This window comes from Melozone crissalis, unplaced genomic scaffold (genome assembly GCF_028551555.1).
Source record: "Melozone crissalis strain CALT ecotype California unplaced genomic scaffold, PUWL_Pcris_2 ptg000016l_1, whole genome shotgun sequence".
Lineage (NCBI taxonomy): Eukaryota > Metazoa > Chordata > Aves > Passeriformes > Passerellidae > Melozone > Melozone crissalis.
Genome location: NW_026535794.1, coordinates 18,622,640 through 18,766,818, shown reverse-complemented (window position 1 = coordinate 18,766,818; position 144,179 = coordinate 18,622,640). Strand labels below are relative to the sequence as shown.

Sequence of the window (144,179 nt, the reverse complement as noted above, 5' to 3'; positions counted from 1 at the left end):
CTGCTCCCTCCAGTGTCGTATTGCCAACAAACTTGCTGAGAGTGCACTCCATCCCACCACCCAGGTCATGAATAAAGATATTGAACAGTGTTATGCCCACTATGAATCCCTGAGGGAGGCCACTTGTACAACAATTCACCAGTTCTGCTTCATGTTTTTGATTGCAACTCTTCCAGCATGGTGGTCCAGCTGATTTTCTACCCCTGCTATCATCTACTTACAGAATCCATACACCACTAATTTGGCTCTAAGGAGATAATGGGAAACCATATCAAAGGCCTTGCTAGAATCAAAGTACACAACATTGACTGCTCCTCCCTTCATCCCAAAGCGAGTCAACTCATCACAGAAGGCAATCAGGTTGTTCAGGTATAATTTACCCCTGATAATTCTGTGCTGCCTGTTCTCAATCACCTTCTTATCTTTCCTGTGCTTGGATGTGCTTGTAGGAGATTCAGTATGTAACATTTCCAGGGAGTGCAGCTCAGCTGAGTGGCCTGTACAGCCTCAAATTCTCCTTGTCCTTCTTGAAGATGAATGTGTGTTTGCCTTCTTTCTTTCTGGCTTCTTTGTAATATTTTATTATTTTAGTCAATTAAAAAAAAACTACAATGGACCCATATATGCTATTAGAGGGTTAAAATCTATCAAGTCTCTCTTTTATGGAAATTTTTTATTCTAATGTAAGAAACTTGTAATATTTAGGTTTCAGGAAATTGTGATGTGGTTTTGCTAGAGAAACTTTTACCCTAATAACAATATTGTCTCAAATTCTTTTGATTTACATGAAAAATACACATTTTCCAATAAGTATTCTGTAAGAAAATGAAAACTACACATAGTAATCTCCTTAAATCACTTTCCATTACTTAAAAATGTTCCATGGTGCCAAAATATATTCAAAATATTACTTTTTTATAAAATAAATGCAAACAATCAGCTTTGTAAGTACCAGAATACAAAAGGAAAGAAAACAAATTATGTACTGCTCCATCGAACTATTTTGTAATTACTACATAAAACCAAAGGATTTCAGAGAAGAACAAACTGATTTCTCATGAGACCAGAAGGAATATTGGTGTAAGAGCTGCTTAGGCACAAGACCAAAAGAGATTCTAGTGACATCTCCAAGAAACTGCACAAAATGCTGTAGACCAGAGGAGAAAGGTGTTTGTGCATGGCAATGTGCTGCAAACCTGTGCTTGGTCTCATCTTTGGAAGGCCTTTGGAGCTGCAACCACTGCTCTACGTGAGGCCATGGTAATGGTTTTGTTCAGTTTACTAAAACTCTTTGTACACGTTCGAAAGCACACATGTATGAGGCTGATCTACACATTTCTTTTTTGCTGATGTTTTGTTATTAGATGGGTAGTGTAACATTTAATGTAAATAGTTATCCAGGTACAGAGGTAACTGCAACTGTTTACACTAAACAATCTTACTTATTTCCTGCTCTTGGGAAAAGTTGCTACACTGTAAGAGCACCTGTATGTGCTACATTGTAAGGGTACATGTATGACATCCTCTACCCTCAGATACTGTAGTGCTTTGCCTGTTCTGGTTTAAAAGAGTACCCTGAACAGAATCATTACAGCTGTTCTAGAGCTGAGGAGGTGCCTCTTTGCCCGGGGTTTCTCCTTGGTAAGCTTTAGCAGTGGAGGTGGCACTTCCTGGCAATCGTGGGGATGATAAGACACTGCTCAGTCAGCATGTGTGGCTTGGTGTCAGTAACCAGTGTCCTGGTGTGAGATTAATTAGCAGGGATTATCAGTGTAGTTCAAGCACTGTGACCCGTGTGCAGACAAAGCTTTGATCATTATATGTCATAGAAAACCTCATGGCAGTCTTCAGCAGCACATCCCCCAGGTTTGTTATCAGAGCTAACAGGTTTTAGGTTCTCTCTGTTTCACTAGGGAAGCATGACAATTTCCAGAAATTCAGCTTTGGAGAAAGCCAGTGGTCCCATGAGGAAAAAAGAGCCATGTAGGTAGGAGCTGGATCAGTTTGTTTGCTGCAAATTGATTATGTTACATTACTACCAATCTGTAGTAGAGGACACTGGAAGCTAGATATGGCCAGGGCTAGGACCAGCACCATTTACATTGCAGGTATTGTTTTGACAAGTAAATGAAAGTAGACTTGCCCCATTTTTCATTGGGGGCAAGATTTAAAAATGGTAAAAATATGGCCAAATAGTATGAGTGGTGTTTTATTTTAAAGTGACACAATATAAGCATGAGATTAATAATAATTTAAAATTGGTTATTAGTGTATTCTTTGTTGTTTTTAACTACCTTCCTTACTTTTTGTTTTCATTTTGGTGTTCAAGAATCCAGTTTGTATTTATTTTCCATGAAAGCAAAATCCAGCAGAGTGGAATGACAATTGACATAGCACAGAGGAAGTGAGGGTATAGAATTATCTAGGTGATAATTCTATATGTGAGTTACTATAAGCAAAAAAAAATGTCTTTTCTAAGCACAGAACATACTTTAACCCCAGCTAGTTCCTTTTCTCACAAAAAAAAAAAAAAAAAAGAGCATAGCTCCTTTAAAATCAAAGAGGCTACAATGATTAGTACCAGGAGAGCATCTTGTCTGTGATTAAAGTAGACTTGGTGATTGATTCATTGTGGGGGTGGAGGATGTTGAGGGGGGAAGGACTGAAATCACAGGTGAACAAATATATAAGCCCAAAGCTCGCTCTCTAAAGCAAATGGGTTTACATGTGTGAGGTGGGTAGGATTAGAGGGCAGAAAATGGAAGCAGAAGAAGAAATACCACAAACCACAGCTCATTTGGCCCTCTGCTTTGTTAAGCTGTCACTGTTTCTGCACTTGGAGATGAAGCTGCAGCCACATTTCCTCTGCACGGCAAGCAGAAAGGGCAGCTGACACTTGCAAACTGCAGAGTTAAGTGCAGCCCTGCAGGAGCCTTCATACTGATGAAAATGGCAGCTCTTTGATGTCAGGTACTGCACAGTCCTGCAGAAAGTAAGGCAGAGTTCCCATCCTGTGTTGAAGAAGACAACAAGGAAGCCAAGAAGCTTTGTTTTTGCTTTGAAGCAAAGATAAACAGAGACTGTCTACAAATGAAATATTCACGTGTTCCAGTGTGTTTTTCAGTTCCTTGAATAACTGTGGTTTGGTTTGAGCTCAAGTGTAAGAAATGTTTTAAACTCCCACTCCATGGAAGGAAAAGGCTATAAGACCTAAAGGCTGTGCTGAGTACAGAATCAGGATATTGGTGACACTGGACCAGCACTACACTTACTGTTGCAGACACTTATAGAACCAATATTTACTCACAGAAAATTATCAGAAAAAAAAAAATCAGACAGGCTTAAATACTTGTAATAGGGCAAGAAATCTTTTCCATGCTACTCACTGTTTGCAGACCACATGGTTTCTGTTCAGGTCCTGCTGGGAAAGAAAGGGGAAGAAAGAAAACCTGGGGCAGATTGTAAAGTCTCCTCTATTTCCAAAGCAGAGAAAACACCTACTACCAGAGTAAATATAACTATGAAATCTAATATTTTTGTGTCCTTTTCTGTATTATTTTGGCTGCTGAATATTGCAAAGAAGAGGTTTTTTTACCATCCTTATAAATGGCAAACAGGCCAGCTCTTCACTAATTGTTGGGCAGAATCTATTTTTCAAGATCATTATCTGAGTACCAAAGGATAGTGTTAAGACACCATTAAAAATTACAAGAAAACATTATTTCTTATCATTTATTGCTTGCACAACTAGGCAGAAACACACACACACAAATACATAAGTTAGAAACACTGCTACAGTGAAGAGCTCAAAAAAAGGGAAATGGAGGAGAGACAAGTACACAATATAATGAAGAGGGAGGGAGACAGCAGTGGGTGTTTTCTTTCCTCTTCTGCACATTCTTTGTGACAAGAAGATTACTTTGGAGGTTTAGGCATCAGATATTTTTTTAAAAGAAGTAGCAGAGAAACCATGAATGAGACTGTTCTTTTGAAACAAGAATTAGCTTATAAATGAAATGAAATATCTTCTACTGGGACAGCAGGTGTCATAAAGTCTGTCATCAAAGTGACCCACTGTCAGATAGCAAGTTGTGTTTCCCCTTTTGCTCAGAGAAAAGAAACAATTTGTATGGCTTATCATGTCAGTATTTTATTAATTTGCTTTATTATCCATTTTGGGATGTTTTCTCTCAGTTACTAGCTTCCTCTTGGCTCTCTCCTTCATTACACCTGCAGAAAGTAGCATTAGCTTGAAACAAATCTCTCAAGGAGAAAGTTGTATTTCTCTAAGCATTCAAATAAGCCTGAAATACTGTTGCTTCCAACAGTTTCTAAGGAAAAGTAGGAAAAAAGCCAAGTCAGAGTATCTTTTGGATGAGAAACTATTTAAAAATATATGTAATCTTTTGTATGTTAATTTTGTTTCTATGAAGAGAGCAGAGTTTGCATGTCAGGGAGCAGAGTGTATGGTACAGGAGTGGTTTGAGCTGTGGTTAACCCTAACAGGCTGGAATGGAGAACATGAGCCCCTCTCTGCCATGCAGGGGGAGCTGCACGGGTCAGCTCTTCACTGCCTTGCAGGAGTGTCACAGGCACCTTTCCCTGACAGTTCTCCCTGTCCAGCATCAGTGCATCCCAGCTGGTACTCACAGAAATTATACACTAAACTCCTACCATTCTTCCAAATATCACACCACTTGTTAGGTATAATAGCAGTAATACCTAAGTAGTAATTATAAATATCGGAATAGTAAACATTGAAAAGATAAAAATATTCTCCTATGAAACTTATAGAGAAAGTAATTTCTCTACACTGCAGCCAAGATTATTCCCAAGTGTTTCAATAACAATGCTTTAACGATTGTAGGCTGCAGTCTAACAAAGTGGATAGATACATTAAATATAAAATGAATGTAGGATATATGTGGAAATTTACAGCCATGTGAATAACATGAGCATAAGGCATTAAAGCTGATGGCTGAACCAGATAAAAGCTTCAGTTTCTAAAGGTTCTACCACTGTCCTTCAGAGTTTCATAACTGAATAGAAAATTTCACATGAGTTTCACATGAATACAAAATTTTAAGATTTAAAATCTCATTCCTGAATACTGTCTATTAACATGCAGGCATATTTTCCATGATGTCCAGGTGAAATTTTTCAAGCTTAAAAGTAATGATCAATCTCAAAAATCAGCCTCCCATTTGGAGATTCCTTTTCTCTTTTTCTCCACTTATTTCTGACTCTCAGAGTTCAGCAGCATAACTGGTGCCCCCATTGACTTCACCTGGTGAACTGACTGGGCTGGACCTCAGGAAAGAGTTTTAGTCACACCCGAAGTCCTTTCAGAAAGATGAGCTCTGGGCTGTAGGAGGTAGTGAAGCACTGCAACAATATTTCAACCACTTCGGTAAAGAGTCATCTCACCAAATCTATACAAAGGAGGGATCTGAGGAGTAGGAAAGTATCAGTGATTACACATTTCTCACCTGAGCAGAAGTGCACTTGAAAAAACATTCAGATAAAAAGAACTACCTGAAAAAGAGCTATCCTATGCTAAAACTACTTCAAGCTGGTACCTAAAGTGAAGAAAATGTGACTAACGGCATCGAGGACTGGTTCTTTTGATTTTTACTCAGGAAAATCACTCAGATTGAGGAAAATTTACCCAAAGCATGAGATCCTTTGGGTGCCTTGGGGTTTACTTACACTGGTCTTGGCAAAACCGTTTTTGCCTTGAAAATAAAAATTGATGGCTTAAAGGAAAGGCCTTTTTCAAAAGGAGGTAAGGCCTTGGGCCACTATGAAGTCTGATACAGCAGGGTCTCGGTGCATAGCAAGTGACCACAGCATGGGAAGCTGCTGCAATGAAAAAAGAGGCAGCAGGCAGCCTTAATGTCTGAAATTAAATGAAACCATGCACCTCCCATCTCTAAGGCTAGAAACAACCACTTTGGTCATTGTTAGCTTCCTGATGGGGAGAAATTTTCAACATTGTGGAAATTTCCAGAATGGACATCTTGCCTGCTGAGAGAAACCTAAAGTTTTAGCTGACAGGACATATAAGGCCCGTTGCTATCTTAGAAAAAGTTTATAACCTTTCCCAAAGGAAGTTACTAGTATTATTTAGTATTTATGTATTATATTAGCATTTTAAAGCATGGAACCAACTACAGTTGATTTCTTAATTAACTGTTTCTCAGCAGATGGGGAAAACAGACATTGAGAGGTTAGAATAGATTAGCCATACAAGTAAATGGCAGTCAGGAACATGAATCAGTATCTTCTGGCAAGCAGGGCACAAGTCTTTGCCAGTTCTGTGACAATATGGGCAAATCTGGTATCCTGTGCTTGCTTGCTCCTGCTTGCCTCCTGCCAAGAGGCAGTGCTTTATGCTTGCCCAGAGGCTCCTCATCCTGGCATGTGGGATGGTCTCACCACAGCCACTGCTCTACCCCAGTCCTCTTTACCCAGTGAAGGACTTTTTGTACATGAACAATAAAAGCCTTAAGTTCAAGCTTCTTTCTTCACATCATTGTCAAAACCCTCAGAGACCTGATCCAAAGTAATTAGATTTACTAATGCCTTTTAATCCTCAACTCTTTTAGTAATATTCTAAAAAGTTATATTTTTTATCATATTATTTATGTGGTTCAAATTCTTTATTTCTTGAGATCTCTCAATTTCAGCCAATGAGTTTCAGGTACAGTGAACAGCTGTTCAATACAATCATCTTAAACAGTCTACAATTTATGGCTTAGTTTGCTCTGTTAAAAATCTGTTGTTTTCCCCTTCCAGGCTGGAATCTGTCTTGTATGTCTCTCAGGATGACACACAACCTTTAAAGACCATTTAAAAACACCCCTCTGATGGCCTCCCTTTTTTCTGTAGAGAACTTCATTGCCATCTGGGGACACCAACACCAACATCCTACTACAAGGAGAGATGTCACATTGCAGGCTCAGCCCCTTAGGCTTGATTTCTGCCAAACCAGCAGCAGGTCTAATTGTACCTAGTGGGACAACTGCTGATGTTAGAGAAGGACTTGATTTGGGGTTCCAAAGCATTGTTGTCTGGATTAAAATCTAGATCTTTGGGAACAGTTTTCCCAAGATAAAATTGGACTACTCAATTCTTAAAACATTTCCATGCGAGGAGAAGATCAATTTCTGTGAGTCCCAAATCTGAAAATTTCTGCAGATATTCAAAGCATTTCTCATAAAACCACTTGGCCATGTACTAATTCCTTTCAGGGGAGCAACATATCTTCTATCTGTCAGCTTCACATGAATTCATTTTACTCCTAGAAAACTTATTATGAAATAAAAAACATTACTCTTGGCATAATTGGAGAAGTACTTCCCTCTTGTAAATATTCAGAAGCATTCTGGATGTGTTCCTGGGCAACTGGCTTTTGGTGTCCCTTCTTGAGCAGAGGGGTTAGACCAGATGATCTCCTGAGGTCCCTTCTAACCTTAACAAGTATAAACATGTCATTAACTAATCTTTTGTCTCAACTTCCACTTATGCTGCAGTTCCATCACAATTTAGCAACTTTGAGTAAGTCCCTGAACTGGTGCACTGTGGATCAGATGAGTACCAACACCAGCACAAGAGAGAGGCGAGGAGGTAGGCAGGGTAATTTATCAGGGAATCACAGCCTTAGGCATACTCTGAGGTGTGTTTTGGCCACAATAGCCAGGAGCCATCATCAGCACTATACTTCTAAAACACCAGCTTTAGGAGTATGTTCTCTTTTAGTAACCATACTGTTTCTCAAACAGTAAACTTGGAGGTTTTCTGTTTGCCACTGGATATGCAGAGAGAGTCAACAATTTTTTTAAGACCCTTCTGTTTCTCTACATACACTGTCTTTGTCTATCTCTGTATTTCTTTTATTATACTGTGATTAAAGGTGTGGATTAATTGCTCAGCATCTGTGAGAATGAAATGGAATAACCTGAAATTTGCTTGAGACCTCCTGTGATGTGCAAAGTTCTGTTTCTTCCACTCTTTTGTCTTAGGAATAGAAATTTAGACATATTTCACTGTAATTTCACTAATTTTGAGAATCACATGTAATTAAAACGTTGTTACTGTACGGAAGTTTCAGCCTTTTGAGATTAGTGGCGTTTTACAAATATCATGCACACCATGATGATACTGCAGTTTTGGTTTCAGAGGTCAGTGTGGCCCACTGCCTCTGTGTCCCATTTGTACTCTCTGAAACATTGCTGCTTTTTTGCACTTTCAGAGACTTGGATGCATCCTTTCCTTGCAAATGGCCTAATTTGGATGCCTTGTTCTCCAAATATTGCTATTAAAATCAAAGAATGCTAATGGCTAAATAAGGTGCAACTCAATATTGCTAAATTAATGAGAATATACTCTTCATATTTTGCAGTATAGGAACCTGCTAAAGTGCTGGCTACAAATTTGTCAAAAGAAACGATACTCAAAAAATATGAGAACTGCATTGGTATATAACTAATTTGAATCTGCCTTAGCCATAACAAAGCAAAGTAGCTTTTTCATGTCTAATTTTAAAGAAATAGTAAAAATAACCACAAAGACCACCTGCCTCCACCACACATACAGTAATATTATTTCTTGCCCTTTCTAAAGATTTGGGGGAAAAAATGGGGAATGGTTCAGTATTGCCTGTCATACTCATAATGTATAAATTGCTGTTGTAGGGGCAGCTTAGGGAGAAGATACTCAGGACATGCAAAGGCACTGAGCAGTTACTCATATGCTAACTGTGTTTTTCCCTTCATATTATCCTGCACACCAGTCTCTACCATTCAAATGTACTTCATCCTTTTGCTCTGTTCAGATCTGATCACAGATTTTAAATGGAAAAAATGTATTAATAGAGCCATAATCACATTGCTTCCCCAGGTTCCAATAGCTTTGGAAGAACTGCATTTCATACATTATATGTAACCAAATTAAAAGGCTCAAATATTTTGTGTGTGATTTCTGGCTCAGAGAGGCTGGGTATAATTATTTCTTCTAGAGTATTGCATTATACTGTAATTTGCACAATGGCCCAAAAGCCTTCCAGTGTGCCAGCAGAATCAAAAACTCCACCACTTTATAGTCAAGTGCAGTGCTGCTGCTCTGCTTGTTTCAGCCTGGGTAGACAATTAGATAAATAGGGTAGAATTAACCCCCTCATCCCCAAATTAGGGGTTGTATTAATATATAAAAAGAAACACTGAGGTTGGAACATAAACCTATTGATTTCATTTCATCAAAAGTCACCAACATAATATTAAATAACATACGAATTAATTATTTTGAAGTGTGCAACTTGAAATGTTAAAAAGGTTCTACAATAAATTTTCATACTGAGATTCATGAAATTGTTTCCCCCACACAGCCTTTGAAAGCAGAAACTGTCCTTTCTGTTCTTCTATACGAGTAAAATTAGGTACCACTGAGTCACATCTGTCTCAGTGGACAAAAAACATTTTCATTGTGACAAAAAGTACCCTCATATGAAGCATTTCAGTAATGCCACCATTTCAGCTGTCAGCTGACATTCAGCTTGACATTTACAAGGTGAATTCAATGACATTTCTGTAATTCGACTAACTAATGAACCTGAATAATCAAGAGATGATAGCCAAGATAAAACCCAAGCATCTGAAGCACGTCTTCAACTTACATTTATGTCACAAATTGCTATGAAATTTTGACGATTTTAAATATTTTAGTGGTCTCTTTAAATCTTGGTTGGATAATGAATATCACAAAAGCAAAAAATGTAAAGGTAAATTAATCTCAAATCATGGTTAAATTTGTACACCTGGGCTCACCATTCACTTCATACAGAACAGAATAGATTATTCTTCATATCACAGACATTTTTTAATAGCTTATAATAACACTCAATAGTTTTTCTGGTCCCAGGTTAAATTGTGCTTTCTTGAGATTAGACTATTGCAGTGAATTGACACTTTCAAGACATTGGTTGAAATGCAAACAGTAGCTGTACCAAAGAGAAATGCCAAAAAAGTAAGTTCAACTTTTTTCTTTACTTGTCAAAGCAATTATTTAAGATCTCATTTAATGAATTTTTGAAGCAATTTCAGAGTTTCCATTATATTCAGAAAATGATGCCAGTTTTCCTGCATTATTATGGGCTTTTTGGATATAGAAAATAAATTCTCAGGGAAGCATATAATACTTTATTTTTCATATACTGAAATGCACAATTTCATATATATTTTCTGTTAGTGTTCTGAGTTCACCTAGTACTTACACTGCAAGTATTCTTTTAAGAATATCTGTATCTAGAAAATTAAGGCATGTCACTGTAATGAGTTGCTGTAACTCATTCTTTCTCTAACGGCTAACATCAACATTGCAAGACATTACATCTGTTCTTTAAATATGTTTATTCAGATGTATCCATTTTCTTTTTTACTTTGGAAGTGTTGGAAGCAAAATGTATTCTTTATTATGATAATTTTCTAAAGAAATGCAGTTGCTTTTAAAAAGTCAAAGAAACCTGTTATCTTTTCATCACTTCCCTCAAGTCCTCTCCTCTCCTCTCCTCTCCTCTCCTCTCCTCTCCTTTAAGAGGTTGCAGTTCTCTAAAACCTTTGCTTTTATGCTTAGAAGCAACTTATTGAATAGCAAAGGACAGGGAGATTTTCATTTCAATAGAGGGTGTTTTTTTCAACTCAGAAGACTTCTTCATCTGAATTAGTCATCTGGACTCCTTTCTAAGCACTGAAGTTCTAATTATCATTATAGCAGGACAGTTGGACCATGCTTGGAAAGTTTCTTTTTCTTCTCAGTGGAATATGCAAGGAGGTTAGGATCACTTGGTCTGACAGACACTCTTGCTGTTGCCACCCAAAGTTAGAGATGAAGCTTTCCCAAAGCCCTACCTGTACATCAGCCATAAAAGAGCCACTGGAAACTGTCAGTTCTGGCTACGAAGAAAGATGAGCCTGCTTAAAAAACCAAACCACAATAAACAACACGTGGGGAAAGATTTGTTTGAGGCAACCTAGAAAGAGTAACACTATTAGGCATTTGGCTCCTATTACAGGGAACAGTAAGGACAGGTCAATGATATGAACAAGAGAAATTAATTTCCTCACAGGACGTGTACTGGCTGTCTTTTTAATTACTTCTGTTCCAAATGCTTCTATTTTATGACTTTGAAAGTGCACACTTAATTTTTATACTTCAGTGGGTGATCATGCACCTTTTTAGGTGGGTAACCAGAGTGTTATCTAGAGTGTTTTTTCAAGGGTAAAAAATCCCCCACATCTCACAGCATTTTGGAGAACTTAGAGTTTAATCAGTATTTTGGGTCATAGAGGCATTGTATGGAATAGTCTCTATTGGTCCAGAACTTCTAGGGCATCACCCCAACCCAATTTGCATGATTACACTGGAATGCAGCTGCTTTCATGTAGCCACCCTCACTCTTCTTGTATCTAAGTCTTTCTCAAAGGTGCAGTAGCTGCCTCAACTAACCAGATACAATCTGAGAGAAAGAAGCCCCTGAGTAGAGAGAAGAAGCTCAGAAGTCACGCTGACTTGGAATGTTATTTATAGGACTGAGTGGAGATTTTTCTGAACATACTGTTTTGTCATGAAATATTTATTTAATTAAAGAAAAAACATTTGCAGGCATATTTGCACCTCTTTTGTAATGGTTTAGACTGCCAGCCTCCCACTTTACTCTTGGTTGTTCTGTTGGCTTTTTTTGGTTCATACTTTCCTATTCCACTGTGCTTTTCTGGCTCATTACCTTTGTCCACTGATGGGATACATGCCTGGGAAATTGTACAAGCACAGGGCAAGTTTGCAGTCACTCTACAAGTTCCCTAGTAAAATACTCTCAGGTCTCAGTACTCCTTAAGTTTTGTTACGTATGGTGTGTATCAATGGATTTCACATAGGACAGGATCAGTTTCCAGTTCAGCTTTATCTCTTCCAAAGTATAGCTCAACATAAAGAAAGTTCAGCTTTGTCTCTGAGTCCTCAGGTTGCAAAGATGCTCTTGTGAAATCTTGGCAATCCTGGGAGCTGTCAGATACATGACTACCATAAGGAAGGGGGAATTTGCACATTTTTTACTTTCAAAATGCAAATGTCTCTACTGAACATGAGCAATCTGTGAGTTTATAAGAATTTACAAATCTTTTAAGAAAGGAAAATTGACTGAATTTTTTTCTGCGCAAGATGGACCTTTTCAGCCACAAATGCTGGGGATGTGCAAATCTACAAATAAGAGGAGAGAAAAAAAATCTGTAACAGGAAAAAAAAATCTGTAACAGAAAGTATCAGCTGACTATGACAAGTGCACTGATCTCTGCCCTGCCTCACAGTCATCTGCTGACCTATAGGGCACCACACTCATAGCACAGTGAATTAAGTACTTGAAATGCTGTTCACCCATTGCTATAGACAAAACCAACATTGTACCACCGTACTAGGAACACATATTACCCTGCTTCCCACTCTTAGCACTCTAAGTGTTGGATATATGCAACAGCTTGACTTTTCCTGCCATCCCCTGTGATCTCTGCTCCTTTTGCCCTAGTCACTCAAAGCTCAGGAATGATGCAAGTCTCTTTCACTGGGGACTTCAAGCTCTTGCCCCAAGATCATCCTTCAGCTTGAAATGTAGGAGCCACACTCAAGTCCTAGATCTGGTCATAGCAGTTTTTGTATCTTGGCCACTTCAGTTGATGTTTCATGATGAGATGCAGCGTCTCACTCTGCATTCCAACAAAGTATCGTTTGCTGAGCCTGGGGCTAATATCAGCTGAAATCAGCCTTTAAAGCAAGGAGGAGCAGATCCAGCAATCCTCATCTCCATCAGGAGACACTTCATGTACTGCCAATGTAGACCAGAGAGGTAGACAGGGACTGCTGGTGTTGATGCTGATGTCATGAAGCAGCACAATATTCAGGAAAAGTATCACAGATAATACTGATAAAACGGATACATTTTGGAGGGGAGGGAGGCGGGGGGGAGAGTTTCAATAATGGTTTTTATCACAGTTTTTGCCATCTGTTCTCCCAGCATTTTGAAGAGCTATTTTTGGGCACCACAATATAAAGCTGTTAGAGAGTGTCCAAAGGAGAGCCATGGTGAAGAGTCTGTAGGGGAAGCCTTATAAGGAGTGGCTGAGGTTACTTGGTCTGTCCGGCCTGGAGAAGAGGAGACTGAGGGGAGACCTCATTGTGGTCTTCAACATCCTCACAAGGAGAAGAGGAGGGGCAGACACTGATCTCTTCACTCATGTGAAGAGTGACAGGACCAGTGACAGGACCTGAGGCAGTGGTCTGAAGCTGTGTCAGGGGAGGTTTAGGTTGGATATCCGGAAAGTTCTTCACCCAGAGGTTGGTTGGAACAGCTCCCCAGGGAAGTGGTCCCAGTACCAGCTTGACAGAGTTCAAGAAGACTTTGGACAATGCTTCTTGGAGTGCCCTGTGCAGGGCCAGCAGTTGGACTCAAAAATCCTAATGGGTCTCTTCCAACTCAGCATATTCATATAACCACTATGATTCAGTGATTCTATGTTCTCATCCCTCACATCCCTGCAATATCTTAATCTTTTTGTAGAGCCTTATAATTTCAACAAGGTCTACTTCCACTAGTATACCCCTTAGTGCTCTTTATTGCAACATGCATAAAAAGCCAGGCAGCTAACAGAACACTGTACTTGCTTTGAGCCTTCCTCCTATGCACACAATTGCATGTAGGGAAACAATCATCTAAGGACACAATGGATTTTTGTTTACTTCTATGGAAGCCTCAGCTAGCTAGTAAACAGAAAGCTTTAAGCTACATTAATGTCTCTGACAGTCTTCAGGATGTATGGTTATTACAATGGAAAATCAAAATATACTAAATTAGTACCAGTGTGAAATACTGTTTGTAGTCCATGGTCTGATTATATTTTATTTGGCTAAAACAAATAAATTATACTACACAAAAGACTAAGCCAAATTCCCCCAATACCTCAGTGGATCTTAATTTCAAACTTATAATCACTGGTGATCTACAGAGGTAGCATATGGTCCATACCTTTAATCTTGATTGATATTAGCAGTTAGCTAATATAATACTCCATATGAAAAGATTTTGCTTACATTAATACAAATATGTTAAGTAAAGAGAAAGACAAATGATGATGCAAGTAAGTTAGCAGAATTTGGTAAAAATATGAAGTAGAACATTTGTTCCTCAGATTTGGACAGTGATAGCTTACCACATTTATGAATAATTCCTTACATTTTTTATCATTTTCTGCCCCAGCAGCTAAATTAGTTTTACAACTATTAATTGAATTGTCTAACTTCACTATGCACTGGGTGATAGAAAGGATTATTAGCTCCACTTTACAGATAAGGAAACTGAGACAGGGAGAGGAAATGATTAACTGGAGATCACACAGGGAATCAGAGACAGATAAATCCCAGATCTCTCCATCCAATGCATTAAGTGCTGAACATTGCTACTTCTCCTCACAAACAGCCATCAGAAATGAAACACATTTCAAAGAGAAACAATTAAAGCAACATTTCATCAAAGATAAAAGCTTCTGAAATTCATCCTACGCTGGTGACCCCAAACATTGTTCTCTTTTGTCTCTGTCACATTGTTTTAAGTGCAGATTATCCCTCCTTCCTTGCTTCCTGCACCATTAAATAGGCAGCACATGCGTTTCCATCTCTCCCTGAGATGGAAAGGGTAGGCCCCCTGAAAATATGTATGTACCTACATGCAGACACTGCTGTGTATGCATAAAACACCATTTCTATTGTACAAAAGCTGCTCATTCCTTAGGACTCCAGTACCTGAAGCACGTCTGCCTCTCCAAAAAGACAGTTCAATGCAGATGTCGGACATTTTTTCTATTAAGAAGTTAATGAGCAAGTTTAAGAGCAAGTTGTGCCCCATTCAATTCTCTGAGAGGATGCGGAGTGAGGGGTAACAAACAAACAAACAAATAGCAGTATACCTTATACATCAGAGATTTGCTTGGTCTGACCTCACTCATACTCTGGGTGACCAGGAGAGCTCTGCCATATTCAGCTTGTACAGCACTTGACAATTTCAGCTATCACTTCTCTAAATAAGGTTCTTGATTAAACTAATTAAAGTGGTGTTTGTTAGCTGACAGCCATTAATAAGCAAGCTGGTTAAACACTTGCCACAATGTATCAATCAACAGATTAGAATTTTCTTTGTTTTACTGTAAGCCTACATGTGTTTGTTATAATTACCTTAGTACTTAGATCTAATCCTGAAATTCCATAAATCAACAGATGTGTTGCCATTAATTTACACAAGAAAAACAATAGGATATCTATTAAAAACTATTTATAAAACACTGTATGTAAGCAAATCAGGTGTCTATATGATTATGGTTTTGAAGAACTTTAGTTTCTGGCTTTAGCACTTCTATGCATACTCTATCCCAAATTAATACTTGTACAAAAATTCTTTGCTCTATTTCTAGCAGAGTGAATGCTGTCTAATGACTTTCATTTAATGGGTCAGGTCTATGCCACTAAAGAAGAAAACAAAATTATTACATAGCAAACATTAGGGCAGGTGTGTAGATTCACATCAAACAAAAAAAAACAACTTAAAGAGATAGAATTAACTATTAAAAAAATATTGCTTGAGCTACAGCATTTTTGAAAACCATTCTTAAGTTTTGCTGTGCAAGTTTGTAAAATAAAGACTTTCCAAATAGCATAATGGATCAAAAATTCTTGTATTTTTAAAATAGTTCTTAATGATTGCTAATTTAGTGTGGAAATAGCCTTCCAAAATGTTCAAAGTTAAATAAAAGTATGTTTGTTTGGATTGGTTTCAGTGGAATCACTGAGAATATGATCCGATGAACAACGTGCTTAGCACTTGAAGATTAAGCTTCAAAAAACTACTTGAAAATCAAGAAAATGCAGTTAGATAAAATTAGAGTGACTTACTAATCATTACTGTCACTACAACAGTTATCTTTGCCTATTGCTTTCCATAATTATAAATAGTCTTCTACTGGATTGTCCTGATGTCTCATACAAGGCCCAGAACATGAACACATTCCAATTTACCCATGACATTACTTAGCTAAAAACTACAATGCATTAAATTTTAACATTTGCTCTAGATACATGAAAAGTCTTTCTTTTGCTTGTGAGGTGAATATTATGGTTATTGATTGATAATTATTCTTGGGACCAGTTATATTTTGTTGGAACAAACTATAGTATGTAAAGAATGATAGAGGAACACTTTAAAAAAAGCCAAAGTGAGTGTGGTTTTTAATAAGACTTTTTCAGGTTATCTAAGAAAAAGAATTTGTAATTAAAGACTTTTGTCTTCTTCATAACAGCTATAATAGTCCTTAAACACAAAGCTTAGACTTCAGCTGCCATTACACACCTGTGACCTTCTCCCACCAGCAGCTGAAGAACTTTCATATTGAATCTTTAACTAATGGCAACTGTGTTTTTTTTTTTAAAAAACACCCCCCCAAACCAAACAAAAAAAAACCACAACAAAAAAACCCCAACAAAAGCAACGAAGCAACCAAACAAAATAAAAACACCCCTGTGCCCAGAATTCTGGAATGAAGCACTGCCCCACTTCCAGGAGTCCCTGCCTCTATTCTTTCAGGCTAGAAGGGGCTCAGAAATCAGGGAAGTTCTTCCACCAGTGTTATTCTACAGAGGGAAAAATTCATGGTGTATGATCTCATTAAATGCCTAGGGCTGTGTCAAGGCACTGGATCATCACGTCTGCACACAGATTAATTTTCAAACCCATCTCCAGAAATCCTTCTCATCCTTGCCTCCCAAGTCCCAGTGCAGAGGCTTGGTCTGCTTCAGTTCTATTTTAGATGCCAAGAAGGATTGAATGTTCTGCCACAAAATCCAGGCTACAACTCTGTCTCTATTACTGGTGTGTTTTGAGGCAATGGAATTCCTGCGCACTGGTGCAGTCCACAGAGCATTGTTTATGATAACTGGGTTTCCTTTCAGGGATGTCTAACCTGGTGGTGGTGCTCCACATGGCCAGCAGTTTCACTCCAGCCCTGCTGGGGACATGAGTCTGTAACAGTTCTTGCTGCTCCAGAGCACCACACATTGCAGTGAGTCAGTTCCATCAAAAGTGTGTTTGAAGCAGATCTCCTGGCTGCCCACTCTTGGTTTGCACCGCAGAGGAGGCTCAGAGAGCCTAAACTGGATTCCTTGTAGGTGAAACTAAACTAGAAAATGTACCTAGGGCACTGCAGCTATTAATGGACATTCAGTGTATAAGATCAGGTGAGATCCAATTTGAAATACATCCTCTGAAACACACTGAATGTGGTCCTCAGCACCAGCTACTCCCCTCTGCAGGCCTGCTTTTCTTGCAGCACACAATCTGCCAACTTAGACACAGCCTCAGAGGTTACAGATCATATCTGTGGTCATGATGATTGTGGGGGTTTGGCAGTCCAACTTCAAACTGCTGCACAGTAAAACCCCTGGACTGCACATAATGCAGATGTACAGGCCTCAGAACTGTTCCGCTCAATAACTCTTCCTTTTATTGCACCAAATTACTCACTAATGTGGACACAGTAGAGAGCTCTTTGTCATTAGACAGTAGCCCTCTGTCAAGCAAACAGGTGTTTTAGACCTGTGAAAAAATATATGCCATGTTACCACAATTTTTATACCTGAACACTTACGCTCTCTCTCTGTTGCTTTAACTGTGTGGCACTATAGACAGTAGGGTTGCAAGCAGGGAGAGACCTGCCATCATAGAGACCCTGACCTGGGTTGAGAACATTGGTTTTCATATCTCTGCTTAGTTAAGACTAAAATTCCATCATGCAGCTTTTACTGATGGTTTATTTAAATCCGGCAAATGCAGTTTTATTTTATTAATGTACTATATATCAGATTAGATTTTGTGTGTTTTTTTTTTTTTAGCTTGGTATATCACCTAGAATTAAAAGTGGAGTCACTGAAATATAAATAAATACATAAGTGAACTCAAATCCACCATAATTCTGCCGGTCTAATTCTGATTTTATGCTAGCATTAATCAGAATTAAAACAACTGAAAAAAAATTCAGAGTGAGGTACTTCCGGAGCTAGTACTAGTGCACCTCACAGAATCAGAGGGTTGCCACCTAGCAGCACAGCAACTTCTGCTGTTGTAGATTGCAAATACTAAATGAAGAAAGAAATCATGATGGAGCCTAAAATTGATCTGATGCAAGCCCAAGAGAGATCCTTGATGATACTTGTCAAAAGAGAACATGAAAAATTCAACCAAGTATTACTGGTCAGGAATTAAAAAGGGAAATGAAGGATTCCACATACCTCTGACTTCTGCCTTGTGATTTCAGTCTGCAATAGAATAGACGTACAAAAGAAAATAAATTATGACAGAACTACAGACAAAGACCAAGGCTGCTTTAGATTAAGTTACATCAGGGATCTGCACCATCTGTTTTGTATTCAAAAAGAGCAATATTTTAAAACACGTTTATTTCAATATACTAAGCATCTTAAGAGCTCACACAGTCCTTTAAAATATACATTGAAGTTAAAGTCAAAGTCCAACAGTGGAAACTGAGTGTCCTCAGCATCTTTCAAGAGACATTCAACAATTTCACAATAGCACTGTAAAAAAAAGAAAACAAGCCTAATATATATGATTCTTGCCTGAATCCTGTAAAAATAAACACCATTAGTTATACTGTGCTACTCACATATTTTATATTCATATCCTCATATCTGGAGAATAATCTCTAATCATAATATTTACAGATAAAGTTGTTATACCATTTTATGGAGAATTTTATAAAACAAAGTATTTGTTTCTTTTTAGTCATGGATGGGCCAACTGAATTTTCATACACTAGACTTTACATAAACTGGATTTAAAATACATATGGCTTTTTATTTTTTCACTGGATAGAAAATTCACTGCTTTTGTTGGTTTGTATAACTTTTATTATTCAAACTTCACAATATCCTTGCATTGTATGCCTTGGTGAATTCCCTAACTTCAGGTTTTGTTAGCAAAAAAACAATTGATGAACCACCATATATTATCCTTGAGCACTGCAGTTACAGTTTCCTTTAGACAATTTAGGCAACTCATCCATGCTAGGAGAACTCTCAGAACTCTCAGTTGTTTTTTTTAAATGAGTTATCAAACATCATGATAGATATGAAAGGGCCCTCTAATGGGATCTGGGTTTTTTAAATGGTTCTCAGAAACTAGGGCTACAAAGATGGCTTCTCTGCAGCTTCCCAGTTTCCAGGCTCTGGCTGTCAGTGCAGCAGTGCTGATGCCATAGAGCTGCATGAGCAGCAGCACGGCCTCCTGGCTCACAGAACCAAGCAGGCCCCTCTATTTGACACTCAAGTCCAATTTTGGCAACCACAGTACAAGAACAACACAGGCACACTGGACCAAGTCCTGCAGACAGACACCAAGATATTTGAGGGACCAGAAACACAACATACAAGGAGAAGCTGAGGTATCTGGGTTTGCTCAGTCTGGAGGAGAGATGACTAAGTGGGAATCCAGTTTCTGCTTTCAACTGCCTAACTGGGTTTACAGGAAAGATGAAAACAAACTCTTCTGAGAGCTGCACAAGGAAAAGACAACAGTAAGGTTGAAATAAAGGGAATTCTGAGTGGATACAGAAAAAATTCTTCTGTGAGAGTACTAAAGGACAGGAACAGGTTGCCCAGAAAGAACAGGAATCCATCCTTGAAGATACTCAGACTTCAGCAGGACTACTCACAGCAACCAGAAGGCCAATTCTGCTTTGAGCAGGGGGCTGTATGTGGTGACCTCCAGTAGTCCTTTCCAGCTAAATTCTAAGCCTGTGTGCATGGCCTGCTACTCCTACCACAGTAATACTTCTCATATCTAGCTTCTATATCTGCATCTATACACTAAATCTGTCATCTAGATCCTCATAATCCTCCATCCTGATTAATTCAAAACTGCTGCTTTCAGGCCATCTGTTGTACATATTCCTTCCTGCCCACCCCCCCTCCACTGAGTATAGACAAGATACAGTGGTTATGGTATTCCCTGACCACAATTCTGACATTACTGAGTTTTTGTGTCTCATCACAGCATTACTTATCTCTCCCCCACAGCACAGCAGATTTGCTTGCCCATTTGTCAGATTCTGCCACGAGGTTCTGCCTGTGCTGGCAGATCTGCATGGCAAATCGTAGGCCATGACCAGTCCACTGAACTGGTGCATGAATGCCTTCCTGCCTTCCACATTCTTCTGCACAGAGTTCAATTATTGAGATTTTTTGAAGAGGCTGCCAGATGAGGCATAACTGGAAGGGCCAGGGTGTTTGTCAGCAGCTTTCTTTAAAATGATGTGATACAGATTAGAAGATTAGGGAATATGCAAATATGCAATGTCAGAAATTACATTCAATTAAATAATTACATGTGTCTAGATAGCAATATAAAGAATCCCAGCAGTTTTTCAAAGTATATAAGTTCCCCCAGATACGGGACCTTTGTGGCAAGAGTCTAGGTAACAACAATAAAAATACTGCAAAGGCTCTTCATTAATCTAAGTTCATTTTCAGTCCAGTATTCTTTAGGCATTTTGATGGCTGTGTTTTTGGAGAAGACTATAGGATATTGTGCTCTATATAAATTCATAATTCTGCAAAATAAAGTCCATCACAAATGTCTGATTCACATACACATACACAGGCACCTGGTGATCTCTGAGATGTCCTAATTTCTTGCAAACCCACCGTGGCCTCTGTCTGGGCACTACAGAGAGAGAACCAATCACACACTACATTGGGCAGCTACCTGAGGATTCTTGAGATCCTCTGGGATGTCTGAAAAGATACAGAGTACCTTCAAATATAGGCAACTAAATTGGAGGCCCTAGTCCCCAGTTTGCATGTAACTTGAAAAATAATAGAATAACAAAGGAAACAATTCAACAAAATACAGTGAAATTATGAAAAGAAAATTGTAAGGATTTCAATGGGAAAAAAAATCACTATCAGGTATTCAGTTTCAAATGTTGGGTGTATCAGTACTTGGCATGCTGGAACAGAAAGTGCTTTCAGTGCTGGTGAGTCTGGTGCCTGCCATTATTGGCATAACCTACAATCCTCTCCAGACCCACAAATTTAGTCCTTGAGCACATATCACCTGCTCTGCCAACTAACAGCCAAACCTGGTAATCAGTTATAACCCCTAGATATATGTGATACAAACATGGGTTATATTTTCCTGGAAATATCTACATTTTGTTTGTTTCTCACACTCTTTCCATTCTTGTGGAGTGTGTTTAGACCATGATTTTAAAGAATTGTCAAGCTGGTTGTCAAGCTACAAATTATGGAATACTTGTCTCCAACTATCTGACTATAACGTTCTTAGAAAAAGTGAATGTACTTTCTAGACAACAACCCTGTATTTTTCATGTATTTCAGATAAAAACTACAAATAATGATATCTCCTTTTGTACTGCCTCTGTCCATTTTGGACAGACAATCCGTTGATGTTTGGTTTATATTATTCCATATAAAAAGAGAAGAAATAAATTCAGGACAGATCAACACAGAACAAAAACAAAATCCTCAATTTCAAAGTGGTCTGACAAACAACAGCTTCAGTAAGGGAAGATAAGTAATGCAACTAATAAATTAGGATTTTACTGAACTCTCTACCTAATGGGAAGTTAGAAACATTTGGGGCTGGACCTCCAACTACACAGTCAACAGAGGTCAAACCCACTAAGTGGAACTGAGATGTGGATTTGATTCTCTTCACAAAGGAAGGGAGTGCTGCTAACTTCCCATATTTTTGGCCATCTTTTTGCTTGAAACTCTTCACTGGAAAGTTCAAAAGTTCAAAATAATGTAGAGGAGGAGGACTAAAAACTTAGTGTTTCAAAAAAATGAAGGTAGTCTTCATCAAAACTGCAGAGAGCCTTGTCCACCAGACCGCTATGAGGTCCTAGACTGTAAATAACTGCATAGCTCTGTGAATATAACTACAGGGAAAATAATTAATAATCCTGTCTACATTGGTCAAAATATTTGCATATTAACCCACCAAAATACTCCCAAATGCACCCACACAATCATTATTCAGCACAATATATTAATTACAGATTGAACTTGACAACTATGACCAGCTTCATAAAAGCATTCTGACATTAAATGTAACCTTTCATTTCACTTATAGTAAAGGATTCTTTTCTGGATTTAGGTGACTTGTTATAACAGTCTCTATCTTTCTTGGGATATTATTGCCTTAGCAGAGAAATTAAAAATACCCGATGGTGTTAATTTTCTTGCTGTATGCTGCTTCTGGCATAATAAGCACAATGTGGTTACAGCCTTCTATCTCTTTTATCCAAAAGATGTGAGTGAATGTACAAGATGCCAGTCTGTGATAATCACATCCATTACATAACTGAATTTAGACTTCCAAGTATTTCACACGGCTTGCAGGGCTCCCACAGTTGGCTCCTGCCTGGCCTTCTCCTGCAGCTGGGGATCCAACACACACATGTATTCAGCACTTACACAGATCCTTTGATTTGGGACATGAGATCATGGAGCAGGAATGAAGCTGCAAGCCCATCCCATTTTAATGGAGCCTTCTGCTTGCAGAGGTCCTACTGGGGGACGTGCTCTCTGGGTGCTGCCCAGTTCCCCAGCTGCATGCTAGCCCATCACTCAGTGCTCCCTCTGTGCCCTGGCCTCACACAGCATTCTCACAGGTACTGAAATAAATAGGACAGAAAGCACCGATATCTGATACTATGCAATGCACAGAACTTGCAGTTTATTACTAAGCAGACAGTGCAATAAATCCCTCTGTATTATATTTAGTAATGGTATCATTTGTGCCATTCAGGAAAGTGATCTGGATAGTTTTGTAAAACCCCCCGGCTTTGAATAAATCACTTCCAGAGGGAAGTATTTGACTGATGAGACGCTAACTGTCCTACAGCGAGAAAATTATTCAGGCTGGGAAGATGGCAAGTTCAGAGCCCGAAAAACAATACACCATAGAGAGGCTGGAAAGAACAACATGTACAGAGACCAAAGGGCAATTGTCACTATCCCTGAGTAATGACCATAACAACAGGTGCTAAAACATACAATACAACTATATAGTACTAGCCAATTTCTAAACTGGCAGAAAGCTGAATAGCCAAGTGAAACCCTTTTATAAGCAAGAGAGTCTCATTAGCACAATGAAAGGGACAAATAAAAATGACTAGGTTTTGTTTGCAATACCCATTACAGTTGCCTGCAATATGAAAGAACTTCCTGTTTTCTACTTACATTTGATTGCCCTATGCCATAGCTAATATAATGGCTGCCAAATAGAAAACAAGTAGAATCTGTTGTTAAAATTGTCTATGGCCTTGCAATGGTTATATTTTTTCCCCATCTTTCTTTCCAATGAGATCTCTGTCTTACCAAATACAATATATAACTATTCCAGTTTTCCTTCTCAAAGATGTTTATCCTTTCTTATCTAGCCTGCCTGTCATATCTTATTATAATTTACAGAAATCTGAAATACACTGTTCTGATAAACCTGTCAGAATAATAACAGAAACACATATAGTTAATCATTGTGATAGGGTTTTCATATTATTCTGGGAAAGACAGAACTGAATATTATGAATAATGCTTAATATAATTTATATGAATATATAAATCCTTACCAGTGGTTTCAATTTTCTAATAAACTCAAAGTTTTATCAGATACTAATTGCTAATAAGCATGATTCATCACAACTTACTATACACAGATTTACTATTTGTGACAGTGAAGTAGACAGCAGACATGGGAACAGAGTATTCCTGAAAATTTTAAAAAAAGGTGTAGCTATCTATAAGTCTGCCTAATATGAAATACTTGTTCTAAAGAATGTCAGTATGTCTGTGTTGGTCTTCAGTAACTTTGTTACTCTCAGCCTTTTTTTAATATAACATGCAACCAGGCTGCAGTAGCTAGAGATAAGGATTGGCATCAAGCTGTCATTTGGGGAAATATTGCATCTAGATTCTTCAGTCCAGTCAGGGAGACCTGAAGGGCTATTTATCTTCTCCCATAAATTGCTAATGACTTCAACATTGAATTCACGAGTTTGGAGAAAAGAAAATATAAACCCTAGAGAATGGCTTTTTTTGTTTGAAAGGCACATTAGCTGTAATCCTAAGCATATGACCCTGCCCCCTGCACAAATATAGGAAAATCCAACAGAACAAGCAAAACATTTCTTTGATTTATTTCTCTGACTGTTCATGCTCCAGCTTTGTCATCAAGCAATCCATTTCAGCCTCCTCTGTGCACCTTGCATGTCTTCTCATTTTGCTGTTTTTCACTGCAGCTCTTCTTGCTGCTACTGCCTCCTAAGTCACACACAAATAGATTTAGTAATGAACATTTAATGGCAAAGGCCTTTGAAAATGATAGAACTAATTTTTTTTTGTCTAGTTGATAGCTTGCAGCACCAAACAAAACAGAATCATTAAACGGTTCAATGGACTAAGATCAAAGGGAGACACCTGTAAGCAAAATCCTCTATTATCCTTTCACTGTCAAAAGTAATTGTTGCTAATTGAACAAGTTTGTTTAATTGTAATATAGCTCAGGAGACCATATCCTGAGCTGCTGGAAATAGATCTGCTTCTGCTGAAGTCAGCTCTGCTAATCTATAGCAACTGAGGAACTGTCACAAGGAAACAGTTAACCCATTGCTTAACTGCATGGGCTGCATAAACAGCTTTTGCAACCAAAAATGTCTCAAAAGTTGGGCTGAACAAGAAAAAGTGGTCACATTAATCTTTGCCCAATTTGATGTGGGAAGCTGTTAAATACACACTTTGGTATCAGTAGACTAAAAAACTTCCAATATGAAGGCCAAATTTAAAATATGCCAGCAAGTCTGCAAGCAGACACCAGCCATTCTTTTGTAAATGCTTTTAAAATCTGATTTCCCTTTGCAGGCAAGCAAGCAAGCTTCTCTCCTACCTGCTCAGTTTAACACATCACCACAACAAACCAGCAAGTGATGAGAAGCAGTGCTAGTGTACAGATTTAAATGTTTAGAAAGCAAGTAATCATAAATCCAGCACATCTTCAAATCAGTCATCTTTATGAAAAGAGCTTAAAAAATAAAAAAGGGAATGCTTCTGAGTACCCTGGTTTGAGTGTGGTTAGCTTCATGTGTCTTGTGTCAGGAACCAAACCCCATGAAGTCTCTGCCTTGCATCCTTCCCCTTGTCACTCCTGCTTTAATTCTGCAAGACAGTTCCTGAATGTGAATGGTGAAAAGAACAAGATCCTGGGGTACCACAAAGACAGACCTGATTCCATCTGGGTACAGTCATTTGTGTATCTCACTGACCATAAGGTAGGCAACAAAATACACATATATCTAAAAGCTTTCCCCAATACCATTACTCTCTGCATTGGAAACCATATCCTCAAGCCTGAACTTCCCAAGTTCTTTGAAAAGTTTCTGCTCTGCTCTATAAACGAGCCATGTAAAGCAACTAACTTTGAATTATTGCTATTCTGGACAACAGTGATTTTGCAAAACCACACAGCATTTAGTCCTCGTCCAATTTAAGCATAGCAAAAGGTGCATTAGTTAGTACGTATCCACTCAGAAATTAGGAATGGGCAAGTACAAAAACTGCAATTCTTCTCGAGTCAAAGGGAGTGCCAGATCCAATGACACCTAACTGAACAGAGGAAAAGCAGAAAAAAAGGAGGGATGTGTTGCAAGAAATGTTAATGTTAGTAAGCATCTTATTTAATATTCTAAACTAAATGCAGCTCTGAACCAATTCTGTGCAGAAATCCTACCAAAACTCCTAAATGCACCCCAACAAACATCTCAAAGGGCTGATGACCAATTTCTTAAAATCCAGAAATATGGAGCATTTTGGTAGGCTGAAAATATGCCAAGGTAATTTTCAACACAAATAATGCCAAACCAAGAACTGGATGGTAATTGACACACGAAATGTGTGAAATTCAAAATAATTTCAAGTAAAAACGAGAGTCTCATTTATTTCCATGCAGTTCAAGGTTACTGACTAAAGCACGGCTTATCTTGCTTTCTGTGCTCCTCTTCCACTTTGTCTAGCACTTTTAGGAGCAAAATTATAAGAAGAGCTTGGCTGATAGATCTAAATCTATATCTAGATCTAATTGAAAATGTGAATGACACTATTCTAACAGTAAGGCCTGGCACTGCAAGCAGGTAGACAGCAGTGCTGGCTCCTTCCAAGTTACCCATTCACTGAGCAGTTGGCCAGCAAGATGCTGGGCTCTCATTCTGGTGGGTCTGGCAAAAGCACTCCAAAACAAGCATTTGTAGGGTGTGGGAACAAATAGGTGCACTGAATCTTACAAAAGTTCCACTAACTGACTGTGATGGGAAAAGGGAAGAAAGCAGCTTGAATATATTTAGATATCTCTAAATACAGGCATCTGACTTTTTGCAATAGTAACAGGCTATTGACATACTCTCACAACTTAACATCAGAAAGGACAACAGAGAGACATATCCAGGTAAAAGTAAAGAATGTAATAAATAATAACTAAAACTAATATATAGATTGACAACTCAAAATATTTTAAATAATATTGGGTTCATTTCTGAACCCATTTTCTAGACATAAAGTGAATTTCCAGTTTAAAAAAAAAACCAACACAATGGGACTTTCATCCAAACTAGTATCTTTCTAAGGAAAATTTATTTTTATGACTCATGTGCATAACCTCAGGCTTTAAAATGTTTATTTCCTTTCTGTTTGCAGAATTAAACAAAACAAACCCTATACAGGGGAATTTTTTTCCTCTTAAATGCAGCGATATTTTGCCTTAAGATTTTAAAAGTTGCACAGTAAGAAAAAGAAAAATGCGACTGTATTTGTGTACTCTGTACTGGTTTTTTTGACTTGAGAGAGTTATTTAAATTACAGAGTAGATTTATGAAAAGGAACTGAAGAAAAGTGAAAAAATTGCTCAATTTCCCCTTCGAATCTGAAAGAAACATAGGGAGAAAAAGAAAGGGACCAAACCCTCAAATTCTGAGAAATCTATAATTAAAAGCGCAAAGACTTTGATAAAGAATAATTTTCATTTTGAATACTGCAGTATTGAATCAACTTAAAAATATTCATTGAACTATCTTCTATATTTTGTGACTCTAGCCTTCAAATGCAAGATAAGAACAGAAAACAACACTGCCTTGCTGAAACACAGCCTTTGGCAAGGCTTCAGAGGATCGGTGCTGCTACAAGAATGGAAACAATGCAGCACAATTTGTCCTGAGGACACTACAGAATATTTCATCTTTGAAGAATGAAGCTGTACATTGAAATTTGGGCAAGAAAAGTCTTGGGGTTTTTAAAGACAATCTTCATTATTTTTAAGCACAATCTTCGTTATGTATATTCCTTCATTGGCACAGGAGAGTGCGGTTTCTGAGAACGCCTGATATCAAACAATCTGTCCAGGATGACACTTAACAGTATCCTGAGAACTGACTCAGTTTAGCCTTTAAAAGGATCTATGTCTTGGGAAAACAAAGTTTAAAATATATTTGCTAAGAGATGTGAAAATATTTAGGCAGAATTATCTGATCTGTGTTAGATATAAAGTCAAAAATTTCTTCAGTTTCTTCCCTTCCTTCAGTCATTCCTTGCAGTCATCCTTCAACATCTCTGATAAATATCTACAGTTTTCAAACACCACTTTAGATAAAAACTATACTTGTACATGTTCATTTATATTAGCTTACAGTGGTCACTCCTAACCTACTTTTACAAAAAATGTGATAGTCATGGTGACTCTCATTTTCTTGGGATGCATATGCCCTAAGGAATACGTGTGCCACATATTGATTTCCCAGGTACGACTCAAGCATGTCCTTCCCGGTTTTGTAATGTTTATGAGCTGCAGCAACAATTTTTGAGGACTGTAATGAATTTCATCTCAAAACACTGTGTATGATGAAAATTTCAGAAGTCCCCAGTTTCATAGGCAGAAATTCACGTATAGAAATACTGAAGTATTTGGTAATTTCTGTTAAATAACTAAATTGGTTTCATTTTATGCATTTTATTCAAGATTACACAGAAAGCTCTGTGGTCACAACTCCTGGCTTAAAGCTTTCACTGCTGAACCACCTGTCCCTTCCTGAGAGTCTCAAGCTATGAAATACACACATACACATGCACTGACGTGACATTTCATGACCAGCACTAGGTACAAGGTGTGGCTGCAGGTCATCAGTTTCTAAATGATAGTGCTATGCTATTTGCTAAAAGTTACAATTCATGAATTTAATGTTATTGGTTTATAGAAGAGAATACAACTACACTGGGGGAACATTTTTCAATACTCCCATACCATACACTTGTTCAGGCAGGGTGCCTATGAAAAATGAAGACTTACAAATCTCACTTGCAAATTGAAAGAAGGAAAGGCTTGTTCTCTGTTTTGATTTCTTTTTTTTTTTCCCTAGAGAAAGAGGTCCATTTACATTGATATTGAGTAATTTAATGTGTGAAGTAATACAGAAAACTGAAATGCCAAGATGATGTGTTGTAAATTCATCACTCCTTAAGCCAGCTGCTTCTTGTCAGAAAAGGAAAGTTCCTTTTAAGTGTCTTTTGAGACTGATATAAAACATGTTATATGACAAGACTGTTTGTACTGTATGTCATCAGGTATTTCTTAAAGCATAAATTATGATTTTTTTTTAATGGAAGAAAAGAATTATTTCATACAAGCACTGCAGCAAATAGTAATTCTACTTCTGATGTTTCAGGAAATGAGAAATTACTCCCCCAGTGGCACTTCCAGTAAAAGCAGAAAGATAATTTTGAACACTTCAACATGCAAATTTCCAACACTTAAATTCAACAAGTACTTTGATTTGGCTGTTGCTTATTCATTTAAATACCTTTTGAAATTAAATATTTGAAATGTTTTAAAATGTCGTTCCCCAATATTCTTTCAAATATGTTTTTAATTCATACTTGAGGGTTTTTTTTCAGAACCTTTAAATTAATCAAACTGATTAGCCCTGTCCCTTCACAGGACTGCACACAAATTCTATAGTGGCTTTATCAAAAGTTTAGTCACAAAATTTCATTAAAATGTGTAGTTAATAAAGCTCTTGTAATTATAGAGTTTTTCGCTCTGTTAGGTATTGAGTCTCTAGGAAGTTATTTCATAATCTCCTATCTTTAATGCAATACATATTATTTTTGTTTGTATATTTTTTAGCATTAGAATAAATTATATTTCAATTAAATATTGAGCTCAAGTGTTTGGACAATGCTCTTAGGCTCGTGCTGTTATTCTTGGGGCTGTCTTGAGCAGGGCCAAGAGTAGGACTCAATGATCCTCATGAATCCCCTCCAACTCAGAATATTCTGTTTTTCTGTGGATTCTGTCATTTCTGACTCTCTGCCTGTTGTGAGTTTTCATGGCATTTTGTAGCTGTTCTCATTTGCTCTCTCCCTTTGCTTCCTTATTAGTAAGTTGTTACTTAAAGACACATTCAGAAAATTTCCACAAAATTAAATTTTAAAATATTTTTATTGATATATTTGTATAATTTTGCGAAAACACAGGTAAAAATACTGCAATTATATGTCTGTCACACAGTGTTTGATAGCCACTTCTCATGGCAGACACAGATGAAAATAAAAACACCAAGTCTCCTTTCTGTCACTGCAGGCTTGACTTTCTCCTGGTCATCTGCTGTTGTCACCTTCCTTTCTGCTTCACAAAACAGACTCACACTCTTCACAAAATTTGTTAAATGTCCTGGCTACGAGTCTGAGAGTACCTGTGCTTTTCCTACCTGTAGAAGACCCTTTAGTCCTCAAGGACAACCAAGCCCATGGTTCTATGTGAGTGTATTGAAATGCAGGGTGAATGTGCACCTGGTTACCATGTCCCTCCTCTTCCACTGGACTCTGCATCTGTATATCTTCTATGTGATCATTTTATGAAACAAGGAAAATATCTAACCAGCTAGCAGTTGGCCAGAATTATGTTTGAAATAGCAACAAGAACTACCATTACTGATGACAAAAAAAAAAAAAAAAAAAGACAAGCTTTCCCAGTAATGGATATTGTGTTTGGCATAAGGAGATCCCAAGCAGCAACTATGTACCACTGGGCTGCTTGATCACTGTACCTCCACACCCACAGCAGGATGCAGGACAGAATTAGAAAAAGAGAAGTGAGAAAACAACAAATGGCTCAAGATAAAGACTGTGTAATAAATGAAGAAAAGGTTTTAAAAAACCCCAATGATCTGCAAAGACTTAGCACCTCCCAGCAGCAGGCAAGGGCCCAGCCAGTCCCCAAGGAAGACCACCCTCCAACTTTATTGCTGAACCTAATGTGATTTGGCATAAAATCACCCCTTGGTCAGTCAGGGTTAGCTCTCCCAGCTGGAGTTTGGAAGCTCCCCTTCCCAAACTCCTGCTCACCCCCAGTCTACCCCCTGGCAGGGCAGTGAGAGAAACAGATGTGTGGCCCTGACATTGTGCAAGCACAGCTTAGCAAGAGTGTAATTAGCACAGTTTGGTCACAAACCTACAACATGGCAACATACAAGCTGCTATGAAGACAAGTATCTGCAGCCCAGCCATGTCCAGCATAGAGTTAAACCCAAATTTTTGCCTTTACTATTTACATCCATCTCTTACATTTATAGCATCTACCTGTCACTGTGGTGCCTACCGTTTAGAGAAAAGTCCATGAAGAAGTTAGGGAAGCTGGTGACTTGCCTCTACCGAAAGTTTTTGCTTCCTTTCCTGCCAGGGTGAGACTCTACTAACCACTGTAAACCTGAGACTTCCATTGCTCAGGTTTTATGGAAAGTCAGCCAGTCAGTCACAAAGTTTCTGAAAACAAAGTGTGATTTTCTCTATCTCCAGAGGTACCAGTCAGTATAAATTGTTCTTGACTTGTCATGGCAGTTACTTTCCAAGGAAGACAACTACAAATCTCCATACATTTTCTATAGGAGTTATGATGTTGAAAGTGGAAGGAGATGCTTTACATATGTCTCGCCTATGGCTGAAAATGATCCACTGGCTCTTCTGTTATGATGGTACATATTTGTCATAGTGTGAGGCCAGGATACTTTCTGCCATGATCTCAACAGAATGATATGGCTTATAAAAATAGAACTAAATTTATATTTATAACATTGTAAGAAATCTGGGAGAAAGCAATGATATTTATGATTAAAAGGAATCACAGGAGAGAGACAGTACCAGCTGTAATTTCTTTACCTATTACTTACCTGACTTTGAGGCCCCAAATGATTATATTTGCCTGATTTCTGTTACTCCTGCAGCTACTGATAGCAATTATGCTGCGTTTTAAGTAGAAAACGTTATTTGATTCCAGAATTCAGCTTAGGATTCCTTCCAAAACAGCCCTGGCTGGCAAAAGAGAACACTGGAATGAATTGAGACTAGCACAATTCTCCACAGGGCACAGCTTCCTGCACCACCAGCCCGGAGCTGAGGAAAGGAGGTCGCCCCTCGGGCCCGCTGTGCCTCTGGGCCGATGTCTGCCCACGGGGCTCTGACTGACACAGAGCCGTGCTCTACCTGGGGAGAGGCTTTGCCCATTTCTCCTGAAAGCTGCTGGCTTCCACTTCTTTTTCTCTTTTTTTTTTTTTTTTTTTCCATGAATGCTCTGAAAATAGACAGTGAAACGGGGTTGAAAAAAAATCACAAAAGTCGTGAACACAGCAACTTGCAAATTTTAGACAGACTGCACACGGTTAATTTTCAAAAACTGTGTCTTTGGGTGAGTAAGCAGCCTTTTCCTTTAGTCTGCAGAAATAACTGCTTCCTTTTTCCATCATTACCCAGCACCCATCAGCATTAGCGACTTGAAGTTTCCCTCAAAGCAGCGTCACCGGCACTTCGGAGTCGGGATACACCGTGAAGAACTGGATTAAACGCGTGTGCCACGGCGAAACGCTTCCCCGAAGGCTTCTGGGAGCTCTCACGAAACGCTCGAAGCCGTTGCCCAGGGACAACCGGCCGAGCGGAGGGAAGGAAGGAGGCGCGGGGGCGACGGGCCGGCTCCCTCAGGCCCGGCCTCCCTCAGGCGCGGCCGCCGCCGTCTCCCGGCAACGCCGAAGCAGCGGCGCGGGCGGCGCTGCGCGATCGCCCCCGGGCGGCGCGGGGGGCGCGGGCGCTGCGCTCCGCTGGCTGCGGGCGAGGCCGGGCAGCGTTGGCAGCGCCGAGGGCAGCGGGGCTCTGGGCAGTGAGCACAAATCACCGGTACAGCCCCCGGGCCGCGGCGGTGCCGGGCGGCATCGGCGGTGTCGGGAGGGCGGTGCGTTAGCGGCCGAAGCCCTCGGGCCGTGCCCCGGCTCCCGGGGGGTCTGGCTCCTCGGCGCTTGCCCGTGAACTGAGGGCCAAGTGTCTGTAGACCTTCAAAGTGAGTTAAAGTTTTAAAAGTTGGGGGGGTTTTTGTTTGTTTTGACTTTGGGGTTTTTTGGTGGGTTTTTTTTGTTGTTTTGTTTTGGTTTGGTTTTCGTGTTGGTGGTTTGGCGTTGATTTTGTTTGTTTGTTTGTTTTTGTTTTGTTTTGTTTTGTTTTGTTTTGTTTTTTGTGATATCATCCTTCCAGGTACCAGAAGAGAACTTACAGAAAGGACGGAGCAAGACTGTTTACGAGGGCACGTAGTGACAGGATAAGGGGGAATGGGTTTGACTTGAAAGACAGTAGGTTTAGATGAGATCTTGGGAAAAAATTCTTGACTGAGAGGGTGGTGAGGCACTGGAACAGGTTGCCCAGGGAAGTTGTGGATGCCCTGTCCCTGGAGGTGCTCAAGGCCAAGTTGGATGGGGCTCTGAGAAACCTGGTCTACTGGAAAGTGTGCCCTGCCCACAGCAGAACTAGATAATTGTCAAGATCACGTTCCAACAATCATCCTAAGATTCTACAATTCTTAAAGGCATACATTGAAGTTTCCTCCAACCATAGCCAAAAAGCCCACTAAAAACTTACTGTCCGCATGATAAGGATGTCTACTACCCCTTTAAGAACAGTAGTGGCAATTGCAAGATTTATATTAAAATTGTGGTGTTTAATAACAACTGAAGTGCATCAATATGAATATAAATAAAATTTAGACCCAGACAGAATATCCTGCACTGAAGGGCTCCTCACACTATTTCATACTAGAAACTGGGAATTTAGGAACTGATGTCAGCAATGAGTGGACACATTCAACTGTACCAGTCTTTTTAGATGTGAATTGGGAAGCAAGAAACTGCAGTAAGGAAAGACCTGCCATAAGGAAGCTTAGATGGTAGAGGAAAAAGAATTTTATTTTAAAATCTAGATAGATAATATGGAAAAAGAAAAATAACAGTTCTCTTCAGTGAGACGTGGAATTTCTGTGTGACAGTAACATGAAAGATATGAAATCTAAGGTTCTGTGGATTGGAGATGAGAATTTAAAAAAACCCAACTGGATACAGAAGCTTGCTCTAAAAGAAGAGTAACAGGTGATTAGGCTATTAGGGGGAAAACCTCACCTCATTTATTAATATTTCAAATGTCTTGGGACTATTGTAGATGGGAATTTCAAAGCAAAATATGGATCAGCTGGTAGAGAAGCATTGTCTATAGCACAGAACTCTTTTAAAACCTTTTTGGCTATCTGATGTTATCATCTATACAAGATAGTCTGAGATTATGCAAGGTAAAGACATCTGCTTTCTATTGTTCATTGACAGTGAGCAAGATCACTTTCACATTTATTGATGAAAGCAAGATTTCCTTTTATAACTTCCTTTCATTTTTTTATTTTTATCGGGTTGCCATTTTCTGATTATCTAATATTCCTCTAACACAATGAACACCAACATGGGCCTATATGTCCACTGCTGTCCTTAGGTTTGCAAATCTGCAAACATAATAGAGCCTGGTAAATGAGCAGTTCAAATGAAACAATAGGGCTACCCTTGCAGACATAACATCAAATCATGAACGTGATAGTAACACATCTGAGACGTTTCCCGTGTTGACAAAGAAGTATGAGTACAATTTTGTACAAGGCAGGAGAGGTTTCATCTGGGATGCTCAGCAGAGGTCATCCATGTTTTCAAAAGGACTTGAAAATGCTTATGAGGATGATCTTTCTAAAGCAAAAATTCAGAAAAGGAAACAGCCAATACATTTCTTTGAAGATAAAATTATTAATGGAAGCGGTTTCCATATTCCTATATTCTTACCGGGTCTTGGAAAAGTAAGGGCTAAACTTAGAGTTTATCTCATTTCCTGGAGTTCAACTTATGTTATGGTGTTCCTTACTCATAATTCATGTGTGTGTGTATGTGTGTGTGTTTTGTGGTTGCTGGCTTTTTTTTTTGAGTCCCCTTTACAGCCTGCAGAAACTCTTTTGTTGCCTTTACTATGTTGCATCATACCATTTTTCAGAGCCTATTTGTATTGTTTAAAATAACTTCAACTTCTGAAAAATACTTCATGCTCTTCAACTGTACTTTAGTTAGCCAGATGGTGACATATGGCCATGTCTCTTCTTGCTCTTTTGCTTGTACTTGCATAAACTCCATATTTGCAGTGGTAAACTTTTTTACCAAGAAAGGAAAGAACATAGCATTTCAGTATGTGCAGTGTGAGAAGTCCTTTGATTAAGGTTGCAGTTTTGTATCCTTAAAATAGAGCCTACTATATATGTAATGTACATATATACATGAAAAATTATTATAGATAGTATATATTATGTATTCTATGTGTATTATGAATTGAAATAGAGAGGGGGATAAATATTCTGTTTGTGTTTCATTTAGGATTGCTATTTGTTAAAAGCCTGAATAATTATAAAATTTCACTCTAAGTTATAATTATTACAATGTTTTACAATTTTTATTAAAACATTATTCAATGAATAACACCTTGCTGGGACATGATTTTTCTTTCTAAAGCAATCTGAACACTTCACTCAACAGCAAGTGTCTTCAGAGAGCTTGGGAAGCCCCTTATTTGAGCATCTTTTTCTGTAGATAAGTCTTAAAACAATCTGGTTGAATTTAGATACATGTTTCTTCAGTTATTTACATTAAAAGAGGCTCTGGGGAAAGATCTGGACTAATTAGAGGGTTGGGCAATTACCAGACATGTGAAATTTAATGAGGTCAAGTGTCAGGGATGGGACAGCCCTGAATGTATGAACAGGAAGGGGACCTGGGGGTCCTGGTCCATGGCAAGCTGAACATGAGCCAGCAGTGCCCTGGCAGCCAGGAGGGCCAACCCTGTCCTGGGGGACATCAGGGACAGCATGGCCAGCAGGGCAAGGGAGGGATTGTCCTGCTCTGCTCTGCTCTGCTCTGCTCTGCTCTGCTCTGGGGCGGCCTCACCTCAAGTGCTGGGGGCAGTTTTGGGTGCCACAATATAAAAACGAGATTTAACTGTTAGAGTGTCCAAAGGAGGGCCATGAGAATGGTGAAAGTCTGGAGAGGAAGCTGTGTGAGAAGCAGCTGAGATCACTCCTCTTGTTCAGACTGAAGGAGACCAAGAGGAGCCCCCTCTCCCCCCGCCTTCACAGGGAGAAGTGGAGGGTCAGGCACTGATCTCTTCTCTGTGGTGACCAGTGACATGACCTGAGGGAATGGCTTCAAGATGTGTGAAGGGAGATTTCTTTTTTAGGAAAAATTTCTTCACCCAGAGGTTGGTTGGAAGAGGTCCCCAGGGACCTGTTCACTGAAGTAGGTCCCCAGGGAAGTGGTCACAGCAGCAAGCCTGACAGAGTTCAAGAAGCTCTTGGACCCTCAGGCACATGGTGTGACTTTTGGGGATGGTGCTGTGCAGGGCCAGGAGCTGGACTCGATGATCCTGATGGGTCCCTTCCAACTCAGCAGATTCTATGAGTCTATGTGGGAAATAAGGAATCTGTTTTTGAGGAAAGTAGAATTCTTTAGGCTAACAAAATGAAATGTTTCCTTCAGGTAGAGGAAGGGCATGATCAGAGGGCTGGAGTACCTGTCCTGTGCAGATAGGCTGAGAGAGTTGGTGGTTTTCAGCCTGGAGAGGAGAAGGCTCTGAGGACACCTTAGAGCACCTTCCAGTACCTAAAATGAGCCCACAGGAGAGCTGGAAAGGGACTTTTTACAAGGGCATGCAGGGATTGGGCATAGGGGACTGGCTTTAAAAATCTAAGAGAGTAGGTTTAGGTTACATAGTCACTCAGAGGGTGGTGAGACATTGGAAGAAGTTGCCCAGAGAAGTTGTGGATCCATCCCTGGAAGTGTTCAAGGCCTGGTTGGGTGGGGGTTTGAGCAACCTCGTCTAGTGGAGGTGTCCTTGCCCATGGCAGCGGGGCTGGAATGAGATGATCTTTAAGGACCCTTCCAACCAAACCATTCTAGGATTCTAAATGTATTCTGATTCTATGTTTGTAAATATATGTGGAATTTATATAATATACTATATGGCAGGCAGAGAATACAGTAAATATATATTGTATAGTACAAATATTTACTATAAATAATATTTTCATACATGCCAGCAAAGAAAGTAGTTGAAATAATTGAACAACTTTTTTTAAATACCTTCTTAATGAGAGAGGTGAGAAAAATATTTAAGGTTTTTAAGATACAGTGTGATAGGTGGGATTAACATGATGTAGTGGCTGTGATGGGGAGAGGGACAAGTCCACTCATTCAGAATGTCCCTTTCCCCTGATGTTCCCATGAAACTGACAGGAGGAAGCATTCATTTTAATTCATGTAGATTGTCACAGCTGGCTAAAATCTTAGGAGTATCTTTAATTTTTTACTAGTACTTCTTCCTGAGTCAGACCATCTTTGCCTTCTGAATGGGAAGTGTCCGGCTATTATAGTTCAGATAATGGTTGTGCAACTAGTGTCTCTCATTTGGTTTAGATTAAATCAATTTTTATTTAGTCTGTTTTTCATGGGATGAGGGATTTCACTATGCACCTCAGACATTTAGAATCACACTCGAAAATCTCCTCAATTCATCTTGTCACAGCTTGGATTCTCCAAGGATAGATCCTAGGTCTGATGTTATTCAATCTGTTCATTTTAATTTGGAAATTAGCAATAACATAGAGAAGTAAAAATATTCTGGTGAGATTAAAATAATTTGTTACAACTAAAGAAGACTTTTGGAAATTTCTGAGAGCACTTCTGCATTTGGGTGAACTAGTAACACCATGACAAATAAAACTCATTGTTGATGAAAGCAGTGTAATTTATGTCAGGAATACTTAGAACAATATTCTCTTCAGAAGTAAATCTAAATTAATTGTGATCGACTGAGCAAATGAGCTGTTTACCATATGTGGATAACTTAGTGAAAATCTTCACTGAGGAAACTGGGTTAAAATAAATACCCTGAAAGTTACAATGTCACTCGAATAAGTCAGTAGTGTTCTAGAATTGATTACAGTATTTCTCATTAGGTACGTCATATCTGAGAAAGGTTTAACAGTCACAGAGGGACTCTGAGACAGGAAACATACATGTCTGGAAAACCTATATGGAAAAAAATAATTAAGACAGCTTAGAAAGGAGGTAAATCAGAATGTACAGTGACTTATAAAGGAAGGTGGAAAAGATCAAGTCAAGGCATCTGGTAACTAAACTTGTAATATAAGAAGGAGGGATTATTGTGTTGGATTGAATAACACATTTAAACTATTTACATATTTTTAAATCTAAGGAGTAGTTCCTTATACAGGACACTTGACAATTGGATATATGCTGTAGCATGTCTAAGAATGAGGAGTAAAAGGATTAGGCGTTTATGTGGACAGTAAAAATAGCTACTATTGTTAGGAAGAACATAAAAACTTTAGGAGATCTAAACCTTGGTACTTTAGGGAAATAGAAACCCTGTAACAGATGGAAGAAATCTGACTTTTGGGATTAGTTTCAGGCATTTATCAGAAACATTTGTCTGTTGTCATTCTGGAGGCTGGATACTGATCAGCCATGTGGAAAACTGTTCTTATTCACAGAATCACAGAATCACAGGGTGGGTTAGGTTGGAAGGGGCCAAAGTGGGTCATCTGGTCCAACCTCCCTGCTCAAGTAAGGCCATCCCAGAGCACATTGCACAGGATTGCATCCAGATGGTTCTTAAATCTCTGCAGTGAGGAAGACTCCACACCCTCTCTGGACAATCTGTTCCGGTGCTTGATCACCTGCAGAGTAAAGAAGCTTTTCCTCATTCAGGTGGAACTTCCTCATAATTTTTTCAACAAATACACACATGCACACAGATAAAACAGTGGGTAAATTCAAAGGCCTTGACTTAATTGGTCTCCCATATAATGTATTATTTTCATATGGCACAAATATCTATATCTGCAGGAACTGAATATTAAATTGGACCTGCTATCTCTTTTTAACTCTCTTATTATATGAAGCCAAGTTTTTTAATAGTGTGGTAATGCTTGCACTGTCATGACAACACAGGGAAAGGGAAGTCTATTGATCCATATTTAAGGTTTTGGGCAGAAAAAAAGATGAAAGGAGAATTTTGGAGAAGGAAAGGAGTTTCAAGACTATTCCACATTATTCTCTTAGTTAAGGTGAAGCTATCTGAGAATGATGAGGATATTAAGGCTCGTATACAGAGGACATATTGTTTTATGGACTCAAGAAAGGAGTGAGATTGTCTGCTGATGATATGATTATCTTTTGATTCCATTGGAGGGCAGCAGTACTAGAATGTCCATACAAAAATCAGTTTAAATAGTCAATGATAATGACTGATTTATAGGCAATTTTCACTGTTATCACAAGAAAAAAAAAATACTTTCTCTGAGACAAAAATAAACAGCTATACTTCAATTAAATTTGCTCAACTAAATTGACATTATGAAATTATCACCTGTAAGGCAAAAAGAATCTCACTTGTGCATCATTTTCAGTAAGAACTTGAAAATCGTGGCTAGGTTGTACTAACACAGATTGAGACTATCTTTAAGAATTGGACTGTTAATTTGAAAGTGGATCATGTAAGAAACAACTGGTTAGAAGCTATTTCTAAAGCCTTCTCCTTGCATTGCTTTTCTACAGGGCTAATTGCTCTGAGCCCAGACCTTTGATTCCTTGACTAAGAGGTAAGTTCCACTGCTGGCAGTGCCCCTGACTTATTCCTGTTCTTTGACTCAGCTCTCACACTATGTGCAGGGTCCTAGGTTGCTGCAGCTGTTATTTAAGGTTTTAGAAAACAGAAGATGCAAATGGAACAGGAAGTGTTTTTTAAGTGCATTGTCTGATTTAAACCCAGGAAATACTATGTTCTTTAGGTGAATGCAACAGGACTCTAACAGGGTAAAGGAAGTATTTATAAGACTTCAATATTTCAAACAGAAAAACAATCAGAAATATTTCCTCATATTTCAAAGTACAATTTATAGATTCTTTCTTTGTTAAAGCTCACTTGCTTGCCATCATCTTGTGTTTTTAAAAAATAAAAAGTGTAGTGACTAGAAATAAGTGGATATCTCAAATTTGCAATCTAAGAGACTATTTACACTGGGAAAAGCAACTATTCACATTAAAGCATCACAGTAAAAATAAATAAGTACAGGGATCAGGGCCACCATTATCTTATGATCTAGTACTTGGAGTCTGCTCCTCTGAGCAGGCATCTGCAGCAACTCTTCCAAAAACTAAATAAATTTTCTGTATTTTATTTGACATGGCAGAGATGCCAGTTCCTGATAAAATAGTTTAGAAGTTAGAGGCTTCCACTTTGAACCAAAAAATCTGCATTTGTACCTTCTGCAAAATCATTTTCCCCTCACAGGCAGATTTTTCTGGTCATAGAGATATAACTGGAGGTGTGCCTGTTCCTGCAGCCATTGCAAAAAAGACAAGGTGGCTGTGTTTTTTTGTATGCCTGGTTCTGCTGGTGTTCAGTCTGCTATGATAGTGTCTGCCAGACCTAGCCTGGCATGTGGATTCATGTGGAGAAATGGGGTAATAAACTTAGCTCACAAACTTCAATGTCAATGTAAATACATGAGCTAACAACTCCAGACTCTGGTCTTGGTCCGAGGAAAAAGTAGTTATTTTTAAGGTGCTATTCCATTTTAGGTACCTTCTTTAAGATGAATCTGCCTTAAGAGCTATTGAATATGTTGACTAGATCTCCATCAATTATCAAGCAGAGTGATTAACTTTAGTGCTGATACTTAGTTTTGTTAAAGGGACACTACTCATGGATTCTGGATATGGGTTTAACTTAGGATGCTCATACTGGAGTGGTTCTGGTCCTGTGGGAAAGCTAATGAAGTTCAGAGTGAAGCAGGGAAGTGCCTACTGAGCTAAGGCACTAAGAATAGCCAGAGCTGAGGGAGAGCTTTGGGGATTGTGGTTTTGGAATGAGGATTTAGTTAGACATAATGACTGTCCTGCTGCTTGAGAGACACCACCTGATTGCACCACTGCACTAAAACTGGGTTGGAGAAGGAAAAGCAGGCTAGGTTGTCTACCACTGAGACAATAAATTCCAGGTGAAGGACAGGAAGTAGCATGGAATGATAACTTCATGGATTGCTTGGCTATGTATTGGCTACATCTGTTAGGTCAAAGTACTTTATTACCTCTAGCTCTACATGATTTAAAACAATCAACCCTTTAATCTCAAAAAACATATGTAGAAAGGGCATGCTCCTATGATTCTAGAAATGTGCAGGACATGAAGTAGAGGATATTACTCAAATGAGAATATTATTTTGTCTTTAAAATTTAGAAACATAGAATCGTTTAGTTTGGAAAAGACCTTTTAGAACAAGTCCAACTCTTAACCTAGCACTGCCCAGCCCACTACTAAGCCATGTCCCTGAGCACCAAATGTCTTAATACCTCCAGGACTGGCAGCTCAAGCATTTCCCTGGGCAGCCTGTTCCAATGCTTACAATCCTTTTGGTGAATAAATATTTCCTAACATCCAATCTAAACCAGCCCTGGCACAACTTGAGGCCATTTTCTCTTGCTGTAGTGCTTGTTATGTGGAAGAAAAGACCAGCCCCCACCTTAGTGCACCCTCCTTCAGGCAGTAAGGTCCCCCTGAGTCTCCTCCAGGCAAAGTGTTAACCCATCCAAGCCATGAACAGCAAGTTTTTCCAGGAATTAATTAATTTAATTACATGTACAGGTAATTACTGGTGAATAATTTTCATTTTTAAAATAAGTTTTACAGGAAACATTAAGCCAGATTTTTTTAGGTATAAAAATTTAAGCCCTACTACAATTGTCCAAATTCTAAATATTTAGATTGGTTAACTGAGAACCTACTGAGAAAAAGACAGCATGCAGTTATCTTGGAGAGAAAGGGATTTGAATAAAGAAGCTCTTTTATGGGTCAGTAGCCTTTCAATACCTGTACACATTGATTGTCTGTGATAATTACAGTTCAATGCTGAAGACACATTTTTAATTATCAGTAAGCCAAAGAATTCCATGTCCATCATTCCCTCAAGTCAGAGAATGACCACTGAATACAGAGAGGTTTATGGAAACAAAGCTCACACCAACGTTTGATGGCAGAATGTATTGAAACTTAGATTAGTAACTGCACCAAAGAAATAGACTGAGTGGCATAACTGAGAGTAAAGTAATAGACCTGTTCTCTCTGCTTGTTGCTACAAATCACATTGCTTGTTTTTAAATGAAAATTTTTAAGGAACCAAATATTTCTGAACACTGAGAAATATGTAAAAGTTTCTTTAAAATATGCTCAGAAATTGGATGTATTTATACAGAGTGAAGAAATATTTGCCATTAAAAGCCTCAGTTATTCTTGGTCTTGAAATACATATAATTTGAATCTGAGAACATTAATTATATAACATTATAAATAATTTTGCATTAATTAACTTTTAAAATTAGTTGGTTTAAACTTAATTAAACTCACTCAGAATTAAAATTGCCTTTTATGACTGCAGCTTAATTTATATCTGAAATGAATTGAGCTGAACTGAATGATTCTGAGTATGTGTCTGTATCTCCATACCGGGATCTAGCACAGTCTAAATAACGCAGATTTCCTGAATGTCCATCTAAATCTGGTTCTTGCAGGTGTGCATGAGTCTTACTTTCTACAGTGACTGCATCAATCAGAAGGTAGTATGTCCATCACACCTGTTGAATATACTGTCAGTAAATTGTCCTTATGCTTTTTCTTATGCATTTCTTTCTATAAAATAATTTGTCTCTGGCCAAAGCTGTGCTTTTTGACACACTGAATTTGTGTGTGTGTGTTTCATGTGTGTGTGTGTACAGATGCAAAAGGATAAAGCAGATTAAAGCTGAAAAGTCTTTGGCTGTGTGGATCTTCCTCTCAAAACTGTAATTAGTGACCTGCCTATGAAGTTTGAAATTTCAGATCTGTTTTTAGGATGTGCTTTATCAACTGCTTTCATTAGTGCTGTGTTAATTTATTTGCAGAGATTGGTAGAGGAGCAGTACTGGAAAATTCAAGAACAGCTTGAAATTTTTGTTGAAAACAACAAATAAGCATCCAGGTTACAGCTCATGCTGCACTAGAAAATAATCTCTTATAGCAGAGGTAGGCTCTCAATAAACTCTGGCTGAGGGTGAATGTGTGGTCTCCCTTTGAGAACTAACCAAGCAATTAACAAGGGGTACTAGCGGTGCACATTTCACTTTTACACAGTGTTAAAACAGACTTAAGTTTGCCATAACTTGAGTTATGTTCTATGCTAGTGGCTCATGTTGCCCTTTACTTTTGCCTGTACCTCAGCTGAAAGGCTCTGCTGAAGTTTTGCAAGCTACATGAAATTAGGTCCACATGAGGTATTACATCCGTATGCTTCAGAAGCTGCTATTAGATGCAGCTGAGGAGGTCTTCTTGGTTATGTGCACGTGTGCTGATACAAAAAGAAAAAGAAAAATTAATAAGACAAGCTGGACTTTGTGTAAATAAATGCAGCTTTTTAAAAATCAATGACATTTATACTGTGCAGAACTGTTTCTTAATACCTGCAGACCTGATTTTTGTCTCCTGTGAAATATGAACATAGAATTCAAATTGTATTTGAGCCATGTTTTCAAGGTAGAACTGATTTGTACATTCTGCAGTTGTATGGAATGTTTGCCAACATAGAATGTATAGACAAACATGGGGAAATGCCCTAAAGGGACTTTCAAGTTCGTATATGATTTATAGATGCAGATAAAACTAGTTTACAGAAAGGGATATTCTGTGTATTTGTACCACATTACAGCCTCAGCCTGTGCTGAGTTTTTAGCTATATATATTGTTGACAGATGTATTTTACCAAATGTGTACAAATGTTAGAAAGAGGGACTACTTTCTCTATAGAAATTACTATGTCAAAGAAATTTTCAGACTGATTTGGAGGGTCAAATGAATAAGAAAGTCTGTCTTAAAAGGTTCCCTGAATTACTGGTAAACTGGTTCCTAAAACACAAAAGGGAGTTTGTTTGCCTGCTTTTATTTTTTGTTTGTTTGTTTGTTTTTAGAATGGGTAAAAAAGTAAAGAAGGAAACAGAGTCTCCACCCAAGGATGTGGTAAGTTTATAAACTGCTATGTGCTATAAAATAAACATTACACAATTACAGGCCCAGCTCTACCGTCCTTACATAGTTCCTTATTCTCCTAGTTTACCCACATTATTCTAAAAATGGCTTTTAAAGATGTCTCTGTTTCTGCTTTTCTTGGACAGCATACAAACCAGAGTGACTGGGCATGTGTAGTTCTTTGTAGAGATTGTTGTCTTTGGCAGGCATTGCAAACAGTTATGTATGAAACAATCCAGGCTTCTTTTTATTTGAAGAACAGTGTTAGCTTTCTCTTTGTAAAAATCAAAGGAGAATGGAGAAGAGCGACCTGAAATCTGCCTGTCTTTTCAACTGTGAATACATTCTCTTTCTTTAAGGATGAAAGAGTTAAAAGCCTAGATAGGTCTGTGTTTTTTTACAGAACACAAAATTTGACAAATATTTTGAATAATACTACATACTCTGTCTCTTTTGCAAATATGTACAGTCTTAAGAAGCAGTTTAGGTTTTTCTGTTGTCATTGGAAGTAGAGTGAAAAGTAGAGAAGCTGTAGCCAAATATAGAATAATGGTGATAGAGAGACTTTTTTTTTTCAAAAGGTGGAGGTTAAGGGTCTGATACTAGCACACTTTTCAAGAATTTCTGTAAATTCACAAGGTACAAAGAGGCCCCCAAAAAGACAATTGTTTGAAACACAGCTAGTTTTTAAAGTTTAGTTGTTTTCTTCAGAAAGAAGTAGAGGAAATACAGAAACATTGAAAAGAGTACAGTATCAACTCTGTGTCAAATAACAAGAAAATTAATGAGAATAGGGACCTCAATGAGTCCCACAGAGGGAGTCCCACTCCTTCAGTGAGTCCCACTAAATGCCAAGTTCTTTACACTGTTTAAAAAACCCAATGGATTTATGTGTAAAGAGTTGTAGTACTGCGAGAGCTTTTTCAAAGGTCACAGAAAAGTCAGCAGAAACTACATTGCAATTTCAATATTAAATAAGCATATATAGTTTTGACTAAGACAGTAATATCCAATAGTCATGATTTCACTGAGACATAGCAGTTGACATCAGGTTTACCTAGCTGTTCTGTGGAAAGGTGAATATTACAAATGTAATTCATAACCTTCAATCAATAATAAATCCTTATGAAAGGAAATTGCATAAAAGCTCAACATAACTTCTATCTGTATAAAGAATTCACTCACAAAGAAGGTGTATGTGGATGAGTCTAATTCAAACAGGCCTGAGAAATTAAGACTAAGTATCTTTGCAGCCTAAGAAAACGTTTGAAAGGCATGGCAACACATTAAAGTCGTACAGAGGAGCTGAAGTACATAGCTAGAAAATCAGTAGATGCAGCACCACAATTTCTATATCCCAAATATACAATTAGATTTTCTAGAGAAAATGGTGGTACAGCATGCTAGGTACTACAATAACCTGTGAATACACAGACAAAGTCAGTAAAACTATCAAAAGGAATGAATTGGAAAGAGTGAATTCCAGATAGCATCTACAGCTTTTGGCTTAGTTTTTACCCTTATTGTACTTCAGCCTAGCATGTCTATTCTGGCAGTTGTAGTAGGAGAAATGTGTCATATCAGGACAGTATTAAACATGAAAATAGATAATTTTAACTATTAATGAAGAAAATCTTACCATAATAAGAATTTTGTTCATAATGATTGAGTAAAATCAAATCTGAAAACTTTAAATTTCACCTGGGTGTTTCAGATGGCAGGAAATGAGATGCAGACAAAATAAAAGATGTATTAGCTATTATCTTGTGATTGATAATCTGTTTATGAAAATGTCAAGTCCAAGAAAAGAAGCCTTGAGATAATGTAGACGGGTTTATAAAAGAAGGCCTTTGTGCATGTGGAATGCTCTGAGAATATATGGTACTGCAGATGACCACTAATTTTTTATAGATTTCTAGGAACAGGTGGGAAATACATCTCTTAGCCTAGCCACTGCTTATATGTTTCAGAAAGTATTCCTGAGGACTCTGTTTTCACTAACTTTCCTAATTTGTCTTTTAGTATTCTCTGTTCTGAGAATTGGTCTCCAAGAGGAAAAACGTTGCTTTGAGCCACTATCTCTATATGAATGACCTAAGACAGCAATTCAGGCAGATAAAATATGCTAGCTTTGACATAGATTGATAGGGACTTTTCACATGATATCTACATTAAGTTTGGTCTAGACAATACTATTATTTGATCATCAGCTAGGTCATGGATATTGAAAGGGGAGCCTGAGATTATCCCTAGAGAAAATATTGAAGTGTTATCACTTAAAGAAAGCTATAGATACCTGAGTATTTTTGAAAAAGGCTTAATTCACAAGACTGATGTTAAAAAAAGTGGATTGTATGAATTGGCACAGTCAGCTCCTGAAATTGTCCCCACATAAACACCTTCTTTTGATTAACGCCTAAATATTAATTTGACTTTACTTTAGTGAGGCTTTCAAAACTGCCTCTTGTAACATCCTCATAGGTAAACTGGTGAAGAACAGAAGAGATAAACAGACTGTGTGAATGAACCAAAAGGTAGCTGAACTGACAGGCTCAGAAGGTTGTGATCAGCCTCATGAGATCCTGTTAGAGGCCAGGCACTTGCTCCAGGGGGTGATCCTGGAGCAGATACTGTTCAACCTCTTCCTTAGTGACCTGAATGATGGGACAGAGTGCACACCCAGAAAGTTTGCAGAAGATACAAAATTAAGAGGAGTGATTGACAGACCAGATGGTTGTGCAGCCATTCAGGGGGAACTCAACAATTTCCTAGAGAAATGGGAAATTGGAAATTTAATTAAGTTCAATAAAGGGAAATGGCTAAGTCCTGCACCTGGGGGAAGAATATCCGGTAGAGACTGGGTGAAGACCAGCTGGAAAGCAGCTTTACAGGAAAGAACCTGGTGATTCTGGTGGACATGAACCAGAAATGGGAACCTGGGACAAAGAAAGCTGACAAAATCCTGGACATCAGGCAGAGTGCTGCCAGCAACCTGGGAGAAGGGACTCTTGTGTTTCACTCAGTTTTGGTGAGTGAGGCCACACCTGGAGCGCTGTGTTCTGTTCTGCGTTCTCTGGTGCGAGAGAGATGAGGCCTTAGTGGAACAAAGTCTTGGAGCATTTGTCTCAGGAGGAGAGACTGACTGTTGGGACTGCTTGGTCTTGACAGAAGGTTTGGAGGAGTCTTGTAAGTGTGAAACTTGCTGATGGGAAGAAGTAAAGAAATCAAGCCAGGCTCTTCTCAGTGGTGCCCTGTGAAAAGATGAGAGGCAGTAGGCACAAAGGGAAATCCAGGAGGTTTCCATTTAAGCATAAGAAAAAAAAATTCCTCTTTTGCCTTAACAATGATAGAGCATGGCATAGGTTGTCCAGGGAGCTTGTGGAGTCTCCATCCTTGGGGTTACTCAAAATCAGACTGTGCACTAGCCCTGAGCTCTAGCTCACCCTGCTCTGGACAGAGCAGCTGGACCAGATCATCTTTCGAGGTGCCTTCTAATATCAACTATTTGTGATTCAGTGAATATCTTGGGGTTTATTGTTAGTACAGGAGATCAGACACTCACAGAACTGAAATATTTAGCATATCCAGGTATCTACTAAAATCTGGTTTTTTAGGTAAAGGTACTAAGAGTAGTAAAGATATCTGTAGTGCTTCTGAAGGTTCTATGAGAGATGAAAGGTTAAAACTGACCTTAAATCAAATTTAAGGGATTAAAAAAAAAGAAAAACCAGCATGATTAAACAATAGAATAATTGGCAGATAAATACATCCTTAAAAATGTGGAATTTTCATCCAAATGAGAAAACAAAAAAATGTTTCCACTCCCAAATGAGAAATAAAAGCACTGTCATCCTGTATCAAAATATTTTGGGAGAGATACAAAAACTGCAGTAAAGCTTTTTCAAATTGACTAGATGCAAGAGGCTTCTTAGGGGAAACACTATTAGGTGATTGCAATCATGAAAGAAAAGCAAAATTACTTATTTTTCTGTCAAAAGACAAAGCAATGTGGTAATCACTAAAATAAATGTGATAAAATTGCCCAAGTTGGAATAAATAGTGCTTGCCCAGGTCTTGTGCTAAATGAAAAATAGCTAACATCAGAAAATGTGGTACTAGAAGAATGGATGGTAGAAAATTGTGCTTTTGAAAGGAAATATAGCAATAATTACATGAAGTTTATCTTCTGTCCTGTGTTAATTGGTAGAAATAGTTCTTGAAAAAAAAAATCAAACCCATTTATAAGTGTGATAGTAATGGGGAAGAATCATTGGTGCTTGTGTCGAGGAGAGTTTGAGGTATGAAATCTACTTGAATTCTTTGGAGGGGTATTCTTTGGATAATGGTATTCTAATTGGTACAGTTGCTTAGCTTTTCCAAAAGTTTTCAGACCAGGCTTTTCACTCTCATAAAGATGAACAGGTAAAAAGCAATTACTCTGTAGTAATAATGTCTGGTTATAAAATAGGAAGCAAAGGTGAGAAAACAAGTTATTGTTCAGATGTCGTAATGGGGAGAAGTTGGCAGTCATGGAATTTTTGTTCTGCAGCTGTGTCTTCCAGTGTACCAGAAATAATGTGGATATTTTCATGAAAATGGCATCTAGTTCCTAAGTAGGAGAAAGTGAATAAGTACAAAATTTCAACTTCCAGAAATAAAAGACAAAACATCATGTTACTAGGAAATTCCCTGTACATGCACATGAATGCCATTAACAGTTCTGGTGTTCCCATCCCAAAAAGGTAGAGCTGAACTATAGAAAGACAACAGAATGAACAAAGAATGAACTAAGAAAGACAATAAGAACAGACAGAGCGATCTCTGTTTTAGGAGAGATCAAAGGGAGTTTGTTTCTTCATTCTCAGAAGGAATCACTGTGAAGAGGAATATCATAGAAACTTATGAAATGATGAATATACAGCAAAAGCAAATGAGTGTAATTTATTTCACTTTTTCTTATAGTGAATGAACTGTGGAGGATAAATAAAATTATCAGGTGGTATTTTTAAAACAAAGAAGAGGCACAGTTATTTTATGAATATTTAACTGTGGTACTTGTGTCTCAGAATATTAAGAGTGTTAAAATACAGATGGTTTCAAAAATTACGTAGAAAATTTTTCCTGGACTTTTTGAACACAGATAAAATCACTAGATTCTCCAGTTCTCTAGGTTGCAGAGCTGGTATCTGAGAGGGAATATAAGTAAAATTTGATCATCTGCTTGCCCACACCTATTACTTGGTCCTTGTCAGAGGCAGGATGTGGGACTAGGTGGGTCTTTGGTCTGACTGGAAACATATTTTGTATTACAATTAATTTCAACTAAATTAAGTTGATGGAAGTAAAAAACACCCCAAAACGTGAAAAAAACCCACCCCCCTCCCCCCTAAAAAAATCCATAACAGAAACAAAAAAAAACACCTAACAGAAACAAACAAAAAACCAAAACAAACAAGAAAACAAAAAAAAAAATTCCAAACCAAAACCAAATCCCAAATGCTCTTCAGTTGCTAATGGCTTTGAGGTCAAACATACACAGAAGTCAAGATCAAAGACACATTATAGCTTTCTTTTTCATTTAACTTGCTATTTTCTGAATAGGAATGGAAAGATGGAAATGTTGTTGCTTATAAACTAGTTAAATTTCTGTGTTTAATTCAAGGTTGTTTGTAACTTCAAATATTTTATTCTAGCATATATAATGTCCTGTATGTGCCATTACAGGAAGAATCTGCAATAATGTATGAAGATATAGATGCAAGCCTTGGATAAAAAAAAAGGTGGAACACTAGCTATGCTGACTTGATGATAAGGAGAAGTCATAAGCAGTTCTATGATAGTTTTGATGAACAACATTACCTCCCAGCAAATCACAGAGTGGGTCAGGTTGGAAGGGACCACAGTGGGCATCTGGTCCAGCCTCCCTGTTCAAGCAGGATCATCCCAGAGCACATTGCACAGGATTGCATCCAGATGGTTCTTGGATAGCTCTGGTGAGGGAGACTCCACAGCCTCTCTGGGCAACCTGTTCCAGTGCACAGTCACCACACATTAAAGAAATTCTTCCTTAATCTCTGACTTGCTCAGGCCTCTGATTCTTAAAGATACATTTATTTCAGTGACTATTTTTGCTGCATTTTAAGCACCAAGGTGCTTTTAATAGGAACGTGCTTATTGAATATTGCATACAGTAGTAGCAAATCTAATGTCTAATCAAATGGGTAGAGATTAGACTAATTTCACTCTGCTCATGTGCCAACCTGTCATTAAATCCCAGGAATTTTCATTGAGTTGGGGTTTATACAATTACTTGTAAACATGAGAAATGGTGAAAATGGAGGAGTGCAATTCTGACATTGGTATTAGATGAATGTATAAATATTATACATGTACCTCTGATGTAGCTATTACAAGCTTTTTCTATGAAGTAAATCAAATTATTGATATTTGTAAATATATATGTAAATATATTGTAATAATATTTAAAATTAATTTGTATTGCTATTTTATAATCTGCTATATTTTAAACACATTGTTTTTGAGAAACTGCATGACTGCAGTATCTAGTAGTTTCTGTATGTAACACAGATACTGTATAAGCCTGAAGTGTGAGGATACAAACCACGTTAACATTTACTTTAAATTCAAGGAGGCTTAAAACTTTTTAATGAGCAGAATTTTCAGAATTCCTTGAGTCTTCTTAGGAAACAAAAGGCTTTTTTAGAGGATTCCCTTGCTCAAGTGATGTTAGTCCTAAGGAGTCTATTAAGAGGGTGAAAACTGTCCGATTTGTTGGAAGATTTCTTTCTGCATGAGAGAGCTCAGAAATGGAAATGAAACCTTTGTATCATTTCTAGCTGGGTGAGCAGGAATTATATCTTGGAAGTACTTCATCTAGTACAGGATCATGGTGAGCTGGTGAACTGAGCTGACAAAGGCACAGAAAGTGTTCTTTTATTTTTTAAGCAGCAGCAAAGTGATATTGCCACAGAGTAACGAAATCCTCTGCCTTGTACACCTGCTGAGTCCACGGGCTCTGTGTACAGCTGCTCAAAAAAACTTCTCATGTCTGGTTCTGCAGTCTCAGAATGCTCTTACATGTATAACAACTACATGGCTTGTTACCTTCAAAAATTTCTAGGTTTGCAGGGAAGCATGAAGGTTTTCCCAAAATCCTCATATGTGATGAAATAATGGTTGTATTTATTTGGAAGTCAATTATTCTTTCTAATTTTTCAAAAATGACTCTGAAAAAATTGGACTTTTCCAAGGAAACAATGACTCATTAATGTTTCTTATTCAGTGTAGATATCAAACAAGATTTTATTTTATTTTAAATGAAATGTGGGAGTCTACTGCAGCACACAGGAAGACTCAGTATAAAACAAACTTTTCTTTTCCTTTTTTTTGTTTTGTTTTTAGTTTGATCCTTTAACGATTGAAAGCAAAACACCAGCAACAGTTGTGCTAATGCTTAGTTCTCCTGAAAATGAAGTTTTGGCCAAAGCATGTGATGCTCTATATAAATTTGCATCAAAAGGTTAGTATTTTTGCCATAAGCTTTGTTTTGCAGTGCTTATATTTTGATAGTTGTTTCATTTCCTAGCATTGAAATCTTACTTTCTCCTCAAAGACATCTGTTGAAGTTTGGGGGGTATTTTTTGAAATGTCTATACAACTTGTAGTTGCAGTAATAAAGTCTTGTAGTTTGCATGAAGGAAACTTTCATAATTTTGTTGGAGATTTTTATGTTTACTATTTAATAGAGCTCGTTTTAATATAAGATAGATACAGGTTTTTATAAGCAACAGATCTGCAGCTGAGAAATAATTCTATTTTTATGTTGGAGTTTGAAACATCTGTACCAGTGTAGTAATTTTAAACTTCAGTTTTCAATGACAAGAGCCTCTTAGCCTTTTCAGTTATTTTGACACAAAGTTGCTGTGTTGGTGTTTCTGTACAGGTGATTCTTTGGAGGCTGCTCAGCCTCCCTTATCAAGCGTATTTCTGCATGAGTTGGGAATCTAACAAGTCTCCAAGATTCCAAATCTTCCAAAGGTTCCTGTATAATCTATAGCTAAACATCATGTTCAAGGTGCTCAGGAGACAAACAGCTGTATAACAAAGGCTAAAATTATGTAGCACATAATTTCCCAAGTTGTCTGCTACTTATTCCATGTTATTCGATGTTAGCCACTCACATTGGTATGCACTGGTGGTATTCTTGCTCTGATTAATCTGGTTTAATTTTAATTTCCATTTCATTTGTGTTTTCTTTAAAAATTATGCATTTATATGCTGATTATTAAACTGATGTAAATTACCAACACTGATGAAGTTGTGAGAATGGCTGAAGTCTTTGACAGCTGGCTAGGGGTCACTGGGTTCTGAAAGATATTTAGGTTCTGCTTAATATGGCAAGCTTGGTTGAGGGCATGAGATCAAATTCTGAGTATGTGAAGAGAGAATGTGCACTGTTGGGAGGCAGCTATGAACCATAAACTCTTGCTGGCTCCTTCTCTCCTGTGCACAGCAAAATATGTCACACTGCAGGACAGATGTGTTATGTCTTTTATGTTTAAAAGAATAATCCTTTAAATTATTAATGTAGATATTCCCGTCATCTTCCAGAAGAGTAGACTCTAACTTTGTGGTGTGGCACAAGAGAAGGAGTTGTTTTCAGTTAATTAATTGCAGTTAATCTATTTTTTGGAGTGTTGCTGGTAAATATAGTCCCATAATAAAGAATACCTTCTCCGTTTTAAGCATGTCTTGGCCTGAGAATGAGCACAGATCTCCAGTTTCCTCTCACATTTCTCACTTGTAGCCCGAAAGGGCAGGCACGGTTCATTAGAAAATGTTGTGGGAACTGAGAGTAGGAGTAGGATTGGGATTTTGTTTCTTGGGGCTTGTGTGTGTTTTGTGTGAGCAGGAACAGAAAGCTGTCATCACACTAAACTCCTCTGTTCTTTGCATGTCCAGCACCTATTCAGCTACAAAACACTTCATTCTTAGGTGCTAGAAATCTCAGGTAGGAATTAATGATGCAAATCCTGGTAGTTGCTTCCCTTGAGGGATAGTAAAGATTCACAGAATCAGTGAACTGTTATGTTGGGAAAAATGCAATTGGGAGGCAAGAGAGGAGGAAAATAAAATGCATATTCACCTGAATTTTATCAGGTGTACAGTATTCACCTGATACTGTTCACTTATACTTTGCTAAGTAGGAAGCTTTCCTTTGTACTTCCACTTCCATTTTTCTCCAACAACTGAGTGGAGTGTCCAATAGACAGAAGCATCCTTTGCTTGAAAAATGTGAATTAATCTGAGATACTATTAATCCTTAAACTATCTGACACATATTTATTAGGGGTGTAAATCAGATGATCTTCAAAGGAGCTGTCAGACCTCTGTTCTTTGGTTCTGCTGTTCAATAAAAGATTGGTAGTGGTTTTACCTAGATTCATTAGAGCTGTGAGGTTGCTGGTCTTTTTCTTGGGCTTTTAACCCAGTTCCTTTTCAGGTGATGAAAACAAGGTGACACTTCTTGGTCTTGGAGCATTGGAACATCTGTATAAGCTCCTCTCACACGAAGATCCACTTGTACGCAGAAATGCCGTCATGGTAGTTGGCATCATGGCTTCTAATAGTAAGAGTCTCGAGGTTTTACTCTTTTTCAGTGTGTGGTCATCAAAACAAGAGATTGATCATGTGAAAAAATCCTATATTGATGGCCCAGACTATAGTGATGTAAGGTTGAGTTTCAGTGCCTGTTATTTTATAGTGCTTTATAGACCTGTATCTGATTAATGTAATTAAACAGGTCTTAATTTGGTGAATGTCTTACCCAGTTGTCTTCCATGAGGATATCCCAGCCACACTCTCAGTCTTTTCATCAGCTGCTTGTCATGCTGCACTGGACCTTGCCCTCTTAGATTACTTTTAATTCAACATTAGCATATTGTCAGTGGTGCTGCACAAACATGGATTTGAATGAACAAATATCTCCCATTTATATTCACATCTTAATTGGTTTTTTATTTAGAAGTAAATTAAGCTCATACCTTTTTTTCCTCACATTTCAACATGTTGAATATGTTGATAATAACAACACAGCCCTGTAGGATCACATGAAGTCTGTCCCAAAAAATATTACTTGATTTTTCTATCCAAGGGTTGAGGTTTTGCTACTTTGCCATTGACAACATTAGAAATGCAATCTGAAAGACTTTACTGTGATTTTAGTAAGACCTGTGTAATTCATGTTTTCCATTTGCTGTGTGGGCTGGCGTCAGCACAAAATTGCAAAGTGATGGCTTGAAAACTAAACAACAGAAGGATTGCTTTTAATTTGATAATTTTAACCACAAATAATTTTAACTATCAGGGTATGACTTCTTTGGCAGCTAAAATCATGCAGTATTTAATCAGTGCTTGCTAGATGGAAGTATTTTGAATAAAGTTTCAATGAAATATAGAGCAGCTTCATGTGTATCAAATGTCATAGAATGTCATCTGCAACTTGAAAGTCTCTGCTTTTTTTTCTGGGCCCATTATGATCTTGGTCTAACTTGTGTGTCTTTCCCAGTCAGGTCTTTTTGTCACTCGGGGAATAACCATAAGTACATTTTGCTTGGAGAAGATTCTGTTTCTTACTCAGCCAAGACTGCCAAACAAATGACTTGATATTTGTATTTTCTTCATCGTAGATGATGTGAGGAAGTTACTGAGGGAACTGGACGTCACAAATTCACTTATATCACAGCTGGCTCCAGAAGGTACCTTATAGTATTCATTCTTTGTGCAAAAGTACAAGTCAGAAATAATTTATGATTGCCATTTTATCAGACAATTTAATAAAATCTACCTTGTAAAATGATATTTCTTAGTACATGTTTAATAGGTAAGTGTTTTTATAGGAGTAGCTCTGTAGCTCACTGAGTAGTGTTTTGTGTTGTACAGATGGAACAAGACGTTTATGGACATATTGGGTATGGTTAACAACTATTGTTTATTGACTTCAAATAATGCTTTAAATGAAAATTAATTCTCTACTGAAGTAGTGAAAATATTCTGTGCTGAATAAAACTTAATCAAAATGTTTATTTTTTTTCCCCACAGAAGATGTAGTTATCCATGAGTTTGCTACTCTTTGTCTAGCATATATGGCTGTTGAATATACTACTAAAGTAAAAATATTTGAGCAAGGTGGGTTAGAACCACTGATCAGACTGCTAGGTAGCCCTGATCCTGATGTTACGAAGAATTCACTTGAGTGTATCTACCTTTTGGTACAGGTAAAGTTTGCTCTTGTTTGTTGTGTTAAACTTCAGAGGCAGTTAAGCATTTGCACCTCTACCCCTGAAATTCTCTGTGGGGTTTAGTAATTTTAAAATATTTGCTCCCTTTACTCCACAGTGTTTGTGAATGTTTTTGAAACATTGAGTCCTTGCGCCTGTGTCCCTAAATGTGAAATTGGTTATGAATAGAGCTGTTTTAAATTCTGTTAAACTTAATGCATTTGTCTGTGCTGTACTACAGTAAAAGTAAAATCAGTATGAGGTTCAGATTTTTAAAACTAAATAATTATTTGCCTTCTGTCTTAGTTGAAAAATGTTAATCTTAGTAATGAGAGTTGTAATCTGTCTATCCAAAAGGCTGGAATTACCCTGTAAATTAAAGAACTACCAAATGCATTGTTTCTTGTTTTGACCAGCAAGTCCATAGCACAATTTGGAACATCTTTTAATGATAGGTGAATGCTGTCAACAGCTACTTTCCATACTGGGAGGAATAGATTCGTTATTGGCTACTTCCACTAATGTCATCCATATGCTGCTTAGCAAAAGAATGGTGCATTTGTGTGGCAGTTCTTTCCCATGGCTTAAGCGAATCAATTCAGTAATGAATTCAGTTTATAACTCTATCTCTTTTGGGGCATCAGAGCATGTCTATTCAGAATCACATTTTACTCTTTCTCCTTTTTTACTATCTCGCTGTCTTTGTTGCAGGGTATATCTGGATAACTGCACCTGGTGCTTGCTTATATTGATAAGGATAATTGCATGCTGCACATGTGCAATAAGCTATTTAAAAGCAAATTGTAATTTATTTATTTATTTTCTTTTTTAATATAATCAACTACTGTCTTTTTATTAAGCTGCACATTCAATGTTTAAAGTTGAAATTTTAAATTGTCATTTTATAATTACTAAAACAAAAGAAAATATAACCAGGCAACCACAGCAGAGTGCAAAACACTGTTTTCCTCCCACTGAAGGTAAATGAAAATGGTGAAACTAAATTAAAAAACTTTCTCAAAGAAACATTTATGTTGAGGCAAACATGGTAAAATAAAAAGTGAATAGGCTTTTTTATACAGGACTAGATTTTGTGGTGAGTATGTCAGTCATGCAGAAAACCCCTAGAATTTCAGGTTTCTGGGGCTTGATTACATTCAGTTTGATTCTTAGCTTAAAAGAAAGAAGTCTGCAAAACTGGAAGCTCTGCAGTATTGACTCATTGTTTAATGTCTAAATTCAGATTTTTTTGTGTTCTTTCTGCAAAGTGAGAAATTGATGTATTGTTATATTCTCTATCACTAACATTCTTTGTTGGACTATTTTACTGCAGGATTTTCAAAACCGTGCTGCAGTTCGGGAACTGAATGTAATTCCACCCTTGCTGGGACTACTGGAATCTGAATATCCAGTCATTCAGTCCTTGGCCCTTCAAACCTTAGAAGTAATTAGCAAAGACAGAGAAACCAGGATATTACTGGAAGAATATAAGGGATTAGATTGCCTTCTGAATATACTGGAAAACAATGTACGGTTTACTTGCCTTAAGATTATTTTTGTTCTTGGTGCCGATGTTTGTATGTTTGTATGACTAATGAGAAATAGTACTTATTTTATGGAAGAGAGACATAAGAACAAAGAGTTACTTACTTGGAGGGAACTTTGATAGAAATGAGATAAGCTAGGATATCTAGCTTACTAAGAAAAGAAGCAAAGACATTTCCCAAAATGTTTATTATTCAATTTTTGAATTGAGTTTACTTTGTATAATGGCTTTAGACACAATTTCCTATAATTGTTCATGCTATTATGAGACTCAGTTTAGTGCTTCTGGAGTTCAGGTGCCACAATGGGAAATACAATGCATAGAGATATTAGTGAATTTTTTAAAGTTTTAAGATCAGGCAAATTCAGGCACATTCTGAGTACCTGTCTAGCCCGCTTTGATGTAAATTAAAAACTTCTGGGAGTTTTACTATTTTTAATAAATTGTATTGGATCCTAGAGTCATCATCAAATAAATTATATGAAAATATGTATTTGTAAATGTGTACTTTGCTGTATGAATAAACTGTCCAAAAGAAAGTTGCAACAATTGTCTTACAAACTTAAAAGCCTAAGATATTTTAGTCCTGATTTCAAGGTTGTTTGTTTTTTTTTTGCTTTAAAATTTTTTTTTATTAGGAACTCAACGATCTACATGTCGAAACTCTTGCTGTGTTGGGAAATTGCCTCGAGGATGTGCATACTCTGCAACAGATTCAGCTGACAGGAGGCATTCAAAAACTACTTTCATTTTTAAAAGTCTCTACTGTTCCTGATATTCAGAAGAATGCAGCAAAGGCAATTACCAATGCAGCTTATGACCGTATGTGACTTTTCAACAATCCATGGACATGAAATTGTTTATGAAGTAAATTTTTATCCAGAATGAGGCCATCTTCTCTGGTTCAGGGTAGTACTTGTGTTGAGGAAAGCCCTGGCAAGAATTAATCACAGTGATGAATCTTGCCAATCAGAGCAGCAATTGAATGCTAGGAGGTTTTATATATATATATTTGAAAATGTTATGGTTTTGCCTCAATTTATTTTCAATTTATTTTTATTATTTTATTTTATAATGGTCTTGTGAAATTATGTCCTCAAAGGAAAATGGATCTCTGAAAATATGATCCCTGTCTTTTGTTTAGTGATGCCAGCTGACTGCCATCTCAAGCCACCTTTGCTGGCACTGTTTCTGCCTCTATCTGTTAAGACTTCATTGCAAGCTGACTTCCTTTTGCATTCAACTGCTCTTCTAAATGTCAGGCAATTTCAAATACAAATTCCTTTAACAGAGGCATGAAAGGAAACCTTTCAAATGGCTTGCAGATTAATATTCCCAGGGGAGTTAAATAGTTTCATTGTAATCTTTTTATAATTATTCATCCTATAGTTCTTTTTTGTATACTTTTCTTTAATTCACTGAGGAATTCTGAATTAGGCAGAACATGCTCATCATTTATGCCCACAAGGATGCTCTTTTAATCAAACTACATTTGAAATTCCTTCCATACATTGGCTACAGAGTTGCAACATGTGCCAAGTAGTGTTGTATAACAAAATGCAATGTAACTAATAACATACTTATGACTTCAGATTTTACTTCTGTCACTTTTTATGACAGTAGAATTTAAATATTTCATTCATAATTCTGGCACCTTGTGATTGAATCATGGCCTTATGTGTATTTTAAAAATAGGTCATTTAATTTAATACATGGATAAAATAATCTCTCCTTTCTGCCATATTTCAGACCTCCTTTCATCTCTCCCCATGCTATCTTTCTGATTCTTTTCTCACCTTGCTTAGTTTGATGTCCGGAATATTTGTAATTATTTGGATTGAAAATGATACACAGAAAGAATGTCCGAGTATTCTGTGGATTTTTCTTTGCTTTTGTCATTATCTGTTAGAAGCTTGGCAAGTCACTGAAAATTGTTTTCATTAATGTTCAGGTATCAAAGGCAGAAAGGGACCTTCTTATGTCAGTATTTTCTTTGTGTATTTTCTGTGTTGTTATTTTATTACGCTACTTAGGACTGTCAGTATCATTTTTATAGTCCTGTGACAGGCTTGTAAGTTGTATGCTAAGCAGATTTATATTTGCTCCCACTGCTTTCTACTGCATCTTCCTCCTTTATCATATTTATTTTCAAATAAGCATAGCCTTCTTTTCCTCTTTCACACTTTTTTTCCAGTTTTTGTGGCCTAATATTTTAGCAGCTGTTAGTAGAAGCATGTCTGAGCACATTTTTAAAGCACGGTTGCAAGAGCCACAGATAATATATTATAGTACTGCCTGTGATCTTATATCATGGGATGTTACCGTCAGTGAAGATGCATCTCCTTGTCATGCTTCTTTACAAATGGAGTCAATGAGGTTTCATTATAAAGGTTTGCTCTCTTCTTCAGCCTATGACAGTTAGTATGGATGCAGCAAGCTGGGAAAATACATCAAAAGGAGATTTAAAATACTTGCTTTCAAGCTGTGGAATTTTGGTGACACCCAGTAAGACAACAGGAAACTTCTTGTCCTGGTGCAGTGGAAAACACAGTCCAGTAAAATTGCTGCTCAATGTAGTCCCCAAAAGCACTGAAAATTTTTCAGCTACCCAGAGATACTGGTCTAAAGTCAGCCTTGCAGTGAAAAGAAAAGGCCATGATAAGAAACAGCCCAAGTGCAAAAAGAAGACAGAAATATTTTCAGTTCTTGTTTTTTGATTGGATTGTGATTGTAAGCATACTAAACAGCCTATCCAAAATGCAACACTAGCATATACTATACTAGTACTTGCCTTGATTTGAATCCAGTATAAGACAACACAGCTCTTATTAGTCTAGTGACTTTTTCATTAAATTTGCAATAGCTATACCCACATTCTTCAGGCTTGATAATCATGGTTGCAATTTACCAACATTTCCTGTATACTTGGGTAAAAAAATACTGCTTTTGATTGGAATGAAAAGCCTACTTCTGCCATGACAGAACATGTATATAGCAGGTTTTTTTTAATCCTGGCAGCTGAGTATACAGCAGTATCTGGTTTTGAAATTATTATTGTTGACAGATGGACTTTGGTTTTGGATTGGGGTTTTTTTTCCTGATAGATGTGATCATGGCAAGCAGTTTTGTTTTATGTCCCTTTCAACCCTTTGGAAAGGGACTCTTGTAACTTGGTGTTGTTGTTATAAGATATATATATCCCTTAAGAGTTATTCTCAGTATCAGAATAAATTACGTGGTATAAACATGATATTCAGCTTTAAATAGCATCTTTAGGATGCTTCTCTATTTAAGTACATTAAAATGGATCATATTTCTATACATACTCATTATGCCTTTGTCTCTGAAATTTTTTTTTGTTCTCTAACATAATTTTGAATTTATTATATTAATTTATTGATTCTTTTGTTTTGTTTGCTCAGAATTACACTGGTACTGTAATTCTTGCCTTGCCCACCAAATAATGCAGTCAATTCAGAATGCTAAATGATAATCTAATGCTATAAATTATTGAATGTCTGTGAGTGGATTATCTGGACTGTTGATTAAGGAGAGCCTGATTTTCCCCTGACAATGCCAGACACACCAGCCACAACAAAATGCTGTGGAGTGTATATGGGGAAAGTGGTGATCACACTGTGCTCTGCCAAACTTCTGGTTTGAAGCTCTCCACATTCTTTCTGTGTATCTCAGTGCATCTCATGCTCAAAGGGAAGCACACTAAACATGCTCTGTGGCCTGAATAACAAAGGCAATTCATAATACAGATCTTTGTTTATCTCAGTTACCTCAAGATCAGTGGGAGGTCATGATACTATTTAGCATTAACTTTTTTCATTTGAAATTGGTATAAATAATTACATAAGGTGATGACAATGACCTGTCAAAAGTAATCAGTAGAACTCAGATCATGATTTTGGGGTAAGAGGGAGAAATAGGAAAATATATGGAAAAATAAACGTCTCATCACGAGGTAAGTGCATTAAAATCTGGACTGAACGGTAGATACTCCAAACTCTTTTAGTTGTGTATCCTTTATTTTCCTTCATGTTAAATCAATGTATTCAAATAATTTAGGGGTCAAGAAATTAATCACTGTAAAATTGATGTTGGCACTGACATCCGAAGTACTTCAGTATAAACTATTTCAGTTGTGCAATCTTTCTAGTCTGTAGTAAAGGACACAAAGGAAACAACTCATGCACACAGAGATAGGATCAGCAGAAAATGTTCATCCCTTAGGTAGAATTGGCACTTGGATATTGAAATATTAATAATTTTCATTGATCTAACTACCTAAATATACATCCATACTCTATATTGTAAGTTCAATTTCAAGATGACTTTATTATTATAAAATTCTTTTTCTGTTTAAAGTATTTTAATTACTGTTTTCAGTCATTCAAATTATTTATTCATATTATTATTTCGTATAGGCATAAATTATCTTTAAAATAAATGCTTACCTATCATCATAGCTGCTTTTAAAAGCAAGAATAATTTTAAAGAAAATCTGTAAACAAATAAGTAACTTGCTGTACAATAAACAAATTACTGAGGCGTGAAGAACCTCTGGAGATCATTATTAGGGATTATGGACTACCTTGGCAAGCAGCAGGCCAGCAACACACTTGACAACTTGTCAAAACAGTCTCTCATCCCAATGAGGCCTTCTCTTGAGAGCTGGCTGATATGCTTCAAGCTTGTGGCCAAAGTTCTGCTGATACTTAAAATCCTCCCTGTTTTATTTGTTGCATCTTTGTTTTGAGGTTTCATTTGTGTATCTGAGGGTTCTAAAAGAGTTTAAAACTGAGCTGAAGAGGAGAAATCGGCTGCACCTGTCTCATCTCCATGCTTTGAGTCATTTTTGCTCTATTACATTTTTTATCAAACTTGCTTTTCATTGACTCTGTGGACTTGTATTTGTTTACTTTTATTCACTACAGATTCAGATTTATCTAAAATAATACTTAAAATATTTTTTTCCCCTTTAATTTTTTTTGGGAGGGGACAGCAATCCAAACAAGGGAGTGATCCCTCAGAATGGTAGAATGCAGTGGTAAAATTTCTAAATATTTTGAAGTCCCACTGACTTCTCAGTCCCTGAAATTCTTTAATACTTTCCAAATTCTACTATGTCAATATAACTTCCAGCATGTAATTAGTCCAGTTTAAATTATGCATATGGTGAAATGTCTGTTCTCTCTCCTTGTAGAGTTTCCGTGCTCTCCAGTGCCTTTCTCATGAGAAAGTTTCTGTCAGGGATCTTTCTAGCAAACACCTGCATTTCTGATCTCATCAGTTTTGAGATGAGGGAGTTTATCAGTTTATTGGTATCTACATACAGATGTCTGTAGGTACTTCATGGGTACTGTGTGTTGTTACTTGTGCAGAGGAAGGAGCGTCTCTGTCCTTCTACAGCTGCTGCTGGTCAGTGCAGTGTAGGTCAGCAGTGAGCACTGTGCTAAACTATAAAATTCAAATTCTCTACAAAGTGGGCAGAAAATTTTCTTTGTAATACTCCTTCCCTATTTTTGGCTATTTTAATACATTGAATGATATTTCACCAAGTTCAATTGTACATTTACTAGTATGTTCTTCAGTTTTATGCATTTGGGCTTTGTTAGCATAAGCTGAAGTTCTGCACCATCCTGAATAAGTATCATCTGCTGCGTTGGAAAAGCTGTTTCCATCAAGCCTGTATGCACTCTGTGGTTTTGAAGTCTTGCAGGGAACAAACTTTGCATTCTGTTGGCCTATGTATGTTTATACTGTGGTTAATAGTCATTATTTGGGCTTGGTTCAGAGTTCAGTGAAGCCTAATCCAGGAGCTGGATTTTGGATGATCCTTGCGCATCCCTTCCAACTCAGGATGTTCTATGATGGGATTTGGCTCAGGTCCTTTGTGCATATTTCTTAGTGGCTGGTGCCTCTGTTACCAAAATATTTCCAACAACTAAATTAAATCAAATTAATGTCCTTTACTGATTTAGAAAACAAATGCAGATTAATGCTGTTGTTATTTCTCATTTAAAGCTGAAATACGAAAAATCTTACATTGGGAAGAGGTTGAGACATTTCTCATAAGGCTTTTGGAAACTAACAATGATGATGTTAAAGTTGCTGCTTCCCAAGCCATTTCTGCCATGTGTGAGAATATAGACAGTAAATGTGTCCTTGGACTCCAAGGTAAGTATGGTGGGAAAGGACGAAATATGAATTTGTGTTTTTTCTGTTTATAAGGAGAATATTATAATTTTGCAGATTGCTATAGCTTATTTAAATGTTCATATATATAATTATTTCTTTCAAAGGGATTCCTCAGCTAGTAAAGTTGCTAAGCAGTGATAATGAAGAGCTAAAAGAAGCTGTAGTGACAGCATTAACTAATTTGACAACATCCAATCTTAGAAATGCAAGGTAAGTCTGCAATAATTAAATTATTATTTTAAACACTTATCTGAAGTGTTAATATTTTGATTTTTAAAGAATGCCTCATCTTGTTCTTATGCTACAAGGCAGATGTGTTTGAATTTGACTGTAAGGCACTTTTTGGTGCTTATGAGTCACCTGGAATAGCTAGGTTCTCATCAGTGTTACAAGAGTTCTGCTGTCTCTACTAAAGTTAGCATAATCAGGGAAAGGTATGAAGCAGATGTAATGAAGGCAGAGCTGTAAATCATGTTTTGAAGAGAACATATGAGCAAAATATGCCTTATAGTCTAAAGCATTTGATGTGGAGGGCTTTTTTTAAATCCAAAATCATTGATATATTTTAAAGCTTGATGGTTCATACAACATTTTGACTGATCTAAATCCATTCTTTGAGGGAGATAGATCTCCTGAATATTGGCATTGTTTTGTTCTTCCTTCTTGTAATTATTTCCCAAGTCATAGAGAATCTTGTAGTGTATTGTCTGAAAGAAAAGAAGTGTACCTTCAGATTCCAAACTTACTAACAAAGGTAACAATGGTTAGCTCACTATACATTCCAAAACAATTATATAAACTAAATTCTACTGCCAGCTATGCAGCATTCTTTTATCCCAACTCTACTAGAAGTCCTGTTCAGAGAAGAGTAACACAGCAGTGTGATGTATATGAGCAATCATATGTAATTTACAAACAAACAAAAAAAAGTCCTTCAAAGTTTCTTGGAATATACTTAAAGAAGTTATCATGGAGTCACAGGCATTCTTTGAAGTGAAAAAGTAAAGTAACTCACAAAACAAATTGTTTCATTTTATTGATTCAGCTCTAATAGTCACTTGTATTCACTTAATGTTACCAGATGGAGCAATAATTTGACACAAGAGAATAATACTCTGCTCTCAGATTCACATAGTACATTTTTTTTGTCTGATATTCTGCTCTCCTCATGTGCTGGACTCTTCAGTTGGTGTCAGTGGGAGTCACACACACATTAAACGAGCACAGTGCTGGAGTCCAGAGGTCAAACTTTCAGCTCTGCTACAGCTGGTTTTCGTAGTGCAGCCCTTTGAGGTTTCACATTGTGAAAAGGGGATCTCTGGAGAGTTTTGAGTTGGTATAGCAGCTTATGCCAACTCATTCCATTTCTTTTGCTAAGGAGATAGTCAGGACATTGTTTAGCTCAACTGCTGGAACAATTCTCTGAGACCTCAGGCAGGGAAATAGCTGTCTCTGTTCCTCTGCATTATAATGAAGTCCGTATTTTTTTCTTGCTGGGCAGAGTCAGGAAATTGTAAAGGTGGCTTACATATACTTCTCTCTTCTCGCAATCCAGCTTCAAGTACAATATGGAAGCACCAGATAATCTAATCAGAGGTCTTCTGTGAAAATCAGGAAGCAATAATTTACATTAAATATGTATATTGGATGAATTCCATGTGACTATATAATTACTTCAAAGCTTCATTTCTAAATCAAAACCATTAATAAGTCACAGAAGGGTCTGAGTGTGACTAGGATCTATAAATGAATATATAGTGTTGAACCCTTAGCTGATACAAATTGGTATAGTTCCAGCTCACTGACTGACTATCAGGCCCATATTTATTTTACATTCACATAATAGGAAAAAAAAAATAGTTTGGAGAAAATTCATTCCATATTGAGTTACCATAATCATATTTCATACTAGAATGTTTCATTTGTATGTCCTCTGGACCACTGAAAATAAGTGTATAAATAATGAAGATGCTGATGCACTTTTATAATAATGTGACTTCGCTGTGTGATTATGTTGACAATATTCTGATCTCAAATGAAAGTGATGAGACTAGTGCCCTTTTATCAGTTATATATTAGATTCTTGTTATAAACTCTTCAAGAATATAACATCAGAAAGGTGGTAGCAGCAGGTGGACTTTATGTAGCAAGAACAAAATGGGTCCAGTGATGGGGAAGACTATTTGCTGTAAGTGCTTTTCACTGGCCAGTCAAATATTCAACCTTGTTGAACTCATATGCATGCATTCTGCTGTATTTCATTTCATAAGCATTTTTCTATATTATGTTGATTGAAGGATGCCCTTTTATTTGGTACAGTATATGTTTGAGGATATAAAATGAATACAAGATGTTTCTATTTTTGCTGGAGATTTGTTGTTCTTATTAGGCGTATCAAAAGGTGCTGCCAGCTTTTCATATAATACAGAAAAAATGCAATTTAAAGCAATCGTGTAATTAAAACTCCTACCATAGGTAGCTCATAATGATAAAGTCTTTCATTGATTAATAGCACAAGAACAGCATAGGCAATGGGCAATACTACCCCCCACTAATGTATATTAACCTTGACCTTTAGGTGCTTCCCCACAGCAATGAAAGGCTGGTTCTATACCCCTACCCAATCAATCCTTTGTTCCTCCACTGAGACAGCTAATAACGGTGTCAAATACGGTGGAGGTTTGGTAATTAGAACACCTGTTCACAATGAACGGGACAGACACCAGCTTGTCATTTGACACAAGTCCTCAAGCAACCACAATTCGGCAAAAATAAATAAATTAATTAAATACTCTGCTTCCCAGGGTATTTTAACAAAAAATCTAGAGCAGAAGAGGACACAAGTCCCATACAAGTGGTTTGGGTTTTCAGGTTTACTGAACAACATGGATTTTCAATAGGATCTCTACCAGAAAACACAGCAGTTAATACAAATAACTTCTAAAATGTTTCAGCATTTAAGTTTTTGCTGCAGAGCTGATGTTGTGTCCCACTTCAATAGCACATAGGAAGAAATATGGTGGTCAAATGCCTCCTTAGTTTACAGACTGACATCCTCAGAATATGCTTTTATAAGAATTTTACCACAAGGACAGAGTTTTAATGCTGATCAATATTGATGATAAATCCTTGTTAATACTTAGGCTCAGTAAAAATAAAATTGCAAAGTATATTGCAATTAAAAATCTCATGGGCTCCTTCTAATGTCTTATGTTACTATGTGTGCATAGCTCTGAAGTCATCCTTGATATATATGTCAGAATTTGTTTCTGTGGCCTGCTTCTGGAAAAAAGGAGAATTATGTTCAGCTGGGTATTTGCATCCATCTTTTCTATCACATTTTTTTAATCCAGAGCAATAACTTGCTTTACTGAAAACAGTTATTTGGGCAGCAGAATGCCATTTAAAGAATCCTGAAGCTCTGTGGGTTTGCTGTGTCCAGGCACCGGGCAGTGTGGGTGCAGTCACTCCAGTAACGGATGTGATGCACGAGTGGAACAATTGCACACGAACAAAGAAACAGCAGCGTCATCTGTTGGGCAGGAAAATAAGCGATTCTGTGCCACACATCTAATCCTGGAACAAATGGCTTACCTCAGCCTCTGCCTATTTTTTCTCATTTGAAGTATAAACAATTATTTTCGCTTTTCATGTATTTAGGATTAGATAATCATGTTAAATATAAGTACGATATGAGAATTAGCACGTAGAAATCAGCTCTTGTGTATACCAGTTAGTCAGACGTGAATTTGACCAGATCTTTCCTTCAGTATTGTGGTAGCACAAATGCCATTTCTAATAGCTGCCTTCATAAATCTGACAATGTCTGAATTCTGGGCACCTAATGGATTTGCCGCTAAAGGAAAACATACGCTCTGAAATTTAGAACTTTGTGCTGGACGTGAAAACTAATTTTAAGCCTCAATAATATTTGTTCTCAATTGTTTATTTTAACATCAAAATTTATAGCATTCAGTTAGAATTTGGTATGGGGGAAGAAGGAAAAGAATGGTTTTTCTTCATCTGTACCAAGGACTGCAGAAAGTTTTGGTACATGACAGACTTATGGCAGAATATTTCTCCTGGTATTTATAATAAATGTCAGATGACAAAATTCTGTTTTATATCTGGATTCAAGATAGTGAAGTATCATCCCAAAGTTTACAAAGTCAGCAAGCTTGATGTTATTCAATTTTCTAATTCTTAAATTCACAGGAATCAGAGAACCTATTTGAATTCACAAAGATTATGTCCATATAGGCAGTTCCAGGCATTGGTGCAGCATCTGAATGTATGATTTCTGAAATGTACCAAGATTGTCAAGATTTGAGAACAGTTTGGGATAGGACCAGAGGTTGGGAACTCATTGGTTATGGACAGTGCCCAGTGAGGAGAAAGTGAGTTGTTCCCTTGACTTTAGTGGGTGTTGTATCTTTTATTCCAAACTGAAATTCATACACTGATCTAATGACTCAAAATACATCCTCAATCTGTTTCACGTGTAGTGAGAGCGTCTCACCTTTTTCAGCTGAGATTTTCAGTACACAATAGATTTTTTTATTGTTTATAAGACGAGTATGGCTGTCAAGGAAAAAAATTGAAATTTTTGAAATGAAGAACATTTCAAATGAAACATTTGAAATGAAGAACATCCGTTTTTTTTTACATTCCAAATATTGTTATTATTAGGAAGTAGGGATTAATACCATTAGGGAATAATATCTCTAGGTAGTAATCTTCTCTATTAGAAAATGGGAAACTTACTAATAGCTTTTCTCTTTCAAGACTGTAAATAGAACCTAATTCACATAAATATTAAAGTGTTGATATTATTTAAGATAATACATTTGCATCAATATATGTGTTAATTTATGAGAACAGGAACACAAATTTAATAACATAAAAAGATGATGATCCACTGTAGGTTTTGTCCTTTTTTGTGGTTTTAGTTCTTTATGACACAAGTTCGTTTTTCTGAAGGAGGAAATCAACAATAGAATGCGGACTGTATTGTGTAGCAGTAATATGTTTTAATACTGACCCCTAGTGGCAGAATTATATTTTCGAGCTAATGTGCTGCAAGGTAAAGGAATGTTTTTTAATTTTTTGGGTTGTGCTGTTACTTTTTTACGTTAGCATCCACGTCTACGCTCAGTAAAATACAGTTATTGCAGGCCACCAACAGGTTCTTCTTTTTCCTTTCTCTTACTTTATATACATATTATGGGAGGAACTGTATTTAAAAAAAACAAACCAAAAAAACAAAGACAACAAAGTCATGACCCACTACCTAAGAGCTCACAAGCTTTTCCCTGCAAGTTCCATCTTGACTTCCATTGGAAACTGCAAAATGTTTTATGACAAGTTTCTCCCTTGGCAGAAGAGCTAAATCCTTTGCCTGGGATGTCACTCAGAAATGGGCTCTCATTAGGACTTTAACATCACATCAGATATCTGATACACAACCCACAGACATGGGGCTGTGCCCTGCTGGCAGTCAAAACCTTTCATACAGCCAGCTGTTGTGTTTTTCTTTTAGATTGGGGAGGTGTGGCTGCATGGGAAAGTCCTTCTCTAGGCTCAGGCACTATAACTGTTTTCTTCCCAGTAGACTTTCACCAAAAAAAGAAAAAAATTGTTATACATTCTCCTGGATGGTTTGTTTGGTTGTTTTTTTTTGTTTTTGTTTTTTTTTTGGTTGTTGTTTTTTAACTTTGGGGTTATATTCAAGACAAAGACCAATATAGAACGTTTATCTCTATCTAACACAGATCTCATGTCACCACATCCTAAAGTGCATGGAAACCTAAGTAGATCCAAAATAGTTTCAGACAGAACACAGAACACTTCTGATCTGGGATGATGATAATTGCATAGAAATTTTACTCCTTGTAGATACTGCAGAATGTTTTGGCCTGTTTGTACAACCCTACTTTCAAAGCCTTGCAGCATGATCACTGTTTATCTTAACTGTGGACAGCTGGAATTTCACTTAGAGCATGTTTGTTGTCACCTGTAACTTCCTGTGATGGATTTCTGTGGGATCAGGTGAAAACTTTTTCTTTCTGGATGGAGACTCCTTAGCCTGGGAGAGAAAACTTTCTTTTGTGTAGTGGCACAAATACCATGGTTACTCTTGAGTGTGTATCCTTGCAATGTCATTCAGTGATATGCACTGAGATAATTTATGCTTTTTATGAATTAAAAGTGGCAAGGGTTATTCTACATAAAAGTAAATATTTCAGACAAATGTATTGGTGCTTTTGCGTACACATTTTCTTTGTAGTAGATTTCTAAATTAAATTATTTAAGTGTATATTTTCACTTAAGTATAGTGTGAAGTTGTTAATTTGAAGTAAGGAAATTTTTCTGTAAGGAAATTTCAGGGTTATGACTAACCATGCAAACTTAATTCTGCCCTGCTGTGAATTTAACCTGTGCACTGACTACAACATGTGGGCCACTTGGACTGTCATCTGGTAAAAATAGGGTTTCACAAGTAACTTTAACATTTTGACATGCAACTTTAGGAATTTTATCATAACATAGTCATATATATGTATTTTCTTAGAGATGTAATTTAAAGAGAGAAAGCTAAAAGCACAAATTTCTGCACCCTAAATCATCGTAAGAGCTTGAGCTTGTAGCAAGGCAAAACAGAGAGCTGCCGTTTGAGATATGTTCACAGTTGTCCAGAAAAGAGTTATCCAGAAGTGAAAGCTCAAATTCACAATCCAAAGTACTGTGTGTAGAGACTGACTTGGCACAGCTCTTTTGTCCTTCCTCAGCTGGTGCTTCCAAAGAAGAACCACGGGATCTTTCAGGAGCAAAAAGAGTTTCTATTGTTGCATTTTAAGCCTTTCACATAATAGTGGAACTATCAGAAATTCTTTACAAAGGTTGCAAATATTGTTATAGCTGGAAGTCTCAGGCATCATGAACAGATAGTTCATTACCAATGCTCCTGTAATATTTTAAATTAGGTATACTACAGTTTTAGAACTGAGATCTGTGTAACTTTGTCAGATGAGTTCAATGGTAGACATTAGATCTCTGTGAATTGCTAAATGAGAGTCAGGTATTAGAGTCTCTACTAACCCAGACAGTTTAAGCTTTTATCGCATCCAGACTATGAGGTTTATTGAGTTTTGGTTTTGTTATAGTTTTAACAAGATACTTGTCATTAGAAAATAGGAAAAGAGGCTTCAGTTCCTGAAATGAAAAACTAATATGGTTTGTTGATATCATCAATATTTTTATTGGAGCACAAAGGGCCCCCAGATTGTAGATCAGAGTCTCTTGTGCTAGATTCCCTTACTCAGAATAAACATTCTGACATTAATCTCCCTTGTCTAGTGAAGAAAACGGAAGTAATATCAGTCTTTAAATAAAATACGAGTGACTATTTACAACAGTCAATTGCTTTTGAAAATAATTAAATCACAAAGTGAAATTTTTGATAAGTGCAGAAGACATTTATTGGATGTGATTATTCTGATGACATAACAAGGCTAATGAAGAATATGAATACATTTCAGGAATAAAAAAGGAAGCTATTTCTTGATGCGTTTTCAAACTTCTGGTTATGATATTCTTTCTCAGACAGAAATTACATTAGAGAGCTGGATCAAAAATGTCTTGTGTGAAAAAGAAGTCATACGATTTAACACAGATAGAGTTGATTTTAAAAAATGTGTGTAATTAGATGCATAATTCTTATGCATAATTTACATGCAATTATGTATGAAAATGAGCTATGCACAGGCATAAATGGCTAGCTAAGCACCTCACACACAATCACAGTAATTTTGCACAGAAATTAAACATGCAGTTGCAAACACATTTGAAAAAAATGAAGTCCAGTGAGGAGGAAAAATTTGAATTTTTTCTGAGCAGAAATTGTGTTAAATCCTCAGTCAGGAGTGGGGGAGTAAACAGAAGTGAATAAAAATATAATTGATTACAAACCAGGTTATGTTCAGTCATGGTAGAAGAAACAAAACCAAACATACTTTACCATTTTTATGAAGTGTCAGTCTCACTAGTGTAAATTTAGTACAGTCCTGAGTAAACAGTGGTGTCAAGCTGTACAGCTCTTCTCCTCTCTGTCCCCTCCCCCAGAGGTTGTTTAGCTTGGGGGTTTCAGGGGCAATCTCAGTGTTTTCTGGCAGCTCTTTGAGCACTCTTAGTTGCTTTCTCCCTTAGGCTAGACTTTCTTTTCAGGAAAAAAAGCTAGCTGGACCATTCCTGATGCTCTAAGTAAATAATCTGTTCTTTTTCTTGCCATGGCTAGAAGGTTTGGTCACTGACCAGAGCTTTTATGGTCCTGTGATACCAACAAAGAGGTGTTTCTTGCTGCAGAGTGCTTATAGTACTAAAAGTAAAATGAAGTATAAAAACCCACAGGATTTTCATCAAATTTTTAGTGCTAATTGTTTTCACAACACACTCCAATATCTGAGCTTTCATATCACACCCCAGACAACTAAAGCAACAAAATACTCACTTCAGTGACATTCATACACATCTCTAAAATGTCTGTTAAAAAAAGTTTGTATTGTGAAGTTTTTGGTAATGATTTTGTTGTCAACTTTTAATTTATTTTCGCAGTAAAATCAGTACAGAAAATGTTTGTTTATCCTCAGTCTTTCAGCATTTATTCTTTGAGTCTTGTGCTGTCTTTTAGAGAATTTTCAAGAAAATGTCTTAACATTGCAGTGCATATTTAAAATGAATAAATTAAATATTTATTATATAACCTTTTAATATTTGTGTTCCAAATGACAGCTGAAAAATATTTTAGCTATTCTTGAATACAGTAATTTGAATCCAGTTGTAATCAGAATTTTACTGTTTCACTAAAGAGCATGCTTAGGCTCCTTTGGGTACCTGAACTGTGTATACTTTGATTAAGGTAAATGCCTAACCCTGTTAGGTTAGGCATTCTAAGGATCATAATATGTGCTTATAATTAATAGCATTTAATTTATTTTAACTTTAATTAAACTCTGAAATTCCTACACCTGTCCTGTATTTTTCTTCCTGTTTGTAGTTCAAATAGGCAGCTTTCACTTTTGAGGAAAAAAAAGATGATGTGGCAGATGCACCATCCTTTTTTTTTTGTTCTTCTCTTGTTGTTATCTTCTTTCCTTTTTCCTAACGTCTTTTCTTCTTGTTTAGGAAAGTATGTTCTTTGAATGTATACAAAACATGGAGGAAAAAACTTGTGAATTTATTTAATTTACTCCTTTTCCACATCAAAAAGTATAATCTTCTTTTCAGCTAAACCAAGGCTCACTTCTTCCTTGAAGGTATAGTTCTGTAGTGGAAGCACTGATAAATTGCACAGTCTCAGTAGGATGTGTCTGAAGGAGAGTGCTCTGGAGGCAGGGAGAGTCTAGTGCTGATCTGCAGTAACTGAAGACAGAGCTGCTAGAAACATTCTCTGACTTTTGTTGGCTCATAATAAAAAAATTACACAGTGCATGTCTCTGCCCAAGATAAAAGGGGAACAAGGACCTCCATACTTAAGTGTTGTGGTATTTCAGCACCTTAAACTTAGCCATGTTCATTCTCTCAGCTCCCTTCTGAGGTCAGGTTCTGTGGGCCAGGGTGACAGTGCTATTTCTGTGTTCTCCAGAGGCCTGTGGAGTAGGAGTGAGTTGAACTACAGATTCCCCATTCCTCCTCCTATGTGCATCTCTGTTAGCAGGACACAGCACTGGCCTCAGATGTTCATGCCCTCTTAAAAACTTATTCTCAAAGGTATTAGTTACCTTCAACTCTTGTTACCAGCCATTGTCTCTCCAAACAAATTCTTTTTGCCTTGTGCTCAGATGTGCTACTTGACTAAACTGTGTGCATGAAACTGGGATTCAAAACGAGTCTGCACAGAAGCAGAATGTAGGATAGAAATAAATATGTATGATCTTCTAAATCAGTGGTTCTCAACCTTTTTGAAGTTGAGTGGCACTTGAGAAAATTGGCTGCGCTCTGTACCTTGCTGAGGTCAGCTGTGAGCTCATGAGGAGCCGTCACCTTGCTCTTTTGTTAAGTGCCTGTGTACTTGCTGGTTTCATGGAAATTATAATAAATCTGCTTATGATGTGAGCTATGTCATTCAGTGCTGTGTATCATTCTGTAGCCAGTCTGTTAGGGACTGTGTGTTTACTAGGAGATCCTGTGGGAGAATATGTGTACTCTTGGGTGTACTGTAGGAATAGCAAGTCCTGTACTTACTGCAGAAATATTGGATATACTACACCTGTGAGATGCAGTGCTCCATTTTATGACTAGTGAATCTGCCCCATAAATCCTGGAATTTCTGTGTATCCATTGTAAAGAAGAAACAGCTTGATTTTGGTTTGTTTTTTTTTTTTTCCTTCCTGGGTAAAGTTGTGTGTATGCATTGCATGATGCAGTAAATCTGATAGCTCATGGACACCCAGCTCACTTGTGCAGCTCTGTGTGTATGGTGCGTCTCACCCAAACTGTGCCAGCAGGTACCTCATGCCATTGTTACACGTGCTGTTAATGGGATGTTTTCCAGCAAGCCTGTGATACATGTGGTGTACAGCTCACTCTTACATGTGCAATCAGCATGCCCAGAATTTCTTCACATACAGCAGCCTGGATAGAGCTACAACAGTCCTGAAGCTGAAAATTTGGATAACATTTTCATGGGCAAGATAAGATAGTATTAACTAAATAAGTATAGTGGCCTTACCTAAGTAAAAAACCCAAAACAACTACAGGGAAAAAAAGCCACCCAACAAATGAAACATTTTCAGCTCTTCTTGTTCTGGTCAAGTAGGAAAGGGGAAAGAGGACACAAAGGGAAATCCAGCTACTTGAAGGAAGATAGAGGGGTGCAGTGTGGAACATCTGAAAACATGGGAATTACTTCTGAATAGAGACCAAAGTGCTTGAATTAAAGTTACTGGTGTTCCAGGAGGGTTAATTAGAAAACACCAAACTGACCCTGTATCTTAATGCTGCACCTTCAGTCCCTGGATTGCTGCTTTTCCCTGGTTTTCTAAACAAGTTAACTGTTGTCTGCCTGCCAGATATTGTTAGATCCATGCTCCAGCACTGCTTGTGAGCTGCCACTGCCTTGCACCTGAGGCAGAGATGAGAGTAACAAACCCCATTAGGCTCTGCTCGTTCATCCCAGGTATGCTCAGGAGCATCTGTCTCCCCCTCTCTGACCATGTGGAGATACTTGCACTAAGATGAGTTCACAGTAAGACCTACATTATGTTGCCCATGTACTACATTTTAGTAATTATAATTAGTGGCACAGCTTGGCATGTATTCTACTTTCTGTCCTGTTTGCATAAAAGTGTGACTGTCAGCTTTCCTCGTGGTTTTTTTTGTTTGTTATCAATGCCAACAGTCTTTGGTAGTATATTGGTTTCTTTTATATGTGATACTTCTAATCTTGGTTTATTTTGTGACGGTGAAAGTTATCCAAATACTAATCAAATTTTGGTAAGGTACTGTTACATTAAAGGATTTTCACATAGAGATGTCTTTTATTACTGTGTTCACAGAAATTCAGCAGAACTTATAAAAAGTGTAAACTTTTTTTGAAGATTTTTTATGATTTTGATGTAGACAACATCTAGAGGGTATAAAAAGCAGTTGCAGGGAAAATTCAACTTGCCATCTGTGCATTCACATTGCTAACAATATTGCCAACTTTTGTTTAACAAACAGATTAACCTTAAGTAAAAATATATATCCTCTACAGCACCTTACACCTTCTGCTGTCTCCTGCTCAAATTTGCTATTTCATTAATAATGCTTCTTCAACTATTTTTTTCCCTTGACTGTTCTCTAACCTAAATCTATGAGGTTCTTCTTAGAAAAAAATCCCAACCATCTTCCCCAATATTATTTGAAATAATATTAACATATATTGAAATAATAGATTATTTTGCACATCTATCTTGGGACTTGTCCAGAGGAACATTTGTTTCAGCATTGCTGAGGGGCACACCCTTCAGCCGCTCAATGGCTGCAATATCATCTGGTAACAGAGGGAATATGCAAACTGGATCTGCTGTTGATTAGATGATGTGGATACTCTGTTCGCTATAATCCTCATTTGTAGTGCTAGAATGATTGTGGGGAGAGGTGGTAAGAGGCTGTAGCAAGAAGCATTTGCCTGGAACTAAAGATACAGAAATTCTGCACCTTTGAAAAGATGCAGGATTTAATTGACTTGTTCAATACCTCAGAAAAAATCCATGTCCTTGTAAGTTACAATCCAAAAGTTTGTGACTTGTTCTGTCTGTGGTTCTGCCTCTTGAACTTCTCACCGTGAGTCATAAGAAATCACACAAACACACATTTACATGTACAGATGCCTACATATGTATATATGTAAGCCTTGAATTGTAATACTAGTTTAGTTGATAAAAACAGCATACTGACAAGAAAAAATGGTCCTAAAATAACAAATATTTTTTCCCGTTTTTCATTTTGCTAGTGTCGTAGCTAAGGCTGAAGGAATTGCACCATTAATTAAAACCTTGAATGCCCAGAGGGATGGAGCCATTTCCAATGCCATTGCAGTGCTCACCAATCTGGCCCTGCAAGAGCCCATCCGTGCCAGTATCCAGAGCCAGGGCATCATGAGTGCCCTTGTGGGGCCACTGCGCTCAACCAACAGCCAAGTGCAGAGCAAAGCGGCCTTTGCTGTGGCTGCCTTTGCTTGTGATGCTGGTGCACGAGCTGAGGTAAAACTGAGGTTGTGTTTATTGATGATGTTTCTAGATCTGAGGTGGGAGTTTCATTGACCAAGAATCTGTTGTGTCTGACCTAGAATTCCTGAGTTTTCTATGTAGTTACTTATTTTTGTGATACTTGTTCTGCTAAATATAGCTCAGTTTTTTAGGAGATTTTGGAAAGGGTTTTCTTTAACTTGAATTTTCATGACTGTGTTTGCTTGCACCAAATTAATGCTTTGCAGCTTTTCAGTGGCTTCAATGAACTTTAACTAGGGCTATATCTTGATCTGTATATTTAGGAGCATTAAACATCAAGGTTTCCTTCAGCTGCAACTGTCGGCTCAACTTTGAAGATGGGAAGTTCAGTCCTCTTTACTCTCCCTCAGTGTTCTGTTGCCCATTTTCAAGGCCTGAACGGCAATGTCTGACCTTGATTAATGAGATACTGGATGTGCATGGAGTAAATGTATTTCAGACAAAACTCAAAATATAATTAATCCTTTGATCAGTGACATCTAGCAAGTTGAACTCTTTTCTGTTTATGAATTGGTCATAGTATTTTCTTCTCATAAATAAGAATGATGCTATGTGCATTCATAAATCATAAGCTAGGGTTTTCTCATGGGTCAAGGCTATTAATTAGGACGTGAATAAGGGGCATAGATAATTAATCTACCTCTTTCAGTGTCCTTAAAATGTCTTTCTCTTCAAAAACCCAAATGAGAAATATTTCCTCCAGCATGTATAGGAAAGATACTGTAGCACACAAGAGAATAGGATGTTAATAAGATTGTCATACATACAATACAAATTCAAATGTATTGTGATGGAAATTAGTTGCTAGGAGGCACCAGAGCACAGAAAAAGCTGTGTAAGTCTCTGTGGCAGTCTTGGGTTGCATAGTCTCTTTGGGTTCCGCACTGCAGCCTAATAACTGAAGAGCAGGGCAGAGCCAGAAGGGATGACGGCCTTGTACTACTTTAAAGCTCCAGCCTATGCAGACTTCACAGAAGCACAGAATCCCCATAAATTACCTTTTTTTCAGTGTGGCTTTTCTACAAAGCTTGAATGTTTTGGGAGGTGAATTTCACAAGCTGTTCTTGCTGGAATAGATGAAATATGTAAGTGGCAATGTTTTCACCTTTTTAATAGTTAAGAAATGTCGGCGGGCTGGGACCACTCGTTGAATTGCTGCATTCCAATTATGAAGAAGTCAGAAGAAATGCCTGTTGGGCTGTTATGGTCTGTGGAAGTGATGAAGTAACTGCTTTTGAACTGTGCAGGCTAGGGTGAGTAGAAATAATATCAAAAGTCAAAAGAAAATTTTTGATGAGAGAACTCAATTTAAGTGAATCTTTGCATATTTATAGCTGAATAACAAAGCTTTCTGATAAGCTGAAACTACTTTTGCACCACAGATGTGACAGATTAAATGGTATTGATTTTAAGGAACAAGATCTTCTAACAAAATATAAGCCTGTTGATAGAACTGTCTAGAATTATAAAATATTTATTGTTTCAGTGACTGAAATAGGCTTTATATTGAAGATAACTTATATCAGTCAATATTAGGGACTACAGTACCCCATACATTTGAAAGTGAAATAAAGGTTTCAGACTAAGTTTAATATACAGTAAATTGTACTTACTACACACAGGCTAGATTTGATTTAAAAGCTCTGGTTAACTGCAGGTGTGCTGAAGTGTCATGGAAAAGTGGCTCTGTTTTATTCTTTCTTAGGAACTCCCAGGTCCATATATTAATATCTGAATTAGAAAGGCTGGTTTAGGTTATAAGAATTATGACTCGGGACTCCTCAGTCAAGGCGACTCTTAGTTACTGTTAAATTAAAATATTTGTAATTGCCCTGCTCCCTCTGCTGGGCACTTCTCTGGTGACTGCACAGATACTTTAAATCCATCTATGAGGGAATTTCAGAGACTCTCAGAAATTCAGATCAGGAGGGGCCCTCAAAGGTGATATTATCCATCTATCCTAGTGTAAGACTGAATAAGGTACACTGCCATATTTTGGCTTGGGTAAATTTGGGTAAATACGGATCCTGCTGGAGTTTGACAACATTCTGAGGTAACCTGTTCCAGTGCTAGAATATCTTACACTTAAAAGGGGTTTCTCAGTTCTAAATATCCCTTTAAACAAATCATGTTGTCGTGCTTTCAGTGAGATTGAATAACCACTTTTAATAGCAATTTGAGTTTAACTCACTGAATTTTCTCATTCTCAAACCCCCTTGTTTCTCTTTCATGACAAAGTAAAAATGTTAGACAAGTTTTGTTTGTATCATTTCATCACACATCTCTGAGTTTCTCTAATTTTTTATGCCATTTTGAAGTACCATCTCCCAGCCTGGATGAGGTACTTCAGGTGAGGTCATGCCACCATCAAATAAAGTTCAATAATTATTTTCTCTGTCCTGCATATGGCACTGTTCTTATTTAATCCTTTTTTTTTTTTTTTTGACAGTATCCAAGCAGGACTCCAATTTAAGTGTCCTTCAAGTTTGACAGCATATTATTGATAATAATACATTAAGCATAGTTTTTCAGCTAGTCAAGCACTACTTCATGTTATTTTCATGTCGATCATATTTCCCTGACCTGCTCATGAGTATCCAAGTAGGAATAAGTGAAAAGACTTATAAAAGTCAAAATGTATCTCCAATTCAGCTCATATCTCACAACTACTTCTTCTGCCTAGATGTTGAGTCAATTACCCTATTGCAGCAAGGATCAGATCGACTTTTCATGGTTGATTCTTGACAAATGTGTAATGGCTATTTCTCGTCTCTTGTTGCTTGCCTGCTGATGGTTTAATAATTTGTTATGGTGTTCTTCAGACACTGAAATTTGGCTGCATGATCTCTATTATAATTTCCTTGTTCATCGTTTTTTGCAAAACTAGATAGTATCTTTGCCCTTCTCCACTCTCCAGCCATCTAGCCTAGAATTTTCCTATACAAGTGTAAATAGTTCCAATGTTGCTTTTGCAAATTAATAAATTGTATGAGGTAAGTGTCCTCAGGGACTGCTAACCCTGTCTCCTCAAACTTATCCTCAACATTTTAAGACTATTGTTTCTACCTCCTTGTTAATATTACTGCCGGGCATCTGCTTGAAACCTTTCTATGAAAACTGAAGCAAAAAAGGTATCAGACTCTTCAGTCTTTCTGTGCCATCTGTTATGAGTTTTTTTCCCACATTGAGTAATAGATGTACATTTTCCTCTCTTACTTGGAGCATGTGAAACATTCATTTTTGCTTCAGTCCCTGAATAGTTGTGTCTCATCTTTCAGGTTAGTCCCTTACTTTTTCTATTTTGTTGAAAGTGTCAGTGTTTCTATTTCTGTTTGATTCCTGGGGTTTTTTTTTGTTTGTTTGTTTTTTTGGTTTTTTTTTGCTTTTCAACTCTTCATGGAATTTTTGGTGTAGCCGTTTTATTTGTCTTTTGTTTTGGCTTATCTTTGTTCCATATAAGGGTAATTGTGCCTGTAATGTCCTTTGATTTAGATCCTGCTGTACACATTTTACCTGCCTGCCTTTGTTCATTTTCCCCTTTAAAATTGTTCCCTGTGTTATTTGCTGATTATCTGCGAGATGCTGTAGATACACAGCTTGAACTTCTCTTTCACTATCTTCTCCCCCTTCTCTCTTCTGTAAGAAAAAGATGTCATTTGCCTTGCCTGAAAAACTTGTTCTCTGGAATTCATCCAAATTCATCCCTTCAGAAGTCTACATTGTAGACTGAGGACATCTAGTTCACAGAAATATATATATATATATACTGTATATATAAAACTGATTCCTTGGGACATGAAGAATATCTGCATGTGTGTGTAGTCACACACAGATATTTGAATATGTGCTTTTACACACACAAGAATATATAATCCTTTTTTCCTAGGTTTTTTTTTTTCATTCCTGAACAGTCTTAGAACTGCAGAATGCAATGTATTCCTGATTCAGTTTCCTTTATTTTTTTGGTGATGTTTCCATAAGTTTTTCAGGTCAAAAAGTTGTCAGTTTGTGGACCTCAGCACCAGAAAAAGCTCAGGAAATTAATTCCTGTCCTCTCATGTCCCCGTGTTACTATTTGTTTCTATGTCTATACTGCAAAAATCCTGCCATTCTGGTGGTGTTGATACAACTTCTTGTGTCCTTGTGTTTCCATGCTTGTTCATGTTTAGCAAATATCTGCCAGCTGTGCTCCCCCAAACACTGTAACAGTGCTAGAACAGAAGGATTCACACATTGCATAATGCACAACTGAATCTGCAAATTGCCTTGCAGCTGAAAAGAGAGAGGGAGGGAGAGAGGTTGCCTGGACTGTATCATATGGTCAGCTCTGATTATTACTCCTTTTACATGTTTTTTCTCCCAAGCTCTCTGTAGTGCTCTATAACATCCTTCTATTTAAAAGGTTGTGGCATCCTGTCTGCATTTCTTTAGGTAGCATTAACTACCTAAAGGATTTGCTTTTGAGCACTGCTTTTGCTTTTGAGCACTGTTTTCCTTCCCTAGAGAAGGAATTCTGAGCAGCACAGCCACTCCTTGTTGGCCCAGAGGACACAGGACCAGCTCTTGGAAGTGAATCTATCTTGGCCTTGGTAATGTTGAAAACTAACTCTGAGCTGTATAACATTTAATGAGTATTTCATGATTAATTAGCCTTTGTATTTAATTTATCAGTGCTTTAGACATCCTAGAAGAAATTAATCTGTCTTCAAAGCGTAAAAATAAGTTCAGTGAAGCTGCTCTGGAAACGCTACTTGATAATAATCTTTCCCAAAAGTACAGCCGGATGGGATATTTATCACCAAGTAATATCATTACTAATGGATTCTATGATTGTGGTCAGGTAAGCTATTCTAAACAAATTACTCTATTTAGAAAGAGTTACAGTTTCCTCTTAATTTAGAAAGAGTATTGTAGCAAAGCCAAATTCTGGCTACAGAAAATACTTCGTTTTCTTGTTTCACGGCTGTTACACAGATCTCTTTTGATTATCTTTCTTAATGGATGAAATCATCTTCATGGTATTCCCTAGTTATGATCTTCCCAATCCTATCTGAGCTGTTCAGATCCTTCCTGATCCTTTCTCAAACTTTAGTTCTTCTGGTCTCTCTCCGTGCACTATACTTAATGCTAACTTGACATTGTATGACCTATGGACGTTTTGTTTGTTAATTTTTACATAAGGAAGCAAAGAGTTCATATTCTCACCTCGGTCATGACCCTTTCTCTCACAAAAGAAGTGTTTGTGTATAAAGTATTACTCCACTATCACTTATTAGTGCTGTGCTCAATATAAATCTGAGAAGGACTTTTCCAAATACCCAGAAAAATTAGAAATACCAGTCTTACTGACAATCAGTGAAATATCTGCTCCTAAAGCACTTGGTTGCTTTTGAAAACTCCATCCTATGTTGTGAAGCCTTCAGAGGCAGGAACATTTCCTTATTCTGGAACAGTTTGGAATGCTTCAAACCAATAACTACGATCTTTTCTAAGAAAAAATGATTAAGAAAATTCAAATTGAGGAGAAAATAATTTCAGATATTTTGAATAGCTTTATAAATTCTAACACAGTCTTTGGCTTAGGATTAGGAATTTTAAAATACTGTTTAGGTATCTTTTAAATAGATTTTCCTCTCTGCATCTTTAACTTAGCAGAAAACCTTGTATTTTATGCTAATTTTCTTGTAGGTAAAACATGGAGGGAAATTTTTGTCTTTGGAAGAACTAAGCAAGCAAGAGCTCACTGACCGTCGGGCAATAATCTTCATTAATGCTAAACCCCAAGAAAGGTGAGTCATATTAGATCTGTTAGTATTTGTTGTAATAGCTCATCTTTTTAATGGTTTTCACTGTTTCCAGTACATTCTATCTATCTATCTATCTATCTATCTATCTATCTATCTATCTGTCTGTCTATCTATCCATCTATCCATCTATCCACACGCAGACATATATAAATAGCAACATCTATTTTATTCCCAGCACGGTGCTTTTATGTCCTAGGAGTCAAAACATTCGTATTTCATAAAATAAGAATTCAGAAAATAGCTCATTCAGTTGAGTTGCTTTATTTATCTTAGCCCTGAAGACTCATTCATTTAACTCTCTTTGATTCCTGATGGTGGGACACCCAGTGTTTTATTAGTTATAACAAAGCTTGTCATCTGCTGTAATAATTATGTCATCTGAGCTGAATGTCAACATTCGACAGTGAAAGCTATGATTTGATGGTCCTCTTGTACAGACAAATGCATGGAATTTTAACCACATCATTCCTAGGGGTGGGACAAAGCCAAGCATTAAGCTCTCAGGCTTGATAAAGAACCTATGTCCATTTCTTCTCTGTTTAAGTTGAAGCCAGCCTAACAAATCTTTTCAGATTTGAATGCAGGAAATTGGTATTGGGCTTGTTTAACTGGGAGCCATTTCCTGTAAACAGTCTCACAGATCAAAGATCACTCTACCAACATTTTGCAAGTCCAAAAACTTCTTCTCTGCCAACACATCACATATTTGGGTTACAGTATCATTAGCTTCCCTTTTAAGCTTGTATATGACACCATAAAGATGTCTGGGAATATCTGTGACAAATTAGACTTCCATGCTCTTTGTTGATCCCTCAGGCTGTCTCTAACTATCAGGTCTTCATTCTTTGACTTTGAGACAACTTCCTGCTTTTGCACATTGACAGCAGCCTTACTCCCCAGTTATTTTTGTGTTCATCATTGGGCATTCTCAGAAGTAAAAAAGAATTCTAGCACAGGAACTGGTGGGGCTCATTGGCAGAGCTTTAAACCAGCCTGGAAGGGGGCAAGGGATAAAGCCAGGCTGGTTCAGTGATGAATGATGGGATGGGGTGTCAGTACATGGGGAAAGGAGCACCAACAGGATCCGTCAGTCTGCCTCAGGAGGTGTTGGCTACAATGCACCACACCTGAAATGTGTCCACACTAAAGCACCCAGCAAGAGGGACAAACAAGGGAATCCAGGCTTTGGCCCAGTCCCAGAGATTTGACATCTCTGGCAGAAGTGAAACCTGGTGGGATGGGTCCTGTGCCTGGAGTGCCCTGTTGGATGGTTCCAGGCTCCTCAGGAGGGACAGGCAGGGCAGGAGAGCTGCAGGGGTGGCACTCTATGGAATAGAAGGGGCAGAATGTGTGGAGCTCACAGCTGCCAATGGCACAGCTGAGAACCTCTGGGTAAGAATCAAGGGACAAACAAATAATGCAGATGCCATCATGAGAGTCCACTGCAGACCTCCTGGACAGGACGATGATGAATTATTCTTTGAGGAACTAAGAGACTCTTCCAAGTCAACTGCCCTTGTCCTTATGGGAGACTTCAACTTGCCAGAAATTAACTGGGAACATCACACAGCTGGTACAACCCAGGCCAGAAGATTCCTAAAAACCTGAATGACAGCTTTATGAAATAGGCTTGGAAAGATGTTCTCCTTGATCTCCTGATTGTCAACAGAGTGGATCTTGTGGACAAGTGGAGATTGGAAGCCATTTTGGCCACAGTGGCCAGGAAGAGATCAAGTTTAAAATCTCTGTTAACAGGAGGAAAAACACAAAAACCTCGACTCAGAACCTGAGGAGATCAGACCTCAGACTGCTCAGGGAATTAGTGAGTAAGATCCCTTGGGAAAAAGCTTTTGCAGATGCTGCAGTCCATCAGTGCTGGTCACTTTTTAAACATCACTTCCTAAGGGCGCAGGAGCAGGCAATTCCCAAATGTCAGAAGTCAGTCATACAAGGCAGAAGGCCATCTTGGTTGAACAGGATTCTTCTCTTAAAAATAAGGAAAAAAAGAAAGGTGTATGCCCAATGGAAGCAAGGTCAGGTGACATGGGAAAAACACAGAGCCTCTGCTGGCCACTGTTGGGAGAAAATTCATGTGGCCAAAGTTTGTCTGGAGTTGAAGCCAGCCAGAACTGGGGGGGACAAGAAAAAGAGTTTTTTCAAATATATTAAATGGCAACAGGCAGTGCCTTGAGGGCAAGCCATGTGAGAAGTGGCTGAGGTCTGTTCAGATTGGAGGAGACTGAGGGGAGACCTCATGGCAATCTACAACTTCCTCCTGAGGGGAAGAGGAGGGTCAGGCGCTGATCTCTTCTCTGTGGTGACCAGTGACAGGACCCAAGGGAATGGCCTGAGGTTGTGTCAGGGGAGGTTTAGGTTGGATATTAGGAAAAGGTTCTTCCCCCAGAAGGTGGTTGAGAACTGGAACAGCTGCCCAGGGAACTGGTCACAGCACCAAGCCTTACAAAGTTCAAGAAGAATTTGGACAATGCTCTCAGGTACATGGCATGACTCCTGGGGATGGTTCTGTGTAGAGCCAGGAGTTGGATATGATGATCTTGATGGGTCCCTTCCAACTCAGCATATTCTGTCATTCTGTGATTCCATACTTCATTTTTGATCCCTGAATTAATGTCTGGTTTATTAGTAGTTATGTTATTTCTTTCACTTACATACCACCTATGAATATATTTATTGTCCTTTAAAGTCCAAGCTCCATTTTCATAGCTTCACATGCAAATATTAACTTTGCAAACAAATGCAAAAATATCTTCTTCTGTTTCAGTGTTGTAGAAGTACCTGAAGTATCACCATCTGTTTCAGGAAGAAGCAGCAAAGAAAAACCAAGGTATGGCTCTCAGATTTGCTAGTTGTCAATGTTGTGTTATTGCTGTAACACTAGAAATAGAAGTCTGAGAAAATAGTGACAGATAGTTTCTGAATGGAGTACAAATACCTAAACACAATGTTAAATATATTTTGGGAGTCTTTCTTTCATTCTTTCATCTCCTATTTGCAGTAATATTCCTTTGTCTATCTTAGTGATTATTCTTCCTCTCTTCCCATGCTGTATTTGAACAGCTCACGCTTATTTGCTCTTTTTTTTTTTCTTCATTACCCCTTGGAAGCAGTGAAATGCTGTTATTTTACAACTTACAACCAAGACACAGAGAAATTACAGTAGAAGTTCCTTCTCAGTTTAGAACCTAAACCCATGAAATGTTCCTACACTGCCTACAGGCCTCCTTATTTCTAGATCAAATCTCTTCCAGTGCAGTTGACAGATGACTAAAAGCTGAGAAGGGTGTGCTCAGAGCTGTCCTGATTTTTAGGCAAGTAGCCTAAAAATGTCCTACTTTTAGGCAAGTAGCCTAAAAATGCTTCACTCTTGCAGCACTTGTCCTGATCCATACAATACACCAGGTACAGTGCTGCAGTCTGTCTCTTCATACCAAGTAGATCAGAACCACTGCTCTTGTAGTGGAAAATTAATTTCCTTCTTTTACAGAAAGAGGATTTGAGTCTGTCCCTCACACCTGCAGAGAGCTGACCACAAGATATTTAGGGTTTAGCAGTCTCTTTGTGGCTTGTTGTAGCTGATCACTAACGATGAGGTGCAGTGAACAAACAAGGGAACAGTTTTACTTGAGCTATTCAGGTACTTAACTCTCCTTACTCTCACCAAGACCAGGCTTTTAGTCCTTCTCTAATATAAAATACTTGATCTGTAGTTTGTTCCTGTGGAAGGAAACTGAGCCATGGTCTCCCAGCTGTCCTTCCTGTAAAACAGCTGCATAGTTGTGACCACAACAGTGCCTTCTGCAGAAGGCAGGTGTGCATGCCTGATTCCAGGGGAATCCAAAAGCAGTCCCAATGGAGCCTCCTTGCCATCAGTGGAATGGCCTCTAGTCTTTGATAGGAATGTGATACAAACTACAACTGTCCTTGGCTTTTCTGTTAGCTAACTTAGTGTGGTGACTATTTATCATGCCGGTTTCTGTGGGTCCCAGGCCTAACTTCCTAATTTTCCATTCTTTATGGTAAAGGGAGCCTTGGTAATGGCTAAAGGCTGTGAGTTCCAGTCAGTGGTGGAAATGCTGAGTGCTGCAGGGTTGGAGAAAAAGGAGAAATGGTGTGTCTGTTGTAGGAGCTGATGTACTGTGTTTCCAATTTTTATTGTGGAGCTCATTCATGAACTGATACCCTACTGTCTGCACAGGTGTTTTATTGACAGAGATAGTGGCTGATTTCTGACACTGCTTGTATATTTCTGTGTGTGATTGCATCTGCACTTGAGAAATGAAATGTGCAGTAAGAAAATCAAGACAAAACTGAAACCTGCTTTTGATCTCAATAACTCAGTGGTATCTCCAATAGAGGAAAATCTGAGGTTACCTGGACAATGGTGTTCACTCAGCAAAAGCAGCACTAAAGAAAAAGGCTAAAAGTATTATACTTTGAGTTATATTTGAATATGTTTGAATTATATAAATTTGTTTGGAACAGACATGCAATGAGAGAGATGCAAATTACTGACAGATAATAGCTACTGACTGTGAAGGTTTGAGGTTTTGACTTAAATCAGGACCCAGATTGTCAGACTAGTCCATCCAAAAGTTATTGACTTACGAGGCAGACATTCCCGTTTGACTAGTTATTTGGACTGCAAGCACTTCTGAAATTCAGTTTAAATAATTTTATAGTAGATACCTGAAATGGATTGAAATGGATATGAATTGTGTTGTGGAAGGTTCCTGTTTCAGGATGCACCAGAGTAGATACAGCAGCTTGAGTGCCTTTGGAGGCCTGTCCCAGCTTCTGCCCCCTCCCAGGTCCTCCTGCTGCCCCACGTGCCCTGCTCATGACCCACTGTGTCTCTGCCAGTTTAGTCAAAGGGAGCAGAGGCAAGGGGAGATACTGAGCCCCACTTATTTTTTCTCTGCTCCAGTGGGGAGTTCCTTCACCTTGGAAGATGCTTTAGAGTCATAGGCCATTTCATATAGTCTCAGGAGCTGGGACACCTGTTCTGACAAGATAATATATTTGTTTATTACAGTGTGTGATGAGGATACACTTGGATAGTTGCTTTCTAATGCAATTTGTATCACTTACAGTGTAAATGACTGCTCTGTTTGCAACCATACCTCCTTTGAAAAGCAAAAAATTTTCTTTAGGAAAAAATAAATACCCGACTCAATTTCCCATAGTAAACCTTGCAGGGGTACAAGGACTCCTTTCTTCAAGTAAGAAATAATTGCTTTTGAATGTCATGATCAAGTTTTATGATTTATAACCCCATTGTCATTCATTTTGAATCCATAATTCATACATCATTATTATTATTAATTTCTGAGATATATGGGAGTTACTTGAAGGTCAGTAGCTGACTCCAAGTCTCAAACATGCTTAGACTTTTTCCTGCATATTTTTTCCTTTGATCATATTTTCTGTTCATCATTATTTTGCAAAGTACTACTGAACACTGTTTAAAACCATTGTTTTGAAAAAGTGATACTACTTTATATAAACCATAGTTGAAAGCCAAGAGAAAGGGCAATTGTAATTGTCTGCTGGAAATGTTTGAATTAGATGTGAGGAAGTGCTTAGTTGATAGTTTGACATATATTTTCATTGACAGCAACATTTTTAATCAGGCAGTTTCATATCTGATATACACATTGACTGGGCTAAAAGATTGTATTTAATGTAGACTAATAAATGTTTATTTATTCCCTCCTATATTTCAATACTGCATTTAAGGAAATACTTCCCAATGCCCACTTGCTTCTGTTCAAAAGAGAACCAGGGCATTTAAGCTATGCAAAATGGGAAAGAACATAGGTGTCATGGCTGCTTTTGATGGTAAAACATTGTATTGGCTGCCTTCTTCCTCCGGCTGATGCTCTGGTGACCTGTTGGACTCTTGTACTAAAGTTGTAAAGAATCAGAAACAGCTTGGAGACTATTAAGTGCCATGAGCTCTCCTTTGCAATATTCCTCTGCTTTCACAGCAAGTAGTCTCACAAGTAGGAAGACAGCTCTGAGAAATGAGAGTGATTTTTTTTTCTGATGTCACAATTCCCACTGGCAAGAAAATGGGGATTAAAAAAGAGGGCAAGAAGAAAGGGCAGTAGAAGTCTCCTGTAGAGGTTACTGGTTATTTTGTAGCACTGAGCTGTAAGACTGCAGCTCCACAGTTCCTTATGAGATAAGGATTAGACAGATATGATGAACTGAAGAGTTGAGGAGTAAGAGAGAGACAAGTGTGGAAGACAACCTTAAATCAGCTATTCCTCCAAGGAACACAACATAGTCATACCGGAGAGAAATAAGCAGCAGCATAAAACCCAAACAAATCACTGTTCAAACTCATCTCTCTCAGGTGTTTTGTTCCTGAAAATTGGAAAGGAGGAGAATAAGTGTGATTCTAGAGTAATTTGAATAGATAGGAATAGGAAACAAATTCTCCTACAGCACAGTAATTTAATGGTGCACTTCTCACAGAGAAAAGAAAGTACTGGAAGGATAGAAGGGACGAAGGAGGGGAAAGGGAAAATGGCAGAGAAACAAGAATTGCAGCATTTGTAAATGTTGTTCTCTTGAAAACCTCCTAAACTGGACACCAGACAGTTGGGAATAATTCAAGATTTTTAAAATACAGTATTTTTAACCATAATGTATAAATGGATAAATTGATAAGTAGATAGCTATTTAATCTAGCATTATAAGGTTCTCTGGCTATAATTCGATAGAGTCAAATTAGATAAAGAAAACTGTTTGTCTGCTTTTTTCCAAGTGTAAGTGTAATTAATAACCAGAACAGTTTATTTAAGAGAGTGGTGAATTTTCTATAATTTTAAGATTAAATCTTAATTGGTTACCCTAATAAAATAATGTCCTTTGTGACACCTATTTAAAGGGCTCTTTGTGAATATGGTAAATCTCCATAGGTTAAAGAAAAGTTTGCAAAGTATTCTGAAGACAAATTGCTTGAATTCGACTACTGATAATGATGTATGCCCTTTTGCTTTGTTCAATGCCTTCCATCTTAAGAGTGCTATTCATAGTATAAATTTTAAGAATAATTTGAAGAGCATGCAATAATGATAGTGTGTCTTGGAGCCATGTACTCTAATGGTCCTTTATTTCTTTTTCTTCTTTTTCCTTCCAAGATCACCAGCAGCATTATAGATTTTAAAAAATGAGCCAGAACTGTAAAATGAAATAAAGAAGTTTTGTTGTATTTCACAGTAAAAATTTTCAGGATCTACACTGAAAAAAGACACAATGCTTACAAAACACTCATTTCATGTGTTCCCACAAATAAAAGATCCTAAACTGTCTGATTGTATGGACCTTAATAATACCTTTTGTAAGATAATGATTTTATAGTTGCTGCATAACTTGTGAAATGCACAGTATTTAATTTAAGCAGAACAGTAATTTCATTTATACTTCTGCTGGGTGCTTAAGATGCCTGTTTAGGATCATAGGAATTTTTCCGATCCTGAGCATTAGGAAAATATGAAGCATGTGCATTGAAAAAGAGTCAGCAAAGGCACAGAATTGTTGTAAAATCTTTCTCTGACAAGCTATGCTGTAGTTTGCATAATGCTTGAAGTACCTGAACTTGCAATTACAGAGGCTGTCTTTTGGGAAGTCCTATCAAGATTTCAGCTGTGCTTTTGATACCATTTTTTCCTTTATTTGAATACCAGATTTTTATCAAGTAAAAAATCATTGGAGTTTGTGGTTTTTAGTTCATATCCATACAAAACCAAACCAAAACTAAAAATATGCCCTATATGTATATAGTAGGTAAGTAAGTGTCTCCTCCTCTATATGATCCATACATGGGAAAGGCATATCAGAGCCATTAGCTAAAAATAAAATGAGAATTGACAACAATGTTAATACAGAGCTAGTGGCATTTATTCCTAACCACCTCCTGTAGGCATGTTCCACAAGTGTTCTCTACAGCTTTGTAGATTTTGGATATTTGTTATCAAGATAGAAGATGTCTCCTACCTTCCGCCTCTCCCTAGTCAATATGTCTAAATGTCCTGTTGGAGAACTTACGTGTTTGAATTTGAACTTTAGAGAATACAGTATTCTAGATAAGTGTATCATATTTTTTTTTTCTATGTAAGAAAAGGGAGAGGGAAAAAAGAGGAGGAAAAACCAAAAGTTATTCAAGTTGCACCGACAATCCTGGAGGAAATAAAGCTAGAAAATTCCCATTGGGTGCCACCACCTGACTACGTTTTAATGGATTACATTAATGATGCTTCCAAAACAATTCTACCAATAACTTCTACCCGGGAACAGGTTGTGGCTCTTGCACAGTGAGTACCAAATCGTATTTCCATAAGCCGAATTAGTAAAATAACTGTTTTCTTATCCAAAGTCAACTTTTTCAAAATAGTTATTTTCCCATGCTTAAGTGGAATCCAAATCTGCTTTGGCCCAGAATGTTGACATGTTTAGATTTTAAGCTTCTTGTTTCTAATTTTGTTGTAATTAATTTAATACATTTTAAAATAAAGTATCACTTGCAACAGAAGAGTATCGATTGCTCATTTTAAAAAATATTCTCATAGACAATTTCAGGTTATTTTTCACATTTTTACATCTGTACTGATTCTTTCCAGTGAACATATCAGCTGCATATAGCATCTACATAATCAAGGAGCCCCGGAGTTCCAGGTTTTGCAAAGCCTAAAAACATGGTTAGAACCCGGACCTAATAGTCAAGATGGTTGCAAGTGACATGTATCATGTCTGTTCTCCTACCATCTTTCCTGCCTACTTGGTTTTGGAACCCCTTGGGACTGCAACTCTGTTGTATTTTGTTTTCTATTGAGCCAAAAGCATAATACAAGTTTTCTAACATAGCTTTTAAGTGCTCTTGTAATTAACATCCTGACGATTTAATATTGCCAGAATATTGTAATAGTGCATGTACAGACTGTTGGTATCAATGTGTGATTCATTGGTTGCACTGACTGCTCAGCCTGGGCACCAATCACTGTCACCTCCAAGCAGTGCATCTGTTTTCATCTTCTCCATAGTTTAACCTTTAGGTCTTAGCAGTTTCCAGGCTGCCTCCTGAATCTGGAGAGTTTGGCATCAGATCCCACTTACTTTCACAAAATTTGTTACTTTTACTAACTCTCATTTTTAATGAAGTCGTCTAACGTGATATGAGGAATGAATTTTCCATTGATTGCAGAATTTGACAGGACAGAAATTCATCCTTAACTATCCGTGTATAAATCATGCTGCCTTCCTCAAGGTGGAATCCATAAAATTCTCTTATAAATCTGCTCTTCTAACACACCAGTGAAATACTTGCAGACACACAACCCAGTGAAACAATCACGGGAAATTTAACTAGAATGTTTTCTGTGGGGATTTTTCTGTCTGTGTTCCATTTCAGGCACCTGCCTGAATAGCATGTGTTGAATAGGGAGTGGGGGAGAAGGCAGCTGTAGCATCCCTCAGCAGCCTGACAGCCTGGCTGGAGTTCCTCCTGTGCTCTCTGGGGATGAGGTCAGGCTAGATGAGGGACATGAGAAATGCTGGATGTGTCCTCTGGAACAAACACAGCCCACCTTTGTGTGGTGGTGAGCACGCTGGCTGGGCAGCATTGCTCTCTTTAATGAGGGCTGCCCATGGGCACACACAGCACAAGGGGCTGCTGTGCTGCCCCACACTCTCTCAACTTCACCCAGTAATTCCCAGCTTCAAGATACCCTGTCTGACACGCTTGGTGATAGTTCCCTGTGCCCATGCTATTGCAACAAATGCTTCCTCAACTCTAAATTTTGAAAAGCAAGGCCTTGGAGGTTGCCTTGCTCGTGCTGGGCAGAGGAACACATTTACTGCTTCTGCAGAGGAGGGGATGCAAGTTTTAGCTCTCTGTTGGAAGCAACGGCTTGTGATTTTTATGTCAGCTCTGCAACATCTTGTCCAGAGTGAGAGACCTCAATAACCCCTGTGCCTTTGGCTGAGACACTGAAGAGAACAAAGGTCTTTACATACAGTGACCTGCACAGGGGAGATGAAGGTGTGTGTGTATGGGGAGACTTAAAAACCAGGGCTTGGTCCCGTGTGTGCACAGTCCCCCAAAAGATGTGGTTTTGGCAGAGCTTGCACTGACAGTGAGTTCTGATCTGTTTCTGTTTCTGAGCCATTTGTTTAAATGGATAAATACTGCTCACTCCCAAAATATTGGCTTCAATGTAAGAAAGCACATGTAGAAGATAAGTACCTTCAATGAATACAGCTGCTTTTCTATGTTGGGATCATTACCTATGGCTTTATTTTTGTCATATATATTCTCATGCCTTTATTACTATTTCAAACAAGTGATAGGTCTGGAGACCGTAATATGTAACTCACCTAATCTGTTACCTGTAAACACAACCATCAGCTTCTGTAATTACTTCTTCAGTAATTACACTGTTATTGATGACTTTTTCTGATGACTTTGTGCCTATGCTACAGCTCTCCAGAATCTCTGCTTTTGCACTTTGGTTTAGGTGACAAAATATGAATGATCTGAGTTATGGTTATCTGTTTTAATCAGTAAGCATATTTAAAATACCAGTTACTGAATTTAAAAAAATAATTAAGCAAAAGTAGAAAAAGTATTACAGTCTTAAAGATCATTGACTTCTTGCTTGTATACATTTTATTGTGCTACATTTTTGCAATAAATACAAGAGGAATTATAGATGTAATTGATCTCAGTATGCATTTGAAACAGGTTTGTTGCAGAGAGGATGGGTGGCCCTGTTGAAAAAGAGGAACTACATAATTTCTGCTGGGAACTTGACATGAGTGAAATAGAATTTGACCTGAAAAGCAACATCGTGCCTATTGGGAAAATCAAAAGAGGGACATTCTATCACAGGGCTTTACTTTTCAAGGTACACTATCATTTATTTTGCAACATAACATATTGTTGTTAAATGGATAATCTAAACTAAAGAATATTTGCACCATTTTGATACATTATTTATATTCATGTAAAATCTTTTGTATACAGTTTCATAATTTTTCGACAGCAAAGTTGATTTCCCAGTGAATGAAAGCCAGCATCGCTTCTTTCTGTAAACATTCTTGTTGTCATTAAATTGTCTTAAGTGATATCAGCAGAATACTTGATAAATGGCAAAAAGCCAAAGTATTTGATTTAGAGTCAAAACATTTTACATTTTCTGTAAACTGCAAAATATTGAATTATGCAGCTTGCTTCTTTTTCCATGCTGCAAATGTAAACTTGTTGAGGCAATTTTTTATTTGGTATCTATCCAGTATTCTGTGATAGTATATAACAGCTTCTATGTTCTAGTTTCTTAGAAGAAACTGGGAAGTTTTATTTCTTCTTTCTTTGTATGAAGATGTACTGGTGCAGCCTGGTTATCTGTCCCATCATTTTTCCTTGCCTGGATTTTTCTCTTTCTTGAATGGAAAGAAACAGAGAATCAAACACATTAAGAAGGAAGAACCTAGGAAAGAGTACACAGGGGAAAGTGTACAACGCTAAATTTATGATATCCATAGGGAGATAAAGTTTCCAATTTATTTTATGACATTCTGAGGGTGTGAATTAATTATGCTCCACTGTCCTAAGAAACTTTTGTAGGGACAGGTCATCTCTCTTAAAGCCACAGCACTCTAAGCAATGGGTATCTGTCCATTTGTAACAAGTTAAAAATCTTCCAGGGTTTCATTCCTTCACAGCAGATGTGTGTTGAAAAAGCAGTTTGGTAGCTGGAAACCATTATAGGTCTGTCTGTGATAGTGCAGCCCAGAGGAAGGGCAGGTGTTTCATCTTGCAGACACTTGCCTCACATTTCATTGCTTCCTACATTTCCAGGGCTGAAAAGCAAGGAGTGTGCTTTGGAATGAAGCAACAGTCCTAAACTTACACTGATAAAAATGTTACCTTTTTACACTTCATATTTCATGCTAGCTATATGTGTGCAGCGTGCCTACGCCTCATTGCTTGAATATACTTTAAAATGTTATCTGGAAGTAAGTCTTCCAGTTGGGCAAAAAGCATTGCTGGGTACTGTGGGTGTTGCACTTCATTTGAGATCTGAAGGACTGGCTGATAACAATATCAGTGTTTGAAAAGAGTTAAAATGAATGTTTTTCATGCTGTGCATTGGAAATGTGAGAAATAACATTTAAAAGCTTACATTTTCTACACCAAACCAACAATAAAGGTTTGAAGTTTGGAACACTTAAAAAATTTATAAAGTATGTTTCAAGTAAGCTCTAGGCCTTCCAGGTGTTGGTTTTGTTTTTTAAGCATCACTGGGCCTTGCTGTATATCACAGAAACTACATGAATTAACTGCATTAACTACTTTTTCTTTCTTTTTTAGGTGATAGCAGACAGAATCGGCATTGGCTGTAGTTTAGTTCGTGGCAAGTATAACAGATGTTGGAATGAAGTTAAATTGGTTGAATACACTCCCAAAGGGCTTCTGCTTCCTCCTCAAGAGTATGTTGTAGATGTAATGTTTGAACCAGGCTTATTGTTTAAACAAGGAAGTGCAAAGGCTGATCAATACAAACGAATTTAATAATCTTGATGAATATCACCAAAATAAATATTTTAAATATGTTTGCAGTGCTGTATTTATGAAACATGAGGGGGTTCATATCCAACTATCAAAAAGAAGCGTATCTGGTATGTTTTCTGAAATGTTTAATTAAATGTTGCTTTGGTATCTAGCTTCAGTGCTAAGAAATTTTGTTGATTTTTTGTAGTATTTGAAGACTAAATTGCAAAACTACAGATTAAATTTGGTAATCAATAATATTTGGTGTATGCTAACATTACAATGCTTATTAAATAAGTTAAATTCCAATACAGCATATTCTTTTTTTTTTAATTTTCCTTCAAATCCTGTGCACACTTATAGGAATTTCATGTCCATAAAGCAAAAAAATGTGACATCTGATGAAATGACAAGACACCTAAAAGCAACTGGACAATTTTTGTGTGAAATAACCCAATAACTGAGAACTAGAACTACAATAACATTATACTTTCAGCCTCCTAGAAAAAAATCCCATTTATATTTCTTAAAACTTGGCAGAGTTAATATTTACAGATAATAGGACACTCTGGATGAAAGTATATACTGTTTGTCCTGGCACAGGAAAGACAGATGATTGATAGTGCTTGTGATCTGTTTAAGTTCTTTATTTTTGACTTGGAGATAAAATGGACTCCGAGAAGGCAGCAGTTTTAGACAGGGAATTTGCATTTCCTGCTGCCTGGGGTAAAGTGGTGCTGCTGAAGAGCGGTGGTGCTTTTAAGAGAGGTAAAACACTGTCTAGAACACTCTGGGAAACACTTCCTGGTGAAACTGTCAGGGATGCACTGGAGTATTTCAGAGAGCACCACTATCAATTGAGTTTACTGTGGAAAGCTGAGAGAATGTACTGTACAGCAGTTAGGCCAGTGGAGGCCTGACAGAACTGAATTTCAGAAGACCAGAACACCTACAACAAGGAATTTACTTCCTGCCTACCAAAAATGTGATTAAAAAAATTGGAGTCTGTATTCTTTTAGCTTTTTAATGTTTGTATAAGCCCAGTCACTTGCCTTGACTGCTTTGGTTGAGGAGGAGGAGGTTTGTATCTGTTGTATTCATTACTGCTCATGAGCATGATCCCACCACTCCCTCTCCTTCCTCCTCTGACATGCAGCCTGATTTCCTGGTAGCCCTTAGGGGAACATTTTATCTAAATTTATGTTGTAAATTTGCTTATATGGCCTCATGTTCATTTTTTTTTACCTTATATTCAGCAGTCCTCTAGACATCAGAATGAAAAAGAAGTCTGGAAACAAAATGCAGGATGTGCTGGCAGAACTGAGAGAAAGGTGGGGGTGTGTTTCTTATCATTGCTATGTAGCAGGTAGGAGACTGATGGAAGGTCATATGCTCTCACTGACAGGTATGATTTGGTATAGAAACCCACAACTTTGAAAGTCCAGTAAATTGAAGTAAAATAAGAATTAATTCCCTGTTAGCTATACTTTTGTATAGTTTTCTTACATTGGAATTTCATTATTTTGTATTGGAACCATAATGTTAAAGTATGACTTGCTGTGTTTGAGGAGGTCTTGAAAAGAAAGCAATTTATGTTGTTTCTAATAAAAATCAATATGAAAAAAACAGACAAAATGCAGTCTTTCAAAATAAAAATTGGGAATTTTCTAGATATATAAGCTCACTTTACATAAAATAATTATCTAAATAAATAAAACCAAATACTCTACCCTGCATTGCATAATGCAGAATTTGATGATCCAGAAATGTAGGATCCAAAAATGTTTTATGTCTTTCACAGTTTTTAACTTTGTACTGTCTGAATTCTGTCACTTCAAAATTGTAATGCACTTGGATGTCAGAATTAAGATCTAGGTAGAATATAAACACCTCAATCTAAAATGGTTACTTTGAAAACTGCACTTTATTTGTCAATTACGTCAAGAAATGCCACACTTTTTTATTTGATGTTAATCAGGGAGCTGTAATTGTGTCCATGGCCTGGTGAAGAATCCCCCCACCTTTGATAAGAGCAGCTCAGTTCACACTCATTCCAGAACTGAATCAGAAAACAAAATGTTTAAACATTTCTACAGGGCTCAGCTGGGTGAGTATTCCCAGGACATGCTCAGCACACACCATTTGGCTTGGGCTGTGCCTGAGGGAATTGATTGCCCACCTTCATTTAAGGAGCAGATGGGGAAGGGCTCGTATTCCCTTTTACATAATAGTTCACTGGGCAGATCAGTCACACAGAAGGAGTCAGGCTTGATGCCTTCCTAAGCACAAACAAAACAGTCTGCAGCTACCTCATTGCAGGATCTGTTCTGGCCACTAAGCACTCTGCATCCCTTTTTGAAGATCTGCTGTCATGCAGAAAAGAGTGCAGGATTAATAGACTACAGAAACAGAAAAGTTGAGCAAGCTCTTCAACTTGATATTTGGGAGCAGCAATTAGGCTTTTCCTTTGGGAAAAAATAGTCTGGGACTCCAGTACCCACTTCCAGAAATGTTCTTATATTTTACTGCCTAAACATGTAAATATCTACTGTAAAATGTAGAAATTGTACCCTACCTAGAACAAGATCCTCATAATTAGGTGTTCTCCTGTAAGGTGAAAAGCTGTCTTAAGCAAAGGTGAGAGCTGAGACAAGGTTCATTCCTCCAGAGCTGTAACCACCAGGCAACAACACAGAAATGGCCTCATGGCCAGCAGCTGTGCAGAATGAAAACCAAATGAGATGTGCTCGGCTTCTTGAAAGAGGGGGCATGTAGATGGTTATCCCAGGACAGTGATGGGGACCAGAGATCCTGATTTGAATGAGGCACCCCCAAGTCATCCTCACTGTCATGTCTGTGCTTCTGAGAGAAGCTGTCATGAAGACTCTTTCCTCCTGTTCATGGGAACTGCCCAGCTTAGTATTGGCTGTGCAGAAATGATGAAGTGCCCTGCTCAGCTTCCTGCATGGTCTCTTCCAAGGCATCTGCAAGTGGCACACCACACATGCACACACATACACACCCCGCTGCCCCCACTACTCATTAAAAAGAATTTTAGTTTTGATTAGGCATTGAAAAGCACAATGCTTAATATATAGCACATCTGCATATCAAGAAATACAAATCTGGGCTGTATTAATAAAAGGTCAGGTATGATTCCTATATGTCTGATGAATGTGAGTCAGTAAAGCAGCAGACCAAAGTGATGATGGTATCAATGGGATTGCAACTTCCAGTAGAGGTTTGGGTATGAGAGAGTCTAATGCTTTGGCCTGCAAACCTCTGCTTTTGCTTGTCTGTGTATCTGGGACCATTGTGGCAAAGGGAGTAATTCCAGTCTCTGCAGATGATTTTTTGGCTGAGACCTGTTTCTGAGGGATGCTTCTGGTAATCATCCCACTGCAGAAGTGGACTCTGCTTCCCCCAGCAGTACAGATTGCTGGCAGCAGCAGTACCAGCTCTTCCATGCTTGTCCTCTATTGCCCTCGATCCTGAGCAGTAGGAACACTGAGGGTAACTTACACTTGTTTTATCTTGATGCTACCAGGGAACAACTGCAGTGTAATTTATAGATTTGGGACATTTCAAATGGTTTCTGATTACCCACTACTAAACTAAAGCATTGGCTTGACATCCCTCCCTCAAACTGTGCACTCCCGTGATTGTAGAGATTGAAATGAACTCTTCCTCCAGGAAATCTCTGTTGCTGATTAACTCTGGGTCCTGAGAAGAATCCAGAGCTCTCAGAACAAAATGCGTATTTATTTTCAGATGCAAGAGGAACTTTTTTCTGTTACTTTTCTCCCTAAACTTGTCTTCAGGGAAAAACAAGTCTTTTATTAGTAAATGTGGGCTTTGAATGGTGACACATTATTTCATCTACAGCTTCTTTGCATGGATCTGCACCTCTTCTACTACATGATTCATTTCTCTGTAAATTCAGCTCATTATCGACACAGAGTGTCAGAATGGAAACTGCAGAGGCAGTAGACATTTACTGGTCAGCATGTCAACTTAGTTAACAAGAAAAGTGCACTAAAACATTTATTATTTTCATAGCTGCCTTGCTGGTTTATACAAGGGTCTTCCTCCCAACAATTCTTTGACACTACCTATTTTCCTTCAGAAGACTGAAAAAAAAAGAAAAAAATCCCTATATAATTAAAAGCCCAAACACATCGCAACAAAGTAGAAGAAGAGAGCATAGGAAAGGACAGACAGACTCTAGCCAGGAGTCTGTCCTTGAAAGTAACCTATCTCCAACAATGGTCAGTTTAGAGAAGGTAAAAAGCATGGCTCAAATACATTTCTGCATTTCCAGATACTCTGCTAGGTTCAGCACTTCACAGCTGAGGGGATTTCTGTGTGTCTAGGGATTTAATAACGCATTACACAGAGATGAAAACACGTAACACAGATACACCTCTGCAACCACCCACGGGCACATCCAATACACAAACCCTCTAACTCTGCAGCTGTGGCACTGAACCTCCTCTCCTCCCAGGCAGCTGTACCTCCTCCCAGACAGCACTGATGGAAACAACCAAAGGACTCTGCTCTGGCACTGGCTGTGGCCTTTGCAATACAACTGTGTAAATGGGACATGGGAGAGTTCTCCAGAACTGCTACTCCAGCAGATCTTTGCAGATAAACTAACTTTGGCCCTCTTAATGAGCTTATTATTTTTATATTATACAAACACTGTCTCTGACACTGAAAGATAGCAGAAATAGTGGAATAACTTTATCTGGCCTTCCTTGTCCACTGTCACCCAGGCAGAATTTAGACTTTACCTACAGGTAAAGTATGCACAGGAATGAGTGAAACACAGGTGGAGAGACAGACAGGAGAGAGACATGACCCTAACCCTAACCTACATATACACACATATGTGTCTCTGACCTATAAAAATGTTATTTGTAGGACATGGAAGAAATTGGAGTATTGGAGATACAATGAGCTAGTAAAAGCTTTTCTTTCATGAAGAGTGGGCTTATTTGCATGCTACTGAACCAGCTGGTTCTTCCAGGTCATTGATGTTTCACTGACATGCTAAGAGACACCATTTATGGAAACCTTGTACAAAGCATAATTGAAGCAAGTTCTTACTTGAAGTTGGATGGATGTTGAGGGAAATACAGCAAGATAAGAAGAACAATTGTATCAGAGTAGGCAGCAGATCCTGTTAGTCATGCAACCTTTTGCCCAGGCTAGGCCCCCCTACTCAAATGCTGTCCACAAGCAGCTTCCCTCTGCTGGTCCTACCTTGCAAGTGAGCAGAGCAGGCCCTGTCTTCCAGCAGACCAAATGCTTGGGCTCCACGGGATCTCTTTGCTTATTTTAGAATAAGAGACAAAAAAAAGCTCTTCAGCAAGAACTGTTCACTGCTGGTTTTCACTCCCTCATCCATGCTGCATAAAAGTAACAAAACTCCCCCCAGGTTCCATAGAGGGTAACATCTTTCCTTTTTGTGGTGCCAGTGTTGTGGGAGTTTGCTGTAAAAACATGGTGCCAAGTTCTTGTGAAGCAGAAACTACTCCAAAGTCACTTCATTCTTTTGTTGCAAGAAAGGTTGAACTAACCACCCAACCAGAGACCTCAGTGCCTGCTGCTCCCACAGCTTGCAGTCTGGCTGTTCTCCATTTCTTTTTTGCTTTCTCTTACTGTTTCCAGGAGTCATTCTTAGATTGTTTTACTGTGTCTGATACTCATCTCTTGTGTTTTCTCATCCTGTTGTGGTTTAACATCGGCCATCAGCCCCACATAGCCTCTCATGCACTCCTTCTCCTGTAACTGCGGAGAGAGAATCAGAAAATTCAGTTTAATAGGTAAAACAAAAGCTGCACTTGCAAGCAAAGCAGCCCTAGGAATTCATCACCAGTTCCCATGGCCAGGCAGGTATTCAGCCATCCCCAGCCATCCCCAGGAGAGCAGGACTCCATCACGTGTTAACAGTGACTCAGCAAGACAAACAGAATCACAGAATCACAGAACCAATTGGGCTGGAACAGACCTCTGAGATCTCTGAGTCCAACCTTTGACCAGACACCACCAAGTCAATCAGACCATGGTTCTAAGTACCATGTCCAGTCTTTTCTAAACACCTACAGGGAGTGGGCCTCCACCAACACCATAAGGACACCACCCTGAATGTCCTTCCCCTTCCTCCTTCTCCCCCCTGTTTTATACATGGAGCATGATGCTATGGGCTATGGAATAATGCCTGTGGTCACTTGGGGTCAGCATCCTGGCTCTGTCCCTCACAGGTTCTTGTGCAATCCCAGCCCACTCACAGGTGGAGAAAGGAGCAGGAAAGGCCCTAATGCTGTGTAAGGGCTGCTCAGCAGTAACAAACATCCCCATGTTATCAACAATGTCTCCAGCAAAAAACCAAAACACAGCCCTATACCAGCTACTGTGAAATAAATTAACTCTATCCCATTCAAAATCAGCATACCTTTTTCTACAGATCAGCTGTTCTTCCTAGTTATAAGAAGGATTTGAACAAAACCCCCCACACCACAGCATGTTTTTAATTCCTTTTTAGTATGAGCTTCTCTGAACAAGGTGCTTTTAGTGACACAGTCTGAAAGAAGATTCCTTAAAGGCCAGGTGTCAAAAAGATTTTAAAGAGTCAAAAGGCTTTTCAAAATGTCAACTCATTAGTTTTAATTGGCATTAGGGAACATATTATGAAAGACTGGAGGTCTGCTCAGTGTCCCAAGATATAACAGATGTTGGTAATGATACCTAATTTCCAAAGTTGGGGAATTCTCTGACAAATGGGCACTCTTAAAACACAGTTTATCCATGGTAGATCATACAGAAGAATCACATGCTGTGAGTGCCAGTTTCTTTTCATTACACTGTTTCTTCTGCAGACTTCTAATGTAAGTGGGTTTAATCCGAGATTCACCTGCTATTAATGGGAGATGCATTACCAAAGAGAGACCTAGTGACTAAAGGCTGGCTCCTAGGTATAAATATGTGCCAGAAAAGCCAGGGACTATAAGCCCAAATATTGGGCCATTCAGGTACTAAATTTCTCCAGGAACTCCCAATGACAAGACAGCATCTGGAACTGACAGGGGCTTGGACTTTGCAGCACTGGGCCAAATTTAATGTTGGGCCTAAGTAAGCTCTCTGCAGGTTCCGCAGGGCAAGAGCTGTGTGGCATGTGGTACAGGTCTAAAACACAAATAATGTGAAATGCAGGGTGAGCTCAGGAAGCAGGGTTCCATGTGCCAGGGATCACACTGGTCCAATGCTCAGGGTGGCTTCTGAGCAAAACCTCTGGTTGGAATTCTGGAGTTATTTTCACAGGGGTTACTCTGTAGCATTTGTTACCATGGCATAGAGGAGGGATGGGAGTCACAGAATCCCAGAATGGTTTGGGTTGGGATCCTAAAGATCATCTCATTCCAACCCCCACAGTGGGCAGGGACACCTTCCACTAGACCTAGGTGTCCCAAGCACCATCCAACCCGACCTTGAAAACTTCTAGGCGTGGGACATCCACAGCTTCTCAGGGGAACCTGTTCCAGTGCCTCATCCAGGGGCTGCCACTGACTCAGTGTGTTGTTGCCTCTTGCTGTGTATTTGCTGACCACAGAAATTCAGTAGTAGAGAGTAGCACAGGTTTCAGTCAGGTCAGGGCTCAGTTTTGATACTGAAACACTGCTGGACAATTAGGTGTGGTGGGGAGGTATCTTTGCTTGGCACTCAGAAATTAAAGAAATTCCATAACAAATGGGCTAGCAATACCTGGCTTATCAGAATTTGTTCTTGCAAGATGAATGGCAGTATGGTGTAGAAACAAGAGGTCCATCTGAAACCTAGAGCCCGCTCTGATCCTTTCTACCCTCTTCCTACATAGCAGGTATGGACAAAACCTCTACCACAGCAGCACTGACTCAGTACATTCTGCCTTTTCAAAAGTTCCTCACTTAAGGTTCCCACATAAGTAGGTTGTCCCCGCAGATCTGGCCAAATTTTATATGACATGAAGCTGGAGGAGTTTTTGCTCAGTTCAGAGTTGTTCAAATAGGTCCTGGAAAAGAAACCCCAACTCCTGTTCCAGTGGGAGCAGGGTGTGCTGGGCCAGATTGCCACCAGGCACTTCATTTCCATGAAGTGGAGAACTGGCTCATGCCTTGAGAACAGAATGGTAGTTTTTCCAACAAAAATAAATCTTTGGGGGCTCACCTAAGAGACAAGGAAAGGAAGATTCATAGCTTCACTTACATGAATCCCAAATTTAAAAATACATCTAAGATGAATGAATGGGAATAAAACTTGTTCTAGTGAGCCTCATTCCTCAGCAATTCCCATTTGCTGGGAAAAAGGCAAACTCTCTTATCAGGGAAGTCTCTCTAGGAAAAGAGGCATTTTCCTAATCGGAGTGTGAAGCATGCCCTACTCTTAAATCATTTATATTTTACTTTTTTATGATGCAATCATGAATTAGCTTTTTCTGTGTTTGTAATGAGAGAATAGAACAGATGGTCAGGGCTTAGTTCAGGGTGATAAATCCATTAGGATAACCTACAGAAAGTTGCTACTGCGACAGTTGCTGCCGGTCAATTTTCTGTTCAGGCTTTGGGTACTGTGTGGAAGAACTAACTCAGTTCTTCACTATCTTGGGATAAAAGGGATAAGAAATCACACACAAATTTGTGGAATGTATTATTACTGTCTACATGGCTCAAGGAACTGGATGGTATGATATAGGGCATGCACAGGGTAATGCAGGGAAATATCCTGGATTTGTTGCTTCCCAATAGCTGCCCTGGAAGATACACATACTCCACACCAGATGGCATGTCTACTTTTAGCTGAACCAATGGCTCAATTGCAGACTTGAGTTTTCTATCAAGGAGTGATTGCAAATTCCCGTTTAACTTTGAATTCATGCCTTCACTTGTTATGCAAGAAATTTCTCAAAGCATTTTGAATCCCAGGATAATTTATACTGGACAGGACTGTGGAGGGCATTTGGTCTAATCCAACTCAAAAACATTTGTCACAGTGGACCAAACCTCTAGGTCTCTTCCAACTGCAACTATTCTATTCTATTCTATTCTATTCTATTCTATTCTATTCTATTCTATTCTAATGTCCTCTTCAAATTCCACCCTTATACTCCAAAAGAAGGCTCCCACTTAAACTAGCCCACAAATATGACCTATTACTTTCCAAAAACAAACATTAGAACAATCAGGTATCCTATAGCTTATGATTAGCAAAAAGAGATATTAAACCATAAAGCAAACAAAGTGAGAAGCTGTGTCTTCATTATTTCTGATGATGTCTTTGACCTGAATCACATCAGGCTGCTCCATAAATTAATCTAAGCAGAATGCATAGATCAGCTTCAGGGAGGTTCAGATCTGCATTCAGTCTCTGTGTGTCTCTGGAAACCAGCAGGACCCTTTTCCAAGGTACTTTGACACTTCTGCTTGTAATAACTGTTGCCAAAATCCCTTTCCATCACTGGAATTCAGCACCAGAGCACTACCGCATATGTTTAGATAGTGCTTCCATGTGGAAACAGTACTTCCATATACCAGGAGCTCTTAGTTTCACCACACCTGAGCAGCTAGAGGCTGGCTGTGGAGCTGTATCCAGTCTATCAGAGGAGAGAGAAGACTCTGCTGAGGAAGGATGGGGAGTGCCTGCAGTATCTCCTACAAAAGCATTGAGGGTTTCCATAGAGGTAACAGAGCCCCCCACTGATACAAGCCACCACTGAAGGGCTCATGCCAGACCCTGCTCTTCATTCCCCGGGCTCCTGGGCACACAGCATTCACATATGACAGGTCCAAGACAAATTGCTGCCTGGTGAGCTCCCACCTGTTTCAGTGGAACCACCCCATAGGAGGGGACACACATAGATCTGACAAAGTGAGCTGAGGAAAACTGATTGAATACAAATACATATAAAATAAAACCACCACAATTTCCTTCAAGCGTTTTCTTCCATATATGGTAATGCCATGGGGCTTTATTAACAAAAGTTGTGTAAGCAGAGGTTTGAATTTGAACAGGTTTTTTTTTTGTTTTTTTTTTCACTTTTTCACCTTGTTGCTGCCTGGCTGAGTGCTCAGTATCTGCCAGCACAGGCATTACATGATGCTCTGCTTGTCCCCACAGCCACCAGTCCAGGCAGAGCCTGACCTGGGAAATGGCTGGAGCCTGAATAAATATTAGCAGGATAGTCTGGGCTGAGACTGCTTCCCTCTTCCCTTCTGCTCTCACCTGCACATGTGCTGCTGCTGCTGCCTCAGCACTGAGCCACACTGCAGGAGGAGCTTCCCCCCATCCACACATGTCTAATGGGACACTGTGCTTTGGATTAGTGACCCTGCCCTGGAGGCAGCTTGTGTACATGCTGGACACAGGTGACATTTTAACAATAAAGCTGCTGAATTACAACTCAGGGAGAATTTACTTGGAAATTTACATAATGTAGCTAGGGGAGATTTTTAAATGCTTCCTCTTGTGCATAAGGGAGGAAAAAAATAGGAGGAAAATTAAGTAACAGTTTAATTGGCTTTCAGAACAGTCTATGGGGAGAAAGGCAGGCCGGATGTCTGCCTAGCTACACGGCTTGGTGTGTGCTGTAACCATGGGAGGCAACATTACAGGCATGACAGGACAATGATTTGGTTTTTCAGCACTGAAGATCTGAAAAATGAATTACCTCCAGCTGGGGGGTTGTTTTCCACTTGAGGAAGACCTGTCATGCTGGTTTGGATGACTGCAGGTCAGGCTTCTGTTGGAGGGGAAAATGGAGGATTTTCTCCTGGTCTGCCATGTACCACCTCAAACATGGATCACAGCTGTTGGGATGAATGGGATCTGCCTCTTCCACCATCCCCCTCATTTTAACCAATGTGTGGCTTGTAATGAACTGAGTAACTGAGAGGATGATGAGGCTTGGGCAGATGAGCCTGATGCCTTGTGCTCCTTCTGCTCCCACTGCCCCCAGACCCCTACTTCCCTGCTCCAGAATCTGGGGGAAATGGTACAGCAGCAGAACTGTGTTGATTCAGTTCCCACTGCCTCAAAACTGCTGCATTTTGGGATGGTACCAGTAAAAGAGACCTGCAAGAAAGACACTGACAGTTCATTTTTTATTTAATCTTGTCTTTAGAAAAAGCACCAGTTAAATCGATGTCAATTACATGAAAACACGCAAGTTTCAGGAGTAACTACTTTCTCTCAGCCTCCTTCATTTCTCAGATAATTCAGGGAGAACTCTATTGATTACCTGTCCTCTTCAGGAGCAAACACCATCTGAGTGAGATTGAAACCAGGAATGTGAGGGAAATTTTCTACAGAACTGGAGACAGAGGCTGGGAGTGACACCGTCACCTGCTACCACTTTCTAGCCCCAAGCCACTTGCCAGAACTGGGGACGTGTCAGACTGGGCCTCTCCTCACCAAAGGCTCCCTAATCTGTTCCACCTCCCTCCTGAACCACGGCTAAATGACTGATATGCCGTAGGGGTAAGTTAGAAAGTATATGGAAAGATCACAGGATCATCACTTGCCAAAATGGCTGAACATGGAAAAATGCTGTCCCTCTGCCTATAACATGGGTGCTGCCTTCTGCCAGCACCAAAGTGGGGTGGCAAAGCCCTCTCCTCCCTGCCAGCAGCACTGCTCTAACAGCCTGAATCACAGTTCTGAGGACTCTCAGGCATCACACCTCCAGGGTTTTTATCCAGGTACTCTGCCTTCACTCCGGCGTGTGTTATTGCACAGGACAAAGCCATAAGTCAGCCGTGTGCCCTGCTCCCCCCTGCAGCACGGGGGAGCCTCGCTGACATCCGTGCCGCGCTGCAGTGCTCTGTGGATCCCAGCAGAGGCAGTGGTTGCAGCCGTGCTACTGAGCAGATGCTGTGTTGGATGTCCTCAGCTGCCATGCAACTCACTGTCTTAGGCATAAGGATGGTTCAATACAAACGTGTATATACAGGACTGATTACACAGGACTATTTTTTAGCTTTGATTTTAGAATTAGGCTAGAAGAACTAGATTAAAATTAAAGTAAATTTATCATTATCTTTGTTTATTATTAGCATCATTATTAGCTTTGTTGTCCAATGTAATCAAAACACTTCCTTCCCCATTCTTCTGAAATGATGAACTAATTCCAAATCAGAAATTAAATTATTGGAAGAGAAGCAGACATTAAGGCTTAATCTAGAAAACTAACTTGTGTTTAGATCTACCTTTAAAGGATGGGCTGCCAAGCTAACACACGTGTCGGATTACAGGTATATTTATAGGCCAAGCCAAGGCAGCTGTGACTGCAAATCACTGCAGGAAAGCCTCAGCACAGCTCCTTCGCCATTCCTCGAGCAACAGCGCTGAGAGCAGTGCCTGTAACACACATTCAGGACAGCAAGAGCGCTTTTGCATGCAAGTACCAGACCTGTTCTCCTTAAAAACAGCCTAGAATAGCTGCAAGCAAATGTCTCAACAGGATTTTGTTGCATTTACGGCTGCAGCGAGTGTTCGTTTTTAAGCTAGTCTCGGTAAGAAGTGATTGAAACCTTTACCTGCAAATGCTGCATCGGCATTTAAGCGGGTGCTTTACTCATAGCTTTTATGAGGTCTGATTCTTTAGGTGGAACGCAGGGATTACACACGGCCGGAACCTTTCCCGGTGCCGCCCCGCCGCTATGGCGGCCCGTCCGCTCTGGAGGATGCTCGGAGGGATGCCCGGGAGGATGCTCGGAGGGATGCCCGGGGGGATGCTCGGAGGGATGCCCGGGAGCATGCTCGGGGGGATGCTCAGGAGCCGCCCCCTGCGCTCCCCGCTGCCGAGCGCCGGCCGCGCTGCGCACAGAGACACAGGTACCGCATGGGGAGGGGAAAGGAGCCCCTGCTCGCCGGCTCCTGGCCGCTTAGGGAGGGCTGCGTTAGCCTGCTGTAGGTTTTTGTCTTGAACTGGCAGGCTAAGCTCTAGGTTTTATGGTTAAACTATCATTTTCAAATTAATTTCCCCCTGCCCTTTCCCCTGCCCCCAGTCTCACTTCTACCTTGCAAGGGATGAATTCAGGTTTCGTTCCTCAGGAGCTGATTGTTTATCAAGGATCCTCTGCTGATGGGGGACAGGCTGGGAAGCAGTTCCCCACCTCAGACTTTTTGCTTAGGAGAGTATTAAACTATTTTACTCCCTGTTTTTCAGCCAGTCTATTAATTCTTTGCCAATCCCATACCACCACAAGTGTTCTTGGTGTGTACAAACTCACAGGACGTGTTGCTGGAGGTTTGCACCATGATGGGCAACTTCTGCTCTCCTGTTGTGTGTCACTGACTTAACTGTGCCCCCATTTCTCTTGGGCTGTAGGTGCTGCATTCTTCCAGTCCTTCTTAGCACCACTTTTCACTGGGGCCTGTGGGAGCTGCCAGTGTTCCACAGCCCAGAGTTGAACATTACTTCTGGTTTCTAAGGGTTTCCAAGAGGTTTACCAAACCTTTTAGTGCTATCCAGGGATAAAGAAGGAGCACTGGCAGACCAGGGGTTATGCTGAGCCAGGGCAGAGGGCTGTGCTGGGAGAGTGGATGGTACCTGGGCTCAGAGGTGCCCATTTCCTCCACAAGCATTCCCAAGTGGTTTGCTGGAGCAGCTCTCTGGATGTAGCACTCCAAATGGAAAGCAGATGCCAAGTCCTGCACGTGCCCCTGCCCATGCCCCTGAACTGCCCTCTGTGCTTTGTCTGCACCCACAGAAACTTTTGGAGAACTGAGATGATGATGGAAAGCATCAATGGAATCTAAGCTATCTGACTAAATGATCTTTCTGTATCTAATTGAAGACACAGATCCCCTCACTAAAAAAGCTCACGCAGCTGCTGCTACTGACTGGAAAAAAAAATTGACTCCGGAGCAATTCTATGTGACACGAGAAAAAGGAACAGAACCGGTGAGCAAAATGCTGATGCTGCCCAAGGGTGAGCCACCTCCTCTGCCTGCTGGGCACAGAAAACCTGCCCTGGGGAGCTCTCACCACTCCCTTTATTCAAGGACCTCCCCTGCCTTCCTGTGGATGAAAGTTAGACTCAACATACGGAACAGGATGGATTTTGTTCTGACCCAGACTGTTTAGCAGATGAAAAACATTCTGCATTCTTTTCATATTTTATTGGATTTTTTTTCTGGGATACTTTCCTGCCAGATTAACTGTTTGTGTGGTGGGAGTAGAGGCCTGTCCAGAGGGCAGGGAGATCCTCAGATATTTTTATCCTGTAGCCTCCTTTTTATGACCATATGTAGATTAGCTGTGGAAATCTTAAACATAGTGCTCCCTTCAGGGGATAGCTTCTCCCTCAGGTGCCAGATCACCCACCCACATGTCCCCATGTTTTCTCCTCCTGGGAAGGAAGCCATGTAGCATTGTGGGTGGAGTGCTGGCTGTCCCTAGCCCAGAGACAGGACTTCTGCACACATGGAGCATGTACCTGTGATCTGTGCCCAAATCCATATCTGTAAAATAGGGATCCCAGTACCAGACCATGCAGGGAGGAAGAGAATCTCTTTGTAAAGCCACTTTAAAATTGTGGCAGTCCATAGCAGAGCCCTGGCCTTTGGGATCCTGCACATCTCACCAGTTTCTTGGACGTCATGACTCCATCCTTGGTACCTGGATGATTTATGCACCTGACTGGTCTCAAAGTTTGTGGGGGTAGGGGGTAGTCTTCACTACTAGCCCAAAGGCATCCTCCCCTTCATTTTTTCAGGCTGCTAATGTTTGTTCTTCAAAGCCCCCCTGCAAAGCCTTCTTTTTATGGTTTTTCTCCTGTTTTGAATCTGATTCCTACATGCTTCTTCCAGATGGTGAGCTTTTAAAGACCTACATTATTAACTTCTCTTTTTTCCTTCCTATTTGAAAAGCCATTCAGTGGGATCTATCTGAATAACACAGAATCAGGAATATACTGCTGTGTGTGCTGCAATGCCCCCCTCTTCAGGTAACAGCCTCTGGATTTCCCAGCATCTTTAACGTGTACTGATTGTGGCAGGAAGGGCAATGTCTTTTCATGGATGGTATGGAAAGTGTTGGTCAGAAGAACAATCCCTTGGTGCCCAAGGGCTGTGTGTAAGTGTTCCAGGATGCCTGTGGTGGCACAGTTCCATGGTATGCCTTTTCCTTGATGAGGGTTGCCCAGGGCCAGCACACAGCTTCAGGCTGCAGTCTGCCTGTTTCTCCTGACACACTTCCTTCTAGATGATAATAATTCTCTGGTTAAAAGGTCCTTAAGCCACAAGCTGGTACAAAATCCACGTATTTATGCATGAGTATCACTGTGTGTTTGCTCTGTTCTTGTGCTCCTCCATACTCATCTTCTGCCACTCGTGCAGCTGGGCTGGAGACCTTGGTCTGCCTTTGTCTGCTGTTGTGATGTTCTCACTGCTGGTCCCTCACACTGCAGTGAGAGCTTCTCTCCACCCCCACCCCCTCCTTGTTCCCTAAATTAAATCCCACTATTCTTGCCTTTTTGGTTGCATCTACTTTTTGAAGCCTGGCTGTAAATGATTGCACAGTTAACCTCTGTGCTCTTTACAACACTATGTATTTTGCAACTTCATTAATGTCTAAGTAAAAGGAAATAGAGTGCCTTGGAGTAGGATGTGCAGAGAGTGCTCTGTTCTCTGTAATTGAACCAGGAAAGACAGTTTCTCTTATTTTTGGTCTAGAAAATAGTCCTTATTTATTCCCAACTGAGATTTGAATGAAATGTGGCTGATTTAAAGGATGAATCACAGATCAGAACTTCAAATGGGATGCTAAGGATGAAGAGATCTGGATAGTAAGAAAGGAGGGGAAAATGTAATGAATGTATTGAAAATAAACCCAAACTAAGCAATTAAATGAAAATTGTGTACAATTAGTTTTCCTTCGGCTAAGTGCAGAAAACTATTGTTATGCAAACCTGCATTTGCTTAAATGTATTATTTTCCATAGAGGTTTGCTAATGAATACTTCTAAATAAATTAATTTCTGGTGTTAGCTCAGCATCACAAAATACTCTGAAGAGAAATATAAAACCTAAAAACCTCTGGAAAATTCAGATAAATTAGAGAAAATGTGAAGTACTAAGCTATGGAAGAGTTCCTTCCATTCCTTCAGGTTTTCCTTCAATTTTGGCCCCTTTTATATTAGACAATTGATATTGACAGGCCAACATGAAGAGAGACAAACACTGGAGGGAATTGCTTCTGTTGTTAAACTGGTAACAAAACAGCAATATAACCAAACAGCCAGGCTGCCCTTTGCACTATCCAGCTCCCAGGGAATATAAGCACTTTCCTTTGCAGCACAAGATAATGCTAAGCCCCACAGACAAAAAAGGCCAAACTTTCTGGAAAAAAAAATCTTGTAGGAAAAAAGGAAACTATTAAATGTGAAAAATCACCTGAAAATATATTTTCCATGGAGATGTTGTGCTGTGGAGATCACAAGCAATGAGGGGGAGAAGTGGTATTGGATAAGAGATTCATTCATCATATTTATTTTTTCCTAGTCCATTAAAAATGTTCTTGTGAATTTTTGGTTTTTTCAAATGCATTAGATCAATAACTGCAGGTAAACATGAAGTATTTCTTCCTTTCTTTGAAACATGTGTGTATACATTTAAATCATAATTTAGTACCTTCTGCTACCAAATATACATTTGAAAGAGTTGGAAATACACGGAACAAACCCCTAGCATTTACAGATAGCAAATTGTGGTGCTTTAATGAAATCTCAAACCTTCATCAAACCATAAACCTACAGCTGAGATTCATACAGCAAAAAGTACTTTTTAGAATTATCTGGATTCCATCCAGAACAACTGAAACGGGGATCAAAGTAAATGACATGTGCTGGAGGAATGGTGTGTTGAGGTCTAATCTAATGCATATGTTTCGGGAAAGTCCATTTATCCATAATTTAAGTGGTGAAATACTTCAAAGGACAAATATGATCTTGAACAGCAATATTTTTGGGTACTAAAATGTTTTTATTAGGGAGTCTAAGTGACATTACTCTTAATAAAACCACACAGAGACCATTTCTGTTGAGAGCTAGTTTAACAGCTCAAAAGATTGTTCCTTTAGCAGTGGAAAACATCTACAATAAACTCAAGTATTGTGAGTGGCATGTAAGGGACAGAGTCACTCAGGGTCAGATGCAAAACCCACACAGTGTTAAAGACCTTCCTTGACTCTGTGGGTTTTCAAAGAGGATCTTTGTATCTGTGTGTGAATAAACAGAAGGATTCCTGTGTCAAAAAATAAAAGAGTTTTGATAAAAAGAAACAGAACAGATGTATGCCAGGGAAGCTCAGAAGTCATGTATGGATTTGTGTCCCTCAGGTCATTCTTGGGGACTCTGTGGCTGGTAGGGACAGTGTTCCTGTGGGTTTGTGGCAGGGAAAGCAGGGAGCCTGCTTGAGCTGGAAAGAAACAAGCCTGGAGCCCTGAGGACCTTGATGCACAAACACTGAGTCTGCAAACTGCATCTGCTTCAGAGCAGGCTGCTCCTGTGCTGTGCCCTGTTTCTCTCCAGCTTTATGGAGAGGGAAGGAGAACATTTCTCATGGCTATCTGTGTGTTGATGTAAACCACTAAGCAACAGCCCACACAAAATCTAGCCTTTGCTCATTCTGTGCTAGCAAATCCTCTTTTATTTCCACAGCTGCATTACTCAACGACAGCCCTGTACAGATGATTATAAAAATGCTGACTCATGCACTGCTCTTTGGCTTGGATTTTTAAAGCTTTTTGTCCAGTTTGTTTGCCTTGTCTTTCTAAAAGGCACTGCAATTAAGATTTCCAGTTTTTTCTTTGCCGTGTGAACAACCCACCAAAATATACATGATGCATTACATACTTTGTTTTAAATTCTGTCGTTGCTAACCTTTCAATCCCCTTGATCGAGCTGCTAGTGGTGCTGATGTCTCCATCCACCACTAGATGCCAGTAAGAGCATTGGGTTTGCAAAACTGGGAAAAAAACATGAGAAATCGTGAGGAAATGGTTGTGGTGAGTCTCCAGACCACTAATCTGAGAAGTACGTGAACCTATCTTAATTTCTTGTTCTAATTCATGCTAGGTCCCTCTTTGATGAGAGAAGGTTCATATTGCTGTCAAAACTTGCACAATTTTAAACAAAAGGGATTATCTCATTTCTGTACCAAATCCCTAAAATGTATTTTGATCATATTTGCCAACACACTCTGGGTTTTAATACACAGCTAAACAGGGCTGGTCACCCTGGATGTTAACAGGGGCACCCACAAGCTGACAGTCTGTTGTACTGTTTCTTATGGCTGCCATTATCTCTTGGGAAAAGTAGATCTTTGTGCTGTGAGGATTTGTCATTGGTTGATTGATGGTTTGAGCAAGGCTCTGTTTGATTTTCCAAGCCAGCTTGATGGCTGACTGCAAGACAAAGCCTCCATCATCATCAGGCACGAGCCTGGTCTGGTGGGCCAGCCCAGCCTTTGTCTACTCTTCATTTCTTCTTGCAAACTCTCTTCTCTGGGACTGCTGGATTGAGCCAGGCTTCAAACTGCAGCTCTGTAGGTGTAATTCAGCTAAACACTACAGCACAACGTTAGTATAGCACAGTTGTCAGGAAAAAACTCCTTTTCTAAACTTTATAAATACCAACCTGACATTGAAATAGAAACAGTGAGACAAAATCTCCTGTTGTGAGCTGATTGAGAATTCCCTTTGGAAGAGAGCTTCCAGCACAGTTTGATGCCAATGAGAAAACTTCTACTGGGCCAAATATCAATATTGGTACAACACAGGAATGAGGGAAGAAACCAATGTTCTTTAATAGAAGCAGACTCTTTTGTAACATCTCTGCTATTAACTGACAAGAAGATCTGGTTTCCATTACAGCTCAGAGAAGAAGTACAATTCTGGCACTGGATGGCCATCTTTTTCTGAGGCTTATGGTACTTGTGGCAGAGATGAAAGTAACACCAATATTGTGAGACGACCAGACAACTCCCTGGGGTTAAGAAGAACTGAAGTTGTCTGCAAACAGGTATGTTTATTTTGGAGATGATACACAAAGACACAAAACTTAGCAGATAAGTTTTCTTTGTGCCTATGAATCTACCTAAATGAATCTACCTAAATACAACAGTGGGAATTACAGTATCACTGGAGCCATTCTTTCCAAGTCTGAGCTGAAGAAAAGTATGTGACTGGGGAAAGCAAGTGTGTATGTATGCAAAGGCTGGAGCTCACAGAGAAAATGTACTCAAGGTGTGCTGCAAGGTGTGACAAGAGATGGTAGAAGAGACTGAGATAGGGTCCATGCATTTGGCCCATCACAGGGACAGTTCTTCCTCCTTCAGCCTTACTAAATATTTGCTGTAGATGTTCTTAAAATATTCAGAGATTGAGACACTAGCCCTTGAAACCATTTGCAGCCATTGCTATTTGTCCTGCAGGGTGGTAGCTGTGCTCTGCATCTCCACAGCTATTTTCTGTGGATTCTCTTGTTTCACAAAAGGTACCCTTCTATTTTTTCTAGCTATTTTGACTCCCTCAGTCGTTTTCCCTCCTCTTAGTTATCTCTTTTCTAGACTAGAAAGTTCCAGCTCCCTCAGCTGTTCCTTTTTATGCAGTGCTTTTTAGTGTGCTCACCATTCTGTTGCTCTGTTCTGCATCCTTCCCAATTGACCCTTTTCCTTCTTGTAGTAGAGTGCAAGGTTGGACGCAGCTGGGCCCAGCCTGCAGCAGGGTTAGAGGCTGTTCAGGTGTGTTAGAAATTATGTTCCTGTCCTTGCACCTTTACCTTTCCACAGACCATATTACACAGACACATATTTATTTTGCAACCTGCTGTAATACCCAGGTTATTTTTCTAAGCAACTGCCATCTTTAACCATTTCTTCCCAACCCTGAATCTGTTTTTTACTTATGTTAAAGTATAAAAGTATGCAATTGAATTTAATGAATTGCATCTTGAATTTGGGCTCTTTAAATGTCTCAGTGTGTCTGTTTTTGTAAACTGTTAAGATTGTTAATGCTGTCCTTCAGTGTGCTTGCAGCAGGCTTATGTACCTCTGCAAATGTAACCAGAATTTGCTACAGCCCTTTGTCTTGCAAGTGTTCACATTTGCAGCCATATGCAGCAAGCACCTTCAAGAACCCCAGCTGAAGACATTCCAATTTTATTATGTCACTGATAGCTATACCGTGTCTAATATTTTCATGTCAGTAATTTGAGAGGGGAATCCTCAGTTGATCTGTGAGAATGACCTACAGTGATTTATTAACTTGAAATTCTCATGACATATTGAGATGTTTAGATCCTCTCATTTATTTCCTATACTTTCTGGCAATAATACCTTTTGAATGTCTCCTCTGGGATCTGCTTGTTTGGGGGCAGATATTTGCCCACTGACAAGATGTGACTCCTTGTCACTCCCCAGGACTCTCCCATTCACAGAACTCCACAGTGATTTAATCATGGAAGTTTCTTAATTCAGGATAGCACAGTAATAATAATGTTGGTCCATAATTCCAAGGATAATAATGCAATGACAATGGTTTCTGGTCACCAGCAGTGCTGCCCAGGGCTCAGTGCTGGCACAGCTCTGTTCAGTGTCTCTATCAATGATCCACAGGAGGGGATCCAGGGCACCCTCAGGCCCTGCAGACACACTGAGCTGGCTGGGAGTGTTGAGCTGCTGGAGGGCAGCAAGGCTCTGCAGGGGGATCTGCACAGGCTGCGCTGATGGGGAGAGCCCAGAGCTCTGAGGCCCAACAAGGCCAAGGGCCTGGGCCTGCTCCTGCCCCTGCCTCACAACAAGCCCTGCAGCTCCAGCCTGGGCAGAGTGGCTGCCAAGATGCCTGGAGGGAAAGGTGCTGGGGATGCTGCTCAACAGCAGCTGAACATGAGGCACAGAGTGCCCAGGTGGCCAAGAGGCCAATGGCATCCTGGCCTGGCTCAGCAATGGAGTGGCAGCAGGGCCAGGGCAGAGATCATCCCCCTGTAAATGGTGCTAGTGAGGCCACACCTTGAGTTCTGTGTCCAGCTTTGGGTCCCTCAGTTCAGGAAGGACATTGGGGTGCTGGGGAGAGGCCAGGGAAGGGCAATGGAGCTGGGGAAGGGTCTGGAGCACAACTTTGATGAGGAGAAGCTGAGGGAGCTGGGGATGATTAGCCTGGAGAAAAGGAGGCTCAGGGGTGACCTTGTCACTCTCTGCAACTGCCTGGAAGGAGGGTGCAGCCAGGTGAGGGTTGGGCTCTTCTCCCAGGCAGTGGAGACAGGACAAGAGGACATGGCCTCAGGCTGTACCAGGGCGCTTCAGGTTGGACATCAGCGGGAATTTCTTCATGAGAAGGGTTGTTAAGCATTGGAATGGACTGCTGAGGGACGTGGTGGAGTCACCATGCCTGGAGGTGTTCAAGAAACCACTGGACATGGCAATGAGTGCCATGGTGGTGATCAGTCAAAGATGGGCTCTGTGAATGAGAGGTCTTTCCCAACCTAAATGACTCTGTCATTTTGCAGCAATACAATAATAAAATGGTAATGATTTCTGTTGCAGTGTGATGCCCATCTAGGCCATGTGTTTGATGATGGACCCACACCTTCTGGGCAGAGGTTCTGTATCAACAGTATTTCATTAAACTTCAAACCAGGCTCTGGTCAGTGACAAGTGGCTCTCTCTGGCTCCCAGAACATTCTTTCTCTGCTCCTACACCATGCTTGTGGAAAACTCTCATGCTTTTAATATATAACTCAAATTTTAGTATTTATGCTGTAGTAGCTTTGTTTCCCAGTTGTTATCATTGTTGATAAAATACATATTTTTGTTTTAACTCTTTGGCAGTCTGTCTTTTCATGGTTAGTGTGGTGTGTTGATCTGCTTATTGTATTTTTAATTAAAAAAAAATCTATGCAATAGTTCACATTTGCAGCTATCGTCATTATTTGTATTGAGGCTGTGAAATGAGGTGCTCTCCTGAACCTGACTGCCTGTTCTGGGCAGTAGTTGTGGCACTCAGGAGCGCACAGATGGACATGGCTGACCATGGTAAACTTATACTTCTATAAAATCATCATATCCTTCTCAAGGGAAGCAAAAATAACGTGAATCTTCAAATAAGGTCTGAGGGTTTTTTTCCCCTGATGTGAGAGACCCTTAGCTGAGCCAAGTGACTTTTCAGTGAACCCATAAAAGCAAAGTCCTGAAGGAGGACCTAATTAAAAATGTTTCAGGTGATGGAACCAGTGGAGATATGAAGTCTTTCTTCTTTTAAATCAATTATTTTGATTCTGTATCCAATAGCAGAGTTGAAAGGGGGTTTGCTCCAGAAACTTCTCTTACAGCAATTAAATTATAATAATGTATTGATATGTGGAATATTTGCAGACTTCTGTTATCACTTAGGTATTTCAGAATTCAAAAATAAAAATCAATATGGAATTTACTGTATTTGGGGGAAATAAATCAACATTAAAAAACCAGGCTTGGTAAAGCGTTGCTTTTGATGCCTTGTCTGTTCTTCCTTGTACAAGTTTGTAAATACTTCTGCAGTCTCCCAAGCATTGTCATTATGGTTTGCCCTAAAAGCAAAATAAATCCTATGTATGTTAAATTGAGCTTTCCTTCCTTCAGAATTTTTTCCAGGGAAAATAATCTCTGACTCAGAACATCAGCTTCACTAAACTGGCTGGGTTTAAATGCTTCCCTGCTGAGAGTTACTAGGCAACATCTCATTTGGCTTTACCTATAACAGCCTGTTTCCACTCTCCCCACTTTGGTTGCCTCAGTGATAAAAAGGGTGTGTTCATTTACTAGTGTAGTCTTAAAGCTGTTTAATGTCTTCAGAAAATGGACCTCTACTGCACTGAATTTATTTCTGCTCCTTCCATCTTGGAATTCTGTGGTTTTTCATTCTCCTCTGCTTTCTACAGGGGAGCTCTGCAATTCCCTGACATCATAACTCTACAAATCCAAAAACATCATAGAAGCAATGATCACTACAGCCAACCTAAACCAGAATGGCACAAAGCCCACCAGAGGTATGGGGCAGCATGAGTGAAGCCAACACTTGGTGCCACTGATTTTATGCAGTGTCTGAGCTGGTGCCAGTCCCACTGCCATCAGAGGTGTCTGTTATCAGCACTAGCACCCTGCTGCTGTGCCTGTGCTGCATCCTGCTCTGCCTCTCAGGGCTGCCCTTGCAGCACCCACTGTATTTTCTGTCTGCTCTGGCCAGGCTGTGCATGCCCAGCCTGCTCAGGTCTCTGCTCTCAAGGGTCTCCACAGGTTGTACAGAAATCACAGACTTTGCACTATCTGAATTCACATGCCCCCTTATCCTGATATACTTTCATCCACTGTTTGTATGTTTCTTTGTCTTAAAATCTATTATAGCACAGAAACTGAAAAGGTTATTTGACCTTTAAAGGCATTCTTTAGTCAGGCAGCCTCCTCTCCTCTCCTCTCCTCTCCTCTCCTCTCCTCTCCTCTCCTCTCCTCTCCTCTCCTCTCCTCTCCTCTCCTCTCCTCTCCTCTCCTCTCCTCTCCTCTCCTCTCCTCTCCTTGTGTTTCCTAGCAGGAGAGGGGTCTCTCAGAAAGGGGGAAGGTTTTCCCATGAGGACTCCTGGAAGAAGCCAGCACCTGCCTTAGAGGAGTGACATTTGGCTGGGATACCAATGGAAATGCTCTTTACTTCTGCAAGTGGCCTAAAGTAGAACCAGGCAAAATACCTGGTTTTTCCTGTCCCTAGAGATTCCAGGTCTCTCTGACACCTTTTACAAATGAAAGTGACATACAAACGAAACAGACCATGAAGCTGACAAAACAAGCATCCACACAGACCTACCTGCAAACCACATTCAGTTTAGTACCTTGGATTGTTGGACATGGTTGGTGGAGATCAGCTCTTAGTAAACTGGCAAGTTAGTGCCTACTACTCACAGAGGGAGCTTGCCAGAGCAAAGAGCACATTTATTTCTCACCTACAAAGATCATTGTATGCAACTGCACGTTTGGGGTTAGCAGCATGGAGCAGGATGACCTGAGGAAAGAGTCCTGGAAGGCCTCAGTCCACTTGTGCAGTGTTTCTGATACACAATCACATGAGCAGATCCACAGCTCCAAGAGCAGCACTGACCTGCCCTACACTGGTGTGACACCAAGCAAACACAGCAAGGCCCCACTGAGGGGGGAGTCAGAGATAAGCAGCCTTGTTCTGCTTCATGTGAAACAGGGGAAAAGGGGAAATTTGAGCATGTGTGTGAAATCAGGGCAATGGTACATGGCCTTCCAGTGCCATGTAAACCGTTGGGCACTGGGGATCTCTGACCAAAAGCTCTTTGGGGCAGGGCACTTCATTGTCTTCTGTGTCTGTGGTACCAGCCATACCCGGACAGACCCCAACTAAAGGCCAAAGTGTTATAAGATAATGAAAAATAAAGACCAACAATAATGGAAGGCATTATCGAGGAGTATCATGGGCTACAAGAATTTCCTCATGCGTCTGCAATTACTTTGTTCCACCATAGTGAACAAAGAGCAATTGTTTTTCCAAGAGGAATGTACTCTGCCGGGCAACTGCAGATTTATGTTCCATTCTTCATATCTGAGGAGTTTTTACCATGGTTATTTCATTAATTAGTTTCAATGGTAATACTTTTTATCCAATTGTGGTTTTAAATAGCCTGTTTATAAACCCTAATTGAGGTTTCTAGGTAATTCTTAAGAGATATTTTACATATTAAATAAACTATTTAATTACTTTCTCCGTCTTTATAGCATCTCTACAAGGCAAGTAACTATTCCCTCTTTTGCTGAGAGAAGACTTGATGGGAAAACTTTATTGTTTTGCTCAAGACTTCAAATTAAATTTGCAGTCAAGCCAGAATTAGACTCCGCATGGCTCAAGTCAGCATCCATATCTTCAGACCCTACTTTTTCTTGGTAATTGATTGTTTAGCGGGGAGAGCATGTCTATTGCCAAAAAAGAGGAAGTAAACTTAGCATATGTTTGCTAAGCTATGGTGTTGGAACCAAGTCTAAGCCAACACAGGCAACTTGGCTCATAAAGAGAAACTTGAGCTCTTTCTCAGAGCAAATGTGATAAGGGCTTGGTTAGAAATTATAGAATAAAAAAGAGAGAAAATAGGACAGAAGGAGCAGGTTATTCTTATATTACTAGAAACTTAACTCAGAAGAAAATCAGAATGGGCAGAAATGGGCAGAAGTCATAATGCCCATTATTTTAGCCATGTATCCACAGAATTGTAGTGGTGCTCTTTTCTACTGCACCGTGTTGCAAATCATTTGGACTCCCTTGCAGACAGCCTAGTCTGATTTTGGTCAGAGCAGGAAAAGAAGGGAGACTACTGTCAGTACAAACACAGGATTTTTGCCACCCCTAAACACCTCCAGCATCAGGTGGCTCAGGAGATAACCTGCATGAGAAGGAACTGGAAAAGTCTCAGCTAGAGATTTTCTTTATTTCTGAGTATTTAGCTGGTACTCCTAAGCTTGTTTGTATTTTCTGGTCTTAAACTTTGGCCCTACTGTGTAGAAGGAATAAGTCCTGTGACATGGCTCCACTGCCTCCTCTTTCATTCACTTTATGGAGTTTGTACCGGCCAGTGAAGTGTTTTAAACCTTACTCCAGGGCCTGCCCCACCTCCTGCCATACCCGAGGGATGAGCTGATGGTAACACAATGCTCACAGCACTCATGTGCTGCTCAGCACCTCATGGATTTATTCCTCAGCTCTTCACACACAAACGGTGCCTCGCCCCAGCCCTTTGAGGTGGTGCTGAGCCACACGTCACAGAATTGGAAGCTGAGGGACAGCTGTGGGAAGTGACTCGCCCGCAGTCCCCTGGGGCAGGGCAGGGAAATCTCATTACAGAAAGGGTTCTCAAAAGCTCTCCAAGTGTGAGCTGCTGCCAAAATTCACAAAGGCAAAGCAGTTTAAAAGCAAAGCGCCTTATTGAAGAAGTGCCCAGATTTTTTCAAGACTAAAAGAATTTGTCTTAAGGCAGGTGTGTCCATGGGGACTGGTTTTAGTAGCACTGAGGAATTTGTGTGGAAGAGATTGGCGGCTTGCCACGGGGCAGAAGAAAGAGAAATGCATGCCCATTATTGCGCTCCCTTTTACTGTCTTCTCTTTTGTTGTGATGTTATTTTTTTTTTCTGTTGCTCTGTGGTGTTCTTCCTCGCTCCTTCTCCCTGGGCTCTGGGTTTCTTGACTGCACTCACCCTCACCTTGTGCCTGATCCCTCCCAGCTCCGCACTCACTTCGGTCCCCTTGGTGCCCGAGGAATGAGCGAGCACACGGAGCACACGGGAGCACACGGGGGGCACACGGGGCACACGGGAACACACGGAACACACGGCAACACACGGAACACACGGAGCACACGGAACACATGGAGCACACGGGAACACACGGGAGCACACGGAGCACACGGGAACACACGGGAGCACACGGGGCACACGGGGCACACGGGGAGCACACGGGAACACACGGAGCACACGGGGAGCACACGGGAGCACACGGGAACACACGGAGCACACGGGGCACACGGGAACACACGGGAGCACTCGGGAACACACGGGAGCACACGGGGAGCACACGGGAACACACGGAGCACACGGGGAGCACACGGGAGCACACGGAGCACACGGGAGCACACGGGAGCACACGGAGCACACGGGAGCACACGGGAGCACACGGGAACACACGGGAGCACACGGGAGAACACGGGAACACACGGGAGCACACGGGAACACACGGAGCACACGGGAGAACACGGAAGCACAAGGGAGAACACGGGAGCACACGGGGCACACAGGAGCACACGGAGCACACGGGAGAACAAGGGAGCACATGGAGCACACGGGGCACACGGTCCTGCAGCCACGTCCGAGCCGGCAGCTCCCTGCCCGTGGCTACGGGGATCCGGCCGGCAGCTCCAGGGGTCCGATCCCTGCAGGCTCCCGGACTGGATCCCCTGCAGGCTCTGGGTCTGGGATCCCTGCGGGCTCCCGGATTGGATCCCCTGCAGGCTCTGGGTCTGGGAGCCCTGCAGGCGCCGGGGTTGGATCCGCTGCCAGAGCAAACCTCGGCTGTGCTCATTCTGCTCGCCTGCTTTGCACACACGGTTTGACAACATTTACAAGGTGACTTCCAGAAAAACTCATCAAGGGCAGAGGAGTTGCCGCAAAAATCAGGAAAAGGATGGTAAAATGTCATGCGGGATTCTTGTACAGCCTGCGTCATTCAGCAAACAAGGGCTGTGCTGCCCTGTTGTACTGTTGATGCATGAGATGTAGAAATGTGGATCACAACCAGGTCATCTTTGCTCAGGCGTCATTTGTGGAAGATCAAAAGATGGATCCAGACATCTTGTAATTGCAGGAAAAGGAACAGGAAAGAACAGCAACTGTTGCCCAACTTCTGTGGAAGAGGCAAAGGCAGCACAGAGGAAGGTGCTGGCGTTGGGGACAGCAAGAATTTGTGTTTTCCTTTTCAGAGGAGTCAGCGCTGGAAGATGATGACACAGCTGGTGGATGTCAGCTGAAGAAATGTCTGTGAGCTCTCAGAAATGGGAGAGCTGATATTAATCCTCCCTGGTGTGAAAGTCTCTTGGGGATAGTTCTGCCAGAGACCTGGGATGCCTGTGCATTTCCTGGGATTACTGAAGGAGAAAGCCTGGTGAAGGGCTGGGATATGAGCAGGGCTAGAAGCAGGTGTTCGTGTTGGGAAGTTCAGGAGATTAACCTCACTGTTAATCAGAATACCAGGTGCAAAATGAACCCGCATACATTCACTGCCCCAGGAATGACCCTATCCCAATCCAGAAAATGTTCCCTCCCTATTTCAGCCTTTACATTTTACCTCTTGGTCCTGGGCCTCTCCTGAATGCACTTGGGTTCACGCTTGGATCCATTATGAACAAAGATTGTTAAACCTTGTCATGTACAATATGTCTAGCTGGAGTTTCCTTAGGCCCCCAGAGAAGGAAAAAGGGGCCTCCATGACTCTTCTCCTTGGCAGTAGCCAAAATAGCCTCTGCCTCTGGGCTTAGTCTGTAAGAAGGGCATTTTCCAAAACTGGATCACATGTAACTTTCTATGACCTTGTAGCCTTCACTTAAGTTTTATGAATGAATCTCTATTAAAAGCGGGGGGTAAATGTTTTTCCTTTGTCCCTCTTTCAGTTTACAAATTTGTCTTCTCCTATAGCCAGCTGTTAAAAGATTGGTTCTGCCCCTGCTTTCACCTTTCCTGTTTTATCAGCTGAGACGTCAAACTGAGGGCCTGACCACTCGGTGTTAAAGATCCATGGCTTTTTTTGTAAGGCAGTGGCCTGGCCAACTCTCTAAATGCTGCCTTGTCCTACAGTTTGAGTTAGCCTCTCATACCCTAAATCACCAGGCATCCTTGCCTTGAGCAATGAACAGCTTCTCTCTCCTAATTCAGGGATGACAGCAGTGAAGCAATAGGTGAAAGAAACTGCACTTTTCTGGTGTGTGGGCACTGCTGAGAGGCTTCATTCTTTTAGGTCTTGAAAATTGCTTGACTTGCACAGAGGAAAAGGGCTGTAGAAATACTTGTGATGGCTTATTATTTTGATCCTGTTGCTATTTTTATTTCTATTATCTCTGTGCCAATTTATCTTTTCAGCAAAATTTCACCTTTTTTGCTCTACACTTGCCTCATGAATAATCAGAAATTGCCAATTGATAAGTGTTGGAGGAAGCAGATGAACTTGTCCAAAGAGGCAATAAAACTCCTCCACTCCACCCATGCCACAGTGTTTACCAAAGTCCCCAAAGCACCTCTCCACAGATAAATACAGCTGATCAGAGGGGTACAGCTGTGTTTGGGGTGACTTCCCAGCCTGTGGCAACCACTGCAAGGACCTGTCCCTCTGTGCCATCAGAACCACTCCTCTGGATGGAGGAAGGCAAACAAAGATCTTTGCTGGAACCATGGTGGGGTGAGGGGAAACCTGTGCATGCTGGGGAGATGTGACACAGACAGGATGATGATTCGGGGCTGCTCCACAGCAGGAACACCTCACGGGGCGAGGTGTGGCAGAGGGAGAGGTGGGAATATGAGGTGGAGGGTGTGGCATGAAGGAGGTGACATTCTGCCTGAGAAAGGTAACAGGGCAGGGTTTTGGGATCCTGCTCTGTGGAGGTATGGTACATTGTTGGGTGGTTTTGGAGAGAGATGGACAATGGCTACTAAGAATCACCTCAAATAAATCTGATATTCCAAGGTGTTCTGACAATTTTCCCTCGAACACATTGCGACTCAATGACTACTCTGCAGTGACCTCTAGGGCACGTTTGCTTTCAGACCTACTGCACACTCAATCACCTCCGAAAAACAGCTTCCCCAAACACATTATATGGATCTACTTTCTCTTCTAAGAGTGGCTTGTGCCATTGCCAGGCTGAAAGTCCTTCTTCACATAATGCCCCACGCAGGGATGTAGAGAAGAGAGGCTTGTTATCTGCAGTTTGCTGGTGCATCAAAGGAAGTTGCAGATGGTCTGCATGAATCTGATCCAACACTCTTTGAAGTCAATGAACCCCTTCCCTCGACCCCTCATTCAGTTCTCTCTCAGCTCCTTATGCAAATCATAGTCTATTTTGTGTGTGTCTCCAACAAAACCAACGTGTTCCTCCCAAGCACATCCCTTTGTGGAACCTGATAGCAAACCTTTCAAAATTCTTGGTGTTCTCTTTTTCTGATGAAGCGTGACTTGAAAGTAGATTGGTGCTGTCCAAAGCAGGGGGGAAGAAGTGAGCCCCAACCTACAAATGTGTTTAAGGACTAATTACAGACAGCTATTATCACTGACTGCAGCAGGACTGCTCACCTGGGCAACAGCCAGGAGGAAGAGGCTTCAGAGAGGAACCTGATGAAAATCAGACACAAGGCCAATGAATGCAGGCCACTTGATGCAGGAGGTTGTCAGGAAGCCAAACTGGGAAGTGCTGTCCAAGCCTAAAATGAAATCGATTGCATTTGCTACAAACAAACAAACAAACTGATGGATGGATGAAAGGACAGAGTGCAGACGTCCTAGAAAACTCAGGAGGGAAATGTTGAAAACTTAGACCAAAATTCACAGTGGAGGCTAAACCAAAAAAACGGGCAGCCCTAATTGTGGTGCCTGGGATACAATCCTAACGCTTTGTGCCTTACAAGATAGTCCTCATGCATTCATGTGCCAACTGCATTCCCACCCCCAATAACAATTAAAAATCCGGGATACGGATTAAAGCGATAGCAGGTGGCAATCTAATTACTATCAATCTCACATCTGAATCTCTCATTTGTCATATAAGCCCACAACAGCTGGCTCTCAGCCCCGGTTATCCCCGTGGCTGTTACAGCAGGTTCAAAGAAGGTGCGGAGGGATGGGAGGGATGGGAGGGACGGTCCCGGATCTGCGCGCTGCCAGGAGCGAGGGGAGCAGGGGCTGTCTGGGTGCTGTGAGGAGATGGAGGCAGCGCCAGTTAAACCTTTGCTCTTTCTCTTCAGTGGGGTCGTTCGCGGCCGGGCTCGGCCCCATCCTCTATGCCGAACCAGGGCGGGCTGCAGGGCATCGCCGAGCCGGGCTGCGGCCGGGCAGCAGCGCAGCAAACGAGAGGCCGTTCCAGTGAGAGCTAGGGAGAAAGCACATCTCTGGTTTTCGGGGCTGTTTCGGTCGTGTCACGGCTCTCCAAGCGGCGGAGCGATCCCAGCGCCGCTGCCGGCCCGCTCCGAGCGCGACACGAGGTGGCGGCAGAGCCCCGAGGCTCCCGCTCCTGGCGCTGCTCCTGGGGGGAATGCGGAGAGCTGGCCTGGGAAAGGGGGAGTAAACTATTGTGTGGGGAGTTTGGGGGTGTCTGTGCTCACACTAAACGGAAACTTGGCCGATTTTTGCAGCCAGGTACATCACACACACATCACACACGTTTCCTTCTGAGCAGGTCACGTTTCCACCCCAGAGCGCAATCCAGGCACAAACTTATTCATAGTCTTGAGAGCTCTATATGGCATTTGCCTCTGGAATTAAAGCATGGAGGCTGGCAACACCATCAGCATCTTCTCTGCCAGCATTTGGTGAGAGACAGTCGCCTTTGAAATGAAGAGGGACAGATCTTGGGTAGGGAAGGAGAAGAGGAAGCAAAAGTCGGTGACCCAGGCACAGGGGAGAAAGGGAATGAGGCACCCACTGAAGTGAGGCAGCATGGACAGGGGTTTCAGCAGGTAACTGGAATGAGTGAAGGAATAGACTGAGGTGAGTTGTAGAATCACAGAATGGTTTGGGTTGGAAGGGACCTAAAGGATCCAATCCTCTGTCATGGGCAGGAACACCTCTCTCTACACCAGGTAGCTCTGAGCCCCATTCAGCCTTGTACACATCAAGAGATGGGGCATCCACAGCTTCTCTGGGCAGCCTGTTCCAGTGCCTTACTACCTTTACAGTAAATAATTTCTTCATGAAGTCTAGTTCAAACCTACTATCAATTTTAAGTCATTCTCTCTTGTCCTAGCACTACATACCATTTTAAATAGTCTCTCTCCATCTTTCTTGTAGGTTCCCTTTAGGTACTGGAAGGTCACAATTAAGTCAGTCTTCTCTTTTCCAGCCTGAACAAACCAAATTTTCTTAGCCTTTCCTCATAGGTGCTCAATCCCTCTAATAAACTTCATGGCCTCCTCTGGACTTGCTCCAACAGATCCACACCTTCCCTGCTAGAGACCCCAGAGCTGGATGCAGCACTGCAGGTGGGGTCTCACCAGAACAGGGTATGGGGACAGATTCCCCCCCTGCCCAGCTGCCCAGGCTGCTTTTGATGCAGCCCAGTGCAGGTTTGGCTCTCTGGGCTGGGAGTGCCCATGGCTGGGTCATGTCCAGCCTCTCACCCACCAGCACCCCCAAGCCCCTCTGGGCAGGGCTGCTCTGACTTTGCCCATTCCCCAGCCTGAGTTGATACCATGGATAACAGCATCTCCGAGGACTCCTTAGCCTGTGTAACCTGGATGTGTCTTGTGGCTCAAGCTATCCTTGCTAACACAACCCCTCAAATACATGGGGATGTGTTATCCATTTGCATCTGATAACACTACAAAAACTGGCAATGTTATAACCAAAAAAGTTAATGTTAACTTAAAATGTGTTATTGTGTCTTGGCTGCTATTCCTAAACAATTGCAGTCCCCAGGGATCCAAACTAAAGGGAGGCAGCATCTCTGCCCTCTGAAGAGAGGACAATCTGGTGTGTGAAACACCAGGCAGGAGCCCTGGGAATGTAGCTGAGCCGTGAAGCCCTATGGAGGATTTGCAATGAATGCTGGCATGGCAGAAAGAGGGCACTGAATTCACACGACTGCCCCAAGCCTTTGTGTGCCAGGGTGCAGGGCCAGCTCTGCTGCCCATCCCACAGCCATAATTAAGGGATTCCCACTCGCCATGAACAGGTGCAGCCCCACCCAAACAACAAGGCTGCAGACAAAAGATTACAAATAAGGCCTAAATCCCTCTACTGTACATTGCAGTGGTGAGGGGGGACAGGTGGCCTGGGGCAATTCAGGTTCAGTCCCCATGCTGCGGTGGGAAATTGCAGCAGCTCATTTGGATTTGATAACTCCTTGCTGGCTCTGTTGATTGGGAAGCCGATGGAGCCATGGATTAAATCAAATCAAACAGCCTGTAAGATACTGGCAGTGGAACTTCTCCTACAGGTTTCTGACAGCTTGCAAATAAAGGCACAGATGATGGAGAAGCTGTTTTCTCAAGCTATCCTTTTCTCACACATATTCTATGTAATTTATTCATTCATTCAGTCATTAAGCTATAATTGATTATAAAAGCCTCGTACATCAGATGAGCCTGACTGTATGCGTGCAGGGCATTTGCAGTGCTCACACACCTTTGGGACTTGCTATGTCCAGAAGAGGTCTTGAGAGTTTTGGTAACAAGAAATTGTTCAAAATATTAAATTGTCCTCTGATGTGATATTTCCAAATTTATTGCATATGACTGTTGCATATTCTTGGGTTAGGCATGTCTTGCCACCGGCGTCTGTCTGTAGATTTGGAGGGAGCTGTTGCCCAGCTCATGCAAATTCCCAGTTTCACAGTCTGCACTACTTCATGCATCTGCCTTGGGTGCCTGTGGCTCTGTTAGCACAGATCAGAGTGCCCTGCAAGCTTTCCTCTGGTTATCCTCCCCTGAGAGGGAGTGGAAGGCTGTTTTCTGCATTCAGTAGGTAGGGCTGAGTTATGAAACCCTGGATTCTCCTGAATCAACAAAAACACATAAGCTAAAGTTTAAACCGTGCAAGTTCTCTTTGTAGTTGTTAGTGACCTATAAGCATGTAAAGATGGTCTAGAAATAATTTGAATTAGCTTCCTACATGGCATATCTTCAGTAGTGCTAAAAAATCAGCCAGACTAAGTATGGGCCAGACTGAGTGCAAGATGCTTGAGTTCTTCAAAACTCTTGTTAGGCTTTTGAATCATTAATGGCAGGATGCCCTGATAAACATTAGCTGCCTAAATATTAGTCCTTTGACTTGCAGGTAAACTGTTTCAGTTCCTTCTGTTGCCCGTGAACCAAGAGTGGCACCCTCAATGGCCACCAGACTCCACCTTTAAAAGGTTCCCTCCTGAGGGTGGTTTGTTGCACCCATCTTTTCCCCTTGACTATTAATGAACACCTAATACTTAGGAGGGCAGTTACATTAGCATAGATGTAGATGCCCAATCCTGTTGTAAATCAGGTATCCCACAAGGATAGCCTGCATGGAAGTTCCAGCTGAGCCCCCAGAAAGGTGCAGGTCTCCTGTTGATCCTGTGTAATATCTGCAAGCCCCAAGTTCTGGGTACCCTGTAGTACTTAACAGAGTACTAGACCATATATATAAGTACGAGACCATGTATGCCATTGCTCTGTGTGAGAGACTGAATCCCTCTCCTAATTAGTGTCCAGCTCTTGACTGGATGAAGTTAATGAGGACTCACACCCTAAGTGGTTTGCTTGAGGACGTTGATGCCAGAGGCATGTGTTTACAAGCCCAAAAAAGAGCAAAGAAGAGAGTCCTGGGAAGTATAAATCCATCAGCCTAACCATGATAATGAGAGTCAATTATTAATCAATTTGTAAGCACATAAGTGATAAGAAGGCAGTAAAACATATCAGCATGGATTAATCAAGAACATATCACTTCCAATTAATTCAGTGCTCTTATTTGAAGGACTAACTAGCCAAGTGTGTAAAGGCATATATGTAATATATGTCAACTCTGTTAGTGTCCAAAGCCTTTACTCTTCTTATAAACAAAGCCATTTAATGAGATCTAAATAAAATAGGGATTGAAATGAGCCTATAAAGTTTGAATGATGTGAAAGTGCTCACCCACAGCTCACTGTCAAAGCTGGATGTGCCAAGTGGAGTCCTGCAGGTGTCTGTTGCAGCTCCAATGTTTTCAACAATAAATAGGCTCCGGGGAAAGAGAGTGCTTAATTCCACTCCTGACAGCGCTGGCTGGGAGAGGTTGATTTGGAGAACAGGATTGGGACTCACATTGATCTTCACAGATTGGAGAGCTTGCCTGAAATCAATAAACTGCACTGTAATAAGACAAGTACAAAATGCAATCTTGGGAGAAAAGACAGATCAAATGCATGATTTGTGAAATAAATAACTGATAAGGCAGCAGAAGTGCAGGAATAGATCAGCTAGCTGTCGTGAACCATGCACTATGCAAAATGGGAGATGCAGAAAAACAAATGTCATTTTGAGGGTACACTAACAGCAGTGTTTTGGGTAAAGCACTGAGGTAATTATTCTGCTCTACTTGGCACTGGTGAGGATTAGCCTAAGTACAGATTTGGACACTACACTTGAAGAAATGGTACAGGGAAATTAGCAGCAAACACCATAGAAATGTTAATATGTTTTAGAAGTGCACACTTGAAGGGATATGGATTTTCTTAGTCCCAGGAAAAGGTCATTCAGAAGAGACATGAAAACAATCTTTGTTGTGAGAAAGTTTTTCATAAAGTGGCATGGACAGTGTTCTCCCATGCCTCCCAGAAGGCAAGCTCTGGAGAAGAGCTACCACGCTGAATAAAACAGTACCTTCAGTGTGTGGACAACTTCCAAAGGAAATGCAGCATCTCCTTGTGTAGATGTTTTTCGTGTCCCTGGCTTGGTTAATAATTTGCCACGAAGATAAAAGCCTCAGGGCTAAATGGATGCAGAGATGTGGTTTTGCAATGCCTAAACTGTAGGTGCTGGGCACACAGCCCCAAGGCTCCTGGGATAGTGAGAGGCAGGTGATCAACAAAGAATGTAGGAGAGACCCACTGGGCTCAGTAGGGAGCCAAAAAATATCTCTGACTCTGGGCTGGACAAAAACAACTGCATTGAGAAGTGGGGGTTGAGGGATCTGCAGCAGAAATCCTTTCCTGGAACTGAACAACCATGACAGGTCAGCCATTCTCGTCAAAAGTCATCACGATAGTTTTTATGTGATATTACACCCAAGACTACTCAAAAAACCATCCACAATGTAGAGTATTTCCTTGTCAGAGGCATTTGTGAAGTTATGTGGTAGTTGATGGGTGATTCCTGAGAAATGTGGACTCTTAAAGTGCTTTTAAGTCTTTGGTTTTTCCTGCATCTCTAAGCCTTATCTCTTTCCAAGACAGGAATCATAATTTCAAAACTCAGGTCTACTGAACAGTACCTAATACTTGTAATAAAATTACTTTAGTTTTAAAAGCCATTAGACAAGTTCATGGAAGGGAGGGAGAGGGAAATGTATCAAGAACTCTTCGACACATGGATCTATGCCATGGCCCAAGATAGTAATCTCATTGCTTTTATGGTCAAAACATAAAATTTTTCAGGAAGAACTGTAGAACAAAAGAAGGATTTTAAACAGTATTTGTCAGTCATGGAGCAGGAAAGGCATCCCATGTGGAAGGGGCTTGAACAATCATCAGAAGAAGCCTAGCACTGTGAGGAGCAAAGTGGCAGAGAAGGAAAGAAATCCAGCGTTACGAGGTGGCACTTCAGTCACGTGCGTTAAGAACATGTGCTGTGGCTGTGCCTCCATAGTCCTTGCCAGGAAGAGGAGGAAAAAGACCTTGGGTCACCAGCTAATGACAAAGTGGTCATGAGCCACTGAAGGAACATGGCCATGAAAAAGGTAAATGTAACCTTTGCAGTACAAAGTGAGGGATTTTGGCAGAAAGGCAAATGCTGACATCATTCTCCAAGGAGCTGTGAGAACTCTGTGGACAGCTGTGCACCACTACGGTTCCGGCTATCCCAGAAGATTAACTTATATGGGGGAAACGGCAGGGAAAGGTGATAAAGAAAGGAGGAGTCCAACCCTGAGCTTGCTTTGCTTGCCCTGGCAAAATGAGAGCTGGAAAGGAACGTGTGTCTATAGACCTAAGGGAAAATCTCATGGAGATTGAGATCTTTCATGGGAACCAACACCCACACCAGAACAGACAGGCATAAACCAGGGAGGAAGAATTCAAGGGAGGAGGATAGAAAATTAATGGAGTCTCTAACCAACAAAAAGGGTCAATGACTGGAAAGCTTAATTTCTATTTAATCTAGAGCTGGTTTTATTTATGGAAGAAATGACATAACGCAGGTGCTTAACAGAATGAAGAACTGCTCTGTTACCCATTGGGATAAGACTCTGAGTTGTTGGAAATTGCCAGGAATAAAAAATTGACGCCAAATCACAGCGCCTCCTGCCAGCTGGTGTTGGGGAGCCTTAGTGCCCTTGTTACACGGTAAAGCAAGCCTCTAGCGCTCCACCAGCTGCGCCCTGCCCTGCTGTGTTTCAGCGAACCCTTTTGCACTCGTGGGGACAGCCTTGTGCAGTGTTTCAAACGAGGGATCCTGCCTCGGAGCACCGCTGTCAGGACCCGGTCTCAAGGAACCGTCTTCCCTTCTCTTGAGCGGTTTTGTCTCTTGGAAGATGAGAGACTCCTTGCCAAATGTGCTTTTTACATACTGCTTCCCTCCAGGGCCCTGTTGATGCATTCCCCACGGGGAAACGGGAGGGACACCGCACCCCCGTACGGCATGGCATGGGCGGGGGGCACGGGAGAGCCCTACCGGGGGCTCTGGGCAGCCCGGGCAGCCAGCCCCTGCTCCCAGCCTGCCCGCGCCTTCTGAGGCGGCCCCGGCCCCTTGGAGGAGCCCGATCCCAGCGGGGACCAGCGGGGTTTGCTGCGGTCTCATTCCCCTGCGCTGCACTAAAGGAGAGACTGCTCCGTCCCCGTCCTGCAAAACCGGCCCCCGCCCGGTATCCCACACCCTGCAGCGCCGTGGCTGATCCCGCACCCTGCAGTCCCGTGGCTGCATTTCCCTCCGGCGTGTCCGTGCCCCGGGCCGGCAGGGCAGCCCCGGTGGCCCCACAGGCCGGGCAGGGCCGCCCCGCTCCACCTGAGCAGCTCCCGCAGGAGCGCGGGCACAGCGGCGGAGCCTCGAGCCCGGGCACCTCCCTGGTGGGAATGATATTAACTTTAAGCCTTTGTACTGACGGGTCAATTTAGAAGCTGATGAAACAGTAAATTGTTGGTGGAAACGTAGGCAGTTTTGTGCTTTGCCAAGCAGGTGCCTGGCGGTTTTCGTCAAGGATTGGTAAATTTACAAGAGCGCAGTGAACGTGCCCTCCTCGGGCTATTGTGAAATTCAGGGGCGAACAAAGGAGAACGTGAATATTCACACAGCCGCCTTTCAGCGTGTGGCATTGCTTCGCAATTTTAAAGCGCTGCGCTTTTTTGTTGTTATTGTTTTGTCTAGGAAAAAAACTACCAACACTCCTCCCCCCCGAATTAGAAAGTACCTGTTTGCGTTTTAAAGAACATGGAAATCATCCGTGAGCAACCATATAATTTGATTTGCTAGGCAATCTGCGAGGCGATTGCACATCATTTATAATGTTCATTGAGCATTTTGCTTAATTGTGTCTCTTTTTGTAAAGGAAGCACAGCCCCCTCCCGGCTGCGGCCGGCACAAGTGGCCAGATTCCCATGGAGCCGCCGACAACCGCCGGCCCCGCGCGGGGCTTTCCCAAGAGGAGCCGAACCCGTACGCGCGTCTGGGGGGCGAGAAAGGGCTCAGGTACGAGCTCGCTGTCTGAAACCCCTCCGCTCACAGCCCGCGGCTTCGGCAGGTGCTGCCGTGCGGGCTGGCGGGTGCCCGGCTCGCCTCTGGCAGCGATGCCGGGAGGGGCTGATTCCCTTTGCCAGCCCCAGACCCGGGAGAGGAGCTCGGAGAGACCTGAAACGGGCACCAGAAGAGAAGGGAGGACCTTTCGTGCCCAACCTCGCTGCGGTCCGCCCCATCCCGTTCCCCGCACGTGTTTTGCCGTAGCCGCCGGGGAATCTTTGCGCGGGCCGGGAGCCCGTCGGGCCCCTCGGGGCGGGCAGGGACCGGCCGAGGAACGGCGTTTAGCGGGAATGGGCCGAGCCCCTCGCAGCCGGCGAGCCCCCGCCTTTCAGCCCCCGTAGGGAGCGGCAGGGGAAGCCAAGCGGGGCTCGGTGGGAGCGCGGCTGGCGCTGGCAGCCGCTCCGCTCTCCGGCGCAGGGAAGCCGGCAGCCCGCCCGCCGCCAGCCCGCACCTTTTGCCTGCCGCGACCGCCCAGCCGCACCATATAATTTGATTTTCCCCCGTGCCCGCAGATCGATTGCAGCTCATTTGATACATTCAGCGGTTCCTCGGGACGGGGAGGGGGGAGAAGGGCGGGCCGAGGGAGCCGGCGGCACAAGTGTTGGGATTCCCATGGGCTGCGCCTGCTCTCCAGCTTGCCGCGCTGGCACCCCGGCCCGAGCGGCCGGAGGAGGGGGGTTTGCAGACACGGTGACCTCCGCGATCTCGGCTTGAAAGAGCCTGAAAGGCGGCCCGCCATGGTGCATTACCAGCCCAGCGCCCAGGTACCGGCTCGGAGGGAAGGGCGCACAGCCGGGCCGACCCCGGCTGCAGGTGCCGCCTCCTCCGCCGGGCGGGCGAGCCCCGGGGCCGCCGCGCCGCCTTTGTGGGGCCGCGTCCGGAGCGGCTCCGTGGGGGGAGAGCCTTTCCCCGCCTTGTTTATGGGCCGCACATGGTGGAGGGGGAAGGGGTGGGCTCGCCGCGGCCCGCTCTGCTCCCTCCGCACCCCCCGGGCCAGTCCCTGCTCCGGGGATGCTTGGGCTGCAAAGCCGGGGGTGCCGCGGGCTGGGGAGGTTCTGCTGGCCCGCGGGAAGCAAACGCGCTCCCGCAGACGTATCTGCAAAGTGGTTTTGGGTCTCCAGTACCTGACAGCTCAGCCCTGCCTGGTGCCTGGCGTGCGGGACTCCTCGCCGCGTCTTCAGACCAGCAAAGTTGTGTGAAAGTCTATTACCATGAAAAACATAGTGCCCCAAGGTTGCACTGAACAAAGTGGGATTTCAATTATGCTATTAGTGGTAAAAAATTCCTAGAAGTTGATCAACAAAGTGCAGGGGGTTTTTTTTCTCACTTACCTGGTGGGAAATTACCTCTCCTGGTAATTATCATTTGCACAGATACTGGGCAAACTCTGGTCTTTTAAAATACTCTTGCTTCCTTTCTCAATCAAACATTGCAACTCAGAATAAGTATAGCACGCCCAGGAATCCCAGCAGGTGAGCTGTTGAGTTTTATAATCTGAGGGGAAAATAATCATACTCAGAATTTGCTCCACTGAGACTTTATGGACTTCAGACTTCTTGTTTAACCAAACGCTGACAGTGTGGATATGAAGATTTGAGAAGAATATTGGGTAGAGCCTGCATGGATGCAGATGGAGCTCTCCTGACTTGTCTTTCCGTGCCTGTGGAATGACCCGCATGAAGAGTATTGGATCAACAATAGAAGTCAGGAAAATTATGCAGGTAATATAGGAATAAGAGTTAGATGGGAAACCAAACGCACCTGAGCACTTTCTGAGGACCTCGGGTTTTGCCTCAGCTTCAGCTAACAGGAACATCACATGAGTTCGGAGCTGCTCCACAAGACTCTGGGCTGGAAGGCAGCGTGCGGGGTGCGGATCTGGCGCCTCACCTGTGTGTCCCCTTTACCTCGGACTGCTGCCCCTGTAACGCCCCCCGTTATCCATTTTCCGCGTCCCAGCTGTTGGGTGAGACGTGGCAGACAGTGGAAGCCGGGCCCCTGCGGGCTGGGGCGGCTCGGAGGCAGCGGGGACCGGGCAGCTCCTGCCCCTCCCGCAGCACCCGCGGGGCTCCGGGGGCGCGCACAGGAGCAAGGACGGGCCCTGCCGCTCCTCACCCTCGGCTCATCCCCGCCGAGGGCTGAGGAGCAGCGCCCGGTGCCTGGTGCCCGACGGGAGACGCTCCCCGCCGCGCCCGCCGCTAAGACAGCCCGGACATGGGCGTGTGAAGTTGCTCGTGGGGATCGGGGCAGACCTTTGGGGAGTGCAAAGCCCGGCAGGACCCGACCCTCGGGCCCGGCCCGACGTGCTGAGCGCGGGACTGGCAGCCTGTCCCCACTAAGGACAGAGCACGGCAGGGGCCGTGAGCTTTGCAGCCCCTCGGGGCGAGGGACTGCTCCCGCTTCCCGTCCCGCTTCCGAGAGACCTCGATAGGAAAGCTCTCTATCAGCGGGAAGCGGTAGGTGGCGGCAGGCCAGGCGCGCCTCTTGCCCTGGACAAGACGAGCCCCTGAAACTCCCCAGCTGGCTGGATCTGGGTAAGGATCCGCCGCCAGCGACACTGAATAAACAAACACCACCAACATTCCCCCTAAATAAACCGTAACAAGCACCAGAGACACAAAGGAAACCCCCAAGCTTACCAACCAACCAACCAACCAACCAACTAACCTACCACACCCTGCAGCTGCCGCTGCAACCAGCCCAGCACCCGTCACAAGGGGAGCGGTTCGATGCAACAGCCAAGCCCCCTAAAACAAAGCACAACCCTAAAAATAAAACAAATTCTATCATAAATTCCTATTCGACCTCTCTCCTGGGCTGGGCTCGCTTTACTGCGCGGGGGAGTGCACAGGACCGAGCACCGCAGCAGAGTCAGGGCCGAGAGTGCTCTGGGTCTCCTCAATGCAAAGTCCGTGCCCTTTCCTTATTCCGCCTGCGAGGGGCTCTGCATGGTGCCGTGGAGTGTCGGGAGTGGGTGCTGGTGGGCCACACTCCCCAGGCAGCCCTGCCTGGCCCCGTGTCCCGCCCTGTCTCTGGACCTTTGGCGAATCCTGGTTCCCATTAAGGTGGCTGCCAGCTAGACTTGTCGTGTGGGCATTGACTCCGAGGAAAAAGCGACGCGCCTTTTGGCGTGCCCCCAAAGGTGTCCAAAGGTGTTTTCGTTATCCACCCCCCTTCCCCCTCCCCCTTAACACTTGTTACTGCCCTCGGTGAATAGAAATAGCGAAGTGTCAAGCGCTGTTCATCCATTTTCATTGCTGGAGAGCGGTGCAGGGACGTGCCCTTCCCGAGAGCAAAACGGGGCCGGGTGAGACATCCGTGCTGGACAAATATTGAAAGAAGAGAGTTTAGGACACAGGCGGTGGTGCCCAAGTGCGGCGCGGCGGCCCAAGCTCCGCTTGTACATGTTCCTGGTTTTTGCACATTTCCTTTTGTAATATCTTGGGCAACCCGAGAGGAATCTTCCCGCACCTCAGGCGGTTCCTTCGGAGACGGTACTCATCTCCCAAAGGCAAATGTACAAACTGGAATCGTTCATCTTTAAAGCCATCACTGCCGCAGGGATGAGGGCTGAGGCCGGCACGGAGAGGGAATCGCTCCTGCCGGGTGTCGCATCGAGCGCTGCGGAGCCGGGGAGCGATGCTCCATCCATTGCCTGCGCACCCAGCGCACGGGCAGAGCGCTAGCCGCGCCTGTCGTGGGGTTCTCCCTGCATCGCTTTCCTTCCTGGGACACTGCTCCCAAATTTTCCAACGATCTGCTAGGTCTGTCCTAGTTTCAGGACAAGCTCCGAGCCCCCAACAGTTTGGAAACAGTGGCTTCTCAAAATATCCCTCCGCTTCCCTTTGCAACTGACTCCCTTCGCCGTCGGTCCTGACAGAGCTGCCTCTCAGGGACAGACAGACCTCACAGACTGACTCTGCCTGAGTTTTGTGGCCCGGTGGTGTCGCGCCACCTCCCCGGGGTGGTATTCGCATCACCCCGGCTGTGCGGCACCACCGTGCGCCAGAGCTGAGCGGGCACCGGCAGCCCTGGGGGAGAGGGAAAGACTACCATGGTAAATGAACTGCCATGGTAAATGAACTGGGCTCCCCAGCCCCTCTGAGCATATGTTGCTCCTGGATCAACAGGAGAGATCCTCTTCTCCTCTTTCTTGCCCCTTAAGACCTTCAGTAAGGCTGTCGGGAAGATGCTCCACCACGGCGTTAAGGAGAGGTAGCCTGGCACCTTGTCATGCTCTCGAGCAGAGGGACATGCCGTGCCCAAAACGCTGCGCTGGCAGGAGGCTGGTGGCAGAGATTTTGGGGAAAGAGCCTGTTTGGGGGTGTTACTCCCCTTCAGGATCTGGCGGCACTTAGCCTGTCTGACCTGGGGGAAACTTTGTAGAGCGGGTGTATGCAGCTCTGCGTGTCTCGAGCGGGGGCAGCGGGGTCAGGAGCCACTCGACATGGTTTGCTCATCGTCTTTCAAGTGTCCGGCCCCAGCCAGAAAGTGGCATGAGCAAGGACTCGCCACCCCATGGGTGATGGGAGGGAATTTCTGTGGCCAGGAAATTCCCCGGAAATCACTTCGATGTAGCTAGGGGTTTGCTTTCTTCATTTTCCGTGTGTTTTGCGGTAGGTGTGACATGGATTTGAGAGGGATGCAAGGTATGTGTTGGATTTATACTTGTGCTTCTGGCTATCGTAGCGATCATTCCCTGGCTGCGCTCAAGTCCATTTGCTTTTGAAGAAGGAGATTCCTCTGCCTTGCGCGGGGCCAAGGTGGGGAAGGGGCAGGCTCCCGTTCAGATGTGTCCCAGCGGGACAAGAAGGGTCAGGAGCCGAGCCCCTGTTCCCCGGCTCTGCACAGGCCCGGAGCCCGGGCTGCTGGAGGGGAGCGGGCACCGCACCTCGGCAGAGCCGCGCGGCTGCGGCACCGGCTGCGGTAACCGGGCGGCTCCTGGGGGCCCTGGGGCTGCTGGGCGGCCGGGGACTCTCCCGGACTCTCCACCGCCCCCGGCAGCCTCAAGGGCTGGCCACGCCAGGTCCCTGGCCTCCCACCAGCGCCTCACACCGAGCTACCGTGGGGTGGCGAAGCATTTAATTCAGCCAGCCCTGAGGAGGGCAAAGGAGGGACTGGGATGCTCTCAGGGGGCAGCGCGACCCCTCGGGGAGCCCCGGGGCGGGGAAGGGAAAACATTTCTGTCGGTGCGGTGCGGAAGCTGTGTTTGCTCTCCCAGGTGGATCTTTCGGCTCAGCGGGACAGGGCTGCTCGGGAAGAGTGATCCGAGGGTGAGCGATGCCTCTGCCAAGCTACAGCTGGGAGCGCCGAGGGGCCTCCTGGCCGCCGTGCTCGGTGCCACTCGGAGCGGTCCCTCCAGGCCACCGAGCAGCGAGCAGGGTGGAGGCCAGCCGTGTGCCCCGGCCGCACGGAACGCCAGCGGCAGCTCTGAGCGGTGTGGGCACCATCACAGCCCACGGGACCGAGGGAAGGGATAATTGCCCGCACCCGACGCTCGTCAGACCCCATCGAAGACTTGCGGGCGTTTTTGGGACAGCGGGTGCAGCAAACAGCCGTGAGGGACGAAGGGCTGGCGAGGCAGGGGAAGCCGGGGCAGCTGCCTGGGGCGGGAAGGCTCCCCTGGAGCGGGGCTGGCTCAGCCTGGGGCAGAGGCGGTGTCGGGAGCATCCCGCAGCGCTGCGAGGATGGGCATCCAACAGCCTGGCTCTTGGCAGAGTGCGGGGTGAGAGATCGAGGGGCGGCGGGCGTCAATGGGAACAGGAGCCCGGACGCGCTCATCCCAGTCCCCTCCGAGGTCCCTGGTCCCGCCCCGCGGGTGGACATGAACGGGGAAGCACTGCAGTCGCGTCGGCCCTGTGACGGGACACTCCCACAGCTTCCCCTTTCCCGGACGGTGGGAGCAGCCCCACGGCCACGCGTGGGCGGTTCCTGACTTCGCGCACGGGTCTCCGCCTTCCCTTCTCGCTCTTTTCGCGTGGGCCGTCTGCAGGCGGGACTTCCCAAGAAGCGGTTCTTGCAAAGCTCTTTGTTCCCTCCGGTGACTCACGCGTTTCCCTGCCCTTATCACGGCCATTCAGCGGCTTTGAAGTCCGGTCATTTATCACCTTCCCGGAGCTGGCCCTGTCTTGCTCTGCTGATAGACCCGGGGACGTTTCCACGCGGAGTTTGATCTCTGCCCGCGCTGGTGGCGCTCTGCAAAGTCACTTTCGATAAACCTCGACAGACTCTGCCGGACAAACTATTGCAGCGCTAATGACAGAGATAATCCCCTCCTAATCTGGCGGGTAATCCATTTCACTCTAGTGAGAATTTTTAAGGCTTTAATCAGTGAGAGTCTGTTAGGGAATCATTAACAGAGCCTCTGCCGAGCGAGCTCGTCCGGAGAGGAGCAATGGGAATGGGAATGGGAAAGGGAGGGCGCAACGAGGCCCGATGAGGTCAAAATCGATGCACGGCCGGGCGCGAGAGCTGACGTGATGAATTTTGATGTTGCGATAGAATTGCCTTCAGTTCGAACGCCACGAAAAACCCGCGCCATCGATTCCCCTATGCCCGCTGTGACGGCGGCTCTGCTGGCGGCGGGGACCGGCACTCCCGGGGAGCGGGAGAAGCGCTGGGGGTAAAACGCGCCGGGTGACGCTTCCCGGTGCCGAGAGGGAGGCCGTGCCAAAGCCCAGAGGCGCGTTTCGGTAGCGGCTCCTGAGGAGAGGCGCCGAGGCGCTCCGGGCCCCTCGCCCGACGTGCGGGGCCGCCCTTGGGAGCGGCTGCGGGCGGCGCCGGGAGGTGCGGGGCGGTGCGGAGCTGTGCCGGGCGGTGCGGAGAGGTGCGGACCTGTGCCGAGCCGTGCGGGGCAGTACCGGGCGGTGCGGGGCCGTGCCGAGCCGTGCGGGACGGTGCCGGGCGGTACCGGGGGGTGTCGGGCGGGGCGGTGCGGGGCTGTGCCGTGCCGGGCGGTACCGGGGGGTGTCGGGCGGGGCGGTGCGGGGCTGTGCCGTGCCGGGCGGTACCGGGGGGTGTCGGGCGGGGCGGTGCGGGGCTGTGCCGTGCCGGGCTGTGCCGGGCGGGGGCTCCGTCGGGTCCCACCCGCCCCCCCCGCCCGGTGCTGGGCGCCGCCCCCCGGCCGCGCGCGGGGTCCCCCGCCCCCCCCGGCGCGCCCTGATTGGCTGGCGGCGGCGCCCGGCGGCACGCGCCCGGGGATGTCGTTATAAGACCCCTCGCGTGCCGGCCCGCGGCGCCAGCGGCTCCGGCCCCTCCCGGAGAGCGGCGGCGAGGCCCGGCCCCGCCACAGCGCGGCGGGCAGGGCGGGGCGGCCCCGCCACCGGCACCGCCACCGGCACCGCCACCGCCGGGGCGGCTCGGGCAGCGGGCCGGACACAGCGGCTGCGGGCGCGTCCCGGCGGGGCGGCCCCCCTGCCCCGTCCCGTCCCGTCCGCGCCGGGCCCGGGAGCAGCATGGAGACCGTGCTGCTGGAGCACTTCCCCGGGGGGCTGGACTCCTTCTCCTCGCCCCCCTACTTCGACGAGGAGGATTTTTTCTCCGAGCCGCCTCCGCGGGACGTGCTGGCCGCGGACGGGCTGCTGGAGCCGGACGTGGATTTCCTCAGCCGGCAGCTGCAGGAGTACTACCGCGACGGCGGCGACCCCGAGGGCGGCTACCGCTGCCCGGCGCCGGCCGCCGCCTTCCCGCCGTCTCCCGCCTCGCCCGGCTTCGCCTACGAATGCTGCGGGGCGGCGGGCGCCGCCCTGCTGTCCCCCGGGGGGCGGCTCCAGGCGCTGGGCTCGGCCAAGCGGCGGCGGCGGGTGCGCTCCGAGGCGGAGCTGCAGCAGCTCCGTCAGGCCGCCAACGTGCGGGAGCGGCGGCGGATGCAGTCCATCAACGACGCCTTCGAGGGGCTGCGCTCGCACATCCCCACCCTGCCCTACGAGAAGCGCCTCTCCAAGGTGGACACGCTGCGCCTGGCCATCGGCTACATCAACTTCCTCAGCGAGCTGGTGCAGTCCGACCTGCCGCTGCGCAGCGCCAGCAGCGAGAGCCCCAGCCAGCCCAAGAAAATCATCATCTGCCACCGCGGCACAAGTAAGTGGCGGGCCGGCGCGGCTCGGTACGGCCCGGCACCGCGCTCCGCAGGAATGCCGGCCCCGGCAATAACCCCCTGCCTCCCTTTTCCCTCCTGCCCTCCAGGATCCCCCTCTCCGAGCGACCCCGACTACGGACTCCCCCCTCTGGCCGGTCACTCGCTGTCGTGGACTGATGAAAAGCAGCTCAAGGAACAAAACATCATCCGGACAGCCAAAGTGTGGACCCCCGAGGACCCGCGGAAGGTGAACAACAAACCCTCCGTCAACGACATAGAGAACGAGCCCCCCTTCGACTACGTGGCGTGAGGCGCCGCGCGGGTGGTCCCCGCCCCCGCCCCTCTGTACATGCTGTATGTAGAGACCTTTATTGTATATGTAATTTAAGATTCAGACTCTAAGGGCAATCAAATTTATTTATCTATTTATTACGGAATAGTGATAATGAGGTAGAATCGTTTGTTTTGAATATATAATTTATATAATTTATCTTGATTTTTTTAAAGATATGCAATAGGTTTATTCCACCAGCACCTTTTTTTTCTTTTTTTCTTTTTTTCTTTTTTTTTTTTAATTTTAATGGGGGAAATACGTCAGAACCTGTGAAAGTAATTTATTGCCGCACGTGGACTCTCCTTGTGTTTGTTAATAATAAACCCGAATTGTACGTTGTGGAGCAGTATATTTGTGGGAAGCGGCTTCCGAGAGCCCCGCCACATCCCGAGGAAGCCTTGCAATGAACGCCTGGACCGGTGTCCCAGCGGGGAGAGCCCCAAGGCTCATGGCACCCTCAGCCCAGATTGCTGGCCCCGCTCTGCCCCACCGCCGGCTCGGGCTGCGCTTATAGCGCCGGGGGGACGGGGACGGGCGGGGACACACTTTCCCCTTCTCTCCACCCCTTTTGACGTCCTCTCCTGAAGTGCTTCCAACTGATGTCTTTGTGTATCTCTAGAAGGTCCCCTCCTTTCAGTGTCTCAGCACCGCTTGTGGTTTCCAGCTGGAAGACCCGAGCCCCCCAACACAAACCTTGCGAGGGTGTGCGTCCCTCGCCTCGTACCCCCGACCGCGCCGCCGTGGGAATGGGCGCGCTGTCCAGAGCCGCACAAAGCTGCTCCTGAAGCTGCCGGGGAGGGAAGGGCGAGGCCGGGACCGGGCGGGCTTGGGGCTCTGCCGGCTGCCCCGAACCTCCCGCGGTTCCCCCCGCGGCCGCGCCTTGCAAACAAACCCCGCGCTCCTCGCCCCGGGGCTGCCGCTGGGGGCGGGGGGACAGGGGCATGGCAAAGCCATCGTGCAACTGGTGGCAGAATGGCTCCGGTAGCCCCAGCTCGGCGTGCCCGGCTGCGGAAGGGACGGCTGGGCTGCACCTGCCCGGGGGCGAGGGGTGGGGGCGGCCGGGGCCGGGCGGGCCGGGGGCTGCGAGCGCTCCCGGCGGGGGCGGGGGGCTCGGCCCGACGCCGCAGGTGCTGATTTTCCCGTGGCACCCGCGGCTCGGCCCCGACGGCTCAGCCCCCGGCAGAGCCCCAGATGCCCGGGCCGGCCCGCGGCCGGAGCAGCGCTGTCCCCGCGCGGTGCCCAGGCGGATGGGAACGGCCCGGGTGAGCCAAGGCATAATTATAACTCATCATATACTGTACATCTCTCCTTCTCCTTTTTTTTTTTTCCAAACTGTCTCAAAGTGGGAGCAATATGTTGCATGCATGCTAATTGCATTAACCTAGTTAAACACATTTAGTTCCCTAGCGCGGATGGCATGGATCTATTCCAATAGCAATTAGAGGAGCTACTTACACACACAAACAGGCCGAGGCTGGGCCGGGCCGGGGGCTGGGTGGGGAGGGGGTGTCATTGCTTATTTATTTGGTCACTTTTCGTGCGATTCTGGGCTGCGGCAGGGCTGACCGGCCGCAAGCCTCGCCCCGTCCGGCGGCAGGCGGGCGGTACCGGTGTCATTGAACTTAAACGGGGCTCTTTGAGAGAAAAAGAGCCGACCTATAATTCGATCTTGTCCTGTATTAGGACCTCATTAAACACAGAAAGTCGCTTTTTCACAAATGCTTCCATCAGGCATGTAATCTCATTACACTCATTAGAAAGTCAAATGTTAGTCGGACTTCAGTTTAATTATAAGTTATGGAAGTGTTGTACCGTTTCCTTCTGTGTATAGCCTCGTTCGTCTCAATTGGCTTTGGTGATGCGATTCCCCCACAATTAAAACACTACAATCATTGTTATGTGGCACCTTTTCTTTGGCGTGCCACTTTTTTGTGATTCAATGCTTCAACACATCCTTTAGTATGGTGCAGATGAAGCGGAAGAGCCGGCCTTCGCATGTAAAGCACCAGGGTCTCTATCTTGTCACTCTCCCGTCTTGACTTGGCAAGTCCCTTTAAACGCAATCTTCAAAGAGACTGACAGCTCCTTTTGACTGACTCATCATCCATTCACCCCAGCGCCGCGCTCCTGCCACAGAATCCGCGGCGCAGAGCAGGACGGACCCGCCTGTGCAGGTCCCCGGCCCAGAGGCGGCTCACGCAACGCCGCTCGCAGCGTTTGCGGCGGCTCTGGGGGGTTTGCTGCTGGGGAACACGGCTCGGCGCGGTACGGACCCGCGTGGGGAAGGCGTGACTGACAGCCACGCAACCCCAGTTGGCAGCCGCCCGCCCCCTCCTCCCCGCGGCCGTGAGCTGCACCCTCTAGCGCTGCCCCCGAGGCCCCGTGGGCAGCGGCTCCCCGCCCCCTGCCCCGCTCCCGGAGCCCCCGCTGTCCCCCCAAACCCGCACCGGCTCCGTGGGGCCGCCCCTCCGCGTCCGCACTGCCCCGACGGCGCCCCGGGGGCGGGAGAGGCCGGTCCGAGCCCCGGGACCGTCCCGCCTCCCTCCGCCGCTGCCCGCAGCCCAGCGGGAGCTGGAAGGGAGGGTCGGAGAGAACAAAAGGGGGGGAATCCCCAGCCCCGCTTGGGGCGGGAGGGAATGTTAGAGGCACTTGCGGGCGGTTTGCTTCCCACAGGGTCGCAGCAGGGAGGTGCGGATTCTAGGTGTGCGGGCCGGTGCTGTGCTTCCCGAGCCAGCATCGCTCGTGATGCCCCAGGTGTAAAGACGACTTAATTACCGAAACCGACAGTCCTCCGTAAAAAAAACCCCAAACCAAACCAAAAACCCTAAATCCCAACGACAACAACAACAAAAAAACCCAACCCGAAAAACCAAAGCAACGAACAAAACCCAAAAAACAACAAGCCCCCCACCCAAAGGAAGGGAAGCATCAGACCGCTCGCCTGCACAGCCAGCAAAGGGACGGGAAGGCGTGCGTGACTTGTGGGCAGAGCGGTGCGCAGGCAGGGGCTGCCGTGGGCACTGTGAACCCGTCCCGCCGCGGTTCCCAGGGCCTCTCATCTGCCGGCAGTCGGGTGAGCGCCCTGCGAGGCGCGGGGCGTGAAGCCTCCCGAGCCCGGGATCTCATCCCTCTTTCATTCACGCATCTCTCGCTGGCACCGAGTACCAGCTGCGAGGTCGAACAAACACCAGTTGAGTGTCCCCTGGTAAACCTCCCGCTTTCCAAAGCATCCCGCAGCCGGTGGGAATGGTCCTAAATAACTCCACAACAAACCGCGCTGCCGAGACCTGGAAGCGTGGGCGGGAGGCGATTCCCACGACGGGGCCGGGGTCTGGCCAACAGGTGCTCGGGTTTGGCGGAGGGCGCCGGGGGAGCCCGGGGAGGCAGAGCCTCCGCTGCCAGAAAGCAGCCTGCTCCGGCGCCTCCGGCTTTACATGGCGTGGAAGCCGCAAACAATCGCAATGATATCTTTATTGCTAGGTTCATGTCCTGGGCTATAACATATCAATCCCTGTCGTGGTTCTCTCGGATGCACCTGGTATTTCAAACTTGTTCTTTTTGTGCTTCTGGGTCCTGGACTGCAGCTGCCTAAAGCGAGCAAAGAGAGAGGCCCTTACAATGTGTCCAAGACGTGTTGGCATGGTTTGCTT

General features: G+C 41.8%; 3 protein-coding genes across 4 annotated transcripts; all 3 read left to right on the top strand.

Annotated features, from left to right (window-relative positions):
• The first annotated feature begins 32,481 nt into the window (after nucleotides 1-32,481).
• On the top strand, nucleotides 32,482-94,450 carry ARMC3 (armadillo repeat containing 3). Of its 2 annotated transcripts, XM_054273593.1 has the most exons (19): nucleotides 32,482-32,545; nucleotides 39,186-39,229; nucleotides 43,626-43,674; nucleotides 51,106-51,223; nucleotides 53,207-53,332; nucleotides 54,393-54,461; nucleotides 54,805-54,980; nucleotides 56,317-56,511; nucleotides 57,168-57,351; nucleotides 62,566-62,718; nucleotides 62,844-62,949; nucleotides 75,233-75,482; nucleotides 76,626-76,762; nucleotides 80,181-80,349; nucleotides 81,198-81,298; nucleotides 84,099-84,161; nucleotides 89,464-89,658; nucleotides 92,085-92,247; nucleotides 93,714-94,450. In XM_054273593.1, the coding sequence occupies exons 3-19, from the start codon at nucleotides 43,627-43,629 to the stop codon at nucleotides 93,912-93,914; spliced, it is 2,454 nt and encodes an 817-aa protein (XP_054129568.1). In that variant the 5' UTR covers nucleotides 32,482-32,545; nucleotides 39,186-39,229; nucleotide 43,626; the 3' UTR covers nucleotides 93,915-94,450. The 2 variants fall into 2 exon arrangements, with proteins under 2 accessions (XP_054129568.1, XP_054129569.1); XM_054273594.1 differs by lacking the exon at nucleotides 89,464-89,658.
• Nucleotides 94,451-106,228: 11,778 nt separating this feature from the next.
• Nucleotides 106,229-116,529, top strand: MSRB2 (methionine sulfoxide reductase B2). The gene is made up of 6 exons (XM_054274197.1): nucleotides 106,229-106,438; nucleotides 106,531-106,760; nucleotides 107,726-107,832; nucleotides 108,801-108,877; nucleotides 112,803-112,950; nucleotides 115,472-116,529. The coding sequence occupies exons 2-6, from the start codon at nucleotides 106,586-106,588 to the stop codon at nucleotides 115,577-115,579; spliced, it is 615 nt and encodes a 204-aa protein (XP_054130172.1). The 5' UTR covers nucleotides 106,229-106,438; nucleotides 106,531-106,585; the 3' UTR covers nucleotides 115,580-116,529.
• A 23,043-nt stretch (nucleotides 116,530-139,572) lies between these two features.
• PTF1A (pancreas associated transcription factor 1a) lies at nucleotides 139,573-140,505 on the top strand. Its single transcript, XM_054274241.1, has 2 exons — nucleotides 139,573-140,197; nucleotides 140,303-140,505. The coding sequence occupies exons 1-2, from the start codon at nucleotides 139,573-139,575 to the stop codon at nucleotides 140,503-140,505; spliced, it is 828 nt and encodes a 275-aa protein (XP_054130216.1).
• The last annotated feature ends 3,674 nt before the right edge of the window (nucleotides 140,506-144,179 follow it).

Excerpts from the sequence above, each read along its gene's own strand:
- ARMC3 (XM_054273593.1), top strand. The coding sequence starts at position 43,627 with ATGGGTAAAAAAGTAAAGAAGGAAACAGAGTCTCCACCCAAGGATGTG. Across the intron at positions 51,224-53,206 it reads ATATAAATTTGCATCAAAAG|GTGATGAAAACAAGGTGACA; the intron begins GTTAGTATTTTT and ends GTTCCTTTTCAG. Across the intron at positions 54,462-54,804 it reads ATCACAGCTGGCTCCAGAAG|AAGATGTAGTTATCCATGAG; the intron begins GTACCTTATAGT and ends TTTTCCCCACAG.
- MSRB2 (XM_054274197.1), top strand. The coding sequence starts at position 106,586 with ATGGCGGCCCGTCCGCTCTGGAGGATGCTCGGAGGGATGCCCGGGAGG. Across the intron at positions 106,761-107,725 it reads CGCTGCGCACAGAGACACAG|ACACAGATCCCCTCACTAAA; the intron begins GTACCGCATGGG and ends ATCTAATTGAAG. Across the intron at positions 107,833-108,800 it reads GAGAAAAAGGAACAGAACCG|CCATTCAGTGGGATCTATCT; the intron begins GTGAGCAAAATG and ends CTATTTGAAAAG.
- PTF1A (XM_054274241.1), top strand. The coding sequence starts at position 139,573 with ATGGAGACCGTGCTGCTGGAGCACTTCCCCGGGGGGCTGGACTCCTTC. Across the intron at positions 140,198-140,302 it reads CATCTGCCACCGCGGCACAA|GATCCCCCTCTCCGAGCGAC; the intron begins GTAAGTGGCGGG and ends CCTGCCCTCCAG.